Here is a 136,003-nt window from a genome sequence, read left to right on the forward strand (position 1 = left end):
TAGTTACTATAATAATAGGGTTTTTCCCCTTTTTTTCTGGCAACAAAACTGAAACCTTTTTACAAGGAATCATGTGTGCATTAACCACAAGTTATTATATTTTGGTACTGGCAAAGGAGGTCTAATGACGGAGATGCTTACTCCGAGCTCTCATTACTTTGATAGTGCATTGTCTATGAGCTGTACGCCTTTTGGCGTCATCTGGTCCAACCCATGTGAGACTAGGCTCTAAGGAAAGCTGTCTCGGGTGTGGACCAATCAACTTCAAGGACAGTGCATTTATGATCAGTGTGTTTTTTATTTGCATTTTGACCACAAGTATTGTGGTTAATGCACCACATGATTCCTTGGAAAAAGGTTTCAGTTTTGTTGCCAGAAAAAAGGGGACAAACCCAATTATTATATTTTGGTACTGGCAAAGGAGGTCTAATGAACTAGTTACTAGCTCATTACTACTACCGCAACTACCGTCATTGGAAGTTATTTTAACCGACGACATCGATTGCTCCGCGCGTGGCTGCCAGGCGATCGTGGTGACGGACGGCGAGCGGATCCTGGGTCTGGGCGACCTGGGCAGCTACGGGATGGGCATCCCAGTGGGCAAGCTGGCACTCTACACAGCATGCGGCGGAGTGCGGCCACAGCACTGCCTGCCCGTCATGCTGGACGTGGGCACAGACAACCAGGCGAGACACAGCGACAACAACAACAAACAACAATAACCCAAGCTCATCAGAATCAGAATATGTGGCTTGCTCACCCGCTCGCCCGCTCACCCGCATGCCCGCACGCCCGCTCGCCTGCTCACCCGCTCACCTGCTCACCCGCTCGCCCGCACGCCCGCTCACTCGCTCACCTGCACGCCCGCTCGCCCGCTCACCCGCTCGCTCGTTCACCCGTTCACTCGTTCACCCGCACGCCCGGTCGCTCGTTCACTTACCTGCTCATTCGCTCGTTCACCCACTCGCCTGCTCAATCACTCGGTCATGTCGTCACTCACCTGCCTCTATATTCACTCAACTAGTTGCTCATGTAAATTTGTAACGTTGCAGTGTTACTACAAGGTGGCATTTTTCTTACTAATAATTATTACAAGAGGTCAGTCCTGAGAACACCAAGGACACGTGGCAACCATGCTGCTACTGGTTGCTGCTGGTTTCTGGTTGCTGCTGGTTGCTTCTGGTTGCTGCTGCTGCTACTGGTTGTTGTTGTTGGTTGCTGATTGTTGCTGCGTGGTGGGTGATGTCCCAGGCCCTGCTGGACGACCCGCTCTACATCGGACTGCGGCACCAGCGAGTCCGCGGGGACGACTACGACGCCCTCGTCGGCGAGTTCATGGAGGCAGCAACGCAACGGTGAGCAGCCCCTCCATCAACCAACCCCCCCCCTACCCACCAGCCCCCCCACCCACCCAATTATCCACCCCCCCACCCACCAACCCCCCCACCCACCCAATTATCCACCCCCCCACCCACCAGCCCCCCCACTCACCAGCCCCCCCACCCACCAACCCCCCCCCCCCACCAACCCGCCCCGCCGCCCGCCAACCCCCCCCCCACCCACCAACCTTCCCCACCAACCCCCCCCACCCACCCACCAACCCCCCCCCAACCACCCACCAACCCCCCCACCTAACAACCCCCTCCCCACCCACCAACCCCCCTACCAACCCTCCCCACCAACCCCCCCCACCCACCCACCCCCCCCCCCACCCACCCCCCCCCCACCAACCCCCCCCCACCCCCCCCACCAACCCCCCCCACCAACCCCCCCCACCCCACCCACCCACCAACCCCCCCCCCCCACCCACCCACCAACCCCCCCCCCCACCCACCAACCCCCCCACCCCACCCACCAACCCCCCCACCAACCCCCCCCACCCACCCACCAACCCCCCCACCCACCAACCCCCCCACCCACCAGCCCCCCCACCCATCCACCCTGGCTCAGATAATCGTCACTGGTATTGGGGAGCAGAATGAACACATTCAGATGCTCCCCGCAAACGCCGCTAATCAGAAACCCGCATCCTGCTGCTGCTGCCCGCGTGTTTCTCTCTTCGTGTCTCTCCCTGGTCGAAGGTACGGCATGAACTGCCTCATCCAGTTCGAGGACTTCGCCAACTCCAACGCGTTCCGCCTGCTCAACAAGTACCGCCACAAGTACTGCACCTTCAACGACGACATCCAGGGTGAGCCGCCGACGTCTCGTGGGGACTGTGTGGGCGTTGCTGTTGTTGTGTGCGTTGTTGTTGTTGTTGTGTGGGTGTGTGGGCGTTGTTGTTGTTGTTGTGTGGGTGGGCGTTGTTGTTGTTGTTGTGTGTGTGTGTGGGCGTTGTTGTTGTTGTTGTGTGTGGGCGTTGTTGTTGTTGTTGTGTGTGGGCGTTGTTGTTGTTGTTGTGTGTGTGGGCGTTGTTGTTGTGTGTGTGGGCGTTGTTGTTGGAAACATTTAGGCTGGCCTGCCTACGATCCATCCTGGGTTTAACCAGGCTGGATTCTGTGAGGAGCTCACAAATCCTTGAAAGATCTGGGCAAAGTCCCATCGGTGAGCTCCTCCGGCAGGCAAGGCTGCGTTGGCTGGGTCATGTAGCCCGCATGCCCAGCTACCGCATGCCTAAAGAGCTTTTGTTCGGCCGGATCGAGGGGGCTAAACGGGTGCGGCACGGGCTAGAGAAGAGATGGAGTGATGTGGTACAGGAGGACGTGGAGCTGAGTGGACTTGCCGATGACTGGTACCAGCGGTGTCAAGATCGGCCTCAGTGGAGGAGGCTCGTGAAGGACGCTACTGGGCAGTTGGAGGCAGTCGCCCTCCAACAACAACGGATGGCGGAGGAGTGACGCTCACAACAACGAGTGGAGCGCCGGGTGGCTAAAGCACAGCAAGTTGGTACAGTAGGGGGCACAGGTGGTGCATTAGCCAGTCATCTCGGTCATCTCGGTCAGTCGACCCGTGGCACCTGCTGGGTCTGCCCCGTGACCTCCTGCCAGCGGGCGTTCGACACTTCACGTGGCCTCAAGGTGCACTTGGCCTGGCACAAGCGTCGTGGTGACGTCACCGCCACTTAGTGGCGAATGGCAGTTGTTGTTGTTGTGTGTGTGCGTTATTGTTGTTGTTGTTGTGTGTGGGCGTTGTTGTGTGTGTGTGTTGTTGTTGTTGTGTGTGTGCGTTTTTGTTGTTGTGTGTGGGCGTTGTTGTTGTGTGTGGGCGTTGTTGTTGTTGTGTGTGAGCGTTGTTGTTGTGTGTGTGTGGGTGTTGTTGTTGTTGTGTGTGTGTGTGGGTGTTGTTGTTGTGTGTGTGTGTGGGTGTTGTTGTTGTGTGTGTGTGTGGGTGTTGTTGTTGTTGTGTGGGCGTTTTTATTGTTGTGTGGGCGTTGTTGTTGTTGTGTGTGTGTGGGCGTTGTTGTTGTGTGTGGGTTGTTATTGTGTGTGGGTATTGTTGTTGTGTGTGGGTCTTTGGGCGTTGTTGTTGTTGTTGTGTGTGTGTGTGCGTCTGCCCTACGTGCGTGCGTGCGAGTGTGTGCGTTAGTGTAGCTGCGCTACGAACTACGAACCTGGCGACCCGGGTTCCATTCCCGGTCACGGCCATCACCGGTGACGATTATCTGAACCGGTCCTGGGGCTCCCCTAGGTCGACTCGGCCTCAAATGGGTACCTGGTGCGATGTGTAAGCATCGCCACTGGGGCGACAAAGGCGGCCGGGCGTGATGTTGGCCACCCACCCCCTCGTGTGCCGTGCCGGACTTAAAAAGGTGTTCGCTAACAGCACTTGCCCCCACAGTCTGTTAAGGCTATACGGGGATCTTTGTCTTTAATCTGTGGGAGAGCGGTGGTGCAGCAGTTAGCCGCGCTGCCCTACGAGCCTGGCGACACGAGTTCGATTCTCGCTCACAGCCAACACCTGTGACGATTATCTGAACCGGACCTGGGCATCCCCTAGGGTGACTCAGCCTTAAATGAGTCCCTGGTGCAGTGTGTAGTAAACATCGGCACTGGGGAGACAAAGGCGGACGGATGTGCCGCTGGCCACCCACCCGCCAAAATTGGTGCTCGCTAACAGCACTTGCCCGAACAGTTTGTTAAGGCTATACGGGGGATCTTTGTCTTTGTATCTGCGGGGAACGGTGGTATAGCGGTTAGCGCACCGCGCAACGAACCTGGCAACCCGAGTTTGATTCCCTCTCAGGTCAACACCGGTGACGATTATCTGAACCGGACCTGGGCCTCCCCTAGGTCAACTCAGCCTCAAATGAGTACCTCGTGCAACCGTAGTAAGCATCCCCACTTGGGGAGACAAAGGCGGCCGCGGCGCGGTGCTGTCCACCCACTCGCTCGTGTGTCCCGTGCCGGCCTTCGCGTGCCGCCACTCGCTCCCACCACCACTTGCCTGTTTTGACAAGGCCCACGTGGGTCGCCTTTGCCTTTGCGTGGCGCAGGCACGGCGGCGGTGGCCGTGGCGGGCTTGCTGTCGGCCCTGAGGATCACGGACACGCGCCTCTCCAGCAACACCTTTGTGTTCCAGGGTGCCGGAGAGGTAACAGCTCAAGGTCACCCCTTACCCTGCCGCTCCCCGCAGCACCTGGCGGTCAGCCGTGACGCCTCATCTCGCCGGTCATGTCTCGCCGCGGTGGCGAGATGTTGTTAACTACCTCGCCTGGTTTGCAGGAGGTCGTGGGTTCGATTACGATCCTGACACCTGCTGTATATTTGGAGTTTGCGTCTCTCTTTCCTCGTGGTTGGGAGAGATGTTAACTACCTCGCCTGGTTTGCAGGAGGTCGTGGGTCCCATCTAAACCGTGACATCTGCTGTATATTCAGGTGGGACCGTCACAGCTAAATAAGTGATACAGTAAATGTAGCTGTGACGGTTCCACCTGAAGATGGAGACTTGTGTTGCCTCCGAAACGTCGTGATTTAATTGATTTATTTTCATTTATTATTATTTTATTTCTATTATTTTTTACCTACGTGACTTTACCGAAAAAACCTAATAGTATGAATCCTCGCAGTCACGAAAGCTTCAAATCTAAAACATCATCTAACTGGACACCTGTGAAAAAGAGCTTCACGGCTCTTCGGATTCCTCCAGTATAAATACATTTTCTGATTGTAATATCAATGCAAGTTTAGTGACGTATATATTGAGTCCCTACGCCGTGGGCTATTGAGAGATGAGTGTAACTGCGCATTGTCAAGCCTCTCTCTGGCACCAGAGGATGTGACAGGCGAGGTGAACCCGAGAGGGCACATGACGAGGAGAGGATAACGAGGTGGGGGGGGGGGGGGACAGGTGATGAGAGATGACAGCTGGTGGAAGGTCACGCTCAGGAGATAAAAAAATGTAACCCGTAAAAACAAAGTTTTTCACTATAAATCCTTTATATGCATGGCGGCTAGAGTCCTCTCGTCCTCTGGCTTGAGATGGCTGCCACCTATGGGTCAGATGATTGCCTGCCACCATTAAGCAATTGGTAATTAAATATAATTTTTTTTTTCCTAAAAAGTGTAAAATTTTGGAAAACAATTTTCACGAAAAAAAATTGTCACGCACAACGAGTCTGTGTGCAAAATGTCAGCTCGATTGGGTCACGGGAAGTGGGTTAAAAAAACGACCGAAAGATTTGCACGGTCGTAAGCGCGCAAGCAAGCAAGCAAGTGAACTTAATATAAAGGATTTAAAAAGGGGGTCCTGAGAGCCGAGCGTGGCTGTCTTCTGGAATCAACCTGCCGGGCTATGTCTCTTCAAACTTCGGTCGTCAATTTCGACATCGTGGGTCTGGAAGTACGTTTACTGCCTGACCCGGTTATGTAGTTACCCTGTTGGGGTCTAGCTAACGAGTAATACACGTGTTGCCTCCCAGCTAAAGTGTGTGCCTCCGTGGCCCCCACTACAAAAGTATTATCATGATAATAAGTACATAGTTGACGCCCTTAGGGACGAGCCAATGTTAGCGCAGTTACCGATCGTCGCCACTGGAGGTCGCTGGTGGCACAAATCTATTTTGTGACACATCACGGAAGGGAGAGGAAGAATATTTCACAAAATCGTGGAAGAGGGGGGAGAGCCCTCGATGTGAATGAACCATGTTGAGCGGCGAAGACAGTGGGTAGGAGGGCGAGGGAGATGTTAACTACCTCGCCTGGTATACAGGAGGTCGTGGGTTCGATCCCGACCCTGACGCCCGCTGTATTTTGTCGTTTGCGTGTTTCTCTCCCCGTGGTCGCATGGAAGTTTCTCCGGGTCCTCCGGTTTTTCCATCCACATTCACAAACAACGTTCGTTTGGAGCATTTGGCTACGATCCACAATATAAGCCACTTTGTTGAGCTATCATATGTGGCCAGGTCGCTTCTGAATTTGAGCTCGATAGCTCCGGTTTAATAGTTTAGCTGTAAACTTGTACACGGGGGGGAGGGGAGGGGCAAGGGGGGGGGCACTCAGATCAGAACTTTTACGTAGACTGCAGGAGAAATCCGATGAGCTATGAAGCTCTTCTTCATCACAGATGTCCAGCATGGGAAAAGAGGGCCCCAACGCCATCCACGCTGAGCCACTGCCGATGGCCGGGAATTGTGACCCCACGCCCCCCATCTCTCCACCATGACCCCGTATACAACACTTCTAAAGTTTCGTTTGAGAGGAAGTGAAGGGAGTGCTTTCAAGTGTGTTGAAATGAGATGTGTGGCGTACAGGAGGGCACCTCTATTAACAACAAGGCGTGGAAATTGTTGTCATTATCACCGGTGGGGGTCGCTAAGTGCACCAGCAACTACAACAAACTAAACTATGTTTTTTATTTTACCAGGCAAGGGCCCGTTGAGCTATACAGAAGCGACTTGGCTATCGCGAATGAAAGCCCAACGAAGTGGCTTTTTGTCGCGTTGAGATTTAAAGCAGCCAAATACTCGAAACGCGCGACGTTGATTCTAAATGTGGAGGGAATAACCGGTGGACCCGGGGCAAAATCCACACGACCATCGGACGACGAGAAACACGCAAACTCCAAATATACAGCAGCAGCCATCAGGCTCGGGGTCGAACCCACGACCTCCTGTATACCAGGCGAGGTAGTTAACATCTCCTAGCCACCGTGATGATGATGAGAGAGAGACACGCAAACTCCAAATATACAGCAGCAGGCGTCATGGTCGTGGTCGAACCCACGACCTCCTGTATACCAGGCGATGTAGTTAACATCTCCTAGCCACCGTGATGATGATGAGAGAGAGACACGCAAACTCCACATATACAGCAGCAGCCGTCAAGGTCGGGGTCGAACTCACGACCTCCTGTAAACCAGGCGAGGTAGTTAACATCTCATAGCCACCGTGATGATGATGAAAGAGAGAGAGAGACACGCAAACTCCAAATATACAGCAGTCGTCAAGGTCGGGGTCGAACCCACCCCGAATGACCACCTGTGTATTTAACGGTAGCTGTAGTAGTTGGCATGTTCTGTATACGTGACAAACCTTACTAAGTGGCCATTTCGGGTGGTGGCAGGTTTAACGACACATATTTACACGATCTAACCCCAAAAAAAACTCTTATGGATAATATCGGTCGCGAAAGCCTACGTGTTAAACTATTATTATTATTGTTGTTGTTGTTGTTTGCGTTCCCCGCAGGCTGCCATGGGCATCGCGCACCTGCTCGTGATGGCCATGCAGAAGGAGGGCACCGCACGGGAGGCCGCCCTCGACAGGATCTGGATGGTTGACTCCAAGGGGCTCATCGTCAAGGTCCGTCCGGGTCGTTGTTGTTGCTGCGACTTTTATTATTGTTATTGTGGTAGTGGCGGTGGCTGTGATGACCGTTGTGGTGGTTGTGGATGACAGTAATCGTTGTGGTTGTGGTGGTGGTGGTGGTTGTGGATGACGGTAATCGTTGTGGTGGTTGTGGATGACAGTAATCGTTGTGGTTGTGGTGGTGGTGGTTGTGGATGACGGTAATCGTTGTGGTGGTGGTTGTGGATGACAGTAATCGTTGTGGTTGTGGTGGTGGTGGTTCTGGATGACGGTAATCGTTGTGGTGGTTGTGGTGGTGGTTGTGGATGACAGTAATCGTTGTGGTGTTTGTGGTGGTCGTTGTTGATGACAGTAATCGTTGTGGTGGTTGTGGATGACAGTAATCGTTGTGGTGGCGGTGGTTGTGGTGGTGGTTGTGGATGACAGTAATCGTTGTGGTGGTTGTGGATGACAGTAATCGTTGTGGTGGTTGTGGATGACAGTAATCGTTGTGGTGGCGGTGGTTGTGGTGGTGGTTGTGGATGATAGTAATCGTTGTGGTGGTTGTTGATGACAGTAATCGTTGTGGTGGCGGTGGTTGTGGTGGTGGTTGTGGATGACAGTAATCGTTGTGGTGGTTGTGGATGACAGTAATCGTTGTGGTGGTTGTGGATGACAGTAATCGTTGTGGTGGCGGTGGTTGTGGTGGTGGTTGTGGATGACAGTAATCGTTGTGGTGGTTGTTGATGACAGTAATCGTTGTGGTGGTTGTGGATGACAGTAATCGTTGTGGTAGCGGTGGTTGTGGTGGTGGTTGTGGATGACAGTAATCGTTGTGGTGGTTGTGGATGACAGTAATCGTTGTGGTGGTGGTGGTGGATGTGGATGACAGTAATCGTTGTGGTGGTGGTTGTGGTGGTGGTTGTTGATGACAGTAATCGTTGTGGTTGTGGTTGTGGATGATAGTAATCGTTGTCGTGGTGGTTGTGGTGGTTGTGGATGACAGTAATCGTTGTGGTGGTGGTGATTATAGATGACAGTAATCGTTGTGGTTGTGGTGGTGGTGGTGGTTGTGGATGAAAAGTAATCGTTGTGGTGGTGGTGGTGGTTGTGGATGACAGTAATCGTTGTGGTGGTGGTGGTGGTTGTAGCTGACAGTAATCGTTGTGGTGGTGGTTGTAGCTGACAGTAATCGTTGTGGTTGTAGTGGTGGTGGCTGTGGATGACAGTAATCGTTGTGGTAGTGGTGGTTGTGGATGAAAGTAATCGTTGTGGTGGTGGTGGCTGTGGATGACAGTAATCGTTGTGGTTGTAGTGGTGGTGGCTGGGATGACAGTAATCGTTGTGGTGGCGGTACAGGGCAGGTCGAATCTGAACCACGAGAAGGAGGTGTTTGCCCGTGACCACGCGCCGCTGCCATCGCTGGAGGAGGTGGTGCGCACCGTCAAACCCACGGCCCTCATCGGTAACCCCCCTGCCCCCTCCTGCCCCCCCCCCACCACCCCTACACCCTCAGAAAACAACACACAACACGCGCCTCTTTCCCGCGATACAAGCAACAGCAGCAAAAAAAAACAGATCAACGCCCAACCGGGAATTTAACTCTCAAACTTTCGGATTCGCGAGCGGCGGCTCCATCGCTCGGCGCGCCCCCCCGGGCCAACGAGGCCCCCCCCCCCCCCCCCGCCCGGTGCGCTGCGAGCAGGCATCAGGGTCGGCATCGAACCCACGACCTCCTGCATATGAGGCGAGCTCGTGAACGTCTCCTAGCCACGGCAGCGCTTACGGGGAGTGGCGCGCGGTGGCACAAGCCAGCGGGGCTGTGCTGACGCCGACGGCCGCTCGCCGCGAACGAGACCGATGGAAAAACTTCGCCCCTGTCGTCACGAGGACGCCGCCGCCACCGCCGCCGGATTATTAATTCGGAAAAAAAAGACAATCGGATTCAGCCCAAACGCAAACACAGCAAGCGGGGGGGGGGGGGGGGGGGGGGGGGTCCAGCGAGCCGCCGTCGCCACGTAGCCGCAGCTGCGACGGAGCGATACGCATCGAGAGGCGTGCGGCGGCGATGACACGCGACAAGCGTGCGAGCGGACGCTCGGTCGCACTCGCAACGACAACAACGACGACGGCGACGACGGCGGCGGCCAGAGGCTTTTAATAGCCGCTCCGGTTCGGGCGCGACATTGACGCTTGTGCACATGGCCCGGTGTGCTCGTTCGTGTGTCGTCTGCGTGCGTCTGCGTGTGTGCGCACGTGCGTGTGTGCGCACGTGCGTGGTGTTGGCCCACCCACCCCCCTCGTTGTGCCGTGTCGGCTTTTGTAGGTGCGACTCACGAACGGCACTTGCCCCTAACGTCGGCTAAGGTTACGGGGGATCTTTGTCTTGTACACGTGTGTGTGTGTATAGTGGGGAGCGGTGGTGCAGCGGTTAGCGCGCTGCGCCACGAATCCCGCGACCCGAATTCGATTCGCGCTCGCGGCCAACACCGCTGACGATTATCTGAACCGGTGCTGGGCCTCTCCTAGGTCGACTCGAATTAGTACCTGGTGCGGTGTGTAAACATCGCCACTGGGGAGACAAAGGCGGCCGGGCGTGGTGCTGGCCCCCGCAGCCCCTCGTGTGCAGTGCCGGCCTTCGCAGGTGCGAATCGCTAACAGCACTTGCCCCAACAGTCTGCTAAGGCTACACGGGGGTGCGTGGGGGGGATCTTTGTCTTTGTGCATTCCAGGCGTGGCGGCAGTGGGGGGGGCGTTCACCGAGGGCATCCTGAGCGACATGGCCACGTTCAACAAGCGTCCCATCATCCTGGCGCTCAGCAACCCCACCAGCAAGGCGGAGTGCACGGCGGAGCAGTGCTACCGCGTCACCGAGGTGCCCGCCCCCTCGCCCCCTCGCCCCCTCGCCCCCTCCACCCCCTCGCCCCCTCCACCCCCTCGCCCCCTCCACCCCCTCGCCCCCTCCACCCCCTCGCCCCCCTCCACCCCCTCGCCCCCTCCACCCCCTTGCCCCCTCCGCCCCCTCGCCCCCTCGCCCCCTCCAACCCCTCGCCCCCTCCACCCCCTCGCCCCCTCCAGCCCCTCGCCCCCTCCACCCCCTCGCCCCCTCCGCCCCCTCGCCCCCTCCACCCCCTCGCCCCCTCGCCCCCTCCACCCCCTCGCCCCCTCGCCCACTCCACCCCCTCCACCCCCTCGCCCCCTCCACCCCCTCGCCCCCTCCACCCCCTCGCCCCCTCCACCCCCTCCGCCCCTACGCTGTGCTGGCTTATGACAGGTGCTCGCTCAACAGCACTTTCCCAACAGTCCGGCTATACGGGGGATCTTTGTCTTATGGCGGTGGGTGGCTTGTGATCCAGTGCTGTGGAGGTAGCCGCGAGGGTTGGTGGACTGCCGCACGAATGTTGCGAAACCCTCACCCCCTCGCCCGTCTAGCCGTGGGTGTTGAGGTGGAGCCGCCTCCCCCTGGCGTGGCCAGGGGGAGGCGGTGCGGCACAAATGTGGACCCCCACCTGGTCCGGCTGTATGGGATCGAGCGTTGCCCCCTCGCACGCGTGGGTTTTCCTCCCACGTGCACAAACGCTCGTTAATAGAATTGGCCAAACACCCTAATTCTGGGGCTGAAAACAACTTAATATATAGAGGACTGCGGAACCCGGGCAATCGTTGGTGCTGCCAGCTCACCGCCTGGTTGCTGCCTCCCAGCTTTGCCTGTGCGATGTAGTTCATTCAACGCAAATATATGCAACAAAACTTGGTATTATTAATATCGTTAAGCTCTTGGGGTCTTAAGATTGCTACAACACAGAGGCGGATGTTGAAACTTCCCCACGGGAAGTGGTGCGGGGCGGTCCCTTTTAAAATCGTGCCCTATGCATTAATCGTAAAACAAAATTGTTTGTCTCTGATGAATAGAAAGACTCACGTGGTGGGGGTCCCCGCTGCATTTCTCTCTATCGGCTGTGTCACCCCTTCAAAACGAGCTTCTTCGCTCGATGGACTTTACTCGGGAAATTCTCTCTCTCACCGTGCCTCTCCGCATGCATCTCTCTCCTGTGCGTGTCTCCGCCTATCTTTCCCCATGCATCTCTCTCCTCTGAGTGTCTCTCACCGTGCCTATCTTTCTCCATGAATCTCTCTGATGTGCGTGTCTCTGCCTATCTCTCCCCATGCATCTCTCTCCTGTGCGTGTCTCTGCCTATCTCTCCCCATGCATCTCTCTCCTGTGCGTGTCTCCGCCAATCTTTCCCCATGCATCTCTCTCCTATGTATGTATCTGCCTATCTCTCCCCATGCATCTTTCTCCTATGCGTGTCTCTGCCCATCTCTCCCCATGCATCTCTCTCCCGTGCGTGTCTCTCTCACGCTCCGTGCGTGCCTGCAGGGTCGAGGCGTGTTTGCGAGCGGCTCCCCGTTCGCGGCCGTCTCCCTGCCCAGCGGCCGCACGCTGCACCCGGGCCAGGGGAACAACGCCTACGTGTTCCCGGGGCTGGCGCTGGGCGTCATCGCAGCACGCGTGCGGCACATCACCGACGAGGCCTTCCTCGCCACCGCCGAGGTGACGGCACGCGCACGGCACGCGCACGCACGGCACACGTTCTCACACACACGCACACGAGCACATACGCACGCACACGTGCACACGAGCGCACACGCACACGTGCACACACACACACACAAAGATCGCCCGTTTAGCCTTAACAGACTGTTGGGGCAGGTTCTGTTAGCGTGCACCTCAGAAGGCCGGCACAGCACAAAAGAGGGTGGGTGGCCAACACAATCGATTCCGATAACGTTAAGGGACGGAATCGGAATCGGAAGAAAAACTGATGACGTACATGTACATGTACGTCATCGTAATGGTAAAAGGGTTAACCGCGCTTCTCCACCACTGCCGATGCAGCAGCAGCAGCAGCGGCAATCGCCACAATCAATCATTTGTCTCGCAGATGATCGCTGGGGAGGTGACAGACGCGCACCTGGCAGAGGGACGTCTCTACCCGCCGCTCAGCTCCATCAGGGACATCTCCTTCAAGATCGCGGTGAAGGTACGGCGAGTGAGCACCGGGGGGCGATCGTGCGCCAACAGCGCGCTGGCCCGGGCTGCGTGAGCCCATGCCACGCTGGCCCGGGCCATGTGGGCCGAAGCCAAGTTGGCCCAGGCTGCGCTGGCCCAGGCGACCTGGGCAGGCGCAGCTATGTGGTCAGACGTAGGACAACATTGTGTGTGTACTGTGTGTGTGCTGTGTGTGCTATTTGGCACGCAGCTGCCTCCTGGAGCGGTGCATTGTGGGTCGGGTGACCCACAATGCACCGCAAAGCAGTTTCGCTTTGCCCGGTCCCTTTTTTTCGTAAATCATCTACCACCTCGCAAAACGAAGGAAGCCTGTACACATTTCTCCCACTCTCTCACTCTCTCTCGCTCTCTCTGCCTTTCTACCCGTCTCTCACTCCCCCGTCCCTCTCCGTCATCGCCGTCGTCCCTCCCTCTCTCCGCCACCAGATTGTGGAGCAGGCGTACGCGAGCGGCATGGCGAGCCTCTACCCAGAGCCGCAGGACAAGGAGGCGCTGGTTCGATCCCACGTCTACAGCCCCGACTACGACTCCTTCGTCCCCGACTGCTACACGTGGCCGGCGGCCTACAGGAAGACGCAGACCGTGTGACGCGAGCGTCGGTGCCGAGAAGGGTGATGGCCTCGGGGGCGTGGGGGGGGGGGGGGAAGTCACCTGAGGTCATCGTCCATGCCGTCGGGGTCACTTGATTTCGGCCCATCGAGCTGACTGAACTTAAACTAAACTTTTTAAAGTTTATCAGGGAAGGAAGGCTCACTGAGCTATATGGTAGCTATCGCTAATGATAGCTCAACGGAAGTGGCTCGTCGTCGCGTGGAAATTCATAAGCAGCCAAAAACTCAAACGCGTGACGTTGATTCTTAACGTAGAGGGGAAAAGCCAGAGGATCCGGAGAAAAATCCACGCGACCACGGGGAGAGAGACACGCAAATTCAAAATATACAGCAGGCGCCAGGGTCAGGATCGAACCCACGACCTCCTGCATACCAGGCGAGGTAGTTAACATCTCGTCATCGCGAGTTGCAGGAGACATCCTGCAACTAGGAAGATCACGTGATTCGTCGTCGTCACTGTCGTCTCCCTCCCCGTCGTTTTTACTGCTTCTGTCGAATTGTGCGGCGATGCTGCTGCGCTGCCAGCGGTGCACAAGCACAACTAACAACACCAACTCGCCACGTTGATCAATAACGCTGCGTGGCCTTCAAAAAAAAAAATATATATATAGCAGGCGACATTGCGGGAGAAATGACCCACATGTGCTATGAAGGAGGCCACAGTGTTACCAACGGACGTGTTGAGTTTTCTGTTTTTTTTCTCTTCTTATCAGAGGTTTATTCAGGGCGTTCATCGACAAATGATTGTAATGCATGGGGAATATTTACGTCTGTCTGTCGTCCAATCTTCCGTCCGCTACCCGGGGTAGCCTGATGCGTCGCGGGGAAATTGCTTGCATCCGTGTGCGTCCGCGCGTTTCCCACCGCGTGTCTCTCTTCGTACGCTCTTAACAACCCCAACTAAACGAAGGCTCCCTTAAGCGACTGGCTTGCCAGCTTGTTCCCGTTGTGCTCTCAGTGTTTGTGTTGTTGTTATTATTGTTTTGAGACAAGAGAGTAGTTGGATTTTTGGAGTGCTGCAAACCCGGTGTCCTGTGTTCGAAATCCCCCTATCGGCCAACACCAGCGACCATTCGTGAGTCGTACCTGGTGCGGTGTGTAAACATCGCCATTGGGGAGACAAAGGCGGCATGGCGCTGGCCACCCATCCCCTCGTGTGTCGTGCTGGCCTTCATAGTTGTTCGCTAACAGAACTTGCCCCAGAATCTGTTGTGGTTATACGGGGGGGGGGGGGGGGGGGGTGGGGGTTGGATCTTTGTCTTCGCTTCATTTCGGGCGACTCGGGCGAGCGACGCGCTGCGATTGAGGCGAACGCCAGTCCCCCGTGGTTTCTTTTTTACCGTCGCACCGGAGACCTTCAATAAAGCGTATCCAGTTGGATTCCCACCCACACGCGCCTGTGTGTGTGTACGTGAAACGTGGACCCCCTAATGTAGCATCTTCGCCGGTTAGAAACATTTAGGCTGGCCTGCCTACGATCAATCCTGGGTTTAACCAGGCTGGATTGTGTGAAGAGCTCACAAATCCTCGAAAGATCTGGACAAAGTCCCATCAGTGAGCACCTCCGGCAGGCAAGGCTGCGTTGGCTGGGTCATGTAGCCTGCATGCCCAGCCACCGCATGCCCAAACAGCTTTTGTTCGGCCGGATCAAGGGGGCTAAACGGGCACAGCACGGGCTAGAGAAGAGATGGAGTGACGTGGTACAGGAGGATGTGGAGCTGAGTGGACTTGCCGATGACTGGTACTAGCGGTGTCAAGATCGGCCTCTGTGGAGGAAGCTCGTGAAGGACGCTACTGGGCAGTTGGAGGCAGTCGCCCTCCAACATCAACGGAGGGCGGAGGAGCGACACTCACAACAACGAGCGGAGCGCTGGGGCACAGGTGGTGCATCAACCACTCATCTCGGTCATCTCAGTCAGTCGACCTGTGGCAGCTGGGTCTGCCCCTTGACATCCTGCCAGCGGGCGTTCGACACTTCACGTGGCCTCAAGGTGCACATGGCCTGGCACAAGCGTCGTGGTGACGTCACCGCCACTTAGTGGCGAATGGCGGTTGTTGTGTATACATGTGTGTGTGTGTGTGTCATCTCAGTCAGTTGACCGGTGGCACCTGCTGGGTCTGCCCCGTGACCTGCCAGCGGGCGTTCGACACTTCACGCGGCCTCAATGTGCACATAGCCTGGCACAAGCGCCGTGGTGATGTCACCGTCACTTTAGTGGCAAATGGTGGTTGTTGTGTGGGTTTGTGTGTTTCTGCCGGTCATCTCAGTCAGTCGACCTGTGGCACCTGGGTCTGTCCCGTGACCTCCTATCGGCGAGCCTTCGACGCTTCACGTGGTCTCCAAGTGCACCTGGCCTGGCACAGGCACCGTGGTGACGTCACCACCACATAGTACCAATTAGCGGTTTTCGTTGTGTGTGTGTCACCCCCTCGTGTGCCGTACCGGCCTTCATAGGTGCTACTCGCTAATAGCACTTGTCCCAACAGTCTGTTAAGGCTACACGGGGGATCTTTGTCTTTGTGGGGGGGGGGGCAGTAGTTCAGCGAGTAGTGCGCTGCGCTAGGAACCCGGTGGCCCGAGTTCGATTCCCGCTCACGGCCACTAACACCGGTGATGATTACCTGAACTGATCCTGGACCTCCCCTAGGTCGACTCAGACTCAAATGAGTACCTGGCGCTGTGCGTAAAAAACGAATTCAGCACTCCCCCAACGCCTCCATCTACCCCGGCAGCAATGAACGCGTATCGAGGTCCGACGTTTCAGCTCCCGCTCCGGGCCCGGGAGCTTTTCTTCAGAATTTCCGTTCTCGCCACGCGCGCGTGAGGACGTCGGAACGACGTCGGAGCGACACGCGAGGACACCGCGAACGCACGTGGGTGAGAGGGCGACATCGAGAGAGAGGAGAGAGATATTACGTCGTTTTTATTGCACAAACAACGTGGGCGGAGGAGGTTTTTTTGGGGATGGTGGGGGGCAGTGGTGGGTTGGTGAATCAATCAAACAAAGAGGAAAGCCACGCAGAGCGGTAAACGTTCACGGCAGGCGGGCGAGCGGTGGGTTGGTGGTGGGGTGGGAGGTAGGGGGGTAAGAGGGCAGAGGTGGGCGGCATGTTAGCCGTGGGCATCGCGGGTTTTGTTTCGCCGGGGACATGCAATGTACAAGGAAATAAATAGGAACGCGCGCGGTCGGGACGCGCGGACGCAGTGGCGGTGACGAGGTCCCCTCGCGACCTCCGACCCCGGTCCTGGCAGCAGTGGCAGCAGCAGCAGCGGCGGCGTCGTCGTTGTCACTCGGGGCCACGCGGAGGGTGGACCGACCAGCAGCCCGTGTCGGGAGTCCAACTCAGATGCAGTATTTCCAGAAGCAGGCTGTGTGTGTGCGCGTGCCAGAGAGGAGCGGTGTTGTCGCGGTTAGTGCGCTTCTGCGCTACGGAACGTGGCGGCACGGGTTCGATTCCCGCTCACGGTCAACACGAAATGACGATTGTCTGAACCGGCCCTGGGCCTTCCTGAGGTCGACTCGGCCTCAAATGACTACCTGGTGCGGTGTTTAAAAGAAGACAAACACATCAGGCGGCTTGCGCGTGGTGCAGGCCTCGTGTGCCACGTTGGCCTTTATAGGTGCCCGCTAAAATGTACTTGCCCCAACAGCCTGTGCAGGCTATATGGGGCGTCTTCGGGTGGAATGATGTTGGGGGGTGGATGCGGAGGATGGGGTGGATGGGGGGGGAGTGGGGAGTTGGGGGAGTTGGGGGGGTGTGGGGGGCTCTTACGTTTGCTGGGCCCGCTGTTTTGGGTTTGGTCGCGTTTCACCGTGCGCGGCCTGAAGAACAGAACCTGGGCCCTGTGCCTCCTCATCGCCCTGGCCTGAACGCCCTAGACACACGACAGGGGAAAACATGGCAGAGGTCACGCACCAGGGGTCACACGGCAGTGGTCACGCGCCAGGGGTCACATGGCAGAGGTCACGTGCCAGGGGTCACATGATAGGGGGTCACACGGCAGAGGTCACGTGCCAGGGGTCACATGGCAGAGGTCATGCACCAGGGGTCACATTGCAGAGGTCACGCGCGAGGGGTCACATGATAGGGGGTCACACGGCAGAGGTCACGTGCCAGGGGTCACACGGCAGAGGTCATGCACCAGGGGTCACACGGCAGAGGTCACGCACCAGGGGTCACATTGCAGAGGTCACGCGCGAGGGGTCACATGATAGGGGGTCACACGGCAGAGGTCACGTGCCAGGGGTCACACGGCAGAGGTCACGCACCAGGGGTCACACGACAGAGGTCACGCACCAGGGGTTACACGGCAGAGGTCACGTGCCAGGGGTCACAAGGCAGAGGTCACGCACCAGGGCTCACACGCCAGGGGTTGCACTAAACTTTTTTGTTTATTTTACCAGGTAAGCTTCACCGAGCTATACAGCTCTTTTTTTCAGAAGCGACCTGGCCACAAATGACAGCTCAACACTGTGTCTCATCATCACGTGGACATGTTATAGGAGCAGCCAAACACTCTACATGTGGAGAGAAAAACCTGGAGGACCAGGAGAAAAATCCACGCGACGACGGGGAAAAAGAGACACGCAGACTCCAAATATACAGCAGGTGTCAGGGTCGGGGTCGAACACGCGATCACCCGCATACCAGACGAGGTAGTTAACAATCTCGCCAAACTGGCACCCATTAAGTAACATAAGCAATGATGTCTGCTGCAATATCCTGGACAGAGCTAAATGGAAGATCACAATCACGGACCTCTTTGAGAAAGCACACGGTACACCGAGCGATGTCCTTCATATGTCCTATGTGTGTGTTGCGTGTGTGTTGTATTTGTATGTGTTGCGTACGTGTGTGCGTATGTATTGTGTATGTGGTGTGTGTGTATTATGTATGTGTTGTGAATGCATGATGTATGTGTTGTGTATGAATTGTGTATGCATTGTGTATGTGTTGTTTATGTATTGTGTATATATTGTGTTCATTGTGTATGTGTTGTGTATGGGTTGTGTATACATTGTGTATGCATTGTGTATGCATTTTGTGTGTTGTGTATGTGTTGTGTATGTATTGTATGTGTTGTGTATGTATTGTGTAGGTTTTGTGTATATGGTGTGTATGTATTGTCTATATGTTGTGTATGTATTGTGTGTATGTTGTGTATGTATTGTGTACGTATTGTCTATGTATTGTGTATGTATTGTGTGTGTATTGTGTATGTATTGTGTGTGTATTGTGTATGTATTGTGTATTATGTATGTATTATGTATGTAATGTGTGTGCATTGTGTATGTGTTGTGTATTGTGTATGCATTGGGTATGTATTGTGTATGTATTATGTATGTATTATGTATGTATTATGTATGTATTGTGTATGCATTGTGTATGTATTGTGTGTGTATGCGTTGCGGTAGTGATACCTGTGCACGCCCGGAAACTCCCCCAGCCCCTCGGAGCGCAACTCCACTCGGCAGAGACTCAGCAGCTCCTGTCGACGCGACAACAGCGGGGAGAGCAGCGCACAGGGTGAGACCCTGGCTCAGGGTGAGGGCTCAGGGTGATGGCACAGGGTGAGGGCACAGGGTGAGGGCTCAGGGTGAGGGCACAGGGTGAGACCCTGGCTCAGGGTGAGGGCTCAGGGTGAGGGCACAGGGTGAGGGCTCAGGGTGAGGGCTCAGGGTGAGGGCTCAGGGTGAGGGCACCGGGTGAGGGCACAGGGTGAGGACTCAGGGTGAGGGCACAGGGTGAGGACTCAGGGTGAGGACTCAGGGTGAGGGCACAGGGTGAGACCCTGACTCAGGGTGAGGGCTCAGGGTGAGACCCTGGCTCAGGGTGAGGGCTCAGGGTGAGGACTCAGGGTGAGGGCACAGGGGAGACGAGAGCTCGGGGTGAGAGAGCCCAGGGTTAAAGAGCCCATGTACAGCCCGTCTGTCAATCCACTGCTGGATTAGGGCCCTCCCCATCTTACGTACGGGTCGTTGGGGGTTGACTGGCCACACTGCACCACGCTTTAAACTAATTATTTGGTTGCTATATTCGTTGGGTCTTTCGGTAAAGTCACGTAGATAGGTTAAATAAAATTATCAGAATAATTTATTTTAACCTATCTACGTGACTTTACCGAAAGACCTCAAAGAATATGATTTCCTGCAGTCACGAAAGCTTTAAGTCAACATTTATTTGGTTGCTGCTGTTGCTGTTGCTGCGTTGGCAGTGATGCAAAGGCACAATTAACACAACAACTCAACACGTTCAGTGTAAATAACACTGTGGAATTAAATGGGATATAACAAACAGGTGACGTTTCGGGCAATGCCCCCTTCTTCATTGAGTAAGCCACCTGTGATTATTTTTTGCATTAAAGGCCACTGTTATTGACGAAGATGTTGGGATTTGTGTGACACCTCCAATTAGCATGGTTGGCTACGTACGGTGCGAAAGAAGTTCAACATGCACACATTCCACATCCATAATATAGGTTTGTTGGGTTTAGATCGCGCAAATATAGATGTGTCGTTAAACCCGCCACCACCCGACACAGCCAATTAGAGAGGTTTGTCACGTGAACAGAACGTGGCCAATTCGTTACGAGTACAGCACACCGGTGTGTTGGAGAGTAAAGCCACAACATTTACAAGCATACATGCCATATGTCTGTCTATCCTGAGAACCCCTGCGAAAACGCTTCACTAATTGCACAGGTTGAGTCTTTTGAAATATTATGATATAATATATGTAGTTTATGTGAATGATTTATAAATAAATAAAAATGATCTTTTACCCAATGTGCCGATAGCATAAAAATGAGATGTGATAGAGCAAATCTGAGATCAGATTTGGAATCGGCACCCTGAAATTAGTCTAAAACAGCTGCAAAAGTCCAGGCCAGAAAAAAATGATTTTTTTTTGTTGAATAACATCGGTCGCGAAAGCCGACGCGTGAAAAGGGACCTCGCTATTTACATGACAGTCGACATTAGGCAGAGAACGCAGTTTGATCACCACGCTGCACATCAGGGATTTCATATCCGTCTAGACTTATCGCTCCGGAGTTGTTGATCGCGCAGGTGATTTGTGATTGTTGCTGATGATGTCTTACCAAATGGAAAAACCCTGGAAAGGCGAGCGACGGCCAGGGAGAGAGGAATCTCTAGGCCCCTCACGGTCATCATCTCTCCTCCATCTTCATTCAGCATCCCTGCACACAGACAAAGATCCCCCGTGTAGCCTTTAGCAAACTGTCGGGGCAAGTGCTCTTAGCGAGCACTTATGAAGGCCGGCACGGCACGGCACGAAAGGGGGTGTGATGGAGCCAGCACCAGGCCCGGCCGCCTTTGTCTCCCCAGTGGCGATGTTTACATATCGTACTAGGTACTCATTTGAGGCTGAGTCGGCCTAAGGGATGCTCAGGACCGGTTCAGATAATCGTCACTGCTGTTGATGGCCGTGAGCGGGGATCGAACTCGGGTCGCCGGGTTCGTAGCAGTGCGTGCGAACCGCTGCGCTGGCGTTACACACAAACATCCCTACGCATACACAAAGAGAAATAACATTGAAGGCTGAGTCGACCTAGGTGCAGCCCAGGGTATATCTACTCACTGGCCAGGCCAGCACCACCCACCCCCTCGTGTGCCGTACCGGCCTTCACAGGTGCTCGCTCACAGCACTTGCCCCAACAGTTTGTTGAAGGCTACAGAAACCTCTAACTCGATATAAATATCGACATACACCCCTCAAAGTAAATATAGAGGTGTGCATGTCTATGTGTATAAGTGTGCAACACGGGAGTGGTATGAGTGCAGTTGTTAGCGATCTGTGTTCCGAACCCCATCACCTGAGTTCTCTTCGCGGACACGGCTAACAGCTATCATCGGAGTTGAGTGATATATGAACCGGTCCTGTGCCTCAACTAGGTCGACTCAGCCTAAATTAACTCCAGTGACCGACACGGCACGAGGAGGCCTTCCAGCAGCGGACTGGCAAAGGGTTGAAGATTCAATAGCCCGTTGAGTTTATGAGTACAATTTGTTTGTATGTATGGACACCAAACAGTTGGGAATTTATATCCAAACGAGAGACATTTGGATTTGAGGCACCAGGCGACCGAATGGTTGGGGGTATACAACACCGGGAGACTAGGCAGATGGGGGGAGACACGGGGAGGGATGAGTCGTTGGTGGGAGACACGGGGAGGGATGGGGGAGACACGGGGAGGGATGAGTGGATGGGGGAAAAACGTGGAGGATGAGTGGATGGGGGAGACACGGGGAGGATGAGTGGATGGTGGGAGACACGGGGAGGGATGAGTGAATGGGAGAGACACGGGCAGGATGAATTGATGGTGGGACACACGGGGAGGGATGAGTAGATGGGGGAGACATGGGGAGGATGAGTGGATGGGGGAGACACGGGGGAGACCGAGTGAGTGTCGCCTCGGCGCTGAGTCTCGTGGAGCCGGGGCCGTGTTTGCTCACCTGGCGAGGCTGCAGGTGCGGCAGGTGCGCATCGCGCAGTCCGCGAGTGGATGGCCAGGAGCGCCACCGCGAACGCGACGAGGTGAGCGAGAGAGGCGGGCATCGCTGGGCGAGAGAGACTCGGACAGAAGCAGATACACGAGCCGGATGAGGTGGCACTGGCAGTGGCCAGGGAGTGCAGGCGGCAAGCGATGGGCACGGGCGGTCGACTGAGAGAGAGACACGAGGTTGTGGTCCGGACCAGACGGATAGAGGCGAGACTCGAAGAGACAATTGCCTTCTGCTAGGGTGGACACACGCGCACCAGAGGTATATATAGTCCCTTAACCCACTCCTCACTCCAGCGCGATTCCTGCTCCTGCTTTATTAGCCCCCCCCACACACACACCGTTCGCCCCCCACCCCCCACCACCACCACTACATACTGCCGATGGCGTCAGAACTTTGCCCATCGCAGGACCCCGAGACCTCAAGACAATACCGAGCGGTGTGACGGATGAGCACGGGTAGATAGATAGTGGCGGGGGGGGGGGGGATAGGAGAGAGTTGGGGAGTTTTGGTTTGGGGGGAGGGTTTGGGAGGTGTTTGAGATAAAATGTCACTCGCGTAGTGCTACAAACAATCACTAATTGCGAGCCATCCCCCCGCCCCCCGCGTGCGTCTTCTTTCCACGCCACACAAAAGCCGCGTGGTGCAAAGAGCTAATTCCACAGTTCCGTGACGCTCTGCCTTGTCCGCCCTCTCTCCACCACCACCACCACCAAAGACAAAGATTCCACCCCCTGTGTAGCCTCAACAGACTGGCGGGGCAAGTGCTGTTAGCGAGCAGCGCCGATGAAAGCCAGGGAAAGCCACGCGAACATTAGTGGCGGTGGGGTCAGAACCACGCCCGGCCGTATTTGTCTCCCCCCAGACGCCGGTGTTTACACAGCGCAGCAGGCAATCGTTTTATGGCTGAGTCGACCTAGGAGGAAGGCCCGGCAAATATTCACCAAAGACAAAGATTCCCCGTATAGCCTTTAACAAATTGTTGTGGCAAGTGCTGTTAGAAAGCACCCTACGAAGGCCGGCACGGCACACGATAGGAGTGGGTGGCCAACACCACGCCCGACCGCCTTTGTCTCCCCACTGGCCATGTTCACACATCACACCAATTGAGGCTGAGTCGAGCTAGGGGTGTGCCCAGGAGCGGTTCGGATAATCGTCGCCGGTGTTGGCCGTGAGCGGGACTCGAACCCGGGTCGCCAGGTTCGGAGCGCAGCGCGCTGACCGCTACGCCACCGCTCCGCCGGCAGTAGCAGCAGCACGGCCGCTCCCAAAAGGCGCCGCTAATTATTATTAATCACCCTGTGACGTCAGGCGTCAGGGCGCTGGAAAGACGCCGCGGTCGCACAAAGCGGCCGTGCGTAAGCTGCCGCTGCCGGGGGATCGCGCGGGTGATAAGGTCAGGTGAAGGGGCGGATGCTCATCGGGGGGCCCGGTGATGAACCGCCGCCGAGGCGGGGGGGGGTCAGGCAGAGCGTGCCACGGGCGGGCGGGTGGTTGGGTGGGTGGCTGGGTGGGTGGGTGCGCGGCTGGGTGGGTGGCTGGGTGGATGGGTGGGTGGCTGGCTGACTGGGTGGGTGGCTGGGTGGGTGGCTGGGTGGATGGGTGGCTGGCTGGCTGGCTGGGTGGCTGGGTGGCTTGGTGGGTGGATGGGTGGCTGGGTGGGTGGCTGGCTGGGTGGGTGGCTGGCTGGCTGGCTGGGTGGCTGGGTGGGTGGATGGGTGGCTGGGTGGCTGGCTGGGTGGGTGGCTGGGTGGGTGGCTGGCTGGCTGGGTGGCTGGGCGCGTGGCTGGGTGGGTGGCTGGGTGGGTGGCTGGGTGGCTGGGTGGGTGCGTGGCTGGGTGGGTGGGTGGGTGCGTGGCTGGGTGGCTGGGTGGCTGGCTGGGTGGGTGGCTGGGTGGCTGGGTGGGTGGGTGGCTGGCTGGCTGGGTGGCTGGGTGCGTGGCTGGGTGGCTGGCTGGCTGGCTGGGTGACAACTCACGCGGTGGCCGTGGCTGTGTTTGCGCCCGGGCGCAAAACGGCGACGGCCACACAAAACAGACGCAGTTTGGATGAATGAAACCCTGACCATTGCGCCATCCATCCTGTGCTGTGTCCGCGTTGTTTTCAGACGTGCGTGTGTTTGCTGTGGTTGGGGGGGGGGAGAGGAGCGGTGGTGCAGCGGTTAGCGCGCTGACGCTGCTCGACTGAAGCCGGCGAGCCGAGTTCGATTTCCCGCCCACGGCCAACGCCGATGACAATTATCCGAACCGGTCCTAGGTTGACTCAGCCTCAACTGAGTATCCGGTTCGCTGTGTGTAAACATCGCCAATGTGGAGACAAAGGCGGTCGGGCGTGGTGGTGACTACACCACCCTCTCTTGTGCAGTGGCGGCCTTAATAGGTGCTCGCTAACAGCATGTGCCCCAATATTCCGTCAAGGTTATACGGGGGAACTTTGTCTTTGTGTTTGTATAAATTTGGTGATTTCAGAATCTAAATCTTTATTCATACTGGAGGAATCCGATGAGCTATAAAGCTCTTTTTTTCACCGATGTCCAGTAGTTCTCAGATGTCCAGGCGACATTTGCTTGTGACTGCTGCTGCCGTTTCGTCGTTATGAATGCCGGAGTAATGCTAATGATTTGTTCTCGTAAATACCGCATGCAATGGGGTCACTGTGTTGACAGGAGTGCGTTCGACAAAATAACACAATTTCAATTTAAAGCTTTCGTGACTGCAGGGATTCATCTTCTTGGTTCTTTCGGTAAAGTCACGTAGAAGGGAAGTAATAAAATAATACAAATAAAACATAATAAAATAGTGAGAATTATTTTATTTTATTATGTTTTATTTTTATTATTTTATTACTTCCCTTCTACGTGACTTTACCGAAAGAACCAAGAAGATGAAAATAACACAATTTCAACACATTTGCACCGTGCTATTAATCACGATACATGTTGAGTTTTCATATAATCGTAAGTAACGCAAGTTACTTATTCATCCAAGAGGGCCACATTGAGTCAGGATGGTCCTACTGCTACGTTTGGGTTTTATTTTATTTTAAGATGTTTCAAGCCAATGAATGATGACGAGTTGTGTTGTTTATTTTTCACGTGCGAGGAGGAAAGCGGAGCACCGAGAGAAAGCCCCACGCCTTGCGCGAGGTCGCAGCACTCAATCCTCGTACAGATGGAAACAATAGGGCGATTAGCCCACTCGCTGCACCGCCTTCCCCTGGCCAGCCAACGTCCTCGACGCCCACGGGCAGAAGGGAGTTTCACATCATCCGTGCGGTGATTCACCAACCCCTCGCTTGCTGCCTCCACAGTGCTTGATTAGAGTCCACGTGCATTGCCACCACCAACACCCGACTTACATCTAAAATACACGTGGCCTGCGTGTGTTAGTCCGTCAACCCTAACAGCACTCGATCTCGCCTGATCTCAGAAGCTAAGCTAGGGGTCATCCTGGTCACTACTTGGATGAGTGCCCACCTGCACCAGGGCTTGCCAGGCCCAGTGAGGTTGTGGTGGTGTCCAGGAGGTTGTGGTGGTGTCGTGGTGGTGGTGTCCAGGAGGTTGTGGTGTCGTGGTGGTGGTGGTGTCGTGGTGGTGGTGTCCAGGAGGTGTTGGTGGTGTCGTGGTGGTGGTGTCGTGGTGGTGGTGTCCAGGAGGTGTTGGTGGTGGTGTCCGGGCGGTGGTGGTGGTGTCCAGGACGTGGTGGTGGTGTCCAGGAGGTGGTGGTGTCGTGGTGGTGGTGGTGTCGTGGTGGTGGTGTCGTGGTGGTGGTGTCCAGGAGGTGGTGGTGTCGTGGTGGTGGTGGTGTCGTGGTGGTGGTGTCGTGGTGGTGGTGTCCAGGAGGTGGTGGTGCTGAGTGTCACCCTCCTCGTCTACAGCAGCACAGTGCTGGGTAGGGTTGAACGATTTGGGGACAATATCTAATTGCGATTGTTCTGACAGATATGGCGATTCAATTTTTTTAAAGTCAAGTTTCAGTTCAATGTTCACTGTGTAATCGATTTAAAACGTGTGATGGAGCATTACCACATGATGTCATCAAAATATGAACTGCTCTATATATTCTAATGCAAAGATGAGAACTTAACATAAATGAATTGCTTCCAGCATGCATTTATTAAAATGGTTTAATTGAAATAGAGCAATCAAACATGGAACAATTGTTAAGTTAAATAAATAAAGTTGTAATAAAAAAAAAAAATCCAATAGGAAGTAATATGACTTTTTAAATCGCAAAAAAATCGCAGCCTTTGCGATTTGCTAATCTATTTCAAAATTAATAAATTTGAAATAGATTAATCGATTTGAAATCGATTAATCGTTCAGCTTTCGTGCTGGGTGTGCTCCGAGCTTCGATGGTTTCTCCTCTAACACGGAGCCAAACTCTCACTACTCTCAGCGAAACATTTTTTTATTTTACCAGGTAAGTCCCACTGAGCTGTAAAGTTATTTTTCAGAAGCGACTTGGCCACAATTGATAGCTCAACGAAGTGGCTTATCACGTGGAAATGTATAGCAGCCAAATACGCTAAGCGCACGTTGATTCTAAATGTCGAGGACAACCCCGGAGGATCCGGAGAAAAATCCACGTCACCACGAGAACATGCAAAACTCCAAATATACGGCAGGCGTCAGGGTCGGGATCGAACTCCCGACCTCCTGTATACCAGGCGAGGTAGTTAACATATCTCACAACCACGGGGAGAGAGAGACGCAAACTCTAAATATACAGCAGGCGTCAGGTTCGGGATCGAACTCCCGATCTCCTGTATACCAGGCGAGGTAGTTAACATCTCTCACAACCACGGGGTGAGAGAGAGAGACGCAAACTCCAAATAAACAGCAGGCGTCAGGGTCGGGATCGAACCCACGACCTCCTGCATACCAGGCGAGGTAGTTAACATCTCTCACAACCACGGGGAGAGAGAGAGACAGGGACGCAAACTCCAAATAAACAGCAGGCGTCAGGGTCAGGATCGAACTCTCGACCTCCTGTATACCAGGCGAGGTAGTTAACATATCTCATAACCACGGGGAGAGAGAGACGCAAACTCCAAATATTCAGCAGGCGTCAGGGTCGGGATCGAACTCGCAACCTCCTGCATCCCAGGCGAGGTAATTAACATCTCGCAACTGCGGCACAATTACTCCGGTATCCTCTTCCCACACGAACGCGATTACTCATTCGAAACGAAATTAATTCATGGCGAAACATCTCAATGTCGCAGCACCCTCCTGATAGTGTAATAAAAAAACATAGTCTTGAGACTCAGTGAGGCTTTCCTGGGTAAATAATTAGGAGTCTTGTTATATTTACAAAATAATTAATTACAGATCAAGACCGGACTGTATGAGTGTCTGGCATGAGACTGAAAGCGATGTATCAGTTCATACTCTTAGTTTTTTTCGGTAAAGTCACGTAGGTAAAAAATATAATTAAAATTGATAAAAGTAATAATAGAAATAAAATAAAAGAATTTATATTATTACTTTTAAAATTAATACAAGTAATAATAGAAATAAAATAAAATATTTTCTATTATTACTTTTATTAATTTTAATTATATTTTTTACCTACGTGACTTTACCGAAAAAACCTAAGAGTATGAATCCTTGCAGTCACGAAAGCTTCAAATCTATAATGTATCAGTTCATCCGACCCTGCCCCGTGAGTCACACCAATCAACCCGTGGGCTGTAATTTTACAACAAAAAAAACATAATTGGCAAAATGTTGTGGTTTTAATAGCGACAGGCACGAGCTGATACCTGGCCGTCGTGTGTTGCTGCAGGTGATGTCCTTTTTACCCCGATTAGCACGGTTGCCAACGTACGGTGTGAATGAAGTGCAACACAATTACATGCAGAATACTAAATACTCTCAATGGGCTATCATCATCATCACTATGATCATCATCAATAGCCACTGTCTCTATCCATTCTAGATTTGAAGCTTTCGTGACTGCAAGGATTCATAGTCTTAGGTTTTTTTCGGTAAAGTCACGTCGGTAAAAAAATAGAAATAAAACAATAAATTAATTATTAATGAAAATAAATCAAATAAATCAAATGAATCACTGTCGATCCACTGCTGGATGAGAGCCTCCCCAATCCGTCGTCGCCGCCGCTCACGTTTCCGCGATGCAACAACGAGCCAGCCGATTCCGTCGCTCCATCTCCGCGGCCGCCCTCTCGGGGCGCGCTCTCCACCCACTCCTTTGCCTGTCACTCCGTCGTTAGTCTCAACCCCCCCACCCCCAGCCATCGTCGCTTCTAGCCGTGACGCAGTGCTGCCCCAAACGCAAAAATAAAAAATGGTAAAAAAACATCTGAAAAGTGTGCAAAGCGGCGACTGCAGACGTAGGCTGGGATTGACGGCGCGGGGCAGCAGGGGAGCATGTGGATTAGAGGTGTGACGTACGCAGCCTCTCCCGTTGTTAAAGAGTTTCCCCCCCTCTCGAGCGAACATCGGGAGGCGAATTTTGTGTTTAAAATAAAAAAAAACACGTGGAGGTGCGGTGACGTCACGCGCGCGCCACAATGCCCCGTTTGACCGTAAATATGGAAGCCTTTTGTCTCGCGAACCGCACTTTAAGGCTCGTTTCTGACAGCCTGAACGCGGCCTATGTGGCCGGTTCAAGCCACAATACAGGGAAAGAATATAATTTTTATTTGGGGATAATTGTAACGTTTAAATTATAAACTTGAAAAAAACTTGTTTCAGTTGGTTCATGTCCTGTAATGTCCCCAATGCTCTTCGCCACATCGTCACGAGCCGAAGAATCCATTCGGAAGTCTCGCAGAGTAGCCACCGTGAACCCTTCGTGTTGAGACGGAGGCCGGCGGAAGCGGATGTCACAGAACTACCTCTGAGATAATCTCCCGGAGGTGTTTCTGCTCCTGCCGCCGCTGTCACCGATCCTGGGATGTGGTCGTCCTCGTGACAGAGCCGCTTAGCTCACTCGGTCCCTCCTACCAGCTGACATCGACTCTAAGTCCACACGTCTCAATGTAATTCTCTGAATCTCTATGGAACTCTGTGCAACTATATGGATCTCGATGTAACTCTATGGATCTCGATGTAACTCTACGAGTCTCTATGTAACTCTATGGATTTCTATGCAACTCTATGGGTCTCTATGGATCTCTATGTAACTCTATGTGACTTTATGGATCTATATGTGACTCTACGAGTCTCTATGTAACTCTATGGATCTCGATGTAACTCTATGGATCTCTATGTAACTCTATGAATCTATATGCAACTCTATGGATCTCTATACGACTCTATGGATCTTGATGTAACTCTATGAGTCTCTATGTAACTCTATGGATCTCTATGCAACTCTATGAATCTCTATGTGACTCTACGGATCTCAATGCAACTCTATGGGTTTCTATGCAACTCTATGGGTCTCTATGTAACTCTATGGATCTCTATGTAACTCTATGGATCCCGATGTGTCCGCGGTGTAACTGCGATGCCCTGTGACGGCCGCCACTGCCGACGGACCTGGGCCAGTGGCCGTAACAGAGTTTCTGAGCTCGCTGGGGCCTGACCGGCCAAAGCTAACAACACAGAATTCAAGATTTGAAGCTTTCGTGACTGCAAGGATTCATATTCTTAGGTTTTTTCGGTTAAGTCACGTAGGTAAAAAATTAAAATTAATAAAAGTAAAATAAAAATAAAATAAAAATCACGACGTTTCGGAGGCAACACAAGCTTCCGTCTTCAGGTGGAACCGTCACAGCACGATTGCTGTATCAAGTATCATTTAGTCTCAACCAAGTCCAATGCCGAGTATCATTTACTTGATACAGCAAGCGTGCTGTGACGGTTCCACCTGAAGACGGAAGCTTGTGTTGCCTTCGAAACGTCGTGATTTTTATTTTATTTTTAATTTACTTTTATTATTTTTAATTTTTTACCTACGTGACTTTACCGAAAAAACCTAATAACACAACTCGACGTGCGGCTCTTCAGACCCCTTTAAGTTGTCTCTGATCCGCACAGATAGGGCGAAGCGCATCCTCAACCGCCCTGACACGTGACAGCAATGCTCGTCGCATGACGGCCAAGCCGGAATTCAACTAAATTTGGACTTAAAACTTTCGTGACTGCAGGAATTCATATTCTATGCTTCTTTCGGTAAAGTCACGTAGATAGAAACGTAATAACAATTAAATATAAAAATGAAAATAAAGTTAGGAAAAAGGAATAAATTCAATTCTCAAAGCTGGAACTAAGCCAAAGTGAATCGCCGATGCAAATTTTGCGTGCAGTCACTGAGAACACGGCTGAGACCGTAGGCACGGCGCGCTGATCACTGAGCCGCCAATCCACTCGTTACCCACCTACAGACCTTTGTGTGTGTAATGATAGTAGTGTCAACCTCCGGTGTGAGCAGACTAGTGGCCACGGGAGGTAATGACAATAGAGTCAACCTGCAGTGCGAATGGACTAGTGGCCACGGGAGGTAATGACAGGGGAGTCAGCCTGCAGTGCGAATGGACTGGTGGCCACGGGAGGTAATGACAGGGGAGTCAGCCTGCAGTGCGAATGGACTGGTGGCCACGAGAGGTAGTGACAGGGGAGTCAGCCTACAGTGCGAGTGGACTAGTGGCCACGGGAGGTAATGACAAGGGAGTCAGCCTGCAGTCCGAATGGACTAGTGGCCACGGGAGGTAATGACAGGGGAGTCGGCCTGCAGTCCGAATGGACTGGTGGCTTCGGGAATGATCGAGAACAGGAGCGTGGCCAGGTGACGGAAGAGGACAGTGGATCCAGCTGATAGAGCGAGCGGTCTAGAACCAGCGAGAAGGTTCGGAGAATGGGGGTGTGGCTTCGGACCGTATATGAGGGAGATGCGCGGGAGAATCGGGGCTGTTGCAGTGGGGGACTCCGCCTGTTTGAGTGTGAGCACGTGGCTCCTTAAATAAACCATCTCAAGACAAGTGCGTCGAAGTCGTCTTTACACATGTGTGTATCTTGAACTTCTTTCACCCCTCACGTAGCCAAACGCGCTGATTGGAGGTGTGGGGAAGGACAACAAACTAAACACAAAATGCAGTTCTAAAAGCAGAATAAAATGCGTTTGTCAATCTAATATCGGAAGGAAGAGCGTTCCAGACGGCCGCAGGAGTGCATCTGAAAGCGTCGCGTGATTCGGTGACCACCGTCGTCAATCCACTGGTGGATGAGTGCCTTCCCCGCACCGTGTGGGTCATGTGAGCTACGTGACCATACTTCACCACGATGGACAGTAAGGGTTGGTGAAGATGGGGGGGGCATAGATGCGGGAGCGTAGGAGTAGAGTACAACAATCGCTTTGTATGAATTGTCCTCTGTTGCCCACAACGTAGTTCCAAAGCAGCCTATAGCACCTGTGTTGTGAGTGTCGTCATTCACCCATCCAGGCATTAACCAGATTCAAATCGCTGCTTAGCTTCCAAGGTCTGACGGCATCAGACACGTTCCCGGTGATTTCGTCAGAGATAAAAAAAACTAACCTAAACCAATGTAACTGGCATTGGCCAAAACATGCCAACACTGAAACATGTGCAGTGCAATAGCGCCGCCGGCTGGTGGACAGCAGCGGCAACTGTGGTGGACAGACAGCACACACGCCGGTGAGGGTGTGCACGGTGTGTTGGCAGAGCAGAAGAACTAGGGCAAGGGTCATGGAGGACCCCATATAGAGGTCCCTGGAACCTGCTGGCGGGTTCGAAAAGGGAGGCGCGGTCAGGGCGGAGCCAAGCCGCGCTGGGAGCATAAAAGAAGCCGAGAGCGGGAGCTCAAGGCTGCCGGGTTCTGGGAGTGGACTCGTCTCGTCGTCACTGCCGTCTCCGCTAGATATTGCGCTACAAGATAGTAGTTGGCTATCTCAGTCAGCGCCGTCAGTGTTAGACGGCCAGTGTTGTGTACAGCATAGGGTAAGCTACTGTGGAGAGTGTGTGGACAAGACCGTGGAAGTTGTGGTTAATAAACAAGGTGCCTCCTATAAACTCTATCTCCGAATCGTCGACGCTACACATGTACCTGGCAAACAAACTTCAATTTGGATCACAACCCTTGGCAGCGCTCTCCCTCCTCGACGAAAGATGTCTCGAGACTCAGCGGGGCAAGAACGGTAAAGAGGCGCAGTCATCGGTAGTACGGTAATAGAATTAAGCGCCGCTCATAAGCCCGACAACGTAAACATGACATTTGTGACCATCATCCGCAGTCAAACAAACAAATGTGAAAACGTGGTGCGTCTGAATGTCCGTCTCCACACCTCTCCCGCCCCTGCCCTTTGTAATCTATGCGTGGTGGTCGCGCGTGCGCTGAGCCGGGCTTGGCACGCCACGTGGTTTGGACCGAGGGGGCCTTTGTGCGACGCGGCGCGAGCACGTGGATAATTGATGACCCGGTTATCCTGGCAAATGTCTTCGTCCTATGAAGACCCTGCTCGCTGTGTGTACGAGCCGCTCGCGTGTGCCACAAATTATTTATGATGGGTGCCAGCTAGGGCTCAAGGCAGCTCATCTCTTATTAGTAAAACATGTTTTCATATTATTACATTAGAACGGCCGTTCGAAAGCCTTTCATGGAGTTGGCAGCGATTGTTGCAGGCTACGGGCATGTATACCGTGCAGGAGAAATGTTGAACGTGCGCGGGGAACGTCAGGGAACGCACAGTGGGGAACGTAGCGGCGACAAAGCACACGGATAGACAACATGAAAGCCATACCTTACTAACAACAAACACACGGATATACGTAAAATCTATACATTACTAACAAAAAACACAGATACACAACATGAAAGTTATACCTTACTAACAAAACACACACTGACACACAACATGAAACCCAGACCTTACTAATAAGAAACACACTGACACACAACATGAAACCCATACCTTAATAACAAAAAAACATTGATACACAACAAGAAAGCCAGACCTTACTAACAAAAAACACACTGACACACAACATGAAACACACTGACACACAACATGAAAGCCACACCTTACTAACAAAACACACACTGACACACAACATGAAACCAAGACCTTACTAACGAAAAACACACTGACACACAACATGAAAGTCACACCTTACTAACAAAAAACACATTGACACACAACATGAAACCCAGACCTTACTAACAAAAAACACACTGACACACAACATGAAACCCAGACCTTACTAACAAAAAACACACTGACACACAACATGAAAGTCACACCTTACTAACAAAAAACACATTGACACACAACATGAAAGTCACACCTTACTAACAAAAAAACACACTGACACACAACATGAAACACACACCTTACTAACAAAAAACACACTGACACACAACATGAAACCCAGACCTTACTAACAAAAAACACACTGACACACAACTTGAAACCCAGACCTTACTAATAAAAAACACACTGACACACAACATGAAACCCAGACCTTACTAACAAAAAACACACTGACAAACAACATGAAACACACTGACACACAACATAAAACCAAGACCTTACTAACAAAAACACACTGACACACAACATGAAACCCAGATCTTACTAGCAAAAAAAAACATTGACACACAATATGAAACACATTGACACACAACATGAAAGCCAGACCTTACTAACTCGGCGCTGACTATAGTTGTGAACACGTGGCCTCTCTCTCTCTCTGTGTTGTGATCTCAGTAGTGTGCGGTTAGCGGCGGGCTCCCAGGGACCTGTAGTCGTGTCGATTGGGGCGCTCGATGCCAGAAAGGTCGAGAAGCACCGCACGAGAGCACCTGAACAACTCCTGCAAACAGGTGACATCAAAGGCGCAGCCCTGCAATAGCTTGCTTAGGCCACTGCTGTTGGAAGGGCCCTTCGCTCGAGGGAGCGCTAAGAGGTCCCCTCCTGACGATATACATTAGCCTACTCTTCCACGCTGCCCGGACCAGCTTCTGAGATCCCGATTAGACCGGGCATATTCCCGGTTGATTCGGTCACTGTAAACAAAGCAAAGGTGCAGCCGTGCAATTGCTTGCTCACGCCACTGCTGGTGAAAGGAGGCTCTCCAACTAGATGGCACTTTGGCCTACTCTTCCACTCTGGCCAGACGACTTGGAAGGAGAGCCGGGAGTGTACCCACACTTGACCTCACCATACGCGACTCGCCCATCGACTCACCGTGGTTGTTGTTCATTTACACAGCTGCCGGGTGCAGCAGAAGCGTTTGGGACTTGGGGGGTGGCGGGGATTCTATTTATGAAAACGTGCATCGCTTTGTTTCCACTGCCACTGCCGTGCCGGGAGATCGGCTCGGAGCGGCGATCTTTGGGTGGCGAGCCCAGCGCGCTTGCTCACCGTGACATCGCCACGGCTGACGATGACGATGATTGCTCTCTGCACGGTTTAATTTTTATTACACGCTTTTATTTAGCTCACTTTGTCTGTTGTTGTCGTTGTTGTATCCTCAAATCTTGTAACTCTATTTTAACCCACTTCCCAATGTGGTATCGACTGCAAACTTGGTATAATTATGTCATACTGATGACAATACCATATTGTATAATAAAAAATTAAAAATACATATTTTAAAACATTATTTTTTTATGTTATATTTCGGCTTGGGTCTAATTGTCCACGCTCAACTGACGTTGGCTGTAATTGACCACAGGCCCCTTAAGTTATGGCAAGCCTCGGGGCCACTTCCTCGAGTCGTAGAGTTCTGCCATTACGAGTACGTTACATTTCATTCAAGCGTGTTTAAAAAAAAGTATTTTTAAATATAACTTATTTTCTCTCCGGCTGCACGGTGGCCTCGGCAACTTTCGTGGTCCTTTAGAAACGCGGCGGCTTACAGCACGGTTTGGCCGTGATGTCAGCGTGGCGAGCTCAAGTGCGAATGCTCCTCCTGCACCTATACTCGTGAACGAGTGTGTGTGTGTTTAACACGTGGCAGGCTTTCGCGACCAATATCATCCGAAATAGAAGGTTTTTTGTTGTGGGGGGTTAGATCGCGTAAATATATCAATGTGTCGTTATAACCCGCCACCACCCGACACAGCCAACGTAACAACCCTTACTAGTTGTCTGTGTCGGGTGGTGGCGGGTTTTAACGACACATTTATATATTTACGCGATCCAACCCCAAAAAGTCTCTATTATGGAGTGTGTGAGTGTGTGCGTCTGTGTGGGGAGCGGCGGTGTAGCGGTTAGCGCACTGCGCTACCAACCCGGCCACCCGAGTTCGATTCCCGCTTACGGCCAACACCGGTGACGATTATTTGAGCCGGTTCTGGGCCTCCCCTAGGTAGACTCAGCCTCAAATGTGTACCCGGTTCAGTGTGTAAGCATCGCCACTGGGGAGACAAAGGCGGCCGAGCGTGGTGCTGGCCACCCAACTGCGGGAGCGCATTGGTGACTCGCTCACCTAACCTGTTTTACGATCCGAAGCGTCTTATAATCAGGATAATACAGTAATAGAAATATATTTTGGCAGATTTATCACAATTGGTGAACATGCCAAAATAAAACACTCCATCGTCATGCTCAACTACTGCTGGATGAAAGCCTGCCCAATCCGTCTTCATATCTCGTTGCAAGAATCCATCGATCTCCTGCACATGAGCGGATTTCATTGCTCCTCGATTACGACCGATGACTATGATGCAAGGCCGTAGCCATGGAGTCAACATTGGGGGGGACCAAATCTTCCAGGGGTTCTGGGGGTCCCCCCCCCCCCCAGAAAAAAATCTAAATTTGAAAATGAATTTCCTGCCTAAAATATTTCAAAATTCACTAACACATAGGATCGACTTTTATTTATTTTTAAATCCTTTATATTGTTCGCGTGCTTGCGTGCTTGCTTGCTTGCTTACGACCGTGCAAATCTTTCGCTCGTTTTTTAACCCACTTCCCGTGATCCAATCGAGCTGACATTTTCCACACAGACTCGTTGTGCCAGACAATTATTGTTCGTGAAAAAAAAATTCCCAAAATTTTACACTTCTTAGGCAAAAAAATATTATTTTACATATATTCAAATAGAACTCATTCATGGCTTTGGCTGAACGTCACAGTGCAAGAGCCCAGAGCGTAACCCCTCCACAGGCCGTGGCGGAGTAGCGCAGTTGGTAGCGCCCTCGCTTCCCATGCCAAAGGTCGCGGGATCGATCCCCGCGTCCTCCACAGGCGAATATATTTTTAAATCCTTTATATTAAGTTCGCTTGCTTGCTTAGGACCGTGCAAATATTTCGCTCGTTTTTTAACCCACTTCCCGTGATCCAATCGAGCTGACATTTTCCACACAGACTCGTTGTGTGTGACAATTAATTTTCGTGAAATTTTTTTTCCAAAATTTTACACTGTTTAGGGAAAACAAATTAAATATTTAATTACCAATTGCTTAATACTGGCAGACAATCATCTGACCCATAGATTGCAGCCATCTCAAGCCAGAGGACGAGAGAACTCTAGCCGCCACGCATATAAAGGATTTAGAGTAAAAAACTTTGTTTTTACGGGTTTACTTGTTAACAATAATGTCTAATAGTGTATTGTATTACATTGCTCTGTTTTTTTCTTTTTTACCTTTTCATTGTATGTAATGGCAGAGATTAGGGATTTATAAAGTATTTAACCACATCCATATAAACAGAAATCTATTTTATAGCAATATATTGGGGGGGACATTTTGAGCATATTTGAATATTGGGGGGGGGGATGTGTCCCCCCCCCCCCCAATATTTATTATAATTGCGGCCTTGCTATGATGAGTACTGGGACTCACAGGTCGTTGCTGCAAGTTTGCAAACCTCAGGACGGGTGACTGCACAAAACTGAGTCACTGATTAAAAAGCCAAGAATACTTACAGGTCAATTTAACAAAACTAACCTTTCATAAGGATCATTAAAACAACTCTACTTTATAATTAGTTTTGGGTTAAACACTTGACCTTTAATTGCAATTAAGGTTAATAGTTCTGAAGTCAGTTTCTCTAAGTGTCTCAACACTTTTGCTTTTTGTATTCTATCATCAGCCATGATCAATTCACTGCTGGATGAACGCCTCTCTCCATGACGTCTCCATCAGTCACGGACTTTCGATCAGAATCAGAAAAGGTTTTATTCGCCATGAAAGTTCGCACAGACAAGAAATTTACTTTGGCAGGAAGGTGCATACATTCAACATATAGGAGTCTTAAATCTTAAATAAGTAGTGTACAAGTCTAACTATACTAAAGGTACAAAGTCTAACTAATACTAAGGGGCTAAAGTATGTAAAAATTTTGAATAAAATAAAATATAAAATAGCTATAATATACAACAAAAAATACAAATAGGGTAACATAGTGCAAATATGGCAAGGTGTCATTGTGCAGATAAAGTGTTAAAGTCAGTGTGAGCCCCTGGCCTTGTTGAAGAGGCCAGCAGCGAATAGGAAGAAACTGTTTTTGTGGCGTGAGGTTTTGGTCCTGATGGACCGCAGCCTTCTGCCGGAAGGGAGTTGCTGCCATAATCTATCAGGCGTCTTCGTCGTCACCAGCCATGATCAATCCACTGCTGGATGAACGCCTCCCCCAAGCCGACGCCGCCTCTCCCGATCGGGCGACGCAACAATTCACCCCGGATCCGACCTCATCGCTCCATCTCCTCTGTGGACGAACTGCCTCTAGCGCACGTTCCATTCCTTGGCTGCCCCTCCGTTATTATCCTTGACCATCGTGCCCGCTTAACCGTGACGTGTCCTGCCCTATCCCACTTCCTCATTGTAACGGTCAATATGTACGTTGAACTTCTTTCGCACCGTACGTAGCCAACCGTGCTAATCGGAGGTGCCGATGGTGTCTCCGTGTGCGCTCTCTGATCCACGTGTTTCTAATCCTCTCTCTCAGTGTCATTCCCGGCAAGCACATTTCCTCGAGCTATCAGTCACTATGCATTTATACAATGTTATGATTTTTAAAAAAATCTTTTACATGTTTCCGTTGATCTTCATGCTTGCTGTAGTCACCTACGCATGCCTGTTGAGGTGCAGTACTATGCGTTTCGTCACCTCGGATTAGCCACGGTTAGCTACGTACGGTGCTAAAAAAGTTCAGCATATAGTACATACGGACAATTGTGAACTTTACAGGCAGAACTACCCACACTTTACTCCACCGCACGCGACCTTCGGAGCGACAAGCTGCAGTGAATCCACTCATACGGCTGAGTTGACAGCGGCGGTTTCACGGGGACGGAACTTAAGGAGCACACAAAAAGTCCCACGTCAACATTGAACTGTTGATACACACAGAGGTATAGATCTCAGTCGCAAATCTGACTGTGATTTTTTTTTAAAGGAAGATTCACGATGTAACGTGGCACCAGGAGCGCGTTCGTATCGAGCTGCACATGTTCACGGTTCGATTCCAGCGGCCGCCCTGGTTAATACTGCTGGCGTATTAACTGTAAACTAAAAACAGTGGAATCTCCATTATCTGCGCTAATGACGGGGTAGAGGGAGGGGGGGCGGCCTAAACCTCTAATATAGGTGTAAATTATGTTTAAGTTGAGAAAATTTAGTTTGTTAATTAACAAAACTAAAAATGTGTAGTAAAGAATGTTATTGATCTTGTTTTATTACGTCGATTAATGTACGTACTCAATGATAACACTATGTAACACAATTGTTGTTCTTGGGTAGTAAGTGTTAATTCGTAATTGCTTATGCCTAAAAAGTACAGAAAATGGCTATTATTCCCCACAAACTTTGCTTTTGTGACCAGGACAGTGATATTTTGAAATGTACATATTTTCAATGAGAAAACGGGCGAATTTGTGTCTTTTCGTTCACATAAACTCAGAAAAAACATCATATGAATCAAAATTAACATGTATTTATACTAAAGTAATTCAAAAATGACTACAAAAGATTTAGAAGTGAGTAGTTTTTCGAGATTTACGAATATACTGTAAATCACTTTCACGAATCAGCCCCCAAATGTAGTCTCCCATCATATTCTCGCATTCAAAGTACTCGCCTTGCTCCTCCGAGTACGCTCCCATGTTCTCATTGAATTGATCAAGATGAGCATCAAGGTTATGGACTTTGAGGGACATCTTACAGCCCATTGTGCCGTAGTTCTTCACCAGAGTCTCAACCAGCTCCACACTGCGACAAAACTGCTCCAAGCCGCTTTCTCCTTACTCGTGAGCTTCTTGGGGAATTCATTGCACTCCAGGATCTTCTTTATCTGTGGTCCGACGAAGACACCGGCTTTGACCTTTGCCTCAGACAGCATAGGGAAGAAGTCTTGAAGGTACATGAAGGCTTCCGACTCCTGATCTACAGCTCTGACAAATTGTTTCACTAGGCCCAATTTTATGTGCAGTGGTGGTATCATCACCTTCCAGGGGTCCACCAGTAGCTCCCACTTGACGTTGTTCCTCCCCACAGAGAACTCGGTCCGCTGTGGCTAGTCCCGCCTGTGGTAGTGCACCTTGGTGTCCCTGCTGTCCCAAAGGCAAAAATAGCAGGGAAACTTGGTAAACCCGCCTTGGAGACCCATCAGGAATGCCACAAATTTGAAGTCTCCGATGACCTCCCAGCCATACTCATCATACTTCAAGGCGTCCAGCAAGGTCTTGATGCTGTTGTAATCCTTTTTGACGTGCACCGAGTGAGCCAGGGAAGAGATGGGTACTTTTTACCATTATGGTGCAGCACGGCTTTGAGGCTCCTGGATGAGCTGTCAATGAAGAGGCGCCACTCCTTCTGGTTATAGGCGATTCCGATTGCCTCGGACAGACTGGTCACATTGTGGCAAAAGCAGAGCCCATCTTGACGGGTGAAACAGGAAAAAGATTGGTGACACTTCCTCTGATCTACGACTTGCACACTTTCATCCAACAAGTTCCACTGCTTGAGCCTTTACGTCAAAAGCTCAGCATTGGACTTGGTTGAGACAAAGATCTCTGATCAAGTCGTTGAGGTCTTTTTGGTTGGGATAGTATAGGTTTCTCTCCGCAGCTCCACCTCTGAAATTGGCATCTGGATCTACGAGGTCTTCCTCACTCTCTGACTTGCTGATTTCTTTTGAAGACGGCTGCTCTCTCTCCGGAGGAGTGGGTATGGGGAGTTCATGGCAGTGTAGCACCGGGGCAATGGATCGAAGGAAGGTCCGGATAAGTGATAGCAGGTGCATTCTTGTCAGTACGACGTTTGGAAGGGTCCACCATGCAGAAGTAGCAGTTGCTTGAGTGGTCAATGAGTTCCCGCTAAATTTTTGGGCTAGCAAACTTCATGTCTCTCTTTTCCCCTCTGTACCATCTTAAAAAAATACATTTATTTCACCCATGACTGATGTTTAAGAGATTCTCGCAACATTTTTCATCTATATATTTTTTCAATAACATTGAAAATTGTAAAACATTTTAAAATAAAAAACTTTCACAATTAAAAAAATGTTAACAAATTTTATAGCATAAAATTCCAAGCAACAATTGTCCATCTTACCTTCCAGAGTTTTTTTGCATTGCTCGCAGGTGAAATGAGGTGCCCTTGGGTTGTCTAGATCCCTGACAGGCATGCCGAAATATGCCTTGTAGGCCTCACACATCTTAGCAGATGCTTCCACAGAGTACTTTTCCTCTCTTGTCTTGATAAATTGGCCGCAGACATAGCAAAATGCGCCTGCCGGATGCTTGCAACCTCTTGATGCCATCTCAGAAAAATGCAGATATGTATCCACTTAGGCAGCTGGAAATAAACTGAACTGTATTTATACTATGTATATTACTGGAAAGTTCTAGAATGTTCTAGAAGTTACTCCAAGTCTACTCAGCACTGAATCTATCTAGAATGTTCTGGAAAATAGGTACATTTCAAAATATCAATGTCCTGGTCACAAAAGCAAAGTTTATAGGGAATAACAGCCATTTTCTGTACTTTTGAGGCATGAGCAATTAGGAAATATCACTTACTACCCAGGAACCAACTAAAAAAATGTTATACAGTGTAATAACATCTTCCTGCTCCCACGTAGCAGAAGACTCGGCCCACTAAGTGGATGATAGCAGCAGAGCCACGCCAATCAACATCAATCAAACTCCGCCCACTATTGTAAAGATATGGCAACTACTGTACTGTAGGGGCGATCACATGGATTTCCTATTAACCGGAGCCACACATTTGTTCGGTCAGAACACGTGACTTGTAAAATATATTTCCAAGTAATGACAATGTATAACTGTGTTTAGATTGTTCATTTGGGCTGAAGGGAAAATCCATGAGTTATTAATGTATGTCAAAATCTCAGGTGTGCGGTCAATCCGGGTTAATCCGCAAAATCGGATAAACCGTAAGTGGATAATCGAGAGTCTACTGAGTATACTCCGCGCCGTCTGTTTCATGGTGGATGTTCAAGATCCTGTGACGCCGTTCGCAAGAGTGGGCCGTGTCGTGCCGGGCTCATGGCCAAAATTTTGACCACATTTGAAAAAGTGCGTCGGCTATTTTACAAAATTGGAAGAAACGGGTTTCCCTCGCTTTATGCGCGTTCGCTGTGTGTGCGATTTCACGTGTGTCTACCCCACATTCACTCTACTATGCGGTTTGAATTCGCGGATATGCGGTCGGACGTGGAACACCACTGTGTCTGTGTACCGTGTACTGTGTGCGTACTGTGTGTGTGTACTGTGTACGTATTGTGTATGTACTGTGTGTTTACTGTGTTTGTGCTGTGAGTATTTTGTATGTACTGTGTGTGTGCTATGTGTGTATTGTGTACTACTACATCTACTACATCTACTACTACTACTACATCTACTAGCACTACATCTACTACCACCACTACATCTACTACTACATCTACTACTACTACATCTACTACTACATCTACTACTACTACATCTACTACTACATCTACTACTACTACATCTACTACTACTACATCTACTACTACATCTACTACCACTACATCTACTACCACCACTACATCTACTACTACATCTACTACTACTACATCTACTACTACATCTACTACTACATCTACTATTACTACATCTACTACTACATCTACTACTACTACATCTACTACTACATCTACTAATACATCTACTACTACATCTACTACTACTACATCTACTACTACATCTACTATTACATCTACTATTACTACATCTACTATTACTACATCTACTATTACATCTACTATTACTACATCTACTATTACTATCAACTACTACATCAACTACTACTACATCTACTATTACTACATCAACTACTACTACATCTACTATTACTACATCTACTATTACTACATATACTACTACTACATCTACTACTACTACATCTACTACTACTACATCTACTACTACATCTACTACTACATCTACTACTACATCTACTACTACTACATCTACTATTACATCTACTATTACATCTACTATTACTACATCTACTATTACTACATCAACTACTACTACATCAACTACTACTACATCTACTATTACTACATCTACTATTACTACATCTACTATTACTACATATACTACTACTACATCTACTACTACTACATCTACTACTACTACATCTACTACTACATCTACTACTACTACATCTACTACTACATCTACTACATTATTTTGTTTTATTTCTACCGACGTGACTTACAGAAATAACCAAAGAGTATCGTTTTGTGCTCCTCTAAAGAGTCTCGGCACCAAACTCGATCGGAATATGACGTTTGGATCACCACGTGCTAAAACACATTCCTGCGGAGGGAGCTGGTAGGAACGTTGGGTTGCTCGGTAAATGGCCAGGGTCAACGGCGGCGTGGTGTATTCCGCAAATATGCCCGACTGTTTGGGCGGGCACAAGCCGGTGTGAGTAGGTTAAACGTTGAGTTTTATAAGGGCACCACGGGGTGACCAGCCCCTTCCCACCCAGCCCCACCCCTTCCACCCCCCACCCAGCCCCACCCAGCCCCTCCCCACCCTCCCCTCCCTCCCCACCCTCCCCACTCAGTCCCTCCCTGCACGACGGACACAATAATCCCCTGTGGGCTGGTGTAACCAGGAGGTTCCTACCAGTATTATTCTGATGTAGATGCAGAACATCGACTACAATTTCACATTCAGGTAATCAAGCCAGACAGCCGAGTCAGGAGCAGCGGAGTGTCTCGCTGTGATGTCTCCTTCTTTATATTCGTGGATCGGGGCATTGCGTTGTTGTACGTGGCATGGTCTGTTCTGGATTACCACAGTTGCACACTTACTGGAGAGATTTTAATTTAACATTTGTACATCAGGCATCCGCATCTACTGATGCCATGGTTTGTGCAGTGGATGTGGTTTAGGGTGCACCGTGAGCTGCGTTGGGTATTTTTCTCATGGCGAACGAGCTCGTGACTGACTGAACACTGTCTTGTAAATAGAGTTAGGTTATGATAATTGGTTTTTTTACCCTTTTATCTGGCAACAAAACTGACACTTTTTTTTACAAGGAGTCATGTTTGCATAGACCACAATACCTGCAGTCATTATGCCTTTTGGCGTCATCTGGTCCAACACCATGTGAGACTAGGCTCTAAGGAAAGCTGTCTCGGGTGTGGACCAATCAACTTCAAGGACAGTGCACATTATCAGAGTTATGTTTTTTGTTTGCATTATGACTGCAGGTATTGTGGTCTATGCAAACATGACTCCTTGTAAAAAAAAGGTGTCAGTTTTGTTGCCAGATAGAAGGGTAAAATAACAATTATCTGACTGAACACTGTCTTGTAAACAGAGTTAGGTTAGTCTTAGTCGAATTATCTCATTTAGACTGCTGTAAATGACAATGAAGACCCATGATAACGGACTATAACGAAGGCTTAACGTCTGAAATCATGTACAGATGAACACCACCCGTCACCCTTCCTAATGCTGCCCTCTGTGGGACAAATTCCGAATTTTGGAGCTCACAATTGGCACTTTTTGGGTGCGTAGTATTGTGCCGTGCAGCTCACAGGAATAATAACAAACAGCTGATGCTTGTTGCACGGTACATTCATTTTCGCAGTGAAACTTGATGTTAAATGCGAGCCTGGTGAGCATAATATGTAGTAACGTCGTGTGAATTCATTCATGTGAACATCAGCCAAACTTTGTATCCCTTCTTAATTGAGTTAATCTCCGGTAACTCAGATCCATATTCTTTGGTTCTTTCGGTAAAGCTACTTTCGGTAAAAATAATAATACCTACGTGACTTTACCGAAAGAACCAAAGAGTATCGATTCCTGCAGTCACGAAAGCTTCAAATCAAGATTGAACTCAGATCCATTTCCTTGTTACAATGGCTCTCGTCAGCAAATCTAAGATGAACCATGATTTGTATCGTTTGATTCAGACTGTGTAGGTTTCATATCAGTTAGAGTACAGATGCGGCAATACCTCGATATACGAAGTAGATGCGTTCCTGGAGTTTCGTTCGTATATTTAAACTTTTTTTTATATTGAGTAACTTAGAACATCAGTAGTTTGAGGATGCGTTCCCAGCCTTCGTAACTTACACATTTTATACTGTAAACACTTCGTAACTTTCGATATAAATTTCGATTTAAAGCTTTCTGGACTGCAGGGATTCATATTCTTGGTTCTTTCGGTAAAGTCACGTAGAAGGGAAATAATAAAAAAAAACAATACAATTCTCACGACGTTTCGATTGCAACACAAGCAATCATCATCAGGTGTAAAAACCACAGCAAGTAACTTACCATTCATATTGGAAACAAAGTGGATTTTTTATTGAAAATAATGTTATATTTTTAAATCCTTTATATTAAGTTCGCTTGCTTGCTTGCTTGCGTGCTTGCGTGCTTGCTTGCTTACTTACGACCGTGCAAATCTTTCGGTCGTTTTTCAACCCACTTCCCGTGATTCAATCGAGCTGACATTTTCCACACAGACTCGTTGTGTGTGACAATTAATTTTCGTGAAAATTTTTAAAATCCTTTATATTAAGTTCGCTTGCTTGCTTGCGTACTTGCGTGCGTGCTTGCTTGCTTGCTTACGACCGTGCAAATCTTTCCAAAAATTTGTTTCCAAAATTTTACACTGTTTAGGGAATTTTTAAAAAATATTTAATTACCAATTGCTTAATGCTGGCAGACAATCATCTGACCCATAGGTGGCAGCCATCTCAAGCCAGAGGACGAGAGGACTCTAGCCGCCACGCATATTAAGGATTTAGAGTGAAAAACTTTGTTTTTACGGGTTAATTTTATGCTGTGCAGTAACGTGACGGAGACAGAGTGAGACAATGCGAGGATGGATGATTGCAATCACGAGACAATGAAAGGTAGCGGACCGCTTTGCGAGGCCTTTGTTCAGCAGTGGATAGATGTAGGCTGAGGATGATGATGGGAGTGTTTCGTTTGGGCAAGCCCACCAAATGCCAATAGACATTTCTCACCCGTATTCTCCAGAGAATAAAGTAACATGTTCAGGGACTCCTCATCTTAGGAACGAGTTAGGTCCCAGAGGTCTGTTCGTAAGTTGATTTGTTCATAAGTTCAACTTTACTCTGGTCGATTCCAAAACATGTCGTACCGCATGTCCACTAAACACAGCGAATGGCTTTAAAAGTTGTATAATCTCCTGCAGATGCCACTGGTTCTTCTCGTTCTGCAGATGTAGATGCCACCACCGTCATCTTTGCGCGCCGGGTGAACTTACGACTTTCGGTCCGAGCAGGCGACTGGACATACGGACCAGGTTTGTTCGTATCTCTGAAAGTGTGTAAGTCGAATGTTCGTAAGTGGGGGGGGGGGGGGGGGGGGTGGTATCATTCATTGTCATAAGCAAACTTATTATCATATATGTTAATAATTGGGGCGTGGCTCATTTTCTTTGGTTTTTTCGGTAAAGTCACGTAGGTAAAAAAATAAAATTAATCAAAGTAAAATAAAATAAAAATCATGACGTTTCGGAGGCAACACAAGCTTCCGTCTTCAGGTGGAATCGTCACAGCACGATAGCTGTACCAAGTGAGAGAAATACCAAGAAAACAGTATTTGTATATAGAAATTAAAATTAATAAAAATAAAATAATAAAAATCGTGATTTTTATTATTTTATTTTTATTAATTTTAAATTTTGATTTAAAGCTTTCGTGACTGCAGGGATTCATCTTCTTGGTTCTTTCGGTAAAGTCACGTAGAAGGGAAGTAATAAAATAATAAAAATAAAACATAATAAAATTATTCTCACGACGTTTCGGCCACAACGCAAGCAGCCGTCCTCAGGTAAAAACCAGGTCCGTCGAGGCGACAGAGTCTGAATGTTATTAATTTTTATTTATTTTTTTCCCTACGTGACTTTATTTCCATTCCACGTGACTTTACCGAAAGAAGCAAGAAGATGAATCCCTGCAGTCACGAAAGCTTTAAATCGAAATAATATACCTATTTACTACTCTTAGTTTTTTCGGTAAAGTCACGTAGGGAAAAAATGAAATTAAAATTAATAAAAATAATAATATTATGTAAATGATAGAGGGCGTGGTTATGCAAATGCGGTGGGTGTGGCTACGCAGAAGAGGCGGGAACTCGTTGCAGCCCTCACAGCACGACTCCGAACCTGGGTCCACTCACAGATGCCGCTCTGCACAGCGCGGTCATGGAGCCGCTTGTCCGGCTGCTCCCTCCGCTATCTTTGCTGGCCATGGCCGGCTTCTTCTCCACGGTGCACGCTCAGGAAGGTGAGGGGATCTGCGTGGTTACTCTGCAATGGAATCGATGATTTTAACCGAGACCCACTCCCGACCCCGTCACGGTGACCCCTCCTGCCCGGGTGCCCCTGCCTCTCCCCGTTACTACCGCTAGGATAGACGTAAGGCTTCTCGGTGACTGACTAGGCCGCATTCCTAACCCTCACCACCGCCCGCAACGAACTTCTCTGCCGGGCTAAGCGAATAACTTTAATAATTATTTACAGCACAGTCTCAGTCCACTGCTGGATGTTGCTTTACCATAACTTCAAGGCGTCGGTCATTGCTGAGGGCGGGCGAGTGAAGCGGTGAAGGATGGGTTGGTGACGGACGAGCCGGTCTAAGATGACCGCTAGAGCCACTGATGTTAGCAGTGGCCGGGGAATCAAACTCGGGTTGGTGGGGTTCGCAGCGCAGTGCGTCAACCATTGCTCCCACCGCTTTTTAACTTTTGTCAAAGTCTGAACGTTACTCGTTGAACGCGTTTACATGGAGACCCGTGTGTGTGTCTGTGTGTGTGTGTGTGGGGAGCGGTGGTGCAGCGGTTAGCGCGCTGCGCTACGAACCCGGCCATCAGGGTTCGATTCCCGCTCACGGCCAACACCGGTGGCGATTATCTGAATCGGACCTGGGCCTCTCCTAGGTCGACTCGGCCTCAAATGAGTACCCGGTGCAGTGTGTAAACATCGCCACTGAGGAGACAAAGGCGGCCGGGCGTGGTGTTGGCCACCCACCCCCTGGTGTGCTGTTCCGGCCTTCATAGGTGCTCGCTAACAACACTTGCCCCTACAGTCTGTTAAGGCTATACGGGGGATCTTTGTATTTGTCTGTGGTTGTGTCCCGCAAAGTAATGGGGAGCGGTGGTGTAGCGGTTAGCGCGCTGCGCTACGAACCCGGCCACCCGAGTTCGATTCCCGCCCATGACCAAAACCAGTGACGATTATCTGAACCAGTCCTGGGCCTCCCCTAGGTTGACTCAGCCTCAAATGTGCAGTCACTGGGAATACAAAGGTGGTCGGGCTTGCCGCTGGCCACCCACCCCGTCTCGTGAGCCCTGCCGGCCTTCATAGGTGCTCGCTAACAGCACTTGCCCCAACAGTCTGTTCAGGCTACACGGGGGATATTTGACTTTGGCGCAAGCCCGAAACGTGGTTCCCGTGTGGCAATACAGCAATGAGAGTCGGGGCACGCACACACCGACCGGATTATAAGACGCAGCCCCAAGTTTTGCTTGGAACCGACGGAGATATAATTCGGTAAATAGAGGGGAAATATTAATATTATTGGTCATGTAGATAGAAAAAAATAATCAAATTAAATTGAAATAAAAAATAATCTAATGAAATTGAAATAAAAAATAATCAAATGAAATTGAAATAAAAAATTTAAAATAATAAAAGCAAAAAATTGAGCTCCCTCTGACCGGGGTAGCGGTGCCCATTACGTGAGCCGGCGTGCGATGCGAGATGCCCAGGCTGGCGAACGTCACAGCGGGCGATTTGTGTGGAACATCCCTCAAAGCAGACCCGGGAGGGCTCACGGGATGGGCAAGTGCGACAAGGTTGGGTTCGTGCCACCCCGTCTGTGTGGCCAGTATGATGGGTACAATCCCACTGGTGGCCACGAAATTCAACGTTTCTGGATGACCCATGCCGCTCATGAACACGGCGCTTTGCTTGCACCTGTACCTAACTGTTTTTTTACACGCTTTCTTTTAACTCTGTTGTTGTATCCTCAAATCTTGTAACTAAATTTTAACCCACTTCCCAATGTGGTATCGACTGCAAACTTGGTATACTTATGTCATACTGATGACAATACTATATTCTATCATAAAAAAAATATTTTTTTAAACATTCTTTTTTGTTTGTTATGTTTCGGCTTGGGTCTAATTGTCCACGGTCAACTGACGTTGGCTGTAATTGGCCACTGTCCCGTACGTTATGGCAAGCTTCGGGGCCACTTCCTGGAATCGTGGAGTTCTGCCATTACTAGTACATTCAATAAAAGAGTGTTTAAAAAAGTTTTTTTTAATATTACTTATTTTTGTTCCGGTGTCTCTTGCTCCCACATTGTTTGCACCTCTGTTTTTCGATTCGCGTGCCCGCTTCCCCCCCCCCCCTCTGTACAGTCTCACGTCCCAGTCCCTGACGTCCACACTTATATAAACTCCTTAGCCCTGGCATTTCTCCCACTTTAGTAAAACAATTGTAGCTGTGATTTTCACACCTGATGATGATTGCTTGTGTTGCAATCGAAACGTCGTGATTTAATGTGCTTTTATTTATTTATTATTTCTATTTAGATCTTTTATTTAATTTTTTACCCACGTGACTTTACCGATAGAACCAAAGAGTATGGATCCTTGCAGTCACGAAAACTTCAAATCTAGAACGTTAAATACCTCGTTCGTTGTGCAATATTCCTTCAGGACCCTGTACTTGTTCTTTGCTGTGTTGAGATATTTCTTTTCTTCCGTGCTTACGCCAGGGAACCGACTAAACGGGATCATCCGTGTTATTGATCAAGCAAACTCAATGTGTTTGCAGAACCCTCCCAAGGAAGAAAAGTTTCCCGAGGCTCGCTGGGGCTTTCCCGGATAAATAAGTAACGTTAGTAAGCAGGGCCCTTTGGTTGTCGGAGCTCGTGATAGTCACATGATGAGATAACAGCGCTGCGTGTGGGTGTTTCTAGATGTCTCACATTGGTCAACACGCTTGAAAAGGCTCTTCCACACGCGAGCATTGTGGCAATGTGATGCATCGGGGCTCGAGATGATTATGACCAAAACGAAAGACGTGGACAATAAGATTGCTAAGCAATGGGAGATATCTGTTAACCTAAAGTGCTTTATTTTAATTTTACCAGGTAATGCCCACTGGGCTATATAGTTATTTTTTCAGAAGTGACCTGGCCACAAAATGATAGCTCAACGAAGTGGCTTATCACGTGGAAATTTATAACAGCCACATACTCTGAATGCGTGTTGATTCTATATGTGGAGGGAAAAACCGGAGGACCCGAAGAAAAATGCACGTGACTACGGGGAGAACGTTCAAACTCCAAATATACAGGTGTCGGGGTCGGGATCGAACCCACGACCTCCCCGTATACCAGGCGAGGTGGTAAACATCTCAGCCACTGTGTTGGCAGGGACACAACTGCAAAACGCATCAGAGTTATATGTACCTAGATTTGAAGCTTTCGTGACTGCAAGGATTCATACTCTTAGGTTTTTTCGGTAAAGTCACGTACAGTAAATCTAGCTGTGACGGTCCCACCTGATGACGGAGACTTGTGTTGCCTCTGAAACGTCGTGATTTATAATTGTATTTCTATTATTATTTCTATTTTTATTTTATTACTTATTTTTACCTACGTGACTTTACCTATGGTGGTTATTACAGGTGGACATGGCAGGGGGGGGGGGGCAGATGAGAGCAGGTTTGAGTGTTTTTAGAAAACTGAACTTAATGAATGGAACATACCAGATTGTCTCAAAAACAATGGTTATTTGTTGTTATCATTGTTGATTACAATGCTTCAACGTAGAGCAGAGACAGACATTGCTGGCGTCATTTGGTCGAACACCATATGAGACTAGGCTCCAAAGAAAGCTGTCTCTGGTGTGGACCAATCAGTTTCAAAGACAATGCATAAATTATCAGAGTATTGTTTTTTGTTTGCATTTGACTGCAAGTATTGTGGTTAATGTAAGCATGATTCCTTGCAAAAGGTGTCAGTTTTGTTGCCAGAAAAAAGGGGAAAAACCCTATTAGTATATTAGAAACGAACGCTGTAAGAGTGCACAAAAGCAGCTCTGAGAAGCTCTGCTTTGAATTGGAGTGAGAGACCAGAAGGAGATGAGCATATTGATTCCAGAACATATTGCACAATTAGAGATACCACATGGACTGTTGTGAAAAGTAAGTGGGCTTGGGTAGGATCCGTCACTTGAAGGAACGATGTCCGGTGGCTGACACTTAAGGACAGAGTTGCACCCAAAGGAGGAGCATTGCACCCGAGAGAACAGCCAATGCAGAGACTGCGCGATTGATTCGTGCATTGCAGGACCCAGAGAGATGGAGACGTCTTGAGGGTGGCTTCCATCCAGCGGTGGGTTGATCTTGACTTGATGACGTGTTCTCCAACATTTTGACTGACGTTGCCTGACATGTTGGCCCTCAGAAAGTGTCTCGCCTCTTGGTTGTACGACTGAGTAGCTCGCTTTAAGGTCCATCCTTCAGTTGTAACTATTGATTGACTTCTGCAAGCAGCACCCACACACCTGGCCTTCGCAAGAGTGCGTGTCGCTCACCGTGTGTTGCGTGTTAGCGTCCACAGGTGCGGTCGCATGTAGACGCTTTATAAATATGTATTCCATTGCATCATTTTCGCTCTGAGCATCATGTGAAGATGTCACTGGGCTGTAAGTAGTTTGAATTGTTAAAATCAGTGCCAGGTGACATCGTGTGTCAAGCTCTCCGACCGACAGATACGATGTCGTCACGGATGAATCGGCCATCACGGTCGAAGTGTTTGTAGATATCTGTGAGTTTGCAGTTTCATTTATTCGCCGATTTGAATACAGATTTTATTTTGAAGCTCAGGTTGCATTCATTGAATCGCACGTGTGCTTGTCGGTGTTTTTCATTGGTATGTGTTTGCATATTGCTGAACATAGGCAAGTATGGAGACATCGTGCGGACTGTTACACAAGTGGGCTTGAGCAGGACTTGTCTCTACAAGGGTTGCTAGCCGGTGGTCGAGACTAACAAAAGAATGGAATCCGAATGAGGAAACACGCCCGGTAGCATGTCCAATGCGGAGATGCAGCGATGCAATCGGCACGTGTGCAGATGGATGGTTGCCTCGCATTACCACGCGACATGGTGACGGCTTGGGGGGAGGCCTTCATCCAGCAGTGGATAAAGCATAACGGATGATATGTTGTACGTATTAAGTTCATTTGACCCGACCACTGCGGCCAATTAAGAGGCCCCTGCAGTCGCCGAATTGTTGAATAATATTTTATTAGAATTGTGGCAATCGAATCTTGGGAGTGTTGAGGAGAGGGCGAGTCTTTGCACCCCTTCTCTCTTATCCCCATTTCACTCTCATGCGCGCGGCTTTTTGCTGCCTTTTTTTTACGGAAACTGTGCCCCCTAAATTGATGAGAAACTCGTCGCTTAGAAAGGTGCGAAGTGGATTTGTCGGGGAGTGTCCGTGGTGTCATAGCACACTGGATTTGGAATTTTTTTTCTCTGCCAGTTCCGTTCCATCTCCTGGCACTGAAGTTGAATCAAGTTTATTAAATCCCCCCCAATGCCTTTGTCCATTCAGCAGCAGTACCAATGGGTCCACCGCATCTGCTTGATTGACAGTTATAACGTAGAGGTGGGGTAAAGCGTGGGTATACCCTCCCACTCCCTCCAACGTCGGGCATGTTCCTGCAAACAGGTTTGATGGTTGATGTGGGAAAGCAGACCAGATGATAACCCTGCAGAGTTGGGAGGACCTTCCACCAGCAGTCATGGGAGCAAGCAAAAGCGGGGGGCCAAATCATCCGCACGTTCATCAGGGAAGGCTCGGACATACGAAGCCCCGTGAAGGCACAAGGCGGCGGTCGGTAGTAAGCATCAGTGGCTATGCTCTACTGATGATTCTTAACGCGGGCGAAACCTGCGCACGGTTGTCTCATTTTTCCTGCTGCCGTTTAAAATAATATTGCCACAATTTTGACCTTTGAGTTTGTGGGCTAAAGCGCCAAAGTTGTCTCATTACACAAGCATGCAAGGCATGATGGGGAGGACTGTTCATGTGGTCACAATTGTGCCTTTCGCTGTCTAGAGGGAAATCAGTTCTGTATTGTTCTTATTTTACAGTCCTGTGCGTACTTTTCTAGTCCGAGTTTCTTCTCATCGTTTACAGAGATTGTTGGAATTCGTTCGGCTAGTTTTGTCACCTCCAGGCAAGTTGCTCGGCGATGGAAGCGAGTGGCTCGCGAACGCAAAAAGTTTCGCTTTTAAAATCCTGCTTCGAGGAGGGGGGGGGGAGGTGGTGGCTCAGCCCATCATCACACCAGGGTTGATAAAATGAAGCCTTCTCAAGCGGTTTGCCTTTGGATAGACTAGCCCCCGCCATAGGAATGTGGTGGACTCTTCACCACAGGCTCAAGGCTGTTTTTCGATGAAGGTGAAGTCACATGACTGAGTTTTGTCATAATTAAAAGATGCTCATGATGCTAAAAGCACCCGTTTTCGTTGGCGGTCGTGGTTTCACCTTAATCGCATCATCGCCTTGCTCGATACAGTGCCTTGGGTAGGGCAAAGGCTGTCTCCGAATGAGTTTGCATAGTGGCTAGGAGACGTAATGCCTCTTGCACAAAGACAAAGATCCCTCGTATAGGCGGCACAGACTGCCGGGGCAAGGGCTGCGAGCGAGCGCCTATTACTATTATTACGATGGCCCACACGGCACACGAGGGGGTGGTGTGGCTCTCACCACGCCCGGCCGCCTTTGTCTCCCAAGTGGTGTTGTTTACACACTGTACCAGGGTACTCCTTTAAGGCTGAGTGAACCCAGGAGAAGCCCAGTATCGGGTATTCATGTATTCGTGACCAATGTTGCCCGTGAGTGGGAATGGAGCTCGGGCTACAGGGATCATCGTGCAAGTGCGCTAACCACTGTGCCACCGCTCCCCACTCGGCGTGTGGAGTTTGCATTGGGGTTAGCGGATTTACTGCCACCCACACAAAAACAAAGACAAAGATTCCCCATCTAGGCTTAACGGACAGTTGGAGCAAGTGCTGTTAGCGAGCACCTACGAAGGCCTGAACGGCACACGAGCACGTGGGTGGCCAGCACCACGCCCGGCCGCCTTTGTCTCCCCAGTGGCGATGTTAACACATCGTACCAGGTACTCATTTGAGGCCGAGTCGACCTAGTAGAGACCCAGGACCGGTTCAGAAAATCGTCACCGGTGTTGACCGTGAGCGGGAATCGAACTCGGGTCGCCAGGTCCGTAGCGCGGTGCACTAACCGCCACACTACCGCTCCCCTTACACACACATGGACACACACACATGGACACACACACACACAAAGATAAAGATCCCCCGTATAGCCTTACTAGACTGTAGGGGCAAGTGCTGTTAGCGAGCATCCATGAAGGCCAGAACGGTACACGAGTGGGTGGGTGGCCAGCACCACGCCCGACCGCCTTTGTCTCCTTAGTGGCAATGTTTACACACTGCACCAGGTACTCATTTGAGACTGAGTCGACCTAGGGGAGGCCCAGGACGGGTTCAGATAATCGTCACTGGTGTTGGCCGTGAGCGGGAATCGAACTCGGGTCGCTGGGTTCATAGCGTAGCGCGCTAACCGCTACACTACCGCTCCCCTTGCACACACAGACACACGCGCATGCGCACACACAGCTACACCACATACCATGCATACGTGGTTGAGCGTTCTTTTATCAGTTTCAATTCGCGCATGACACATTTGCGTTGCCACTGGTTTCTTAACACACTCCGGTTGCCGTGATATGGCGACACTGCGACCTGTATTATTATTACAAGGTCGCACGCATTGCACACAAAGTGTACGCCACAAATGAATCGCAATACCTTGCTGACCTAGTCAAGGAGCATAAACCTTCATCACTCGGAACTCCGGTCATCCTCGCAGCGGCGGCTTTTGGCTCGCCGTCGAACAAAGACGGTCAATCGCATCGCGCGCTCACAGATGCGCTGCTTCATGCGGCCGTCTGGAACGCTCTTGTTTCCGATATCATCTCGTAAAGTCACGTAAGCTACGGTGGCTGCCATTGCTGTTCTCAGGGTAGGCGGAAGCTCCGTGATTTTTTTCAAGATTTTTTTCAAGATTTTTGTAAAAGTTTTTTTTCAAGATTCTTACGCTTGCCCCTCTTGCCCCCTCTTGCTCTGTGGAGCCCCGAGGATCATGTGACCGCTCCTCGATAACCCGTTCAGTCATTCGGTCTCCTTAACCGGGGATGAAATAAACCCACTCGAGATGCGTGAAGCATTCCATCTCTGCAACGCTGACCTGGGTTACATCAAGGGAAGTTAAGTGGGACTGACTCAGTGCATCGTTGTGCCGAAAGACGTTTTTAATTGGTGCTTATTACTTGCTGGGACACACAGATCCCAAAGAATGGACCCTTGACAAACACGGCAGAACAAAATCTGGAAAATTGCACAGAGAAGTGTGCAGAGGTGCACGCGTGGAGTAAACGAGACGGGAACGGAAGGGGGGACACAAGGATGGGAATACCTACCCAGGTTAGACATCATTTCGATTTTTAAGAAAAGGAAGTGGATTTTTGGCAGAACTCGTCGCTCGGAGGGATGATGATCTAGAATAACGATGGAGTGGTGACCAAAGGAGAGAATGCGTTCGATAGCGTGTCAGCCGAGGAGATGGAGCGATTTAAATCGGCTCGTGTGCAGGAGCTCGGTGGGTCGGTGCATCGCAGAACTGTTAAAAGGCGGCGTTGGCGTTGGCGGTTTGGGGGAGGCTTTTATTCGTGAGGAGGCCCTTCATCCGTGAAGAGGGCTTCGTCCGTGAGAAATGGCAACGGCTTTGGGGCCAGCATTCATCCAACGGTGGATAAATCATGGCCGATAATAACATCGATGATCTATAAAACCACTAGAGAGCTACGGTCACCCACGCCCTCCCCCAGTTCTAGGTGCGCGCGCACGCGCACACATAACTGTTTACATTCACGTTGATGAAAAGGAATGCGTGCGCCCGTTCTTTCACGTGGTCGCAGGCCATACAAAGCTTGGACTGTCGGGGGGGGGGGGGGGGGGCTCGGCAGACCCTAATGGGGCCGTAATGGGTAGGTATGCTGTTCGAGTCGATTACCTGCGAAAATTCCAGCACCGCTCGTTCTGCCCGTCGCTCAACCAACCCCCCGGCGGACTTGAACAAGAAGAGGGCCGCGATTTTTAGTATTTTTATAGCCCCTAAGGTGCGTTTTTACAACCGGGACCCGTCCTCGAGTTTTATGGCGGTTCAGAATTGGCATCGGTGTTTGCCTGTCTCTGCCTTGTTGTAAAAGCCGATGTGAATGTGGGGGGGGGGGTGGGGGGCTTTAAGGTTATTTTTACGATGGAGATGTCGATTGACCGGTGTGTTACGTGGCAGTATTTGTTGCGGAACCGGTGGGGGGCGGTGGGGGGAGTCGTGGATTTCTAGCAGCAAGTTCGTGTACTCCCCCCCCCCCTTTCTTTGTTGTCAATCCACTTCTGGATGATGGGCCTTCCATAAACGCCGCGTGGGTCTTTGCAGTGTACTTCACGACGCTGGTCAGTCTGGGTTTGTGAAGGTGAGAGCGGTGAAGCAAATCCTTTGCGGACCTGCATTTCTAATGGCATCGAAGTAACGTACAACAATGGATTTTCCTACACCGCCTTCTGCCTGACACAGTCCCGGAACAGACCTGCAATTCCCGTTTCATTGCATGGTGGGGGTCGCCCTTCCAAGCACTTGTCCAGGCTCAAAATCGTACCTAGCTTCTGAGACCGTTGACGAGATGCTGGCGCGTTCCGGTGAGTCGGTCATGGACTCCGTATCTATGGTGGAGGATGTCGCGTGCAACTTTGTTGCGTGGGCGAGTTGCTGTGATAATAACCGCCTTGTCCCACGGCCAAGCCCACCGGCCTTCGCAGGCGTACGTCGCGGGTCGTGTTAGAGATTTGCGAAACTCCCAAACCCCGCTGGGGGGGGGGGGTGGGGGGGTTATGAGATCGGCCTGGGAGGTGGCAGCGCAGCAAGCGAGTTGGTGAACCTGCTTGCTGTACTGCATCAGTTCTAGACGAGGATCCAATGGTCGCTCCAGTGGATAGCGCATTGCGCTGTGAACCCGGCGGTGGCGAGGAGGATGGCTGACCCCATCCTGGGGTGACCAAACCCACGCCTACCATTGTGGTGAAGTAGAGTCAAGCAACTCCAATGGCCGACACGGCGTGGCGAAGCTTTCATCTATTTTGACTGTTTATTTTACCGGGTAAGGCCCACATGAGCTTCATAACTCTTTTTTCAGATGACAGCTCAACAAAGTGGCTCATCATGGTGAAATGTATAGCAGCCAAATATTCTAAACGCGTGATGTTGATTCTAAATGTGGAGGGCAAAGCCGGAGGACCCGGAGAAAATTCCACGCGACCACGGGGAGAGAAACATGCAAACTCGTATATGCAGCCATAATACAGGTTTTTTAAGGGTTAGATCGCGTAAATATATAAATGTGTCGTTAAACCCGCCACCGCCACCACCCAACACATTTATATTTACGTAATCTAACCCAAAAAAACATGTATTATGGATAATATTGGTTGCGCAAGCCTACTACAGGATGGTCATGGGATGGAACCCATGACCATCCTGTATCCAGCAGTGGCTTTAAAAAAAAAGTGCTTCACAAGATTCCTATTATCACGATAGATGGTCTCCACCATGGGTCGTGTTGTCAGAGGCAGGTTTTGCGTGACTCGCGCGACTGTTGGTAGCACCTTCTTGGTTCTTTCGGTAAAGTCACGTAGAAGGAAATAATAAATAATAAAAATAAAACATAATAAAATAATTCTCACGACGTTTCGGCCACAACGCAAGCAGCCGTCTTCAGGTGGAGAACAGGTCTGTCAAGTAGACAGTCTGGTAGCACGTTCCCCCGTCTCGTTTCCTCCTCGAAGCCGTCCCCCTCTTTCCAAGGAGGTGGGAGCGGCGTCGATGGAAGGGATGAGAGACGCCGACCTCTTTTTGACGGCGTGTGGAAGGCATCACAAATCTCGTTGTTCACACCGCTTGGTGGGGGGGGGGATGCCGCCCACCGTGACCCGCCGTGGGCACACAATGTGGATGTACTGTACAGGGTGATCCAAAAGCCAGGACACCATGGGGTTATTATATATTTATTTGAACAAATCGAAAAGGGTCGTTTTGTTTATTTTAACACGTGTTCAAACTGACTTCCATTCACATTAATAGCTGCATGAACTCCGTTTTGATTTTTTTTTTCTTCTTGACGTTACAGGTGTAATCGTTGAACATTAATCCATTGTGTGATTGAGGTGAGCCCCACAGGGAGAAGAAATAGGATATTAATAATGATAATACATAACATATTAACGGAAATAATACACTGTAAAATGTTTAACGGCAGTGCAAAAATAAATTAAATAACCCTGTGTGTCCTTACTTTTGGGCCACCCTGTATATATCGAATGTGCCACGGTGGTGAGATGTTAATTACCTTGCTGAGTATACAGGAGGTCGTGGGTTCAAGTCCAACCGTGACGCATGTATATTTAGAGTTTGCATGTTCTCCCTGTGGTCGCGTGGATTTTTTTCCGGGTCTTCCGGTTTTTCTCTCCACGTTTAGAATCAACACGCGTTGGGAGTTTTTGACTGCTATACATTTCCATGTGATAAGCCACTTCGTTGAGCTATCATTTGTGGCCAGGTCGCTTCTGAAAAAAAGAGCTATATAGCTCAGTGGGCCTTACCTGGTAAAAGTTTAACAGATATCTTCCATTGCTTAGCAATCTTGATGTCCACGTCTTTTTTTTGCTCATAATCATCTAGAGCCCCAATCCATCACATCGCCACAATGGCTCTTACTTTAGTAAAATAAAACATAGTTTTAGTTTAGTTTTAAACATTGCTGATCTATTCCTCGCCATTCTAAAGGATCAGAAGATGAGTTGCCGACCACTGAGATGCCCGGCCACCTCCCATTGAGCAGTTTGAGGGTTAGAGGTCAGTCTTCTGGCCCGCCCGCCGCCCCCTATGGAGCGGTGGTCTCCGCTAATCATTCTTGGCTTTTGGCGCGTAGGAGCAGCCGCATGAAAGGGTGGGACGGAACGAGAGCAATTATGGGGCTTGATTTACGGTTCGCCTGACGTCTCCGCTGCCGCCGCTCACTCCCCCTCCACTCTGGACCCGCTAACCCCAACTCTGCTTCGCCAAGGCGGAGCCGCAGGGAATGCTAAAGAGCGCTCGGTAACTAAATTAATTATTGCAATGCTTGTTTACCCAGGAAAGCCTCAGAGTCTCTTGTCTCTTAGGTTTTTTTTCAGGAGAAGTCCTGCCACGTTTTTGCAGTCGGGGTGGTCGTGATGATTGCAATGTGTATTTCAATTGAGTAATTGTTGAGGTAATTTGTTAATTTGCCAAATTTTTACCGTGAAGCCCGTGGGCACACAATGGCCTACTTTTGCGACTGAAGCCACGGGGGATCTTTAACGTCCACTGTAGAGCAGACTGACCGTAATTTTATGGTTCATTCACACCGCATTGTTAATCGGGGCGGTCTCTGGATTTGAACCGCCGGAAACCTCTGCAACAACCGCTGGGCCACGTCATCGCCCATATTTGTCTCTCCGCATAAAATGGATTTAAATATTCTTTTTTTTTACACACAACTCATTGGCCGTATGGCCTTCTGGGAGTGCATCTTATCAAGAGTCGGCAATGGCCACGCTTATTTGGAGGCCCGGCAAAAAGTGTCTCATGGGAACATATCGAATCGGTGTATTTTCTACCGAGGAAATATTTCCTCGCCCGGCATACCACATCCAGTACGTCCACTCGTCACGTGCCACCTTCTGCCGAGTCTACGGACAACTCAGAATATATTCGATGAGAAATTAAACGCGACATACAACCGTTCGTCCCAGCTATGGTGGGGGGTGGGAGGCGGGCGGGCGGGCGGTCGTCCTTGCCCAGCCGCCGAGTTTCGGTAGCAAACCGCAAACGAGCACGGAATTCCCCGCTCCAGGAAGCCGCAGGTCTCATGTGGCGCGATTACAGCGTGGTGGTGGTGGTGGCACAGTTACGGCACGCCGTGGCCGGGTAACGAACTCAACTCGCCAGGTCGATAGCCGCCACTTGCGCTCACCACTCCATCACCGCTCCAACCCATCCATCGCAGTAACGTACACGCACAGACCCGCCGTTGAACAGTTTCAGGTGTGTGTGTGTATATGAATGTTGAACTTCTTTCGCAACGTACGTAGCCAACCATGCTCATCGGAGATGTTTGTTCTGCCACTTTAGAGGTGCGGTCCAGTCTGTGAATCTATTGTGATTAATTCATGTACAAGTGCAGCCCCTTTGTCATTCCACTTTTGGATGAGGGCCAGCCTCCCCATGCCATATCGTTCACAGGGGGATCATGGATCCTGGTCTGTGAGGCTTAGTTAAATTCCAGTTTTATTTGCTTGGCAAAGCTTCACTGAGTCTCAAGATTCCCTTACCGGAGAGTCCTGCGTCATATCCAGCAAGTCTTCTCAGCAGAAGAGTGAGTGGCTCGCTCTCAGAAGATTAGAGGGGTGGAGGGGGGTAGGGAGGTGACTCGGTCCCATCAACCATCTGGGGTCGATAAATCGGGTACCACTTTGTGGGGATTTCCACAGGTGTTTGTGCTGCGGAGGGAATCGCTCGCGCCATACGAATGTGGAGTTTCCACCACTGCCTCAGGGCTGTAAACGCTTGGATGAGTGCCACCTCGCTGCTCATTAGGGCAAGAAATCGCCTTGACCTTTTGACCCGCTACATTGAGATGTATGGTGAATTCCGTCGATGAGCGTTTTGGCTTTTTACGTGGCTTTAGAACCCCATTGTTCGTGCCAGGTGTGCTGCCCCGTAAGGCTGCCACAGGAGGCCAGCCCGGGCCCACGACTTTCGTTTGTGTGGCCCGGGATCGCACGCTTTCCCAGTGGCCATGAGAACTTGGCAACGGTTTGGCATGTGTGGGTTTGGCACGCCATGAGGCATGCGTGCGACCATGTGCGTGCGACCATGTGCGTGCCCACATCAATTTGTGCGGCTTCTTCATTTTGTTATTGTGAGGAAGTCTTCTGTCCCAGTCGAGAGAGAGCAACTTGGAAAGTTCAAATGGTGGGGGAGGGGTGGAGCCGATCAAGTTCGATTGTCATTCACAACCCCTGCACTGGACAATCGTACTCATGCCTCCTTCGCGCTTGCCGTGTAATACGTGCGGAGATTTTTATTATTTGAACGCATTCGCTTCAGGAAACGACTCGATCGGCTGATTTAATATCGATTTGATTAACTTTGCGGTACATGGAGGTGTGAATGCACGATCGTTTTCTAACTGGTTGTTACGCTTGTTTACCTTGGAAGACCTCGGAATCTCAAGGCTAATTTTTCAGGAAGATCCTCTCCTGCCAGATTTCCACAGTGTAGGGGTGATGTTGTTACATGGAATCTCAATTTGAGTGATTTTCAGGTAATTGTTCGGCATTGGCATATTTACCCAATATGGGTGACATTGAGTTTTTTTTATTATTATCTAGGAACCTGGAGGAAACTAGATTACTCGGAGGAGACCGATGCGGAACTGAGGGGAGAGGAATCGAACCCAGGCCCATTTGTGCAGTGAGGCACAGGTCTTACCCCGTGCTGCATGATGAATATCTTGCTTTCTCACCCTCTGCACCGCCGATTAGCACGGTTGACTACGTGCGGCGCGAAAGAAGTTCAACATACACACATACACGCGTAGAACATTGCCACCATCGTCTCGTCACCGACCTGACCGCACAACGACCACGGCGGTTTGACGAACGCGTCACGCAATTCGCACAACCACCACCCGTGGCCATCGTTCACACCCGCACAAACACGCGCGCTCTCTCTCCCTGTGTTCAGCCACGCGGCTGCAGGTAGCCCTGACAAGCAGGGGGGGGGGGCCTCACATCGGACAATCGGAGCGACTACAAAAATGTTTTTGTTGTCAACCGTGGTGCCTGCTGCGTGCAGGTGCGAGTCCGCGGTCGTCTGGCTTGGATTTCCACGCGTGACTCACCTGGCGCCCGCCGTGGCCTCGTTCTTTATTGTTGTCCTCCTCTCTCTTTCTCTCTCTCGCTCCCCGCGGCGGCCGAGACGCGCCAGGGAATTTGACGTATGCGGCGGGGGAGATGGGTGATTTTTTAGCACGTTAGAAAAATGCGTGTTTAACCTAACCTACCTCCTCCCCCCCACCACCATCATCACTGGCAGGTGAGAGGAGGATTTTTGGTCACGCAGGTGGCTTTCGTTTGAGCGCCGTTTCTCAGAATCGGAATTGTTTATTTTTCCGGGAGGAATCCGATGAGCTATCAAGCTCTTCTTCGCAGGTGTCCTGTCGGGGCGGGTAAGAAGGTTACAACAACAGACAGTACATAAACGGAGTGCAAAGTACAATAAAGGCAAACAATTCACCCAAACATATAGAAATTTAACTAAACCACATCCCCATCCTACCAGGCAAAGCCCACTGAGGCATTAGCGTATTTTTCAGAAGCGAGCTGGCCACAAGTGATAGCGCAACAAAGTGGCTTATCACGTGGAAATGTACAGTGGCAAAACAATCTAACTAACTTTAATGCATGTTTCTAAACGTGGAGGCAATAACCAGAGGATCCGGAGGAAAAAAATGCACGTGACCACGGGGAGAGAGAGAGAGACACACGCAAACTCCAAATATACTGGCCCTAAGGCCTATCACACGCGGCGGGCAGCGACTCGAATGATACAGTGCGGCAGATGGGACCAACGCGTTTCTTGAATCGAGGAAATTTGTAGTTAGAGTAACTTGAAGACGCACGGTTGGCTACGCACAGTGCGAAAGAAGTTCAGCATGCGTGCGCAGGTACGTACATTCGTGTGCACGTCAATACAGCACGTCTAGGAGCGAAAGGGCGACAGTGGCGGCTTGCTGGCCACAACGACGGGGCGTGGCGAGAGAGAGTTTGTGTCGCTTTCGTTTGTTTCTTCCTCCTTTTTGAAGGAGCGCAGTCTGTAGTGGTTTACTCCGTGGTCCATGGCTTGCGTTGCACGGCCAAAATTCGCACCGCTGTGTTGTGTTTTTTTGCATTCAGTGCGGGAGGTGTGCGCATCGACCCGTTGATATTCTGATGGGATTGCTGGTTACACCAGTGTGTTTTTTTTGAATATCAAAGCCAGGAGGTGCGATGTTTGGGACACGAATTAGGTGTTTGTTCTCGACGTCCGTTGTTCCACCTAGTTTGCAAGCATCTTTCTGGAACTGGGTGAGATTCTCGGAAAATAAATGATGGGATGGAGTTCCAAGTCGTACGTGAAGTCCTCTTTTTTATATTTAAATTGTATCTTTTTTTTCTTTACATTTGAGGACCAATTAATTGTCTCGCAGAGGGCTCGGCAACCAACATAACAACAAGAGGCATTGTTTTGGAATTCGGTACAAAAACCCCTCAATATTTCCAGAGCGGCAATGCTCTTGTGTGGTGAATACGAGACGGTGGGTCCTTAATAAACGACGTCATGCAGCAAGTCCTTAAATAGCCACCGCATGCGGCTCCGGAGCCGAAAGTTGCCCTGCTACCTCCCTGGTCTAGCAGATAGGAACCAGTTTAAGACGTAGGCTTTCGCGACCAATATTATGGCTGTCACCTGATGATGCTCGTTGTAATGAATGGCGAAATGACACGGTACTCCAATTGTAGACGTTGTGGGTTTACTCTCCAACACACCGGCATGCCTGTACTAGTGACGAATTGTCATGTTTTGTTGACGTGACAAACCTTACTAATTGGCTGTGGTGGGTTTAACGACACACTTTGTATTTACGCGATCTAACCCAAAAAAAACCTCTATTATGGAGATAGGAACCAAAGCGCTTATTGAATGGAGAATTTTAAAAAGCTAGCAACCGAGACCATTAGTGATTGTTCGGCAGACAAGAACTAACAAATATTGAAGTGAGAACAGTTACAGGAACTTGGGGAAAAAGAGACAATTGGAGAAAATCCTAAAGTCCGAGCATTGCCAAGACGGAAGGAGGAAGAGAGATGTTTTGCCCGTTAATTGTTGTGTTGACTTTGGCCGAGGTATCGAGGTGCCATGACCTGTGGCACAGTGGGAAAAAAATCCTTCCTCAAAGCAAGAGGGGACTGGGTTCGATTCCCAACTGGGGGGCACCTTTACGCGGACTTTGTTCTGCGTGGCTTTCCACCGGGGTTCTATTGTTTCTTCCCAGAGATTGAAAAAAAAACACGTACCATGTTAACGTGATATTGGACCAAAGCTTCCCGATGCTGAAAATGTAGCTGCAAATGACACGACTGGGATCGCACGCAGCAGTAGCATCGTCCGCCACCCCTCTCTCTCTTGCAAAAACTCGGTAGGACCATCTTGAAAAAATCTTGAGATTCCCTGAGGCATTCATGGATAAACAAAGCACCCGGACTCTGGTCGTAGCAATAAAATGGCGATAAAGGCACGATTCACCTGGGGTTGTCTTGCCAGCAACGAGTTAAACTACGCATCGATAACAAAAAATAAATACAATCTTAAGCTCGCGGCATATGTGTTAAGCCACGCGGGTATCAAATAAAATGGCCTAACGTCATCCCCACAGCCGCTGGAGGTGGTGCAGTTGCCCGGAGCGTTGCAACAAAAATCTAGGACCATAAATTGGATCTCCTGGCGGTGGTGGGGGTGGTGCTTGTGTGGTGGTTTGTGTTTCAATCATTCCACCTCTTCTCACCAAAATTTACCCCGAATCATTTCAATAGAGCGGGGGTGGGGGGGGTTTCGCCGTTAACAAATAAATAAACATGCCACTATTGCGTAACGCCTGCAGGAGAGAGAGAAAAAAAACGACCCGTTAAAGAAGTGAGATTTTTTTTGGCAGCGCTACGAGTGACAAAAGGTCAGAGGTACAGAATAGAGTCCCTTCCTGCTCGGGGAAATCGCCGGTCAATGGGAAGAGAGACGCCGCCACCAACTCCACCAACTCCACAGCGGGCGCGGGGGGGGGGGCGCTTTGTGTCGTGGAAGCCACGGGCCGCCTTCCAACACCGGCAGTCTTTCACGAGATCGCTGTTGCCCTGGAGAACTTGGGGGCTGAATGGAGGCTGATGAGGTTCAGAGCTCAGCGTGCGTGCGTGCGTGTGCGTGCGCGCGGGTATATCTGTGTGTGTGTGTGTCCATAGGGCATTTTTTTTTGGTTAGATCGCGTAAATGTATACATGTGTCCGTTAAACCTGCCACCACCCGACGCAGACAATTTAGTGAGGTTTGTCATGTAAACAGAACATGCCAATTCGTTACTAGTACAGCACGAACCGGTGTGTTGGAGAGCAAAGCCACAGCATTTACAATCTGAGTACCACGTTTCCCAAGTAATTACAACCGGCATCATCAGGCGGCAGCCAGATGTGTGTGGGGTAGCGGTAGTGTAGCGGTTAGCGCGCTGCGCTATGTACCCAGCAGAGACCCGAGTTCGATTCCTGCTCAAGGCCAACACCAATGACGATTATCTGAACCGGTCCTGGGTTCGACTCAGCCTCAAATGAGTACTTGGTGCGGTGTGTAAACATTGCCACTAGGGAGACAAAGGCGGTCGGGCGTGGTGTTGGTAATCCACCCCCTCGTGGTCCGTATCGGCCTTCATAGGTGCTCGCTAACAGCACTTGCTCCAACAGTCTGTTCAGGCTATATGGGGGATCTTTGTCTTTTTGTGTGTGGGGGGAGTGGTAATCCGGTGGTTGGCGTGCCCCACTTTGAACCTGGAGACCCGAGGTTCGATTCCCGCTCACGGCCAACACCAGTGACTAATTATCATGACCAGCCCTGGGTCTCCCCTAGGTCGACTCGGCCTCAAACGAGGAACCTGGTGCGGTATGTAAACATCGCCACTGGGGAGACAAAGGCGGCCAGGCGTGGTGCTGGCCACACCGCCATGCACACGTTGTACCGAGTGTGGGCGGGCATGTGGTCGTCGGATATGCGACCTTAGTGTGTAGTCAAATCTCACCGGCATCTGGTCGTAGTTTCTTCCGGTGAGTGACTCTCGCCGCGTGTTTAACTCTCCGTTACCTTTTTGAGTCGATTGGGGAGTTTATGTTGTGTGGCTGCCACCCAGAGGTGTACAGCTTTCGAGTGTTCAGGCGGTGCAACTGCACTGGGGTCTCTAGGCCGGAGGGGCCCAAGAAGAGGTCGCAAACGGGTTTTGATTCCTTACCCGTACCCGACCGCCCCAGGGTCGCAAACGGGTACCCGTACCCTACCCGATACCCGGCTACCCATACCCGGCCGGGTACGGGTAGGGTACGGGTACCCTGATTGCGACCTCTGGGATGAAGCCATGTTGCAGGCGCGGGTGGGTTGATTCTAGGAACTTGAATTGTGAGAAGAGACAAGACGTTGGGAAATGAGTGACAAACGGTTACTCACCAGTCACTCACGGCCTACCCTTACCCGTACCCGTACCCGGCCACACCAGGGTTGCAAACGGGTACCCGTACCCCCGTACCCGACCGGGTACGGGTAGCCGGGTATCGGGTAGGGTATGGGTATCGGGTACCCGATTGCGACCTCTGGCCGCAAGTGACGGGCTGTGACAAAGTGGGGTGGGGGGGGGGGGGTGAGAGTGGGCAGGGAATTGTAAAGGGGCGAGCGGGGGAACGCATTGAATTCCGTGCACCAGCGGCCATGCCAACCGCGCTACGCCACTGGGCTCGGTGTTGGTCGCTGTGACTCATGGGGACGGGCCGAGTCGATCAACGGTGGGTTTCGGTGTGAAATGAAGAGGATCCGTAGAGCCACACGGAAAGTCCACGAGGCTTCGGTCTGTGCCATGGGTGTCGAGTGTGCAGGCGGTGCGATTTGCACAGGGACCCACAGGCCTGGGAGGGGGTCGGGGAGGGTGAATTCGATAGGTGGGCCCCCCCTCATTTTTAAGTTCTTTCACCAGGGCCCATGCCAACCACATTACACCACTGGCTGACACACACAATCACGAACTTGTGTGATCATAATAATAATGGGGTGCCCCCAGGGTATTGTGTGTTCATGTGTAATGTATATTTTGTTCCGGAAACAGATTATGATTTTTTTGACTGCCAGAAACAATAAAAAAAAGATTACAAAGATGCACACACGTGCGCATACACACCTACCGTGTGCCAATGACTAATCGCCCTAAATGCCACAAAATATCGTCAGCTCATGGAAGCAAAGCAGGGTGGAGCCGCGTGAGTGCTTGGATGGGTTATAGCCAGGTAAACTAAAACAATTATTATACGCTTTTATTTAACTCACTCTGTCTGTTGTTGTTGTATCCCCAAATCTTGTAACTCAATTTTTACCCACTTCCCAATGTGGTATCGACTGCAAACTTTGTATACTTATGTCATACTGATGACAATACTATATTCCATCATAAAAAATAAAAAAACATATTTTAAAACATTCTTTTTTATGTGTTATGTTTTGGCTTGGGTCTAATTGTCCACGCTAAACTGACGTTGGCTGTAAATCACCATGGCCCCTTACGTTATGGCAAGCTTCGGGGCCACTTCCTGGAGTCGTGGAGTTCTTCCATTAATAATACGGTACATTTCATTAAAGCGTGTTTTGAAAAAAGTTTTTTTGAATATTACTTCTTTTTTTACCAGGTAAGGCCCACTGACCTGGCCACAAATGATAGCTCACCAAAGTGGCTTTATCATGTGGAAATTTATAGCAACAGCCGAATACTATAAACGCGCGATGTTGATTCTAAACGTGGAGGGAAACGCCAGAGGACCCGGAGAAAAATCTACATGCTCATGCGGAGAACATGCAAACTCCAAATATACAGGCATCAGGGTCTCTATAGCTCTATGAGACTGTTGGGCCAAGTGCTGTTAGTGCCCGGCACCTATGAAGGCTGGCAGTGCACACGAGGGGGCGGATGGCCAGCACCAGGCCCGGCCGCCTTTGTCTCCCCGTGCGATGTTGACACACCGCGCCAGGTGCTCATTTGAGGCGGAGTCTTTCTCGGGTAGGCCTGGCATCGGTTCAAATATCCATCACCGGTGTTGGTGACCCCGAGCGGAAATCAGAGGTCGCAAACGGGTTTTGATTCCTTACCCGTACCCGTACCCGGCCGCACCAGGGTCGCAAATGGGTACCCGTACCCGGCTGGGTACGGGTACCCGTTCCCTACCCGTACCCTACCCGAAATGAGTGACAAACGGTTACTCACCAGTGACTCACGGCCTACCCGTACCCGGCCGCACCAGGGTCGCAAACGGGTACCCGTACCCGTACCTGGCCGGGTACGGGTAGCCGGGTATCGAGTAGGGTACGGGTATCGGGTACCCAGTTGCGACCTCTGGCGGAAATTGAACCCGGGTTGCCGGGTTCGAAACGCAGCGAGCTAAACCGCTACACTACCCGCACACACACACACACATGCGCACACCATTACACTCAACAAAACAGCAACGCGCAACCGGTGCCATTTAATAAATAATGAGCACTCCCTCCTGCACAGAGAGGCACGGGGACGAGGGGGCGGTGGGGTGCGATGGAGTGCGAGCGTGTGGGGGGGGGGGGCGTGAGCCCGCTTGCCCCGCGGCTGTAGCAGTGGAGGTATGCAGAGGGTTTGGTTTCAATTTGCGCCGGGCGCTTGAGCCCTAGGGCAGGGACGTAGGGACGACGGGGGGGTGGGGGGCAGGCCCGGGGAGGGCTCTGTGGAGGAAGAGGGCAGGCCACTGTGGCTGTAGTGCCCCCCCCCCCGTCCCCCAACAGCCACCAGGGAGTTTCTCTTGTCATTGTCTCAAATTTGTTCATGTATTTTAGTTCTTACCCCCCACCCTCCCCGCCAAATTACGGTCAACTCGGGTTTTTTTTTTGCTGCTGCCAGTGATGTCACGGTGAGCAGCACCACTGGACCTGCAATCCATGGGTCGTCGGTTCGATTCCACCCAGTAGTTTAAACAACGGGGCAAGTTTCTCAAATCCTAATCCTGCCCCCCCCACCAACTCCACTCCAACAGCAGCAGTATATCTTCTTGGTTCTTTCGGTAAAGTCACGTAGAAGGGAATTAATAAAATAATATCAATTAAACTTAATAAAATAAGCACGTAGGCTTTCGCGACCAATATTAATCATAATATAGGTTTTTGGGTCAGAACGCGTTATTTATAAATGTGTCGTAACCCTCTACCACCCGACATGGCCAAACAGTAAAAAATGTGTCACGTTTTTCAAAGGACAAAATAATTTAAAGAAGTGAATTATTACAAAATAATTCACTGAAACGTGACACATTTTTTACTGTTTGGCCGTGTCGGGTGGTGGAGGGTTACGACACATTTATAAATAACGCGATCTGACCCAAAAACCTATATTATGAATAAAATAAGCAGCAGTATACATTGGGCTCGCCAAAGTTAGTCAGTCGGCAAGTCGTGTGTGGTGGGGTAAAGCGTGGATACTCCCAACTCATAACAGAAGGCCTGGCCATAGAGTGCAAGAGGAGACCAATTAACCCCTCTGTAGGGGCTCCCTAGAGCTCCCTCTAGTGAAGGCGTCGCTGATCTCATCAAGGAGCATAAACCATCATCACGCAAACTCCGGCCATCCTCGCAGCAGCGGATTTCTGCTCCGCCGCCGAACAAAGACGGTCACTGCATCGCGCGCTTTCGGATGCACTTCTGCGGCTGTCTGGAACGCTCTTCCTTCCGATAATAGGAAGCCACTGGAGCTATGCACGTTTACATCATCTAGGTCTTTAGAGCTGCTTTTTTCGTGTTCGTATGTTATCCTTCCCCCGCACCTCCGATTAGCACGGTTGGCTACGTACGGCGTGAAAGAATTTCGATTTAAAGCTTTCGTGACTGCAGGGATTCATCTTCTTGGTTCTTTCGGTAAAGTCACGTAGAATGGAAACAATAAAAATAGTAAAATAAGACATAATAAAATAATTCTCACGACGTTTCGGCCACAACGCAAGCAGCCGCCATCAGGTGAAGACTTGCGTTGTGGCCGAAACGTCGTGAGAATTATTTTATTATGTTTTATTTTATTATTTTTATTGTTTCCATTCTACGTGACTTTACCGAAAGAACCAAGAAGGCGTGAAAGCAGTTCATCGTACGTACAGGCTGTTCCACCAGCAGTGGTGTGAGCAAGTAAATGCAGAGCCACGCCTTTATCTTTTGCAGTTATTTACAGCTTACTACCTCCTGTAACATGTGGTGCAGAAACACGGTCATTCATTTCAAAGAAAGATTGGAAGGAAAACTGAGAAGTGTGCAATGATGCGCGGAGGGATGCATACTTGGAATTGCACTGAGAGACAGAATGAGAAACATGTGGATGAAAGAACACACGTGCAGGTGAATGACTTCCAAACTGTTCGAAAGTACGGGTGGGCTGCTTGGGCAGGATGCGTCACTAGAATTGATCGTGGCCATCGGTCAAGACCCAATGATGGAGTGGCAACGAAAGGAGGGTACACGTGCGAGAGCACGCGCATCGTCGGAGATGGAGGAATGAAATCGGCGTTTGTGCCGGGGCTAGGTAGATTGTTGCATCACAGGGCTGGGAGATGGCTTAAAGGCCTCGTCTGTGAGGCTAAACGGCAATGACTTAGGGGGGGTGGGGCGGCCTTCATCCAGGAGTGGATAGATCATGGACGATAATAAGCTCATGCGTTGAATGGTCGGACACAAACAGGATGAGTCCATCCGTGGCCTGGGCCCACGCCACTTGCCACGTTTGAAATCCGAACATGGCTTTATTGCACGGGGGAAAATAGGAATAAACAAAGCCTGAATCGTTTTGCTTACTTGGTGAGATTGTTTGCTTACGATTGGTCATGAGCCTTGTCAGATAGAGGCTTGTTCTTACCCGGCAATGTTTGTTTTTTGCGTCTGAATAGCATTCCTTTTTTAATATATTGTCATAATTTACTGGACATGTGTGAAAAAGAGCTTCATAGCTCATCGGATTCCTCCAGTAAAAATAGAGATTCCGATCATCGTAGTCATCGTAACATTTTTATTTAAACAAGCTGAGTTGTCCTTTGAGATCAAAAGTAACTTTTGAGAGTCAGTTTGGGGTCGCAAAAATGTCATTTACACACGCAACTGGTGCGGTGGTTAGCACACTGGCAGCGGAGTGTGGTATCTGAACCATTCATAGGCCTTCCTTCACCAGCCCGCACCGACCAGTCTGGTGAAGTATGATCAAACAAACTCCCGTGATAGACACTGCATGGTGAGGCCTTCATCCAGCAGCGGATCGACCAAGGACTGGACAATATTAATTATATTTTTACAAATTCACGCAGATTTACAATTAATTACAAAACTCATCTCAACACGTTGCCTTTTATCTCGACAGTACTGATGTTTACACACCGCACGAGGTACTGTGCTCATTTAAGGCTGAGTCAACCTAGTGGAGGTCAAGGACCGGTCTTAAATATTCTGCACGGTTAGTAATCGTAAGCGGGTTTCGAAGTCTCATCTCTGGGTTCGTTGCTTCGCGCTCCAACCGCTACACCACCGCTCCCCACATAGATACATACGTACGCGCACGACCAAATATAACACACGTACATGGATCTAATCGCTCCCATCTTTCTTACGTGCACAAAGACAAAGATCCCCCAGAAGTGTTTTTAGCGAGCGTCACCTATGAAGGCCACACACCACCGCCTTTTTATCTCCCCAATGGTTATGCCTTACACACCATACCAGGTGTTCATTTGGGGTCGAATTCGGGGGAGGCCCAGGACCGGTTCAGATAACACTGGTCAACACACTTTTTCTGGCATAAGGTATTCCAACGGTTATAATGTAATTTTGGGGTGCTGATTCTAAATCTGGCATCAGTTTTTGTCTATCAAATCAGGTTTTTGAGATATCAAATATTGCATTTTCAATAAAAACTGCAGAAGAAAAATATTAAATAAATGTGGATATCTACATAAAATTATATTATAAACGCACTATCCTAAAAATACAGCACCATATTTTAACACTAAATCAGTCACTGGCTCGCATCAACTTGCAATCATAAGTGACGTAGTTAATTTCGGGTAAAATCAATGAAAATGGGGTATGCCCATAGCATAAAAATGAGATGTGATAGAGCAAATCTCCGATCAGATTTGGAATCAGCACCCTGAAATTAGCTGCAAAAGTCCAGGCCAGAATTTTTTTTTTTGTTGACCAGTGTAATCGTCACCGTTGTTGGCCGTGTGCGGGAATCGAACTCTGGTCGCTGGGTCCGTAGCGCAGCGCGCTAACCGCTTGCGCTGCTGCCCCCCATACGTGCACGCGCGACCAAATACAGCGCACACACGTGGAGATCTAATCGCTCCCATCTCGCCTACATACACACACATACACTGTAATAATACACACTCATGAGCTCTGGTGGTCATCCTCTGGGGTGTGTTCCCTTCTTTGCCTGTCATCCCACCAGCAGTCTCATCCATCATCACATTTCCCCTTCTGGGAGTGGTGTCCTGCCTGAGCGTAAATTGCAGCTTATTTTACGCAAGTTTATCTCTGCGTCTCGTCTGCTAACGGCCACACAACAATAACTCTGTTCTGTTTTAATGTTTAATGTGGGGCGGGGGTAGTGGGGATAATTGTGGGGTTGTTGTTTTGGTTCCGCCTGGCTGATTTTTTTCTATGTACGCGTGGATGTTTCGAGCGTTTGCGCGTAATGTTCCGTACTCCGCGAGTCCTCTTTCTTGGCCGGAGCGAACCGAGCGTTATCTTCGATGCGAAGTGAAACGAATGCGAAGAAATGTTACATTTCCCTCCCAACTCCCCCTGCGTATTGCACAATAACTGGCGTTTGTTGTTTTAGCTGCTCCGGTTAAAGTTACCATTTCCTGCCCAAAACGTTGGGGCCTATTTGTTAAGGACCATTGCCTAAAAGGTCTTTCATGACAAATGCAAGTGCGCTCGTGCACGCGCACACACACACACATACACGGCGCGCGCACACACACACGCGCACGTTTGCGTGTACAAACACGTGCACAGAAACCCAGATCCCACCGCCCGTACCCCCCTTATAGGACCGTTGGGGCTAGTGCCGTTTGGTGAGTACCACGGAGACAAAGGTCCCCCATGTAGCCTTTAACTGACTGCTGGGGGAAGTTCTTTTAGCGAGCACCTCCTGAAGCGGCATTGCACGCGGAGGGGATGGGTGGCCTGTACCACGCCTGGCCCCCTTTGTCTCTCTTCAGTGCTCATTTTTACACGGCGCACCAAGTTCTAACATGAGGCTGAGTCGACGTTTGGGTGGAAACCGGGACCGATTCAGGCATCGCTTTCCACTGGGGTTAGCTGTGGCTCGAAACTAAACCCAGGTCATCGGGCTGTTCTGTGTGTCTGTTGAACTTCTTTCACACCGTACGTAGCCAACCGTGCTCATCGTAGGTGCGGGGGAGGAGGAAGGGCATCAAAATAAACACAGTCTAGCAACTGTCTTTTGTATTTTGCCCGTGACCCTAAATTATCCGAAATGCGCCGCACCCAGTCTCGTCGGATCTCGGAATCTCCGGCAGGTTTGAGTGACGCCTGTAGTTGGAAAGGGTTAGCCATCGTGGCTTGCCGGGTGCTGTAGGCGAGGTGGTGGCCAGGAGGTGGCGGTGCTGAGTGCCTCCCTCTCTCGTCTGCAGCAGGCGCGGTGCTGGGTTTTCTCCGGATTCTCCGGTTCCCACTTACTCCCACACGAAGCCAAGCTCTATAAACTAAAAACTATTTTTATTTTACTAGGTAAGGCCCACCGAGCTATGTAGCTCTCTTTCAGAAGCAACCTGGCAATCACAAATGATAGCCCACTGAAGTGGCTTATCCCGTGGAAATTCATAGCAACTAAATACTCGAAATGCGTGATGTTTTCTGAATGTGGAGGGAAAAACCGGAGGATCCGGAGAAAAATCCACGCGACCACGGGGAGAACATGCAAACTCCCGAATATGCAGGTGTCAAAGGTCGGGATTGGGATCGAACTCACGACCTCCCGTATGCCAGGCGAGGTAGTTAACATCTCGCCACCACGGCGCTCATTACTCAAGCAATTCATGGCCAAACAACCCCCAATGTTGCAGGCACCCTCCTGAAAACAAGCCTCCAGAGACTCGGGGGAGGCCTTCGCGGGTAAATAATTGTCATTTTTACATTCAACGTTGTCGGCGGGCACCTGTTAACTGTTTGTACAAGTAAATGACCTTGTTGAATTAAATGTACTTGGATATGAGGGCAATAAAATGGCAATGTATTTGTTGTTGTTAAAAATTAACATAAATGTTATGAAAATGTGTGTTAGTGGGTGGGAGGGGAAATTGGCAGAAATTTAAATTTTTTTCTTCACAGCGATCTTTGAGCTCTGCCAACAATTGCAATAACACAAACAAGCCATTCGGCTCCAAAAAAATACCGCAGTATCGTCATCTTATATCCCAGCCAAGGTTTCTGTAAAAACAACAACGGGCTGGTGTGTGTGAAGAAACGGCCAAGAGCAAATAAAATTGACTTAAAAAATGGAAGGACTACATCAGTGTGAATCGTTCAATGTGAGAAACTTCGAACTCGATAATGCTGCCTATGATAGGTACATTGTGTGTGTGTGTGTGTTTACATGTAATGGGTGACATTTCGGGCGACTAATCGTGTAATAGGTGACAATTTGTGAGGTGCAAGCGACCTGAGAAGGACTTGATGATGTGAAAAGTGACATGGCCGGTCGAGGCAAAGACTAATTACAATTAAAATCCCACACCTTATTTAAAATGATGAGAAAAACTCATCGCGACAGGCCCTCCTGTCTGGGTTTCCCGGAAACCCAAGGCAGCGGTGAACATTGACGACTGTGCCGTGGTTTGACTCCTAATGTGAACGAACCGGACCGGAGTTTTCTCCGTTGTTTTCACCGCTGCCTGATGTGCAATGACCACCGCGGTCTAAGCAATAACGGGGTCGCACACAATCGGCTCTTTTTGAACCGGTGGTCTGGACAAGGCTGGGATCCCCGTACATTCAATGTGGCGATCGAAAGACACACGCGTGCAGGGCAAGGAGGACGTCGTATGAGCAGCACAACTGTTGCGCGTTGTCAAATCTCGAGTCTGTGGTCGAGACAAGGCTGAGATCATTGTACATGTGGTGATCACGCGACATGTGCGCGCAAGGCATGATGAGAGCCGTCGCCTTCCTGCTGCTTGCGAGAAACACACCGTTGCGTGTTGTCATATCTATTTCATGGTAATTAGCGACGACGGACGCATCGTTTATTTGAACTTATTTTGCACCGTACGTAGCCAACGATCGGCTACACACACCTAAATAGGTCAAACAATTTTTTTTTTTTTACCAAGTAAGGCCCATTGAGCTATACAGCTCTTTCAGAAGCGACCTTGCCACAAATGATAGCTGACCAAAGTGGCTTATCAAGTGGGAATTTATAGCAGCCAAATGCTCTAAACGCGTGACATTGATTTCAAATGTGGAGGGAAAAACCGTAGGAACCGGATAAAATTCCACACGACCACGGGGAGAACACGCAAACTCCATATATACAGGCGTCGGGGTCGGGATCGAACCCACGACCTCCTGTATACCAGGCGAGCAAGTCAACATCTTGCCACACACCGCCCTGCCACCTTAACAGCCGTAACCAGTTTCTTCTCCCCCGACTCCCCTCGTTCATCCCCAGGCTCGGCGTGCGGGCTGACGGTGCTCGGCCTGGAGAGCGGCACACTCGCCTCGCTCGACTACCCGCAGGCGTACCCTCGCAACGGCTCCTGCCGCTGGCTCGTGCGCGGCCCGCCGGGCTCCCGCCTGCGCCTGCGCTTCGCCGACTTCCTCGTGCCGTACAACGAGCACTGCCAAGCCGACTACGTGCGCCTGTTCGACGGAGAGAGAGCTTCGAGTGGGTTGGCGCGGCGATGGCGGCGGCGTAGCGGTTTGGCGGGCTGCGCTACGAATCCGGCCACCCGAGTTCGGTCCCCGCTCGTGGGCAATACCAGTGACGAATTTCTGAACCGGTCATTGGCCTCCCCTGGGTCGACTCGGTCTGAAATGAGTACCAGGAGCGGTGTGTAAAAACATCAATCTACCTGGGAGACAAAGACGGCCGGGCGTGGTGCTGGCCACCCACCCCCTCGAGTGCTGTGCCGGCCTTCATAGGTGCTTCTTGCTAACAGCACTTGCCCCAACAGTCTGTGAAGGCTATACGGGGGATCTTTTGTTTTTGGTGGTGGCGGTGGTGGTGCTGGTGGTACAAGCAGCGCTCCGATGTGTCGTGCCTGGTGTTGCTCGTCGTTATGTCCGTTGTTTCGCTCCAATTGCCGGCGAGAAAGGTTGGACCCCATGCCGTACGGCGTGACTGTGGCAAGGCGGTTGGGTGGCAGAGCGGTGGCCTCGCAGCAAGAAGGGCCTCGGTTCGATTCCTGAATCGGGCATCTTTGTGTGTGGAGTTGGTATGTTCTCCCCCTGTTCTGCTTGGGCATCTTCTGGGTTTTGTCCGTAGTTTTTTTCTCCCATGAGCTACAAACGTGCAAAGAGTGTCACTGGTAACGGCCAAACCATCCCCCCAATACTCTTAGGTTTTTTCGGTAAAGTCACGTAGGTAAATAAAAATAATAAAAATTATAGAAATAATAATAGAAATAAAATAATAAATCACGACGTTTCGGAGGCAACACAAGTCTCCGTCATCAGGTGGGACCGTCACAGCTACATTTACTGACGGAGACTTGTGTTGCCTCCAAAACGTCGTGATTTATAATTTTATTGATATTATTATTTCTATAATTTTTATTATTTATTTTTACCGGTGTCACGTGAGAGCAGCAAGTTCGCCTCCCCTGTTGCGAAAAAAACTTGGCAGAGACCCTCCTGAAAAATAGTCTTGAGACTTTGCGAGTCTTCGCTGGCTGAACGGGCGGAGTGGAAACGACTTTGCACACCTCTGCGGTGGCGCAGCTTCTTTACGCGTCGACAGTGCGAGGAGCCGTTTGCTTTTGTCTCGGCTCATCCTCCTGTAACGACCACATTTTTTTCTTCCCGTAAACACGTCGCGATGTTTTTGTGTAATGTTTATATACATGCGCACACACACGCGCATCCCATGTGAGACGCAGAGTCTCTGCCAGGATCGCGCTGTCGGAGAGACGGAGAGGCCGCTGTGAAATATTTCGAATCGACGCGCGCGCGCGCTGTGATGCGTGCGCGTCGAATCGATTTTAAACAACAGCCGGCAAGTGGGTGGTGTGGGGGGGCGGGCGGGGGGGGTATGGGAGGGGGGTAAGTGGGGGGAGGGGTTAGCGGGGGGGGCACAGATGTTTTGTTGTGCGCGTCATTACGCTCGCCCGGCGCAGCGATCTCTTCTCCGCCGTAGCTTCCACCGCGTTTCTCCAGCAACTCCCATGGCAAGAAAACATTCCGTTGCCAAGTTTCACAAATACGCCCCCCCGCCCCCCCACCCCCGCCCCCCCCCCGGAAAAAATATATTAAAGCTGCCCCGCGCGTTATTCGGCAGTGGAAGAAGACGCGATAAAAATTTCAACATTATTTTCACATATACCTATAAATTATTTTATATATATATATGTACCCTTGGTAATGGGGGGATGGCCCATTGGGACCCCAAACCAGAAGTTAATTTTGGTGAGCCCCCCCCACCCCTTTCACTGAACTCTTTAAATATGTAGATTTACACGCACACAGCCAATTGCCACGTGTGGTGTGATCATCGCTGCAGTTGCGAGTCGCGCTACCAAATCCCGTTGGTGCGCGTCTTCATTCGGAGACTCGTTAGCTTCGTCTCGTCACAGTCTGTAGTCGCGCTCTGGTGGTGGTGCTGCTGGTGGTGCAGTTGGTGCTGGTGGTGCTGGTGGTGCTGCTGCTGGTGGTGGTGGTGGTGCTGCTGGTGGTGATGGTTCTGGTGGTGGTGATTCTGGTGGTGGTGATGGTGCTGCTGGTGGTGATGGTGATGATGTTGATGGTGCTGCTGGTGGTGATAGGTGCTGCGAGGCCACACCACCTCCTCGTGTGCCATGCCGCCTTTCATAGGTGCTACTCACGAACAAGCGCTTGGCCTAACAGTCCGCTAAGGCGATAGGGGCGGGGGGGGGGTGATCTTAGTTTAGGTTTTTTTTGCATGTGCACGCAAGCATAGCAACGGCATTTGTCCCAACAGCAACGGCTGGTGGTGGGGGATGTCTTGCGTTTGTACGTCTTTGGTGCGCAGGCCGGTACTGCGGGAACATGTACTACGTGCCCAAGGAGGTGGTGAGCGTGGGGAGCGAGGTGACGGTCGAGTTCCAGAGCCGATCCGGCACCACGGGACGAGGCTTCCTGCTCAACTACGCCACGGAGAAACATGCCGGTGAGCTAAGACCACCGCTTGAGATTGCTCCTTGTCCGCACTCTCGCTCACTCACTCGCTCACTCCCTAGCTCGCTGCGGTTCGTGCTTTCGTTCGGCTGGAATCGGTAACCAGTTCTTGAGTCTCAGAACCGGTCACCGGTTCTGAAAATGATGACCGGTTTACCGTTTAACAACTCTGGTTTAGACTGCCGCGTACAATTTGGTATCTAAAAGGACTGAAGAACGCTCTTCCTTCTGATATTAGGAAGGACTTTTAAATCTAGATTGAAAACTCATTTCTTTCGAACAGTTTTAGTATTTTTGTTTGTTGTCCTTCTCCCGCACCTCCGATTAGCACGGTTGGCTCCGTATCGTGCTAAAGAAGTTCCGCATACATGCATACGTACGTCGAAGCGTCGAGTTTGTAACTGGTCAATGACACTTTCTGTTGCAGATCTCATCACCTGCCTGAGCCTGGGATCTCACTTCTCAGATGAGGCTTTGGAATACAGGTAAATTTGCATGTGGCCAGGTGGCTTTTTTTTTGGGGGGGGGGGGTGTGAGTCTCACAATGACCGTGTCGGAGACCTTGAACCACCACATTCTGTTCTGATTTCGAACCTAGGTTTTAATTACCTGACCGCAATTAAACCAGTTTCTCATTTGCAGCGAACTGGTGGTCTCAGCCCGTTCATCTATGACTGCACAAACAAGCCGTCGTGTTACATTTAGTTGTGCATTCTATGTGGCTAAATTTCAGCCCTGAGCATGATTGTTTTTTTAAAATTAATTTTCTTGCCATGCGATGAACATGTCTGTCTGTCGGGGACGCGTGGAAAAGTTGCGCCACCCCGAGTGTGGACGAGAGATTGCCTGAAGAGGGATCTCGGACAAGTAGTTCTGTGATATCTACTTCCACGGGCCGTTCTCTGACACGCGGAGACGTTAATCGACCGTCTAGAATGGAAGTATACGAGTCTCATTACGGTGGGACTCTTGCCAGCACGACGCGTGAAGGCCCATTCGGGCGTGTCACGACGGACGATGGAAATTGTTTCCTAACAACATGAGAGACTTGAGTTAAGTTCGATGGACATTTCCTACGGTGGCTGTTAATGGCCCATCCAGGAGAGGCTGAGGCTGCCGCGGATTAGCACGGTTGGCCACGTACGGTGCGAAATAAGTTCAACGTACACACACGTACTTTTTAGGCCACTTGTGGACGAGTCACGGCTGGCGCTCCATTTGTGCGCTCGTGATTATTTCAGAGCTGCTGGAAGCCGTTTATTATCGGGACACCGCGAGCCAACCCGAAAGTAATGAATCTATAAAAACCAACATCTACAACAAATACAGCCGCACAGCACGCGTCTGATTTGCTTTTGTGAATTTTCCGATTCCTTTTGCAAAACGTGGACGCGTTGCTTTGGACAAGTACACTTTCTCTCTATCATCTGTCTGTTCACTTTGCTGTATTGTTATTAATAATAATTGTAACTTGTACTGGGCCACCACACTGCATTCTCTCTACGGGACCAAGCGACCCCGAGGTGCGAGGAATCGTGGACGAGCGGGAAGGCGGTCACGCCATGAGCCGGAACCAACAATTGCCCAAGTTCTGCCGTCCTTTATATTTTAACGAGTTATCGGCCAATTAATGAGCGTTTCTACACGAGGGAGGAAACTGGAGCATCCGCAGAAATCCCACGCGTGCGACGGTGAAACGCTGTATCCCACACAGATGAAACAGGTGACAGTCCACCTTTTTGCTCAGCCCCGTTCTCCTTGCGAGTCAGGGCATTTGCTCCTCCTCGACTCTCACGGGTAGAGGGGAGTTTCGCAACATCTTGTGTGTATGTGTGTGTGATCCACCAACCTTCTCTGTTGCCTCCACATTGCTGGATTGCAGGCAGCTACGTGCCGGAGTGGACGGTTTTAACTGATTTATTTTTTTCGTCTCACACGGGCGTCTCTCTCCTGGGATGCTTGTGTCCAGGAAGTACTGCCCAGCCGGATGCTTCAGCACGGACAGCGAGATCATGGGCTGTCCCGAGACCGGATACAGAGACGTGAGATTCGCGCGCTCACGCACACACTCGCTGGCATGCAGAAACTAACCTCGGTCGGGACGCGTTCGTTTCTATGTATGTGTGTGTATTTCTATGTTGAACTTCTTTCGCACTGTACGTAGCCAACCGTGCTAATTCAGAAGTGCGGGGGAAGGTTCAACAAACTATAGCCTGGCACGATGAGTCCTTGCAGTGAGCCCTTCGCATCACGATGAGTTACCCGATGAGCATTACACGTCAGTTCACTGCTGCGTGAGGACCTCCACCCGCACCACACTGTCCATGGGGTGAGGGGAGGGAGAGTGTTGTTCAGAGGTCGCAACCAGGTACCCGATACCCGTACCCTACCCGATACCCGGCTACCCGTACCCAGTCGGGTACGGGTACGAGTAACCGTTTGCGACCCTGGTGCGGCCGGGTACGGGTATGGGTAGGCCGTGAGTCACTGGTGAGTAACTGTTTGTCACTCATTTCGGGTAGGGTAGGGTACGGGTAGGGAACGGGTACCCGTACCCGGCCGGGTACGGGTACGGGTACCCATTTGCGACCCTGGTGCGGCCGGGTACGGGTAAGGAATCAAAACCCGTTTGCGACCTCTGGTGTTGTTTGACGACCTCGCCATGCTGGTCGTGACGGGGTTGGTCCAGGTGAGGAGCATAGGTAGTACCGTGCAACAGTGACTTGTGCTGCACTGCCCTCTGCTGTCTCCGGCTCGCCGATGGTGCCTGGCACAATGGCTGGAAGTAATTGGCTCACCAAAGCGTCCTTTGTAATTTAACAGGTGGAATGGTGGTGCAGCGGTTCGTGCGCTGCACGCATGAACCCGGTCACCTGAGTTGGATACTTAGCTACGACTAACTTTGGTGACGGATATTCAAATCAAACCTTGGGCGTCTTTCCCAACAAAAATGTCAAAAACTAGTCTGGGTTATCTTTGTCGTGTGTGTGCGTACACGTGTGTGTGTGTGTGTGTGGGGAGCGGTAGTGTAGCGTTCAGCGCGCTGCGCTACGAACCCGGCCACCCGAGTTGGATTCCCGCTCACGGCCAATAGCAGTGGCAATTATCTGAACCGGCACTGAGCCTCCCCTAGGTTGAGTCAGCCTCAGATGAGTACCTGTTGCGGTGTGTAAACATCGCCACTGGGGAGACAAAGGCAGCCGTGTATTGTTCCGGCCTTCATAGGGTGCTCGCTAACAGCACTTGCCCCTACAGTCTGTTTAGGCTATAGGGGGGGGGTCTTTATCTTTGTGTGTGTACACTTGTGTCCGGGGAGCGGCAGTGTAGTGGTTAGCGCACTGTGCAATGAACCCGACGGTCTGAGTTCGATTCCCGCTCACGGCCAACACCAGTGGCGAATATCTGTTGCTGGACCTCCCAAGGTAGACTCCTCCTCAAATGAGTAAACATCGCCACTACGGAGAAGAAGGTGGCTGGGCGTCGTGCTGGCCTTTCCAGCCTACTTAGGTGCTACTCGCTAACAGCACTTGCCCCAACAGTCTGTCAAACTAAACTGGACTAAAGTCGTTTTATTTTACCAGGTAAGGCTCACTGAGCTATGTAGCTCTTTTTCATAAGTGACCTGCCCACAAATGATAGCTCAACGAAGTGGCTCATCATGTGCAAATGTATCGCAGCCAAATACTCTAAACGCACGTTGGTTCTAAATATGGAGGGAAAAACCGGAGGACCCGGAGGAAAAATCCAAGCGACCACTGGGAGAGACACGCAAACTCCAAATATACAGGCGTCAGGGTCGGGATTGATCCCACGACCTCCTGCAGACCAGGTGAGGTAGTTAACATCTCCTAGCCACCGTGATGATGATGAGAGAGAGAGACACGCAAACTCCAAATATACAGCAGGCGTCAGGGTCGGGATCGAACTCGCGACCTCTTGTATACCAGGCGAGGTCGTTAACATCTCCTAGCCACCGTGATGATGATGAGAGAGAGAGACAAGCAAACTCCAAATATACAGCAGGCGTCAGGGTCGGTATCGAACACGCGACCTCTTGCATACCAGGCGAGGTCGTTAACATCTCGCCTCTGTGGCACCCTTGAGATTGGTTATACAGGGGCTCCTTTTACACACTTTTATTTAGCTTGCCCTGTTATCTTTCAAGTCTCTGATGCTTAATGTCTCCGGATCTACGAAGCCAAACGAGCTGAAACTGTGTATACAGACTTGTCATCTCGCGTGCCAGTTCAAGATCCCATTTAAATAACCGGTCCAGGTCATGCCGATCCTGGGCCTCTTCGTGTTTTTTATAAAAAAATGTATTGCACTATTCGAAATATATTAGGATTATCCAGACAATAAAGAACTATTGTTATTGTCTGGATTGAGATCTTAGAATGAATATGTACATATATAAATGATTCTGCATATACAACGGTTAACATTAAAATAAAGAAAATTGCATAAGAAAAATTAAACATATCGAAAAGGAAACCACCCACTTATTTTCAGCCCACCAAATTGTATTAATTCTGGGGTCAAAATAAAGTTTTTTCTACTTTTTGAGTGCAAATAAAAGCATGTGCATTGATTATTTTCTTGCCTATCTTGTCTTTGTGTCTTTCAGTCTTCACCGCTGTGCAGGGCCGCGGTGCACGCGGGCGTCCTGGCGGCCGACCAGGGCGGCAGCGTCATGGTCCGCCGTGCCCCTGGGGCCCACTACTACAAGGGCAGCCGAGCCAACGGCATCGCCTCCACAGAGTCAGTGGCGGCGTGCGCGGGGAAAAGCGTCGCGCGTGGCGATGTTGCGTCTCTCTCTCACGTGGGCGCGCAACCGTGGCGATGTTGATTGGGGAGTTCGATGCCGATGTTGAGGTCTGCCGCTGGGCCCCGATGAGACGGCTGCAGCAGAGAGAGCGAGCGAGTTTGCGTGGTCTTGCCCGTCGTCCAGCTGGCTGTGATTTTAACACAATTTGTGTATAAAAAAACAACAACGGAGGTTAGTATTTTGTTTACAAATATACACACACACGTGTACCCAAATAGCGTATAAGTGTGTGTATATTTAATAAGTTTCTAAATTATTTCGTTATAACCAGGTAACGAGATCTGATGAGATGAAACGTGATTTCATAATTTAGTCATTTTCGTGTTCATGTAATGATTGTTACTGTTATTTCCCTTGTCTTCCCAATTATTAAATCATGTTACAGCTCATCAGATCTTGTTACCCAAAATAATTCTGAAACGTATTCAATTTACACACACGTACCCTGTTTAAATACCCTATTCAGGTACATGTGTCTATATATTTAATACGTTATTGTAGTATTTTGCTTAACCAGCTCATGAGTTCTGATGAGATGAAATGTGATTTAATAATTTGGATAATTTTCATGTTTACATAATAACAATTATTATTATTTCCCTTGTCTTCCACAGTGGGCCGCTTTCCGACTGGCTCTTCAAGTTCAAAACCGACGGTAAAGATGACGCAGATCCACGCCAGTTCCCAGCGCGACTTCCTCCCACACATTGCCACACGTGCGGGTGGCCGGGTAGCGCACGGGAGAGTGGCGCTGCTTGAAGCACCATCCCCGTGTGCGCGTGGGTGCTGGACGTGGGCAGTGCGCGTCGGTGAATGCACGAAGCGTCGCTGCCTGGGAGCGTAGCAGAGCAGTACAACGACGTGATTTTTCCGCGCCGCCCTCTGCCGCTCGCCGTGTGCGCCGGCGCGCTCCGATCGCCCCATCCGAGCGCCGTGCGGGCTTGCGAGATCTGCCGAGACGGGGCAATTCTATGGCCCATTCGGTCGCGGGCACTGCTTGAGAGCAATCCATTCAAAGGCTTGACTCACGGAACCATTTACCGTGCGTTTTGTGTTTCTTCGCTCTTGTGAAGAGTGCTCTTATTAAGCACTTCAAAGTGCTCCAGTGCGTGCTCTCTGTGAGTAGGGGAGGGACTCGTTTATCTTGACAGCGATGGCAAACATATCTGTGTGTGGCCGTATTTCCTCCCGTGGCCTGCGAAAAAAAAGGACAATTTGCAATTTTGAAAAAAAAAACATTTCCCCAACAGCTACCCATTGGTTTCCGTACATGGTGAAATGCACATTTGAACGCCTCGTATAATCCGCGCGTGCCCTTGATTTTTAATTCGTGAGAACAATAACTACTGTAGTATCGATATGCGAGTGATAAGAAGGCGACTAACCACCGGGGAGCGAGCAAGTGATAGGAGTGAATCAGTAAGTGGTGGGTCATCACTCAACCTGACTGCTCTACGTTGCACCCCATCGGGTGCAGTGAGGTAGGAACTGGGTGCTCCAGCCCCAGATATGACTGCTGAATTCCAACTTGGGACGAATGTTTGAATTTTTACACTGTAAGTGTACCGCCGTTTTCTCAATCCTTCCACCGGTACCGCCGATTGGTACGGCTGGCTACGTACTGTACGAATGAAGTTCAACGTACATATACACATACAATCCACCGCTGGATGACTGCCTCCCGGAGCCGTGCGAGGTCATCGGGGGTTCATCTGGTAGGTGAAGGCGGGTGGAGCATAGACGTTTATAACAAGGAGGACGGCGCAAATACCGGAATGGACTCTTAACTGTAGCGGAACTTGCCTCCCCCCCACTCCACCCAATTCCACCCAACCCCTTCCGCTGTTCCGTCGACGCGTCTCAGGCTGCGACGCCGCGCTGGGTTTTGCGTCGGGCGCCGTGGCGGACGCCCAGCTCACGGCCTCCTCCACGCTGCAGTGGTACGACGCGCAGGGCGCGCTGCAGGCCTGGCCTGCGCACCACGCGAGGCTGGGCCTGCACGGGCCGCCATGGGCTCCCTTCAACCTCGACGACCGCCAGTGGCTCCAGGTCGACCTGCAGACGCCCAAGCGCGTCGTTGGTAAGTTACCGCGCCCGCCTGCCACCGGCGTACGGACCAACGGGAGGTGCCGCGGGCCGGCAGTGGCACGTTGGCCGCTTGTTGCAGAGGTCCGCGGTTGGAATCCGGCAAACCGCCCTCGTTAACGCCATGATGTGTACAAACATAAAGTGTTACCGTGCCGTCTGATTCGCGTCGGGAGTTGAAGATCGCCGTCCCCCGCGATGTTTAAAACGAGGGATCCCATTGGGTGCCGGCATCTTTGTCGCTCGGAGGCGCCCCGATGCAAAGGGCGACAAATGCGCTGCTCTCGTAGCAAGGGTAATAACTAAGTGCGCGACCGAGATATTTGACTGTGGACCAGACCGAGCGAGTAACGCAACGAAAGCCACAGGACTAAGACTTGACGAAAATTACACGGGGGTTGTTAAAAAAAAACCATGACTGCAAGAAAAAAGAGGTGTGACTCCATGAAAACGTTCTATTCTTTGTATGAGCCTGAAGTGCTGTTTACTCTCTGTAGCGACGTTCCTGTCCGGTGGTCTAGTTTCAGGTTTATTTTGTTGAGCCAGGATATGAGTCTCGTTTACAAGGCTCACCTGGGTCACCAAAATGACGAACAATACGAACAATGATGTTGCTGCCGTCTGTAGCAATGATGCCGTTTGCTCGGGTGACGGTGATGACACCCCTCACTCCCCAAACCCCCTTGGGCCTCCAGGAATCGTGACGACGGGCTCGGCGTATCAGAACTACAACTTCTTTGTGACGGCCTACAAGCTCTCGTACAGCCTGGAAGGCGCCAAGTGGACGTTCTACAAGACGGCCGCCTTGGGTGAGGACAAGGTGAGAGACCCTGGTGCAGCGTGTGGGGAGGAACTCGTGCCGCCAGGGTGGCGGAGTGGCTCGGAGTGAGGATGGGGGGGGGGGCGGGACGCATCACACACTGGCGTAGCGCTGAGCCGGCCTGTGATTTAAACCGGTTTAAACCCCTGCGTAATTAACCAGGTCTCCTTTTGTAAGAACAATGAATTGGTAATGTCCTTTTTTTTTTGTCGCTGTTGCTGTCCACTTGACCCTTGTCTGATTTGAACCATTTAGCAATTCCTGTTATGTATAGGCCACGGAACGTGTATACGGAAGGTTTTTTCTTTTTAAATACTCGGTGGTTGGGCGGATCAGGGAGTCGGACCGTTGAGCCGACACCGCTAAGATCCCGCCTGTTGGGGTTACCGTGCCACTCACGTGGTGCACGCGTGACGACAGGATGGGTCGAGATGCTCGAACGCGACGCTACGTTTGCCTTGGACCGACACGCAGTGACGCTGCGCTCTTGCCGACTGATGGCGCAGGCGACGAATGCGTCGATGTCGCCGCCTCTGACCCTGCTTGACCCCGAGCCGGATTCAGAATCTAAGTATTTATACTGAAGGAATCCAATGAGCTATAAAGGTGTCCAGTCGCGACAGGTCAGAACGTTACAACAACACAATAGGAGTGCAAAGTATAGTAATGGTAAACATATTGCTTAAAAAATATATATATACAAATAAACGAAACGATATTCTTGGTTACATTTTGATTCAAAGCTTTCGTGACTGCAGGGATTCATATTCTTGGTTCTTTCGGTAAAGTCACGTAAAAGGGAAATAATAAAATAATAAATAGTTTTATAGGGAAATAATAAAGTAATATATTGTTTTATATTTTTATTATTTTATTATTCCCTTCTACGTGACTTTACCGAAAGAACCAAGAATATGAATCCTTGCAGTCACGAAAGCTTTAAATCAAAACGAAACTATGTTTTATGTTAAATCTTGACTTAAAGCGTTCGTGACTGCAGGAATTCATATTCTTTGGGTCTTTCGGTGAAGTCACGTAGAACAATTTTTTTTTACAAAAAACTCCTGATTTTACCTCTTTTGCCTTCCTCTTCATTTTTTCCTCCTGATGACGATTGCTTGTGTTGCTATTGAAAAGTCGTCGTTTTTTGTAAAAAACAAATTTGTTCTACTTGACTTTACCGAAAGATCCAAAGAATATGTTTCATCTTACCAGATGAAGCCCACTGAGCTCTTCGCTTCTTTTTCAGAAGCGACCTGGCCATCACAAATGATCGCTCAACGAAGAAGTGGCTTACCCTGACCGGAAGCCAATCTCATCACAGTTTAGTTCTGGCTCGGCATGGCAGTTAACCAGTGGAAAAACGCTCAAACAATGAGGGCCGCCCCTCCCTCCCTGCGCTCGCTGTGGAGAAATGATATCGGTCTTCCACTGCCGCCTCCCCCACCACCCACCCCTCCCGTGTTTTTCAGGGAGCCTCTGTCTGACCTCCGACCCAAAGTTCAAGTATTTACACTATGAGATCTCTTTTACCAGTGGCAAAATATAGTAGTAGGTTTTTACCCTTTTAAACTGGTACAAAACTGACACCTTTATTCAAGGCATCATGTTTGCAATAACCACAACACAAGTAGTCAAAAAAGCAAACAAAAAGAAGCAACTCTGATAATGATAATGATATGCACTGTCCTTGAAGTTGATTGGTCCACACCCGAGACGGCTTTCTTTAGAGCCTCGTCCCCATTGGTGTTGGACCAGATGACACCAGAAGGCGTACAACTCAAACACAGAGTTGCTTCTTTTTGTTTGCTTTTTTGACTACTTGTGTTGTGGTTATTGCTAACATGATGCCTTGAATAAAGGTGTCAGTTTTATACCAGTTTAAAAGGGTAAAAACCTACTACTAAGTTCAAGTATTATTTGTTTAACCAGGCGCGAACCCGAGGAGGACCGCCAGCATGAGTCTCAATTGCAAGCGTGACTTGGTTCACTTCCCCCCCCCCCCCCCCCCCCAGGTGTTCGAAGGCAACACCAATCAGTGGCAGGAGGCGCGCCACTCCCTGCTGCCGGCTCTGGCGTCGGCGCGCTTCGTGCGTCTCCACCCGACGGCGTGGCACGGCAAGATCGCGCTCAAGGCCGAGCTGCTGGGTTGCGAGCCGCTGAGTCCGCGTGGCCCCCTCCTTCCAGCCGTGCGCAGTGAGTGTCCGCGCGCACTGCGACCCCCCCCGCCTCCCTCCCCCGCCCTCCTCCCCTCCCCCCACCCCCCTCCCCCGCCCCCTTCCCCCGCCCTCCTCCCCCGTCCCCCCTCTGCCCACCTCCTCCCCCACCCCCCTCCCCCCTCCCCACCCTCCTCCCCCCACCCCCTCCCCCACCCCCCTCCCCCACCCTCCTCCCCCACCCTCCTCCTCCGTCCCCCTCTCCCCACCCCCTCCCCCGCCCTCCTCTCCCGCCCCCTTCCCCCGCCCTCCTCCCCCGTCCCCCTCTCCCCACCCCCTCCCCGTCCCCCTCTCCCCACCCCCCCTCCCCCGCCCCCCTCCCCCACCCTCCTCCCCCACCCCCCTCCCCCACCCTCCTCCCCCACCCCCCTCCCCCGCCGCCAGCAAATCTCGTAGTGGCGTGCGAGGACTTCGGGTAGGGCTTGGCCTCTTGGGCCGGGCAATGTAATGATGATAACAACAATAACCTCTCTTTTATGAAGCGCCTTTCATATTGGAGTATCCCAAAGCTACACTGGCAAGTATAGGAAAAAATCTAAGCGAAATAAAAAGTTAACAACAATGACTGAACTCGAAATTGCAATAAAATGTAGAACTATGATAAGAAAAAATGTATAATATTAATTATAGAGTAATCTAATCGGACAACAATTTTTTTTATAAATGAAATTACAGGGCAATGTACCCGCTGGTGTTATTAAATCCTTTATATTAAGTTCGCTTGCTTGCTTGCTTGCGTGCTTGCTTGCTTGCTTACGACCGTGCAAATCTTTCGGTCGTTTTTTAACCCACTTCCCGTGATCCAATCGAGCTGACATTTTCCACACAGACTCGTTGTGCCAGACAATTAATGTTCGTGAAAAAAATTCCCAAAATTTTACACTTTTTAGGCAAAAAAAAATTATTTTACATATATTCAAATATAACTCATCCATGGCTTTGGCTGAACATCACAGTATAAGAGCCCAGAGCGTAACCCCTCCACAGGCCGTGGCGGAGTAGCGCAGTTGGTAGCGCCCTCGCTTCCCATGCCAAAGGTCGCGGGATCGATCCCCGCGTCCTCCACAGGCGAATATATTTTTAAATCCTTTATATTAAGTTCGCTGCCACGCATATAAAGGATTTATAGTGAAAAACTTTGTTTTTACGGGTTATACTTATATGTATTTATGTTGAACTTCTTTCGCACCGTACATAGCCAACCGTGCTAGCCGGAGGTGCGGGGGAAGGACCACATACTAAACACAAAAAGCTGTTCTAAACAAATTAGTTTTTCAATCTAAATTGTTTAAAGTGCACATCTCCGGTGGGTTCTTAATATCAGACGGAGGAGCGTTCCAGACGGCCGCAGAAGCGCGCCTGAAAGCGCGCGATGCGGTGGCCGTCTTTCGTTCGAAGGCCACACACGGAGTGGATCTTTGCTTTTTCTGTCTCCTCCCCACCCAAGCTCGCCTCTCGAACACGAGGACTCGCGACAGCACCGCGATGATGGAGACGCTCTCTTCGCACGAGGGCGGCGCGGCAACGCGCAACGGCAACGGCACCCTGCGCGTCGAGGAGCGTCAGGGTACGGGGAACCCAGACGCGTAGGGTCCATCGGGAGGGAGGCGTTAACCGAAAAGTTATCTTTACTTCCTTTGTTAGTCGTCATACGTGGTGCAATTCCGTACTCTTGCCCTTCCGTACAACGCAAGGCATGTCGCAGAGACGGGTATTGTTTGCCTGTACAGTACAGTAAAACCTTGGATTGCGAGCATAATTCGTTCCGGAAACGTGTTTGTAATCCAAAGCACTCGTATATCGAAGCGAATTTCCCCATGAGAAATAATGGAAACTCAGATGATTCGTTCCACAACCCAAAAACACTGTATTCATATAAAAACTATTATTACAAAATACCTTTTTATATTTGTTTTATTTAAATTTAAAGTAATCAAATGTATTAATTTAATTTAATCGTGGCTGGTGTGTGGGAGACGAGAGAGAGGAGAGGAGGAGGAGTGTTATTGTGTAGGACGACTTTCACTTGCAGTACAGTTACTAAAGAACAATCACTACACTTGGACACAAAATAAAAAAATGCTTTACGCACACACACGTGGTCACAACACTTTAGTAAACAGTATACGCTCGCACGGATGTTGACTATACGAGTGGGGCACGCCGACTGAGACCGAGCATGGGAGACGATTACCCACAATCCCGCAGCGAGAGAGAGAGAGAGAAGAACCATCGGCTCAGTTGTGATCACGTGACGCTCGGCAGACAAAGCGTATACTGTACGTACTACAGTACTCGTATTGCAAGACCTCGCTCGTTTATCAAATTAATATTTATTAAAAAATTTGCCCGTCTTACAAAACATTCGCAAACCAAGTTACTCGCAAGGTTTTACTGTACGTCGACTCAGCCTCGGATGAGTACCTGGTGCGGTGCTGTAAACATCGTCCACCGGGCGTGGTGTTGCCAACCCACCCCCCCTCGTGTGCCGTGCCGGCCTTCATAGGTGCTGCTCGCCAACAGCACTTGCCCCAACAGTCTGTTGAGGCTACACGGGGGATCTTTGTCTTGATTACCACTTCTTCTACCTATTCTCGTCTGACAGTCACCGTGTAAAGTTTTGAGACGTTTGCTGACATTGCAATAATCCTTTTCCTCACCCTCCGTTTTCTCTCTCCACCTGCATCACCAACATCGCTATCGCCACCATCGCCACCTCCACCAGGCTGGAATGCGTGGTGGGTGGCATTGCCCGTTGCCTTGGCATTGACAACTCTCGTCTCGGTGCTGGTGATCTACACGTGTGTGAAGAACAGGAGAAGCAGGTGTGTGCTTTGCGGTTGCGCCCGCTGTCTCGATCGACACAGCTTTACTAATAGGGTTTTCCCCCTTTTTTCTGGCAACAAAAACGGACACCTTTTGCAAGGAATCATGCTTACATTAACCACAATACTTGCAGTCAAATGCAAAGAAAAAACAATACTCTGATAATTTATGCATTGTCTTTGAAACTGATTGGTCCACACCAGAGACAGCTTTCTTTAGAGCCTAGTCTCATGTGGCCTTTTGGCGTCATCTGGTCGAACACCATATGAGGCTAGGCTCTAAAGAAAGCTGTCTCTGGTGTGGACCAATCAGTTTCAAAGACAATGCATAAATTATCAGAGTATTGTTTTTTGTTTGCATTTGACTGCAAGTATTGTGGTTAACGTAAGCATGATTCCAAAAGGTGTCAGTTTTTGTTGCCATAAAAAAGGGGAAAAACCCTATTAGTATATTTTGGTACTGGCAAAAAAGGTCCCATGATGCCACAGCTTTCTCAAAGTCCCCGTTCGCTCGAGACTTCCGTTGATCGGCGTTGATGCGATTGTCACCTCTGTCTGTCGCAGACGCAAGGCGGCGGAGGGAGCTGCGAGCACGCAACTTGGGCGCAGAGCGGGTGAGCGTCGCGCGTCGCGGGGCAGCAGCACGTGCGTCTGCGCGGGAAAAATTCCAATGTGGCACTGCGCTTCTATGCCGTGTGATTTTTAACCTTGGGTCGGATCTTGGGAGCGCTGCGCGTCTGCCGTGTGGCGGCTGTGGGACCTGGCGGAGGGTAGGAATGCGTTGACTACTTCTACTCTCCCACGTCTACGCCGCCTGCTGCGTTGACGAAGGCTGGCGGCGTCGGTGGTGAGGGGAGGGGGGGGGTGCTGGGGGGAGGTGTCCCCTCCAGCGGTGGATTGACACCAGGGCTGCTACGTGTACACGCGCAGTCTGCAATTACAGCGCGTAATACATTTTGAAATACATTTTGCATGACGCACGGGCGCGTGTTGTTATGCGTGCGTGTGTAACTTCTGTGTTTGCGCATGTAAACGTGGAGGAAACAATGCGTACACACACACAAGGAACTTGATAGGTTTAGTGCGAGCGGGCTTTTGCATGCCGATTCGTTTTTGCACGGACCCAGTGCGTGAGTTTTCCCCACAGACTCTCCGCATCTTCTGCAGGGAGATTAACAAAAGGTGCGACACCCCCCCCAACTCCAAACTCGCTCGACTGTAAAGTGATCTGGGCACATAAGGCTTGGGGTCGGAGTTCACGTTTGGTCTAAACACGTAACGGTCGTAGTGCAGCGGTGTCTTCCAACACTCTTCTTGGTTCAAAGTGTTTGGAACGGCGTAACGCAAAACATCAACAGCAACCGACCTCTCATGAATGGCAGATTTGAAATAGGTTCTTAAGCACGTGATGCAAATGCTGGACACTTCAATTTGTGACACCGCTAAAGGTATTGATTGTTTGGCTCTTGGTAAGGAAATTCGTCTCCAAAACCCCTGCCTTCCAGGGTCCATTGGAACCGGGGATTTAACCGTTGCTCACTCTTTCGTTGCCTATCTTAATAGGCTCCTCCTAAGAGGTTCTTTTTGAGAAAATATATGAAGGGAGTGACATGTGATGTGTGCGATAATATAATAACATCCTCAACGACGACGATGATTATTGTAATCGTGATGTTTTTAATGGAGCGCCTTCCTAAATGCCCCAGGGGCATCTACGAGCGATTCCACACACATCAAGCGACTTGCTTCTCATGCAAAACTTTCTAAAGGGCCACCCCCAGTGGCAGCTATCCCTGTGTGGCGCACGGAGACCTGGCAGCTGACTTGCAAGCGAGCGTCATGCTGCCCTTACGAGGGGGCGGGGGGGCGGGCAATGATTGCCACTCTGTCTAATCCTAATCGAGCAGATTTCTGGGTCATTTTTCAAATGCGAACAAATCCGGACTCGCCGCACGCCAACGGCCAGCTGAGAGACCTGATGACCTCTCAACCTAACAACCAGGGTATTGTTACGTAACGACCAGGGTATTGCTACGTAACGACCAGGGTAATGTTACGTTACGACCTGGGTATTGTTACATAACGAGCTGGGTATTGCTACGTAGCGACCAGGGTATCGTTACGTTACGACCAGGGTATTGTTACGTAGTGACCAGGGTATTGTTACGTAGCGACCAGGGTATTGTTACATAACGACCAGGGTATTGTTACGTAGCGACCAGGGTATTGTTACGTAGCGACCAGGGAATTGTTACGTAGCGACCAGGGTATTGTTACATAACGACCAGGGTATTGTTACGTAGCGACCAGGGTATTGTTACGTTACGACCTGGGTATTGTTACATAACGACCAGGGTATTGTTACGTAGTGACCAGGGTATTGTTACGTAGCGACCCGGGTATTGTTACGTAGCGACCAGGGTATTGTTATGTAGCGACTAGGGTATTGTTACGTAACGACCAGGGTATTGCTACGTAACGACCAGGGTATTGCTACGTAGCGACCAGGGTATTGCTACGTAGCGACCAGGGTATTGCTACGTAGCGACCAGGGTATTGCTACGTAACGACCAGGGTATTGTTACGTAACGACCAGGGTATTGCTACGTAACGACCAGGGTATTGCTACGTAACGACCAGGGTATTGCTACGTAGCGACCAGGGTATTGCTACGTAGCGACCAGGGTATTGCTACGTAACGACCAGGGTATTGCTACGTAGCGACCAGGGTATTGCTACGTAACGACCAGGGTATTGCTACGTAGCGACCAGGGTATTGCTACGTAGCGACCAGGGTATTGTTACGTAACGACCAGGGTCCGCCTTGTCGGAGTCGAACCGCGAATCTCTGCCAACGTGCGGCGAGCGCTCCACGGCCGGGCCTCGTCGCCGCCCCAAGACGTAGTCGGAGGGGGGTCTCGACAGCGCAGCGTCACTCGGGAAATGCTGCATGACTCCCCCCACCCCACCGCCACCTCTGACTCCCCCAACACCACGTGATGACTTCGTTGCCGTGACCACCCACGCAGGCTGCTGCCTGAGCCTCAAGAGGATCTTCCCGAGCCGCATCCCCGAGCCGGCCGACTCGCTCATCAACATCCGCTACCACCCGGACAAGCGGCAGTCGCACGACATCGGCGCCGTGCTCAGCAACATCGAGGGGGCTCGCCACCCGGGTGAGTCGGTGTGTGCGTGCGTGCGTGTGTGTGCGTGCGTGCGTGCGGGGAGCAGGAGTGCAGCATTTAGTACGTTGTGCTGCTACGAACCCGGCGACCCGAGTTCGACTCCCGCTCACGGCCAACACCAGTGACGATTATCTGAACCGGTCCTGGGCCTCCCCTAGGACGGCTCAAATGAGTACCTGGTGCGGGCAGCCGCGCTTGGTGCTGGCCACGCACCCCGTCGTGTGCCGTGCCGGCCTTCATTGGTGCTTGCTTGAAAGCCCCAAAAGTATGTAATGGCTTTACAAGGGCGTCTTTGTATATGTAAAGTGAACCTCCAGAAATTCTGATTATATTTATCGTCATTCTCCCTCTATTTTCACATCTCTACCCCGCATCGTCTCTCCTCCCAGACTACGCCGTACCGCTCATGACTCCAGGCCAGGTGGGGAAGGGCTCCACCTTCAAACCGGACGAGTCGGCCTGGCGGGACGACCCCCACCGCGCGGCCGTGGCTCAGCCTCAACCGCCGTTGCCGGCGGTGGCGGCGGCGACGACGCCGAGCCAGCACACGTACACGGAGCCCATCCCGAGCGGGCGGCCCGAGTACGCCATGCCCATCGTGCTCCAGAGGGCCGCCGCCTCCCCGGCCGTCCTCGCTCCGCCCGCCATCACCGGCAGCGTCGCGAGCTCTCTCGGCGCCAGCTACGACCGGCCCGGCCAACGCAAGGCGGCTCCCGGCGGACTCGGAGTTAAGAAGCCGCAGCTGCAGCAGCTGCGGCCCGGTGGTGTGCCGGCTGTGGCAGTTGAGGTGGGGCTGGGGTACAAGGCGCCGATTCCGGTGGACTTGAGCAAGCCGGAGGAGGACTCGGGTTACCGCACGCCCAGGGCGGCCCTGGCGCTCGCACCGGCGTTACCGGCGCCGGCAGGGATGACGACTGCTGCGGCGCCGCCACCGCCGTGCGACTACGATGCCCCGAGAGCGGACCGGCAGTTTGACGTTTGACGGCACACTAAGTGGCGGTGGCGGCAGCGGTGGTGGTGACCACTGGGGGGGGGGGTGCCCCCCCTACTGAGTTGTGTTGAGCGCAGATTCGTTCAGTTGTTGTTCGTTGTGGGGGGAGGGTGGAGACTGTTGCGTGGCTCCCGGTGACGGTACGTGGCATGCGACGGTGAAATTATTCGCGATTTTTTTTTTCCATTCGATGCTCGTGGCCTTGCTAAATGCGTCGGATCGTGCGTGTGATTAGCTCGCTCCGCTATGAGCCTGGCAAGTCGAGTTCAATTCCTGACCGTGGCTATATCTAAACTGGACCCCCCCCCCCTTCACCAAATGTCAACCTGCAACAGACCAGCTTAATGAAATTTGGTCAAACAATTCCCATGGCCACCAAAGCATGGGGGAAGGCCTTCATCCAGCAGTGGATGAACACATGTCTTGAGATGAACACTGTATGTTAATTGAAAGGAGCAAACGAAACTCTACAATTGGGACGGAGTTAACGAGAAACGATACGGTGAAAATGAGACCGAGAATCGCACTCCGATTTTGTGTTTCCATGTCGTACCTCTCGCCCGTTCTTCGGTACTCTGTCTCACTCCAGTTCCTGAAGAAGCTCCCGGTATGTGGAGCAAAAACGTCAGACAATGTCCCGCGGGACCGAATCGTTGCATGCCCCATTTTTTAACAGGGAGTGACCCGCACCTCCGATTTAGTACGGTTGGCGAACTTGCGCGTGCGAAAGAAGTTGGAAATGAGGAAGACTGCTGTTGGCGTACCACTATTGGCACAATGGTTGGGTCCATGGCAGGGAGGTTGTTTCTCCGTAGGACTACTTGCGTTGTGAGTGCAATTTCATAACTGCTTCCCTTCGGGAGTTTTTTTGTTTGTTCGTAAGATAAATATATTTTTTGAAAGATTTTTTTTTTCATTTGTTGCAGTTGGGGAAACATTAATCAAGGAGGAGGAATGGCAATCCCCGACCAAAAGGTTAATTTGCGTGACGTTTTTTCAGAATTTGTTTTCAAATTCTTCAACAAATGCCTTTTAATAGGCTCGGATCTCGTTCAAATATGATCCGCCCCCTCCATAGCTTAGAGGGAGTTCTTTTGCCAATATCTCCATTTATCAAGTTTTTCCAAGACACTAAACAAGCCTTTGTGGACAAATTGATAGGACCTTGCTTTGAAACATCCACTCTCTTCAGACTTATTTTCCATTGGCGTGCCATTCCTCCCGTAATATATATTTAGTTCGTAACATGAACCTCTTCAGGAGCCTGTGAAAATCAGTAACTAAACAGTTATTATCGCTTCGGTGTCCTTAAAGGTTAAATCGCCATCCTGACGATCGCTGTAGGACAGGAGTTGGTAACCAATTTCCTTAACCAGCGCGAAAAATAGGAGTTTAAAATATTGTTTTTTGGCGGGCGGCACTTTAACGTGCATCTTGGCGTTATCCAATAATTAATAACCGCAAACAATAAATCGCTTTCACCTTTGAACAGGTGACCTTTGAACAGGTGACCTTTGAACAGGTGACCTTTGAACAGGTGACCTCGTGAAGGTGTGCAGTAAATCAACAAACGGTAAAGGTGCCGCCCTGCAATTGGCTGCTCGGACCACTGCTGATGGACGGGCCTCCACGTGTTCGAACTCTGGAGGTTATTATGGCCTACTCTTCCACGTTGACTCGCTGTGTTGGAAGAGGTGGGCGTACCTGCCGATTGACTAACTACGGCTGAACCCATTTATACTGCTGCTGCTGAGTGGACGGGGGGGCGGGGCGGGTTCAAGAAACTTGCATCGTTGCTTCGACTTCCGTGCCAGGAAATGGAATCGAACCGGCGCCCTCTGGATTGCAGGCCGAGTGTGCTGCTGCGAACCGCTACTCCGCGGTAGTTCCACCGTGGTAAATGTCGAAACGTGGTTTTTTCCTGTGCTTTACGAGGATTATTAAGGAGTTCCAGCGAAGCTCTTAGAATCTGCTTTGGCGTGGGCCGTGTGTCACACAGGTTTTCAAGAGCAAGAGGCCTGCCGACAATGTGTTACTGTTGTCAGTTTATGCGATGTTTAAAAAAAAAATCACGATACCACTGCTAAAATGCTCTGTGATCTTGAGGTCGAGTACAGAACGACAGTCCGGTTTAAAGATAACTCCCTTATCGACAACGCGTCTTAAGGCAATTAAACGTCATAATGTTCAGATAGATCTTAGGTGGTTGGCAGGACCGCTCACTCGTAAGTCGAGTGACAAAGTCAAAATAAATCACCTGATAATGAATTACACAAGATAGTGGTGAAATGCTATGAACATTACTATTTTATATAATCATTAACATAAATATACTTACTCTTTGGTTCTTTCGGTGAAGTCACGTAGGTATAAAATATGATGAATCAGGACGTTTCGGGCGCAACACAAGCGTCCGTCATCGGGTGGGAAAGCATGGTCTGCTGCTGAGGCAGACTGTTTTAAAAGGTTTGAAATGGGTGTAGTCCAAGGGTCATAAAGAAGTGGCCGGGGCTATATATTCTTACCTCTGCCACTTCGGTTGAAGTGCACAATGTTGTGATGCCAGCCATATTGCATGGGTAACTTTCATGGTGGCCATGTTGCATGGGGGTTGTCGTTCTGGCAGTCGATTGGCTGGGGCAGTGGGGGGGGGGGGGGAGTCATGACGCAATCCCTAGCAACCACTGCCATCTCACGAAGACGCCCGGAATTTATTTTGACCTTTGACCCATTTATCTTCAAATCTTACTGTGACAGTCGCTGCCTGCCTGCACTTAAGACAAATTTTAAGACCATTTTGTGTACCCGGGGGGGCGGGAGCGGGGAAGGGGGGGGGAATGGGGGGGCTGGGTTATTGTGTCATTGACATAACGTCCACCCAGCCCTGACTACCACTACCTAGAGCGATGTGATACGGTTATAGTACCGCGATTCAACTGTGACATGCGTGTGTGGCCGCTTGCGGGACAGAACGCCTGCTTTGGGTTCTCACTTTAGCAGTGGCTGATCCACGTGCGGCTGGACTCTTTAAAGAAACGGTTATTTCGCGTACTTTGCGGGGAATCTTAATAGCACAATAAATAACGCCTCCTTCCCGTATCTCTCTTCCATAAAAAAATGTGGCATGAAAAAAAATAAGAATAGGTTTTACTCCTGCCAATAAAACAGATGTTAAGATGTTCAAACGCCAATGAGAAACCGTTAGCAAGGAATCGTGTCCGCAACCTATATTTTTATATTAAAAAAATTATGTCAAACTATCCTGACTCTTATTCTTGGTTCTTTCGGTAAAGTCACGTAGAAGGGAAATAATAAAATAATATCAATATAAAACAATAAAAATTCTCACGACGTTTCGACTGCAACACAAACAATCATCATCATCATCACGAAAGCTTTAAATCAAAATTTATCCTGACTCTGCTGATGGGAGTCCGGTCATCGTTAATCCATTAAGCCTGGCAGTTCAGGGACGTCTGGCAGTTCAGGGGAGCCTTGGGTTACAGCAAGCCTGATTTGCTGATGAAATAAATCGAATGTTCGAAACGTGTGCCACAGGTTTTGCTTTCACTGAACCAGTGCTCCTGATGGAATGCGTTCCCAGATGGCCCTGCGGCCGATGGGTTGTTTTACGCGGAGAGGCAAAATATGGGGAGGAGAGCGGCATTTATTCTGTTTGTCTTAAAGAATAGCGGAGTGTTCACCCGGCCTGCTTTTCAAAAAGCCAAGGCAGCTTTTATTAGCATTAACGTGCTTTTATATAAACGAGGATGTTATTTTAACAAATGTTGCGATTGTATGTTTTTTGTATGTACAAAACGAAATAAAGAGACAACTATGTGATAGTTTATATATATAACATAACGCTCGGTGGTCGTCCTGTGTGGAGTGTCGCAACGGCGTGCATGTGTAATGGGTTCCGGAGACACTTGTAGAGGTAACTTCTTTATTACAATCCAACAGTCCTCCAACAGTCCTGATACTCTGTTACAGCCTAGGTACACAGCCTAGGTACACAGCCTAGATACACTACTCTGGCTACGCTCTGGAACTCGCCCTCACAAGGACGTAGAGCCGGGAGTTCCAGAGTCCCACCACTGGCCCTCACAACGTCCCAGGGTCCTCACATGGCTGGTCTTGGGTCTTGGATCTTGAGCTACAACTGGCCTCGATCGTCCAGGGAGCTGCCCTTTTATGCCTCGTCCCCAACGAGGGGTGGGGTTGTGTGCGCCCCCAAATATCTCACAGAGCACACACAGCCCCCCCCCCCCCCCCGTTGGTGGCGCCAAGAGGCTTAACTGGCTGGGGTGCCTAGGGTCCCAGCGCCTGGCGCCAAGGGGCTTAAGCGTCTGGGTTGCCTAGGGTCCCAGAGCCCGGCGCCAAGGGGCTTAAGCGTCTGGGTTGCCTAGGGTCCCAGAGCCCCCAGCAACCCCTCCCCTCTTATGTCACTACACATGCACGTCTCGTCTTCATTTCTTCTGACCAGCGGCAGGGGCGCGGCAGGGAGGGAGGACCCTTGGCTGGAGCTCGCTTCTCCATCCCGTCAAATTCCCCGCCACGACCAACGTCAATGGGCGAGTGATGTTAGCGCGAGTTTGGTTCACGATCAGGGTTACATTCTCGCACCGTGAGAGGCGTTGGCGGCTTGGGGAGGTCTTCGTCCAGCAGTTGATGAATCGTAGCTGATGATGACAAATTTATTAACAGGTCCTGGAATTCTTCCCGCCTTCAACCCGCACTGCCCCACACAACAATAAAGCCTCCCTCCCGTATTTGTCTCTTCCGAATAACAAAAAAATATATCAAAGTATCCTGACTCTGCTGATCAGTCGTTCATCCTTAATCCATCAAGCCACCCGGAAAGGTCCCTTGCCTATGAACACCTCCGATTAACACGGTTGACTACGTACGGCGTGAAAGAAGTTCAACATACATACGAATCATATTCGGCATTAGACACGTGACAACGACCGCGTCGCCTACAATTCTCAACCCAGCGGCTCTGCTGCCTCCCGACTCTATCCGACTGGAGCCGTTGCTTGGTCCCAGAAGGTGTCGGGACACGAGCTTATGATTGTGACAATTGCTACTCTTTATTAGTGTAAAACAAGGCAGTGTATTATATACACTGGTGACGTGGGGGTTATTATGGGGAGGCCTTCAATAGGGCGGGGAACGCGGTGCCAGGAGGGTTCAGGGCGCCACGGTAGCTAGGAGATGTTAACTACCTCGCCTGGTATACAGGAGGTCGTGGATTCGATCCCGACCCTGACTGTAATGTTTGAAGTTTGCTCTCCCCATGGTCGCGTGGAATTTTTCTCGGGGTCCTACGGGGTTTCCCACCACGTTTAGAAACACGCGTTAACAGCATTTGGCTGCTATACATTTCCACACGATAAGCAACTTTGTTGAGCTATCCATTTGTGACCAGTTCTGCTTCTGAAAAACAGCTGTATAGCTCAGTGGGGGTGGGGGGGCCTTAGCTGGTCACATTTTAAACTAAACACATTCCTGCGGAGGGAGCTGGTAGGAACGTTGGGTTGCTCGGTTAATGGCCAGGGTCAACGGCGGCGTGGTGTATTCCGCAAATATGCCCGACTGTGAGGGCGGGCACAAGCCGGCGTGAGTAGGTTAAACGTTGAGTTTTATAAGGGCACCACGGGGTGACCAGCCCCTCCCCATCCAGCCTCCCCCCCCACCCAGCCTCTCTCCACCCAGCCCGACCCCTCCCATTTTTGGATGCACGACGCACGGACGGACACAAAAATCCCCTGTGGGCTAGTGGAACCAGGTGGTTCCTACCAGTAAAATGTTTCGTTAAGAACCACACTGGGGTCGTACCGTTACGCCGCGCAATTGCACAACGCTCGCCACGAGGTGGCGCTACTTGACCCTGATCCCGAAGGCTGCCGAATGGTGGAACGTCGCACGTGCCAATTTAAAGCCCCTCTCAGTGGGAGGGGTGACGTCGCCACGGCAAGTTGTGCCAGGCTAGGTGCACTTTGTGGCCACGTGAAGTGTCGAAGGCTCGCTGGCAGGAGGTGCCATGGGTTGCGTAAACGAAATAAACGCCCAATTTGAAACCCGCATATCGCAAGCTCCTACTGGCTTTGGCATTGCTCCTCGAAGACACCGGTGTAGCCATCAAGTCACTCACCAACTCACTCACCAACTCACTCACTCACCAACTCACTCATCAACTCACTCACCAACTCACTCACTCACCAACTCACTCACCCACTCACTCACCAACTCACTCACCACCGGTGTACCCATCAACTCACTCCCCAACTCACTCACTCACCAACTCACTCACAAACTCACTCACCACCGGTGTACCCATCAACTCACTCACTCACCAACTCACTCACCAACTCACTCACCAACTCACTCACTCACAACCTCACTCACCACCGGTGTACCCATCAACTCACTCACCAATTCACTCACCAACTCACTCACTCATCAACTCACTCACCAACTCACACACTCACCAACTAACTCACCACCGGTGTACCCATCAACTCACTCACCAACTCACTCACCAACTCACACACTCACCAACTCACACACCAACTCACTCACTCACCAACTCACTCACCACCGGTGTACCCATCAACTCACACACTCACCAACTCACTCACCAACTCACACACTCACTCACCAACTCTCAAACTCACTCACCATTGGTGGCCGGCGCCTAACACGGCGGCCGGAACCAAAAAACGTGACCCGGACACCGCGGAAACAATTTACCGTCGCCGGCCACCGCCGCCGCCGACGATACTTCCATGAAAACACTTCCATCAGACGTGAAGAACAACAACAAAAAACCACGACGATAAGTTAGTAAGAAGAAAACAACAACAACAACAACATTCGTACGAACGAATCGCGCGTTACATGCGCGCGTGTTCGCAAAGATACGTTTTAGAAAAAAAATTCGGAACCAAAATCGCTTTGCGACTCGTTGAGAACTGCCGTACCGACTTTCCCCCACCCACCGGAGCGGAAGCACGTGGGTTTCGCCTGGTGCTTCTCTCCACGTGCGTCTCGCTTGGTGCTTCTCTCCACGTGCGTCTCGCTTGGTGCTTCTCTCCACGTGCGTCTCGTCTGGTGCTTCTCTGCACGTGCTTCTCAAGACGCGTTGGTGCTTCTCTGCACGTGCGTCTCGCCTGGTGCTTCTCTGCACGTGCGTCTCGCCTGGTGCTTCTCTCCACGTGCGTCTCGCCTGGTGCTTCTCTCCACGTGCGTCTCGCCTGGTGCTTCTCTGCACGTGCGTCTCGCCTGGTGCTTCTCTGCACGTGCGTCTCGCCTGGTGCTTCTCTCCACGTGCGTCTCGCCTGGTGCTTCTCTGCACGTGCGTCTCGCCTGGTGCTTCTCTGCACGTGCGTCTCGCCTGGTGCTTCTCTCCACGTGCGTCTCGCCTGGTGCTTCTCTGCACGTGCGTCTCGCCTGGTGCTTCTCTGCACGTGCGACTCGCCTGGTGCTTCTCTCACGTGCGTCTCGCCTGGTGCTTCTCTCCACGTGCGTCTCGCCTGGTGCTTCTCTGCACGTGCGTCTCGCCTGGTGCTTCTCTGCACGTGCTCTCGCTGGTGCTTCTCTGCACGTGCGTCTCGCCTGGTGCTTCTCTGCACGTGCGTCTCGCCTGGTGCTTCTCTGCACGCGTCTCGCCTGGTGCTTCTCTGCACGTGCGTCTCGCCTGGTGCTTCTCTGCACGTGCGACTCGCCTGGTGCTTCTCTGCACGTGCGTCTCGCCTGGTGCTTCTCTGCACGTGCGTCTCGCCTGGTGCTTCTCTGCACGTGCGTCTCGCCTGGTGCTTCTCTGCACGTGCATCTCGCCTGGTGCTTCTCTGCACGTGCGTCTCGCGTATGGGGGTGTCTCTCCATCCCCCTCACCCCCCCCTAACCACCCCCCCCCAACCACTCTAACCACCCTAACCCCCCCCAACCACCCCCCCCTAACCACCCCCCCCCCCCCCCCTAACCACCCCCCCCTAACCACCCCCCCCCCTAACCACCCCCCCTAACCACCCCCCCCTAACCCCCCCCCTAGCCACCCCCCCCCCAACCACCCCCCCCAACCACCCCCCCCTAACCACCCCCCCTCACCCCACCCCCCCTCACCGCCGTGTCAGGCGCCGGCCGAATGGGGGAAGCGGCCACGCAGCAGCGGGCTCCACTGGGAGCCCCCCCCGCGTCTCGCCTCGAGACCCGCGCGGTCGACGAGGAGGAGGAGGTGGTGGACGAGGAGGAGGTGGACGAGGTGGAGGAGGAGGACGGGCTGCCCGGGTTCTACTGCGAGATCCGCAGCGGGAGTCGAACCGCCCACTTGGTGCTGAGGTACGCGGCTCCGGGAGTCTCAATGCGGCCTTGGCGGGAGGGCCTTGCCAAGGCCGGCTCCGATTTAAGTAACTATGGGGCCGTACGTAAATGACGTCACGCGATTTTGGTTGATTTTTGACCCCCCCCCCCCGCGTCACACGGCGTCACAAAAAGTCAGACCCCCCCCCTCAAATATGACGTCACAAAGCTCTGCCCCCCCCCCCCCAAAATATATAAAATATGCTTCATCGACGCACACACACACACATAGCCGCACACACACACATAGCCGCACACACACACATAGACGCACACACACACATATAGACGCACACACACACATAGCCGCACACACACACATAGCCGCACACACACATAGACGCACACACACACATATAGACGCACACACACACATATAGACGCACACACACACATAGACACACACACACAGACACACACACACATAGCTGCACACACACACACAGACGCAACACACACATAGACACACACACACACATAGACACACACACATAGACGCAACACACACGCAGACGCAACACACACACAGACACACACACATAGATGCACACACACGCGGCGCGTCTCGGCGTTGTCGTCACCACCCAGTCGCCGTGTCTCCTCCGCGTGCAGGGACGTGCGCACCGAGGGCCCCGTGCTGGTCGAGGCCTCCCGCGTGACCGTGCGCGCCGGCGCCCGCGACCTCCTCGTCGCCCTCCCGCCGGGCGTTACCGCCGACCCCGGGGCCACCGGCAGCGTCCGCCCGGTCCCCGAAGACGGGACCCACGTGAGCCTGCGGCTCCACGCGCCGCAGAGCCTCTTTGCCGCAGGTCCGTCGCGGCGCGGGGGGGGGGGGGGGGTTGGTGGGTCGCGTGACGAGGTGCCGCACGCATCTCTCTGGCTTGCGACGAGGTGAAGGCGGCGTGGCAAAGTTGGGGACTAATATCAGCTGTCCCTTCTGGACACGATATGACCCGTGCGGAACAGGGGGGCACATGCAAACTCCATGGCCGAGTTGGCAATCGAACCTTCTTGCGGCGAGGCACAATTGTTACCACTGCGCTGCTACCCGGCCACACGTAATAACTGAGAGTGATGATGGTGATGACGGCGATGATGATGGTGATGACAGGACTATGCCGACGTGTTAAACAGGACTACGTCTTTGTCCGTGTCCAGGCTCGAATGCCCGACCCGTGGTGCAGCAGATCCGCGAGCAGACCACTCCGCACTTCTCATGCCAAGCGTGTGGAGCTTCACTGCTGCGACCTGGAGAGTAAGGGTTAAACTCTCGCATCGATCCGCACCGAGACCCAGAGACTCACGTAGACCCGCACAGAGATCCAGAGACTCACATAGACCCACACTGAGACCCAGAAACTCACATAGACCCACACCGAGACCCAGAGACTCACATAGACCCGCACTGAGACCCAGAGACTCACATAGACCCGCACTGATACTCAGAGCCTAACATAGTTTAAGTTTATTTAGTTTGACCAGGTGCAAATTTAAGAGACCAGAATGAGCCTCATTTGTGTAAACTTTCGATTTCGTCAAGTTCGGACCAAGCCATCGGTACACAATGGCCTACGATTGCCAACGCTGTCAGGAGATCTTCAACGTCCCCTGTGTCTCACCCTCCGCCGCCCGTGCACCCTCCTTGCCGGCACCAGGCCGTTCCGGCGGGTGCTGCCGCTGCCCTCGTGCCACTGGCAGGCGATGGTGAGCGAGTGGTGTTGCCACGGCGGGGGTGCCCGCGTGGACTCGCTGGCACGCACCCCCCTGGGCCCCCGTGCGGGCGACTGCCTCGTGGGCGACACGCACCTCGTGCTGCACGCTGGCAGCCTGGGAACGGCGGTACGAGTCGCTCGCTTGCAGGCACGCCTGTTGGCTCGCTCGCTCGATCGATTGCTCATTCAATCGCTCGCTCGCTCACTCGCTCGTTGGCTCGCGCGCTCACGGACTTGCCCGCTCGCTCCATCCCTCGCCCATTCACTCGCTCGTTGGCTCGCTCACTTGCTCACGAGCTCACCCGCTCACTCATTCACTCGCTCACTCCATCGCTTGCTCAATCACTCATTGGCTCGTGCGCTCACTTACTCACTCGCTTGCATGTTCACCCCCTCGCTCCATCACTCAATAATTCACCTTGCTCGTTTGCCCGTTTGCTCACTTGCTAACTTGCTCGCTCACGCGCTTCCCCGCTCTCTCGCTCATTCGCTAACTCACTTGCTCGCTCACCACGCGCTCGCACACCCTGATTTATGATTCGTCTTCTTTGTTTCTAGGCTGCACACACACTTCTTCTGCCTGATGATGGCGTTTCAAGTTCACCCCCCCTCCCCACCGCCGTCTCTGCCAGGTTCGGTGGCACCGCGACGTCGCTTCGGAAGTCGCGGCGCCGGACTCCGACCTCGGCGCCCGTCCCGCGGCCCCGCTGGAGAGCGGCGACCCCTGCCGCCACCCCCAGCGCGGGGCAACCGGCGCGGTGGGCGCCGCCGAGGGAGAGGGGCGGCACGCGGAGGGTCGGAGGTCGCCGCTGCCGCCGCCACGCCCGCCGCTGGGCAAGGCCAAGGCCGAGTTGCGGTGCGAGCAGTGCGGCCGTGTGCTCGGGGAGGCGCTGGGAGCAGGTGAGACATACGACGTTTCGGGCAATGGCCCTTGTTCAGACGAAAACCCACACGTGTGTGTTGATGTACACGTACCAGGTAAGGCCCACTTTGCTTGATGATTCTTTTTCAGAAGTGACCTGACCACGAATGACAGCGCAACGAAGTGGCTTATCGTCACGTGGAAATTTACAGCAGCCAAATGCTCTAAACGCGTGTTTCGAAACCGGTCGTGGGCTTTCGCGAGGTTCGATGATGATGATGACGACGGTGACGTCCCACCGATGGTTGTGTCGCACCGCAGAAGGCGCCAAGTTGTTCCTCACCGAGGTGTGCGTTGGAGGAGTTGAGGAGACACTGCCGCCTCCGCACTCTGCCAACCCGAGGTGACGGCTCCTTACGAGCCCTCGCAAGAACGCGCGTGCGTGTGTGTGTGCGCGCTCACAACAACGAGCGGAGCGCCGGGTGACTAAAGCACAGCAAGTTGGCACAGTATGGGGCACAGGTGGTGCATCGGCCAGTAATCTCAGTCACCTCAGTCAGTCGACCCGTGGCACCTGGGTCTGCCCTGTGACCTGGCAGCGGGCGTTCGACACTTCACGTGGCCTCAAGGTGCACATGGCCTGGCATAAGCGTCATGGTGACGTCACCGCCACTTAGTGGCGAATGGCGGTTGTTGTTGTGTGCGCGCGTGCATGTGGGTGAGCGTGGGGAGCGGTGGTGTAGCGGTTGGCGCGCTGCTCTACGAACTCGGCGACCCGGGTTCGATTTCCGCTCACGGCCGATACCAGTGACGATTATCTGAACCGGTTCTGAGCCTCCCCTAGGTCGACTCAGCCTCAAATGAGTACCTGGTGCGGTGTGTAGACATCGCCACTGGGGAGACAAAGGCGGCCGGGCGTGGTGCTGGCCAGCCACCCCCTCGTGTGCCGTACCGGCCTTCATAGGTGTTCGCTAACAGCACTTGCCCCAAACAGTCTGTTAAGGCTACACGGGGGATATTTGTCTTTTTTTCGTGTGTGAGTGTGGCTGGAGCGGTGGCGCAATGGTTAGCGCACTGCGCTGCTAACCTGCTCACGGCCAACACCAGTGACGAACATCTCCTGGGTTGACCCTCCATCAAATCCGTAAACATCAGCACCGGTTGAGATGAACGTGGCCGGAGTGATGCCAGCCACACCGCCACCATCTAGAGCCAGCGCCGGCCCCTTCATAGGTGCTCGCTAACAGCACTTGCCCCAACGTGCTAAAGGCTACACGGGGTGGCGGCGACCTTTGTCTTGGCGTGGTCGCAGGTCGTGGTTCCTGGAGCGGCTGCTGTCCCAGCAGCTGCTGCTCATCTCCACGACGCTGTGCAGCTACCGCTTCCGCGTCGAGGACCCGCGGGGCGACACGAGACTGCTGGTGAGCCCGGCGAAGGGTGAAGCCGCCGGAGGGAGGACCGGTTCGGAATCTGAATCGCGACGTTGATTTTTTTTTTTTTAAACCCCTTTCCCCCGGAGATGTCCGATGAGCTGTGAGGGACATTTTTTTATTACACGCTTTTAATTAACTCACTCTGTCTGTTGTTGTCGTATCCTCAAAAAATCTTGTAACTCAATTTTTACCCACTTCCCAATGTCGTATCGACTACAAACTTGGTATACGTATGTCATACTGGTGACAATACTATATTCTATCATTAAAAAAAATAAAAATATTTTTAAACAATCTTTTTATATGTTATGTTCCGGCTTGGGTCTAATTGTCCACGCTCAACTCACGTTGGCTGTAAATCACCACGCTGCAAATTATCCGGCGAGTCGTCACCATCGTGTTGCTGGCTCCCCATCCCTTCTGCCCCCCCCTCCCTCCCCCCAGCTGTGGGTGCTCAACAGCGACACGCTGCTGCTGCAGCAGAGTCCCCGTGGCGGCGGCGGTGAGTCCGTGGCGCCGCAGTGCCACCGCGTCCTCAAACTGCTCTACCGCCACGCGGGAGGAGACGCGGCCACCTCGGCCACTTCGGCAGGCCGGTGGGTGGCAGGGCCCTGGGGCCGGTGGGTGGCAAGGCCCTGGGCCACGGAGGCCCTCAGCCGCGACCACCCACCGCGTCTCCCCGTTTGGGTCGCGTGCGGCGGCACAGTTCGCGCTCGGCACGCCGGGGCTGGTTTAGAGGTTGTGCACCGCGCGTGGCTGAGATGTTAACTCCCTCGCCCGGTATACAGGAGGTCGAAGGCTCGATCCCAATCCTGACGCCTGCTGCTGTATATTTGGGGTTTGATTGTCTCTCCTCGTGGTCGTGTGGATTTTTCTCCGGGTCCTCCGGTTTTTCTCCTCCACGTTTTGAGTCGACGTGCGTTTTAGCGTTTTAGAGTATTTTCCTGCTATAAATTTCCACGTTACGAGCCACTTCGTTGGGCTATCGTTTGTGGCCAGGTCGCTTCTGAAAAAGAGCGACGTAGCTCAGTGTGGGCCTTACCTGGTAAAATAAAAAGTTTTATTTTTAAGAATCCGTGTTCTAAAAGAGCAACCCTGTTCCCCCTCCTCTCCCGACCTCTGACCTGGCCCACGCCTTCACCCTCGGTGGTGGCGGTGACGCGGCCCCCCCCCCCCCCCCCAGCGGTCGGCCGCGTTCGCCGCTCGCTGCAGAGGCTTCGCGGTTCGAACCCGGCGGCTGCCCTGGTCAATGCTGCGGCGGTGGCGCCACCGTCGTATTAGCCGTAATGAGACGGCTGCAACGCGCGGGTCCGCTTCGCTCTGGAGTGGACGTCAAAAGATCCTGCTCGCCGTCGTTCGCAAAGCCTAGTGCCGGTGTGATGGTCCACATTTGCCTAATTAGCTTCAAAAAATTACACCGCACATTGGGACGATACACAACGAGCAATCATCGGCCCCGTGGCTGCGAAAACTTTGGGGCCGGACCCTCCTGGGAGTCGGGAGTTAAAAAAAAAAAACTCGGCGAGGCTCGTATTCCAAACCAGACTTTCCTGGTTAAACAAGTAGAATAATAAATGATAACAATAACACACCCCCCACCGCCACCACCACCCACAGCTCGGCGCTCCCAGTCCCCCCGTGCCTCACCCCCTCCCGCCTGTTCCTTGTTGACGAATCGCCGTGCGCACGAGCGGCGGGAGCCGTGCTGTGCGCCGTTGGAGGCGTCTGCCGCGGGTTATTCTTCTGCGCACTTTCGTTTTTTTGCTCGCTCGCTCGTTCGCCAGCTTAGCGGCGAGCGAATTGAGCGAGCGCTCCGGTCCCACCGCTCCGCTCTGACCTTTAGCGTCTCGCTCGTTTGTTATCGTCTCCGCCCGTCGGAAGGGACGGCAGAGTAAACAACGTTCTCCGAGCGACCGTTAAAGCTGACGTGCGTCGGCGTGTGCGCGTGTGTGCGTGCGTGCGCGCGTCAGTATAAACATCGTCACTGGGGAGACAAAGGCGGCCGGGCGTGGTGCTGACCACCCACCCCGTCATGTGCCGTTCCAGCCTTCATCGGTACTCACTAACAGCACTTGCCCCAACAGTCTGTTAAGGCTACACGGGGGGTCTTTGTCTTTCTGTGTGTGGGCAGCGGTGGTGTCGCGGTTAGCGCGCTGCGCTGCAAACCCGGCAAAGACCCGAGCGTGGTTCCCGCTCGTGGCCACCACCAACACCGGTGACGATTATCTAAACCGGTTCTGGGCTTCCCCTACATCGACTCGGCCTCAAATGAGCTACTCGTGTGATGCGTAAATATCGTGGGAGACAAAGGCGGCCAGGCGTGGTGCTGGCCACCCACCTCCTCGTGTGTCATTACCGGCCTTCATAGGTGCTCGTGAACAGCACTTGTCCCAACAGTCTGTTTAAGGCCACACCGTGGAGGGATGTTTGTGTGTGTGTATAAGCTGGCCGTGTGTGTGTATGTAGTGTACGTACGTTTGTCAGCAGAGGGCAGCGCAGAAAATAGTTTCCTTATGCTGCTAAATGTATGCTCCCCACCTTCACCCACCGTCAGTGCCCAGCGTGGTGAAGAAGTGTCGTCACACAACCTCATCCGGTAGTGGATTGGCAAATGGCCTCTACATTTACGCATGCACACATGGTATCATCATCATTATTATTATCATTACGCTTACTTGCCCTGAAAGCAAAGCCTCGCTGAGTCTCAAGACTCTTTTTCAGGAGGGTCCTGCCGGGTATTCGCAGCAGGAGATCGATATTGCTGCTGCTGCTGCGTGATTCCGATTGAGGAGTTTGCAGGCGATCTTTCCCCATTTGGGGTGCTTTGACCGATACCGGTTCCATAGTGGGTTGCTTTGCTGCTGTGTTGTAATCTGTTGGAGGAAATCGGAGAACCCGGAGAGAAACCCACGCAGAATGGGGAGAGAGTGAGAGAGAGCACACATGACTGTATGTTTGGAGATGTCTCTCTCTCCCCCCATGGTCGCGTGGATTTTTCTCCGGGCCCTCCGTTTTTTCCCCTCCACATTCATAATTGACACGTGTTTTAGAGTATTTCGCTGCTATACATTTCCACGTGATAAGCAACTTCGTTGAGCTATCCATTTGCGATAGCCAAGTCGCTTCTGAAAGAAGAGCTACACTGCTCAGTGAGCCTTACCTGGTTAAATAAAAAGTTTAGTTTTCGTTTAGTTTACCACGGTTTGGTTCCGGCTCTGTTCGGCAAACAGGGCCCGGTGGAACAAAAACAACCGTGCTCCGAAAGCCCCGTGCCGGCTCGGCTCAGATGTGCCAGTGGAAAAAGAAGCGCGTGTTATACCCCGAGCATTGCATTGCATCTCTTCCACTGTTAGGGCTGCGAATCGAATCGGCGTCCCAGTGCAAGCTTGCTCAACGTGCCTGCCTGCGTCCCCCTCCGTGTCTCTCCGCTAGCGTCGCGGTTCGCGCGCTGCTCTACGAACCCGGCGACCCGAGTTCAATTCCCGCTCACGGCCACCAACATCTGAACCGGTCCTAGGCCTCCCCTAGGTTGACTCAACCTCAAATGAGTACCGGGTGCGGTGTGGAGTAAACATCGACACCGGGGAGACAAAGTCGGCCGGTGCGTTGTGCTGGCCACCCACCCCCGTCGTGTGTCGTGCCGGCCTTCACAGGTGCTGCTCGTTAACAGCACTTGCCCCAAAACAGTCTTCTGAGGTTATCTTTGTCTCTGTTGGTGGCCCGTCCGTGTGTTTCTGCGTGTCACAGCGAGGACGAGCTGTGGGCACGGGACGTGAAGGCCCACGACCTGTGCCTGCCCAGCGGTGCGTGCGCCGAGCTCTCCGCTGTGCTTAGCGCCAGCTCCCAGCTCGCTCCGCCCTCGCTCCGGGACGTCAACAACTTCCGGGTGAGGATGATCGCTCTCCCCGCGCCTCCTCCTCCTCCTCCGCTCTCCTCCAGCTCCCGTGTCTCCTCTGCTCTAGCTCCCGTGTCTCCTCTCCTTCCCGTGTCTCCTCTCCTTCCCGTGTCTCCTCTGCTCTAGCTCCCATGCCTCCTCCAATTCCCATCCGGCGGGAATGACAACGAAATAATAATAAAAGTAGTAGTAAAATTACGAACTCCACGGCCGCCAAAGCAATGAAAGCGATAACTCCTCCGCCGATAATGCAGCCGCTCTCCACGCCACACCCCCCCCCCCCCCCCCCATTGCGTTCATGCGAAAATAATTTAGCGTTCGTGTGCATGCGTGTGTAGCAGTCCGCACGCCGCGCTACCCGGCGGCCCCGAATTCGATTCCCGCTCACGGCCAACGCCGTTGACGGATTTTCTGAATCGATCCCAGGCCTCCGCTAGGTCCACTCGGCCTCGAATGAGTTACCCGGTGCGGTGTGCAGTAAACATCGCCACTTGGGGAGGCAAAGGCGGCCGGGCGTGGTTCTGAACGCACCACTCCCGTCGTGTGCCGTGCCGGCCTTCATCGGCGCTCGCTCACAGCGCTTGCGTTCTGTTAACGCGGGCCGGGGATCTCCCCCTGAGCGCGTGCGCAATTTCATTTCTTGCGCCGCTTGTTTTCGATGGAGGCGAAGCGATGTTGAGACATTAATCACACGTCCCTTCGGTTCTACCGCTCCGCAGGGAGGGGGGGGGGGTGCAGGCGACACAGAGCCTAGGGTCCAATCGCCCGGGATGATGACAGATCTAGGCACTTGTTTTTTGTCCGAGTCGACCTAGGGGAAGCACAGGACCAGTGTGCGGACAACGCTCGTCGCTCATGTTGAGCTGCCGGGATTTTTCAAAGGGCCGTGCGGTCATTGCTGCGCCACCGCTCCCCTCGTAGACACGGGTGCGCTCACACGCAAAGTAGTGTGCGCGCGTGCGTTTGCGCGCGCACGTGCGGGTATACACAAACACGTACACACTGGTGTAAAGCACACGCGCACACACACACACACACGACCTCCATGGGTGGCTGGGCGAGTGGCTGGCTGGGTCTGTGAGTGGCTGTGGGTGCTTGGTTCAGTGGGCCGGTTGCTGGGTGGGTGTCTGGGTGGGTGTCTGGGTTGGTGTGTAGATGTCTGTATGTGTAGGTGTCTGGGTGGGTGTCTGGGTGGGTGTGTAGGTGTCTGGGTGGGTGTCTGGGTAGGTGTCTGGGTGGGTGTCTGGGTGGGTGTGTAGGTGTCTGGGTGGGTGTCTGGGTTGGTGTGTAGGCACTGTGGTGACATCACCGTCACTTTGTGGCAAATGGCGGGTACTGGTTATTATTGGGTGTGTAGGTGGCTGGGTGGCTAGATGCAGCATTCCTGGATGGGTTAGGTGGCTCATTGTGTAGTTGACTGAGTGGGCAGGTTGCTGGCTGGGTTGATAGGTGGGTGGGTATGTTACTGGGTATCTCGGTAGCTGGCCTGGGTAGCTGCGTGGGGTAACCGGCTGGGTAGGCGGGAACGGTTGTCAAAGGGGGACACGTGAAACAGCACCGCCTTGGAAGTGAGATCACGCCCCCCTGGGGCCGCTTCGTTCCTCGCCGAGGGAGAACCCTCCGCCGTTGACGCACGCACGCGCAACCGCGTGCGTGCGTCACGTGCATCGCGGAATTGGGACACGGGAGTGGGGGGGGGCTCAACAGGGCTTCTAGCAACGACGAGCCGAGGCCACGCCGTGGCCACGCTGTTGCCCCCGGCTCTGCGGGTTTCTCCGCTCCACGCCTCGGTGCGCACCGCGAGCCTCTCATCCGGTCTCCACGCCCACGTACCGTTAACCCGGCCCCCGCTCGCATCAGGAGGCGCGCGGGCGGGCTGGCGGGCGGGCGGGCGGACGATCGCCAACTCTCAACAACGGTGATGGGCGCCACGGGTGGCGAGATGTTAACTCCCTCGCCTGGTATACAGGAGGTCGAGGGTTCGAGCCTGACCCTGATGCCGACTGTATATTTTGGAGTTTGCGTGTCCCTCTCCCCGTGGTCAGGTGGATTATTCTCCGGGTCCTCCGATTTTTCTCTCCACGTTTAGAAACACGGGTTCAGAGTATTTTAGCTGCGATACGTTGCCACGTTCTAAGCCACTTCGTTGAGCTATCATTTGTGGGCCAGGTCGTTACTGAAAAAGAGCTGCATAGCTCAGTGGGCCTTACCTGGTTAAAGTAAAAAAAATGTGGAGCAACTGATATAATTTTATTACGAGGCAGTTGATGAGCCCCAGGTGATTGCATCGGGGAGTGGAGGAATGTTGCATCATCGCGGTTGATGATGATGCCTCCTTCATAGGGATCTCTTGGTCGGAGTCTGTGGGTCCCTATGTGAGTTCGTGGTTCTGTACGCGAATCTATAGATGTTTTATATATAACAGGGTCTCTATGCAAGTGTGTGGGTTTCAGTGTGAATCTATAGATTTGCCTTCTTCTCTTTCACGTGGCTGATGTTTATGTCGAGAGCAGCAGCAGCTGTGATTTTACATCGAGGGGGTTTGATGATTGCGGAGTCAGGAGTAGCAGAGTGGTGCGTCGTCGCTGCTATTACGATGAAGCATCCTCCTCCGTGTTTGTGCATCGGTGACATCGAGCGCGCATTCTACGCTCCGTGGCTGTGTTCTCGGTAGTGATCACAGTCTTGGCACACCGGGACGCTCTGCCGTGGCGCACTGGTCAGCGCTTTGGTCAGCTCAAGCTCTGCTATCCTCTATATATTAAGGTGGTATTCGCCATTGAATAACGAGTGTTTGTGCATGTGGGAGGAAGCCAGAGCAGTGGGATGAAACACTCGAGTGCGAGGGGGAAACACTCTTTCCCATGCCACCGTCACCATCATCACCGCCGATGGCACCACCATCGCCACCACCGCCACCATCACCGCTGCCACCACCACCGCCACCACCGCCACCACCACCGCCGTTACCACCGCCGGCACCACCGCCACCACCGCCACCACCGTTGTCACCGCCACCACCACCGTCACCACCACCACCACCACCGATGGCACCACCGCCGTCACCACCGGTGGCACCACCGTTGCCGCCACCACCGTTGTCACCGCCACCATCGTTGTCACCGTCACCGCCACCACCACTGCCACCACCGTTATCACCGCCACCACCATCGCCACCACCATCGCCACCACCACCGCCACCACCACCGCCACCACCGTTGTCACCGCCACCACCACCGTTGTCACCGTCACCGCCGCCACCACCACCATGCCGCTGTCTCTTCATCTCAATCTCATCGTCAATGCCGAGACACGGCCGTGGCGCCCTCCTAGCAAGAGACGCGTTGTGCCCACGCCCGCTGCCAATTACCTCCCCTCCCCGCTCCCCCCCCCCCCACCTCATAAATACAACAAAACCACAGCGCCAGCGTGATTACAGTGACCGAACCGTCCCATTACGCTCGAGATAATGAATCTTGACGGGGCCACACGGCACAGCAAAACAAATTAGCGGGGAAGCGTGTGCATGAGAAAAGTGCGTTATCGATGGCGCCGTTCTCCCGCCGCAGGATCATTCCGAGTCTTTGGGGTGTAATTACGACAACAATGACACTAATGAGAATAGCGAAGGCAAAGGCGCAGGCCTGCAATTGCGTACTCGCTCCACGGCTGGCAGAAGAGCGTCTCCCAACGGGGAAAGCTCTGGAGAGCCCCCCCCCTCTCTCCCCGCCCTTTTTAGGAGAGTCATTTCTGGCTTGTTCTCTCATTTTTCATTTGCTTGTTGTGCGCGCGTGCAACGTAGCCAACCACTTCCATGGGATTTGATCCTCGTATATATATATCTATAAAATTAATGTGCAACGTTGTGGGTAGCTGTCGGCACGAATGACGCCATATGTTCAATGAAAGCATCATTGTTATGATCATTACATCGGCCGGGCGTCCCGGAAGAAGAGGTGGCAGTACCCCACACTTTACCCCGCCACGCGGTGACGGTGACGACGATTCGGCGTGCGTCGCATGCAAGCTGTCGGCACAGATTGCGGGGGCATGCGGGAAAATAACCAACCCCCCCCCCTCCTCCTCGCTTTTCCAATCCGGTGGGAATAGTTTTGTTTTAATGAGGACTAAGGCGCAGCCCCCGCAATGTCTCCGCTTCGCGCCACCGCTGGCGAAAGGGGCAGCCGCCCGAGGGGAGGCTCAAGAGAGGCGGCCCAGTCTATAGCGGGCGTCGGGCCTACCAGGGAAAGGCCTGCTCGAGTCTTTCAGGAGCGGGGGGTGGGGGGGAAGAGCGCTGCGCCACTATTCGGGGATGTTTTTTGCCGCGAATTCAGCGAGCAACGGGAAAGTTTTGGATCCGCGTGGGGGGAGGAGGAGGGAGGAAAACCGGAGAGACCCCCGAGGACACCCAGCGCTGCGTCGCTGCTGCGGGCGAGGGGGGCGACACTCGAGGCCACGCACGCTCGGGCGTCTTGGAAGATGCGGTGGTGGTGGGAGGAGGGGGGGGGGGGAGTGCACACACTTTACTCCACCCGCCTGGGACACCTGCCGATCGGCGAACTGTTTGTTCGGCAACAAACTCTAAACTTTTTAGCTCGCTCGTCTTTAAACTCGGCGACCTCCTCCCACGATGCACCGCAGAGCAGCCCCCTCCCGGGCCCCGCGCGGTTAATGTCTCGAGTCGTTAGCGATCGCAGGAAGCCTGCCTTGAACGAGCCTTCGGCCTCCCGGCGCTCTGCCGCGCACGCGTAGAACGGCAGAGGGGCGGCTCGGACACTCCGCGGCAAGCTTGAAGTTTGCAACAACGACGATGACAAGGAAGACGCCGATGGGCGAGCACTTCCCCCGTTCCGAGACGTCGGCACGTCGCAGGGTGCGCTGTCCCGGAGCCCGTGAGCAGTTCGGCGTTCGTTTTTTTGTTTGCAGAAGGCATAGCAGCGCCGCTGTTTGTGAAGACCTTGTGACTCGCCGCGGAGAACCATAGTCGACACGACCGCCGACGCCGCCCTACGATAGCCGGCGCCAAACTGCGTCCCGCACGGCGTCCCGCACGGCGATTCCGTTTGGGATCGGGAAGAACAGCCGATGACGTACGCGTGCGCACGCCGTGGGGACGGGAGAGAGGGTCAATATTTTACTTCCAACTCGTAACGCGACACCGTCGCCGCCGCCGCCGCGCAGGATTCCCTCCTCGCAGAGGGGGAGAGGCGCCAGCAAGAGGCACCACAGAATCAGAGTCTTTATTTCGACTGCAGGATGAATCCGATGAGCTACGAAGCCCTTGTAATAATCATAATTGACATTTATGAGGCGCAATTCATCCGAGGGTCTCGGTGCGCCGTGCACCAAGTGAGGAAATGTAAATAGCTCAAAGTCCAGAGTCCACTGGTCGTGCATGGCAAGTGTAGGTCAGGCGAAACGGGCGAGTCTTGTTCACAGGTGTCCAGTATGAGCAGTAGCAACGGCCACACGATGGTGAGGAGTCACCGCCACCAACAGTCGCCCCCCAAGCTCTGCGATTCTCTGTATACGAAGGTGTTGTCGGCCGATTAGTGCTTGCGTGCGCGAGGAAACCAGGGCGCCCGGAGAAAACCCCACGAGTGCGAGGGTGCAACGCTCGATCTCATACAGATTGAACAGGTTGAGTCAACAACCCGCTGTGTGTACCGCCTTCTCTTGGGCGAGCTAGGGCACGTGCACCTCCCTGATGCCCACGGGTGAGAAGGGAGTTTCACAACTTCTGTGTGCGGCGATCCACGAACCCCCCGCGCTGCTGCCCTCGCTGCGCCGGATTGCAGGCAGCGGCCACGTGCGTCAGCGTAGCCACCACCACCACCACCACCACCGTCGATCGCCGCCCGGAGCTGATGATGCTGTTCACTTGCGTGGCGGATGGAGTTTGCTCGTGAGCGCTCGCATTCACGGTGCGCAACGCAGGATCGTCGCCGCTGCCCGCCGCCGGGGAGAATACGAGCACCAACACGGATGAGCGACGACAACACCTGCCCCCCCCCGTCTCTCTCGGCGTCAAAGATTTCTATGAAAGCAAAAAACAAACCCCCCAATGTTTAATGTTTACACGAGGAGACGCATGCAGCCCGAAACAATGCGTGGGTCGCCGCACTGCCTACGGCTCATGCTGGAGTCGGAGCAGCAGCAGCAGCAGGAGAAGCAGCAGGAGAAGGAGAAGCAGGAGAAGGAGAAGCAGCAGCAGGAGGAGGAGCGGGCGAGCGTTTGTGCTGCGAGTCGTTTACCGGGTACCCCTCCGCCACAGGTCTTGACACGCCACTTAATGGAGGTCGCGACCTCTCCTTTACCCAGAACTCCCTGCCCGCAATCCCGCGGGTCCGCGCCCCACCAAACCTAATTTTTGGCACTCCGGCTGCTCCCCCCCCTCCCGTCGTGCCGTCTTGAAAATGTTGGCAACGTCACTGCCCGGAGGAGGAGGATGTGGCGGTGGTACGCGACGGTGCGACAATGTGTCCCGATTGAGCGATCTAAATCGATTTGTCGTGCGTATGCGCGTGCGTGGCGTGTCTGTGAATTGCTATTCCTATATATACCCGTGGTGAAGTATGATCAAACGACCACACCCCCCCTCCCCCCCTCCATGATGACCTGCTTGGCATGGGGAAGTGTCGGTTCAGCATGAGAGTGACACGATCCTGTGTGTTCACGTGTTTGGCTGTGGCGTTAAAAGTTAAAACCCTTGGACGTGACACAGAGGCCCCCTTGCAAGCACTGTTAGCGAGTGCCTATTAAAGCCGGCAAGGGCACACAAGGGGGGGGGGGGAGCAGTGTGGCCGGCCGTGCGACCTTTGTCTATCCGTGGTGCCGACATTTACACCGTGCACCAGGTACTCGTTGTTTTTTTTTAAAGGCTGAGTCGACCTTGGGGATGCCCAAGACAGGATTAGATGTCCACCACCGATGTTTCTAGCCGTGAGCGGGAATCGAAACCGCAGGGCGCTCAAACCACTGCACCTCCGCTCCCCAATGCATACATGCAAAGGTAAAGATCCCCCACCGCCCCGTATAGCCTTAACAGACTTTTGGGACAAGTGCGTTGAGCGAGCACCTATGAAGGCGGGTACGGCAAACGAAGGGGGTGGGTGGCCAGCACCACGCCCGGTCGCCTTTGTCTCCCTAGTGGCGATGTTCACACATCGCACCAAGTACAGACTTGAGGCCGAGTCGACCTAGGGGAGGGCCCAGATAATCGTCACTCCTGTTGACCGTGAGCGGGAATCTTTAGCCGAGCTCGTCGCGCAGTGCGCTGACCGGCACGCCTTCTGCCGCGATAAGTAACATCCGCACAGACGCGCACACGCATTGACGTACGCGCGGTGCCAATGGCGCGCGTGCCCAGGTACGACACGCGCTCGCCGCTCGCCTCACCTGTGCAAACGGAGGAGCTCGGCGTACCTGCAGCTGGTTCACCGGGGCGGCGTGCCGGAGTCCGAGCCGTGCGCCTCCGTGATGGACGGCGAACGCACCACCGCTGAGCCGCATTTTTCCCACCCCATGAGTGTCTCTCTCCACCCCCCCCCCCCCTGTTGTTTTCATCTCCCCCTGCTCCTTACAGGTCGGGCACTTGAGGCTGGCCTAATGGACGTGAGACCCTCCCCCATATGCAAGCGGCGTCATCGCTCTCTCTGAAGAGGGACCCCCCCCCCCCCCCGAGTGCGCGCTGGGTGACAAGGACGTCCACCGATTCAAGTCTACGGTGGCTCAGAAGTCGGCGTCGCCCAGCCGGCCCCATTGACAAGCCTGGGTTCGAGTCCGGGTTTCGGTCATCCGCGAACAAACCGGGAGCTGGGGCTTAGTGAGTTGATGGTCTCGGCCCGGCACACCACAAATGGCTGCATCAACAACAACAACAACAAAAACCATCGCATTCAATTTGGTTTTGCATTGACTTTGTCGACATTCCAGCTGTTGAGACATCAATTGACTCGGTCTGGCTGTCACCTGATGAACCTCGCTGTCACGTGGCAGAGCTGGGTGGGTAAAAGTGCTGCCCTCTGCTGTGTGTGGACCATAAATCACTTGAAGAAGGCATCTCGGAGGTGGCTCTGCGACATCCGCTTCCCCGGGCCGCTCTCGGGTAACACGAAGCGTCGCGCTGCTCTGCGAGATCTCCGAATGGATTCTCCGTCTCGTGATGACGACGCAACACCAATAGCGCGATCTGTAATAAAACGGAGGGGGGAGGGGGGGGGGTTTGGGGGAAAACGACAAAATGAAATAAATGTAAAACGAAAAAAATCCACGTCAGTCTTTATTTCGTGAATCCGCGTTCACCACTAAGAGTCTCCAAGACAAAAAAATAAAAACGTGAGAAAGTCTAATTGAAAATAAAATGTCACCAACTCCTTTCCCCGTGGGTGTCTAGGGGGTAGTCATACCCTGGCTCGCCAGGAGAGGGCAGTGCAGCGACAATGCGGACGCCACCTGCTCCGTCGGCGTGTAATATCGAGCGTTGCGCCGTCGCACGCGTGGGGTTTCTCATGCGTGCGTGGTGGACTTTGGCCCCCGGTTCAGTGCCGGTGATGTCGGGGAGAGTCGGACGGTTGTCAGGTTCGGTGTCTAGTTGGTGGCGCTGCTGCTGCATTCGGCAGGACGTGCACCAGCACAGTCGGCAACACAACTTTGTTTGCGTGTCATGAAGAAGGGCGGTTGCCTGAAACGTCACCAGTTTCCTTTTGAGGACTGTCCCCCCCCCCCCCCTCCAAAAAAAACATGCTTAAAATCGCTTTAAACTATTGTCATTGTAAGTGATGCATTTTGATGTGACGTCACATTTCTCAACCCTTCCCCCCCCCTTCGTCACACATCGTCACAAATGTCTGACCCCCCCTCGGTGCGTGACGTCATTCATGGACGGCCCCATGGTTGTCAATCCATCCATTTCAATAGGGGCAACAAAAACAGATAAGGCACCACTGAGCTACATTTTTTTCATAGAAACGACCTGGCCACAAATGAAGGATCAAGGAAGTGGCTTATCATCATGTGGACATTTATAGCAGCAGGCAAATACTTGAAACGGATTTTGTTGAGTCTAAATGTGGGAGGAAGAACCGGAGGACCCGGACAAAAAATTCCCACGCGACCACGGGGAGAGCGAGAGACACCGCAAACTCCAAATATACAGCAGCAGCAGGCGTCAGGATCGGGATCGAACCCACGACCTCCTGCAAATCAGGCGAGGTAGTTAACATCTCCTAGCCACCGTGATGATGAGAGAGAGAGACACCACAAACTACAAGTATACAGCAGGCGGCAAGGTCGGGATCGTACCCACGGCCTCCCGTTTACCAGGCGAGGTAGTTAACATCTCATACCCACCGTGATGATGATGAGAGCGAGAGACACGCAAACTCAAAATATACAGCAGGCGTCGTCGGGGTCGAGATCGAACCCACGACCTCCTGTATACCAGGCGAAGTAGTTAACATATCATAGCCACCGTGATGATAGTGAGAGAGAGAGACGCAAACTCAAAATATACAGCAGGCGTCGTCAGGGTCGGGATCGAACCCACGACCCCCTGTATACCAGGCGAGGTAGTTAACATCTCATAGCCACCGTGATGATGATGAGAGAGATGCAAACTCAAAATATACAGCAGGCGTCGTCAGGGTCGGGATCGAACCCACGACCTCCTGTATACCAGGCGAGGTAGTTAACATCTCATAGCCACCGTGATGATGATGAGAGAGACGCAAACTCAAAATATACAGCAGGCGTCGTCAGGGTCTGGATCGAACCCACGACCTCCTGTATACCAGGCGAGGTAGTTAACATCTCATAGCCACCGTGATGATGATGAGAGAGACGCAAACTCAAAATATACAGCAGGCGTCGTCAGGGTCGGGATCGAACCCACGACCTCCTGTATACCAGGCGAGGTAGTTAACATCTCATAGCCACCGTGATGATGATGAGAGAGACGCAAACTCAAAATATACAGCAGGCGTCGTCAGGGTCGGGATCGAACCCACGACCTCCTGTATACCAGGCGAGGTAGTTAACATCTCATAGCCACCGTGATGATGATGAGAGCGAGAGACACGCAAACTCAAAATATACAGCAGGCGTCGTCAGGGTCGGGATCGAAACCACGACCTCCTGTATACCAGGCGAGGTAGTTAACATCTCGCCACCGTTGCACCCAGCGAAGTGTCTCCCATACGCTTGCCAATCGCAGCGACTGCCAGCAGAGAGTTGAACGCGGCGTGACCGCGAGCTTGGGGCCGATTTTAATGAAGAATCATTCACCTCCACACAGCAGGCCCCTGGTGGGGGCGAGGGGGCAGGGAGCGAGGGGGGAGGGGGGAGGGGTATTTGGGGGGATGAAAGCGCCGTTCCGCTGACCACAATCTTCTTGGCGGGGGACGCAGAGACAAAGGCCCCCCGTGTAGCCTTTCACAGACCGTTGGGGCAAGTGCTGTTAGCGAGCACCTATAAAGGCCGGAACGGCACAGGAAGGGTTGTGGGTGGTGCCGAGCGCCGAGCCCGCCCGCCTTTGTCTCCCCAGTGGCGATGTTTTACCCACCGCACCAGATACTCATTTGAGGCGGGGCCTCCCCTAGATCGACTCAGCACAAAGGCAAAGAACCCACCCCCGTGTAGCCTTTCGCAGACTTTTGGCGCACGCACTGCACCAGGTACTCATTTGGACGTGGGGGGGGAAGGGGGGTGGATGGGCCTCCCCTAGGTCGACTCAGCACAAAGGCAAAGATCCCACCTTTCGCAAACTTGGCGCACGCACTGCACCAGGTACTCATTTGGACGTGGGGGGGGGGGGAAGGAGGGAGGGGGTGGCTGGGCCTCCCCTAGGTCGACTCGGCACGCACACGCGCGCGCTGGCTGAGCGGCGTACTCAGCGCGTCGAGGTGCGTGGATCACCCCCCCGAAGTTGCCCTGAGACCCGCGAGTCGGAGCCATGCACACGTGGTCGTCACGCTGCGCTCTGCCATGCCCCCGTCTGCCCAGATCAACACCTCCTCATTCCTTTCAGCTGCCACTCTTCCTTGCTTCTTCGTGTCGGAGTCGTTCGTTCGCTCGTTCGGTTGAGTCGTTCTGCGTCTCTTTTTTTTAAAACTTTGCTTTATGTAAACCCCCACCTCTCGCTCACTCTCTCGCTCACTCTCTCACTCACTCTCTCACTCACTCTCTCGGTCACTCTCTCGGCCACTCTCTCGCTCACTCTCTCGCTCTCTCTCTCGCTCACTCTCTCGTTCTGTACGCAGCCCCCCTCGTTCTGCGTCTGCGCCTCTCCCCGCTGCTCTTGATCCACTCTGGTCATCGTCATGGTCGTCACCGTATCTAGATTTGAAGCTTTCGTGATTGCAAGGATTCCTACTCTTAGGTTTTTTCGGTAGTCACGTTGGTAAAAAAAAAAACTGTGATGGTTCCACCTGAGGACGGAGACTTGTGTTGCCTCGGAAACGTCATGATTTTTTATTTTATTTTTATTTTACATTTATTAATTTAATTTTTTTACCATCGTGACTTTACCTAAAAAACCAAAAAATATGAATACTTGCAGTCACAAAAGCTTCAAATCTATAATTAATTTGTCAGAGCTGTAGATAAGGAGTCGGCAGCCTTCAAGAACCTTCAAGACTTCTTTCCTAAGCTGTCTGAGGCAAAGGTCAAAGCCGGTGTCTTCGTCGGACCACAGATAAGGAAGATCCTGGAGTGCAATGAATTCCCCAAGAAGCTCACTAGTAAGGAGAAAGCGACTTGGAGCAGCTTTGTCGCAGTGGTTCGTGGCTTCCTGGGCAACCACAAGGTCGAAAACTATGTGGAGCTGGTTGAGACTCTGGTGAAGAACTACGGCACAATGGGCTGTAGGATGTCCCTCAAAGTCCATATCCTTGATGCTTGATTAATTCAAGGAGAACATGGGAGCGTACTCGGAAGAGCAAGGCGAGCGCTTCCACCCAGGATATACTGAACTTTGAACGCCCCTCACTCCCCTCCCACCGTCTCCTCCCCTCCCCTCCCTCCTCTCCCCTTCCTCCCCTCCCTCTCCTCCCTTCCCTCCCTCCCTTCCCTCCCTCCTCTCCCTCCCTTCCCTCTCCTCCCTCCCTCTCCTCCCCTCCCTTTCCTCCCCTCCCTCTCCTCCCTCTCCTCCCCTCCCTCCCCTCCCTCTCCTCCCCTTCCTCTCCCTCTCCTCCCCTCCCTCCCTCGCGTGAATGCATCCCCGACTTGCGCTCTGAATAGGCCGATGCACGCGGATTACGATTTATTAAATCTGCGGGGGTGGGGGTTGGGTCTGCTTAGGGTTTCTTGAGCACTGAGAATATATCTTTTATTATCTGACTTTGTAGCTGACCGACTTTTAAGTGAAAATCCTCCAAAAGAGAAAGGGGCATTTCTTTTTTTTTACCTCTCGCAGAATCAGAATCTTTACTTAGACTGCTGGAGTAGATGTCCCCAGTAGGGGCACGGGGTCAGGAAGTTACAACAGCAAACAAGACAACAACAACAAACAACAAAAACACGATAGCAGTGAAAAGTATACGAAAGGGAAGATAATCACTTAAACAACTAAAACTAAACTATTTTTTATTTTACACCATTGGAACCTCATTTGCCAGTAAAAAAATATGATAATTGTTTTTTACCCTTCTATCTGGCAACAAAACTGACACCTTTTTTTGCAAGCTGTCTCGGGTGTGGACCAATCAACTTTAAGGACAGTGCACATTATCAGAGTTATGTTTTTTGTTTGCATTATGACTGCAGGTATTGTGGTCTATGCAAACATGACTCCTTGTAAAAAAAAGGTGTCAGTTTTGTTGCCAGATAGAAGGGTAAAAAAACTATTATCAAATTTTTATTTTGACCAGGTAAGGCTCGCTAAGCTATTCGCTTCTCTTTCAGAAGCGATCTGGTCACAAATGATTGCTCAACGGAGTCGCTCGTCATCATCATCATCATGTGGAAATTGATAGCAACCAAATAATATCAATAATCTAAATGCATGTCTCGAAAATGTGGAGGGGAAAAGCCGGAGGACCCGGACACAATCCATGCGGTCACAGGGAAAGAGACGCAAACTCCAAATATACAGCAGGTGCCAAGGATCGTTGATAGAACCCTCTACCCTCCTGCATAGCAGGTGAAGGGAACTCACATCACACCACCGTATCCACCAACACAGCCACCTCAGTTGGATTCCCATCTTCCCACCACAATTCTCTCTATGCGGTTTGAATTTACTCTAAACGCGACTATGCGGTCGGACGTGGGGAAACATTGTGCGTAGACTGTGTGTGTACTGTGTGTGTACCGTGTGTGTACTGTGTGTGTACTGTCTAGGGTGTGTGTACCGTGTGTGTACTGTGTGTGTGCTGTATGTACTGTGTGTTTACCGTGTGTGTACTGTGTGTGTGTACTGTGTGTATTGTGTGTGTGCGTACTGTGTGTGCACTGTGTGTGTACTGTGTGTGTGTGAACTGTGTATACTGTGTGTGTGTACTGTGTGTGTACTGTGTGTGTACTGTGTATGTACTGTGTGTACTGTGTCTGTGTACTGTGTGTTCACTGTGTGTACTGTGTGTGTGTACTGTGTGTGTACTGTGTGTACTGTGTGTGTACTGTGTGTGTGTACTGTATGTACTGTGTGTGTACTGTGTGTGTACTGTGTGTGTGTACTGTGTGTGTACTGTGTGTGTGTACTGTGTGTGTGTACTGTGTGTGTACTGTGTGTGTGTACTGTGTGTGTACTGTGTATGTACTGTGTGTACTGTGTGTGTACTGTGTGTGTACTGTGTGTGTGTACTGTGTGTGTGTACTGTGTGTGTACTGTGTATGTACTGTGTGTACTGTGTGTGTACTGTGTGTACTGTGTCCGCTCCTCGGCAGGCAGCTGTCTCGGACGGTGCATTGTGGGCCGGGTGACTTCTGCGCGGTCGATGTCTACGCGATTTCGATTTGTGCGTTTTTTTATTTTATTTTTAGAACGCATCTTCCGTGTAAAGCGCGGGGCAAAAACCCCCCTGTAATGTATACCATCGTTGTTTGATTTGACAACGTAGAAAATCGTGTTCATGTGCGAATGTGCAATTGTCGGGGCATATTGTTCCACGTTTTGATAACAAACCTGTCAACCCCTTGTCAGCGCCCTACCTTGTTACAGATCAATCCGTGACCTTATTGGTCACCCGCGTGCCCCTTATCAATATCCACGTTTATCTTACGAAGTCCCCATCACGAGGGAGAAACGCAAACAAATAGGCAAAAATAAATGTTGTTGTTTGCCCCGCTCGAAACGGCTGTACGCCGTATGGACCTGAAAACACAATTTCCCTGTACAAGAATACGGGGTAAACCGTGATGGGTTGACTGCTATGGGGCCGTCCATAAATGACGTCACGCAACTGGGGGGGGGGGGGTCAGACATTTGTGACGATGTGTGACGAGGGTGGGGGTTGAAAATGTGACGTCACATCAAAATGCGCAACTTTAAATAAATATAGACAACACGTTCTACTTAATTAAGTAGACGTTTTAATAAATTTTTCTCCTACAACATCAGAGTGCAGCGCCACATTAAATACGCACCACAATGACAATAGTTTACAGCGATTTGAAGCATGTTTTTTTGGGGGGGTGGGGGGGGGGCAGAGCTTTGTGACGTCATATTTGAGGGGGGGGGGGTCTGACTTTTTGTGACGCCGTGTGACGACGGGGGGGGGGGAGGGGGGGTCAAAAATCGTCAAAAATCTCGTGACGTCATTTATGGACGGCCCCTTATCACTGTGCCCTGCGACAACAACCACGTGCCACTGTGTGTGGTGCTTTTGTTGTTGTTGTTGCAATAATAAACGCGGCTTGCAATTTCTCCCAACATCCGCGGAGCGAATTTGTGATTTTCTTTTCTTTTTTAATCACCCGGCCATTTGACATTTTCACAAATTTTGGTACTAATTTTAAAATATCCAATTTTTTGGGTGGGATGGGGGAAGGGTGGGCGGGCGGGCAGGCGGGGCAGGGAGGATACAAAATGTGCAAATTGGAAAAAGCTCGTGGATTTATATGCGCGTGCTATTATTATATTTCGCTATCCCAGACGCACACACGCACACACCTGCTCTGATGGCTTGCGTCATTTGCTATGCGGAATTCATTAAATTAATCAAAGTCATAGCTTTGCTGACGTTCGCTCGAGTGTGTGCGCGTGTGTGGAGATGCTCACTCAGGGCACTTGCCCCAACAGTCTTATCAAGGTTATACGGGGGGACTTTTAATTGCCTTTGTTAGGAGGGAGCGGTGGCGCAGTGGTTAGCGCACGGCGCTACGAACCCGGCCACCCGAATTCCATTCCCCGCTCACATCGGTGACGGATATCTGAATCGCTCCTGGGGCTGCTTCGCCTCTGTCGACTCAGCCTTAAATACGTGGATGCTACGTGTCAACATGAGCAACGGGGAGACAAAGGCGGCCGGTTGTGGTGTTGTCCACCCCCCCTAGCTCCTCCCCCCTCTCTCCTCGTGTGCCGTGCCACGGCCTTTATAGGTGCTCCTCGCAAACAGCGCTTGCCCCTAACAAGTTTATTCTTTGGTTCTTTCGGTTAAGTCACGTCTAAAGATAAAATAATAAATTATTTTAATTTATTATTTTATCTGCAGGAATTATTCTTTGGTTATTTCGGTTAAGTCACGTCTAAAAATATAAAATAATAAATTAAAATAATTTAGTATTATTATTTATTAAAATATTTTCTTATTTTATCTTTAGACGTGACTTAACCGAAAGTACCAAATAATAATTCCTGCAGTCACGAAAGCTCCAAAATTAAGTCCCTAACAAGTTTGTTGTGGCTGATACGGTGTAGGGGCGGGCGGGGGGGGGGGCTCTTATTTGTGCCCTTCCCCACGCTTTCGGTTCCGCAATTTGGAAACATTCCTGCCTCTCTCGCCACGGGGTTTGGGGTGTGGGTGGGTTTGGAGCTGCTTGAGGAATCAGCTCAGCGCAGGGCAGTGACTGCGGCTCCGGTCTCGGTGTTCTCATCGCCGTGGGTTTTTGCGTTTCGGCGCTCGCGGGTTCGGGGCGGTCGTGGTGGGACTCGCTGCTCGTTGTGCCTGGGACTGGCGCTGCGAGTGAGTTCCACGCACAACGAGACATCGGTTGGAGTCCATCATCGATCGGAATGTTGCCTTCCCAGGCCTCGATATCGTTGTCGAGCAAGCGAGATTAATTTATATAATAATAATCTCCTATGTGACTGGCAAGGGCAAGTTAGTGCCATCACTTACATCCCCCCCCCCTCGGTCGACAATCCACTGCTGGATGTGAAGGCTTTCCTCCCCCCGCGCAAGAAACGTGTCCCGTCAATTGCAGCTGCCGCGCCGGGAAATCACACAGGCGACCCCCTGGGATTGCGATCTCGAGTGCGCCATCCATTTGCACCGTGGCAGCATTCCCAGTACAAGGATAACAACGCACGGCTGAATTTCGATTTAAAGCTTTCGTGACTGCAGGGATTCATCTTCTTGGTTCTTTCGGTAAAGTCACGTAGAAGGGAAGTAATAAAATAATATAAATAAAACATAATAAAATTTCGATTTGAAGCTTTCGTGACTGCAGGGATTCATCTTCTTGGTTCTTTCGGTAAAGTCACGTAGAAGGGAAGTAATAAAATAATATAAATAAAACATAATAAAATTTCGATTTGAAGCTTTCGTGACTGCAGGGATTCATCTTCTTGGTTCTTTCGGTAAAGTCACGTAGAAAGGAAGTAACAAAATAATAAAAATAAAACATAATAAAATAATTCTCACGACGTTTCGGCCACAACGCAAGCAGCCGTCCTCAGGTGAAGAATGCCGCACGGCTGATTGGAAGAGTGTAGGGCAAATGCCCGCACCTCCGATTAGCACGGGTGGCTGCGTGCAGTGCGAAATAAATTCAACGTGCACACTCACACACACACCCTCGGGAGAGACTCCCTGGAGATCCCTCTACAGCGGATGCACTTCTGCAAGCAGTGGCGTGAGCAGGACATTGCAGAGCTAAGCCTTGATCTTTTTATCTACTTTGACCACATCCCAAACTCGCTCAGCCTTCCCTACCAACCCTGCTCCCACCCCCATACTTCACCACCATAATCAAACCCCCACCACCCCCACCCCCTTCCTCCTCCACGCCTTCCCCCGTCTGTGAAGCTCAGACCAGCCCACGTGTTCAGTCTTTATGGCCTCAAAGCCACGGGGGTCAGAGGTTGTGGAATTTCGGAAATGCCCAGAGCGTAGGACGATCCGTCCGGTTAGTTCAAAGCCCTTTGGGAGTTCCACTCTCACGCGCGCGTCCGATGGTCTCAACGATGGGACGTGACCGTGCAAGCGGGCAGCCCCGTGACCACGTGCTTACATTTGGCGAAGGCGCAGCCCCGCAATTTCCCGCTCACGTCACTGCTGGTGGAAGGGGGGGAGGGCTTCACCTCGAGCGGGGGTATTGTTGTTGTTGTTGTTGTTGTTTTTGTTGTTGTCTTGGTCCTAGTTTTACACGCTGCGCCCGGCGGCTTGGAAGAAGTGGGGGCTACCCACACTTTACCCCACCACTCGCGAACTGCCGATCGACTGCTGCGTGGACAAGGGGCGGGCGGTGGTACGGGCTGGGGGTGTTTGAAGAAACGCGTCCATTTTTCGATTTAAAGCTTTCGTGACTGCAGGGATTCATCTTCTTGGTTCTTTCGGTAAAGTCACGTAGAATGGAAATAATAAAATATATAAAATTAAAACATGATAAAATAATTCTCACAGACCTGTTCTTCACCTGAGTACGGCTGCTTGCGTTGTGGCCGAAACGTCGTGATAATTATTTTATTATGTTTTATTTTTATTATTTTATCATTTCCATTCTACTTGACTTTACCGAAAGAACCATTGCTTCAGCTGCCGCGCCCGAAGATCGAATCTGAAACAATCCAAGTGTCACGATTAGCACTCTGGAGGTGGCAGCGCTGTGGAAGACAAAGACGGGCTGGCGAGCTCCTGGCAACAACCTTGTTCGCTGTGTGCAGTACTGGTTTTAATAGATGCTCGCTAACAACACTTACCTACACGCAGCATTTGATTGTGGACCAGCACTTGCCCCTGGCAGCTTGCGCAGGCTAAATGGAGGACCTTTGCCTTTATTCTCTTTTCCTCGTCGGTCAGGTGGCTCAGTTGGTAGACCGAGCGAGAATTCAAATCACGTTTGACTCGACCTATCATCGCGCCCCCTCCTCCGTGGCCGATAAAATAGTGTTCCACTGCGTGGGAAAGTGAGCCGTGGTTGTCCTTTGGATAGACTAACCCCCGCCATGTGAACGCGGAATGCCCCACCACGCGAAACGGGAGATGATCGCCAATGACTCAACGCTCATCGAGGCGTGAGATCGTCGCTTCAACTTGACTCACATGATCCAGGTGGGAGACGGGAGAGTGAATCATCGAAGGGCACAGCACGCTGGCCGGTGACACGTGGAGGGTGGATGGAGGGGAGGGGTGCGCGGGGGGATATGCCACGGAGAGGGGAGGGGTGGAGGAGACAGGGGTACGGATGAGCGAGGGGGCGGGGGATTGGTGGGGGAACGGAGGGGAGGAGGTGAGCCAGAGATATTCCTCGGAAGGGTGGGGGAGACGGAGGAGGGGGAGCGAGCGGGGCTAAGTCCATGTGGTTTGTGTTTCAGTCGCTTTTTAAAGCAAAACACTTCAACGTTTGGCGCGCTCCGTCACCTTTGTTCCAAATGCCTGGCGTCTCAGAGCGGCCTAGGACACGTGCAGCGAGGCCCGGAGAGACCCCGGCTCGCGTCGTGCCGGGTTTAGACAGAGTCCGTGGTCCACGAAGACTCCAGAGGGTGTTAGAGTACTCGGACTGCCAGAAATCGAATGCTTCGTCTCATCCACACCGCGAACAACCAACACCACACTGCAGGCCACAGCGACGCATCCACCCACCCACCCACTCAACAACCCACCCACCCACTGGCCAACACACCCACCCACCCACTCGCCAACCCACCCATCAACCACCACATCTGCATGTCACAACAACACACCCACCCACTCACCAACTTTGAACTCACCCACCCACTCACTTAGCAAAACATCAACTCACCAAACCTGCAGGTCACAATAACACACTCACCAACCCACCCACTCACCAAAACATCAACTCATCCACTCACCGCAGCTGCAGAACACAACATCACGCCCATACAACCACCCACCCACTCACCCAGTCACCCACCCACCCACCAAACCATCCACTCACCAACCCACCCACTCATCACACCTACAGGTCACAACGACACACCCACCCAACCCAACCACTCACTCACCTACCAACTCACCAAACCATCAACTCATGGCTACGTACGGTGCGAACGAAGCTCAACCAATACCGATACCCGCCTTTCGCCACGAAGTGACGCTGACGTCACCACGGCGCCTGTGCCAGGCCAGGTGCACTTTGAGTGCCACGTGAAGTGTCGAAGGCTCTCTGAGAGGAGGTCTCGGGACAGACCCAGCAGGTGCCATGGGTTGGCTGACTGAGATGACCGGTAGATGCACCACCAGCTGTACCCCCCTACTGTGCCAGGCGAGGTGCAGGATGTCTCGGGACAGAACCAGCAGGTGCCATGGGTCACCTGACTGCGATGACCGGTCGTTACACCACCAGCTGTACCCCCTACTGTGCCAGGCTAGGTGCAGGAAGTCTCGGGACAGACCGAGCAGGTGACATGGTGTCGGCTGACTGAGATGACCGGTCGATGCACCACCAGCTGTACTCCCCTACTGTGCCAGGCGAGGTGCAGGATGTCTCGGGACAGAACCAGCAGGTGACATGGGTCGGCTTACTGAGATGACCGGTCGATGCACCACCAGCTGTACCCCCTACTGTGCCAGGCTAGGTGCAGGAGGTCTCGGGACAGAACGAGCAGGTGCCATGTGTTGGCTGACTGAGATGACCGGTCAATGCACCACCAGCTGTACCCCCTACTGTGCCAGGCTAGGTGCAGGAGGTCACGGGACAGATCCAACAGGTGCCATGGGTCGGCTGACTGAGATGACCGGTCAATGCACCACCAGCTGTACCCCCTACTGTGCCAGGCGAGGTGCAGGAGGTCTCGGGACAGACCCAGCAGGTGCCATGGATCGGCTGACTGAGATGACCGGTCAATGCACCACCAGCTGTACCCCCTACTGTGCCAGGCTAGGTGCAGGAGGTCTCGGGACAGACCCAGCAGGTGCTATGGGTCGGCTGACTGAGATGACCGGTAGATGCACCACCAGCTGTACCCCCCACTGTACCAGGCTAGGTGCAGGAGGTCTCGGGACAGACCAAGCGTCGGCTGACTGAGATGACCGGTCGATGCACCACCAGCTGTACCCCCCACTGTGCCAGGCTAGGTGCAGGAGGTCTCGGGACAGACCCAGCAGGTGCCATGGGTCGGCTGACTGAGATGACCGGTAGATGCACCACCAGCTGTACCCCCGACTGTGGCACGAAGCTGAACACACGTACACACAGCACACACATTCACGTATCCACCCCTCCACGTAAAACGCAAACGTCAAGCACGTGCGCATTTCCTCCGCACGCCATTCGGCAGTCCAAACATTCTGAGAGTCGCGGTTGAGTTTGGTCGGAAGTTCCCACAGTTCATTCGATATCCGTAACCTCGTCGCGTGCGCGTCTCACACACAAGCAGCTCCGTGTGTCTGTCGCCTGCTAGACCATCGAATGCAGACGGTCGCTTGACCCGCGGCCGTCTGGAACGTTCTCCCTTCCAATGACAGGCAGCCACTGGAGTCGTTCTCAGTTGGCCGAGCTTCACGTGACAGTTGTTGGTCTGAGAAGCCGTCAGGTTGACGCTGATGCCTTGAACAGACTTCGTGGCCAGAAGGCACCACGCCCGGCCGCCTTTGTCTTCCCGGTGCTGACATTCACATACAGCGTCAGCTACTCATTTGAGGGTGGTTCGACCTCTATAGGGGAGGCCCAAAGTTCGCTTTGTGATATACAGCTCACCAATGATATTAGCCGTGGCCGGGAATCAAACCGAGACGACTCTTTCTGTAGATCAGTGCGCTATCCAGCAGCGCCACTACGCTACCTCTCATCAGCACGCAACCGGCTCAGTTTGCCTGCAAAGCAGTGTCAAAGTGAAACAACTAATTGGCCACGTTCTGTTAACGTGACAACCCTTACTAGTTGGCTGTGTCGGGTGGTGGCGGGTTTTAACGACACATACATTTACGCGATCTAACCCAAGAAAAAACTTCGGTTATGGATGATATTGGTCGCGAATGCCTACGTGTTAAACTGAAAAAAAGTCTAAACCGATATATATATTTAACTCATTTTACATCGAGCTGTTTGATGAGCCAGCTGAGTGCTGCATCCTCGCTGACGTGGTGATGGTGATGATGGTGATGATGGTGATGGTGATGATGGTGGTGATGGTGATGATGGTGATGATGGTGGTGATGGTGATGATGGTGATGATGGTGGTGATGGTGATGATGGTGGTGATGGTGATGATGGTGGTGATGGTGATGATGGTGGTGATGGTGATGATGATGGTGATGATGGTGGTGGTGATGGTGATGATGGTGATGATGATGATGGTGGTGATGGTAATGATGGTGATGATAATGGTGGTGATGGTGGTGATGGTGATGATGATGGTGGTGATGGTGATGATGGTGATGATGATGGTGGTGATGGTGGTGATGGTGATGATGGTGGTGATGATGATGATGGTGATGTTGGTGGTGATGGTGATGCTGGTGGTGATGGTGGTGATGGTGATGATGGTGATGATGATGGTGGTGGTGATGGTGATGATGATGGTGATGATGATGGTGGTGATGATGGTCATGATGGTGGTGTTGGTGATGATGGGATGATGGTGATAATGGTGCATGATGGTGATTGATGATGGTGATGATGGTGATGATGTCATGATGGTGGTGTTGGTGATGATGGTTGATGATGGTGATAATGGTGATGATGATGGTGATGATGGTGGTAATGGTGATGATGCCTCCTTCTGCTTGGCATTTTTGAACCGGGGGGGCATTGAGTCGGTCGCTACAAGTTTCCGTGGTTCCGTTCTTGGGCTGTGACCACAGTCTCCGCACACCGCGCGGAGAGATTCATAGTTTCCATGTGTACATCATCATCATCATCATCGTCTTCATCATCATCTTCATCATCATGATCACGTACCAGCAGCTGTTGCCATGATTTGTGCGGACGATCGAAGCCCATGAACGCTGGTGAACCGCCAGACGTTCATAGGCAACGACCCTCTCCGTCACACGTGGATCGTCCTCCCATAGTTCGAAGCAAAGTTTGCACAATACACGAAGGCTGAACGATATCACTGGTCACAAAAAAAATATTACACTGGTCAACAAAAAAATATTTTTTTTTTCTGGCCTGGACTTTTGCAGCTGTTTTTCGACTAATTTCAGGGTGCTGATTCCAAATCTGATCTCAGATTTGATCTATCACATCTAACTTTTTATGCTGTCGGCATACCCCATTTTCATTGATTTTACCCGAAATAACTCCGTCACTTATGATTGCAAGTTGTTGCGAGTCTGTGACCCTGCTTTAGTGTTAAAATATGGTGCTGTATTTTTAGGATCGTGTGTTTATAATATCATTTTATGTAGCTATCCACATTTATTGAATATTTTTCTTCTGCAGTTTTATTGAAAATGCAATATTTGATATCTCAAAAACCTGACAAAAACTGATGCCGGATTTGGAATCAGCACCCCAAAATTACATTAAAACCGTGGAATACCTTGTGCAAGAAAAATAGTGTTGACCAGTGGTAATCATCGAGTCGTGGCAGACGAGGCCACGTGCTCGCCGAGGAGCGGTGGCACAGGCGGTTAGCGCACTGCGCTACGAACCAGGCGACCCCCGCGTACGATTCTCACTCGCGGCTAACATCAGAGATGATTATCTGAACCGGTCCTGAAGCCCCCACCCCCCCCCGTGAGATCGAGAGCGGCCTTTAAAACGAATGCCGGGTGTCGGTGTATAAACAGCCGCGCTGGGGAGACCAAAATGGCCTGGGGCGAAGTGTTGGCCATCCATCCACCCCCCTCGTTGCGCCGTGGCGGTCTTCATAGGTGCTCGCTAACAGCACTTGCCCCCACAGTCTCTTAAAGGCTATACTGGGGGGGGGGGTGGGGCGATCTTTGTCTTTGTGTGTTCAAGACGGAGGGGGCACATGTGGGAGCAATAGGACATGAAAGAGAAGCCTAGGGCTCTTCTCTCTCTCTCTCACCTTCCACCCTCACCCTTCTGCCCGAGAAAGAGTTGGAGAGAGGGAGGGAGAGAAGAGAGAGAGATGGGGGGACGGGTGGGGGTTGGGTTGCGTTGGTAGGAGGCAGCTTGAAAGCATGGCAACGTCGCTTCAAAGACGGCGAGTGGCTTTTGGAAGAGGAGGCAAATAAATTCAAGTAGAAAGTCTTCCCTGCCCCCACTATCCCACCCACCCCACCCAGCCTCAACCCCCTCGTCTCCTCCCTACCACTTGTTGAAGCATGAACGAGAGCATTGACGAGAATGCTCGAGTGTTTAAGCACTGTAATCGTAAGTGTGTCGTTTAAATCACCGTCATGATGATCTTCATCGTTGCCATGATCAACTCCCTCATCACCATCAACATAACCGTGCTTAATCATGGGCAATTTTCGCCATGATCATCATCGCAATGGTCATCATAACCTCCATCATCATTATCATGACTCTGATCTTCGTCACCACCGTCATCATCATCGTCATCACCATCGCTGTCATCATCAACACGATCACCGTGTCGCGTCGATTCTTCATGGCGTGTCACCAATTCAGAATCACTTCGCCGTTACTCGCTGATCCAGAGTCAGTCGGTGATGCTTACGAACTGCGAGGTGTTTATTGGAAAGGGAGCTCCTCCTCACTGTTCACGATGTGGCCCCCATTCAAGTTTCATTTTGGAGGTATAGCCCTGTGAGCCATGCGGCTCTTGAGTCGGGTGCAACCGCAACAAACAAAATATGAACAGAGAACATCTTAAAGCGACGACGCGCAACAGAAACATCCTGGATAAACCAGCAAATTTTCCAGAAAAAAAACACCGTCTTACAAAACTGTGTGCAAAAATCCCAGTGTGATGCAAGTCAAGCAATAACAACCATAAGACATCTTCTTGGTTCTTTCGGTAAAGTCACGTAGAATGGAAATAATAAAATAATAAAAAGAAAGCGTAATAAAATAATTATTTTATAATGTTGTATTTTCTATTATTTTATTAATTATTTTATATTATGTTTTATTTTTATTACTTTATTATTTCCATTCTACGTGACTTTACCGAAAGAACCAAGAGATGAATCCCTGCAGTCACGAAAGCTTTAAATCGAAACCATAAGACAATTTAGATTAAAATTATCAGGCCAACTCCGCACTTCCGTAAGAAACATGGCTTAACCATATATTTTCGAAATCACCAGAATAAAGCTATAAAATGCGATGTTACGACGGCAATAATTCGATCGCGCGCAGCTGCAAAAACTCCACCACTCTGGGTTCGTCTCGTTACGGAGAATTCGTGCGGCAATGCATCAACGGACACCTCTCGCCGCACTCACACACATCCCGTTTCTGCGCGCGACAGATAAACACGCAAACGCGCACACTAAAAACTGGCTTACTGATGGGACACTGGATGTCGATAGCCGTTCAAAGCTGGATTGCTTAAATGACGCGTTCCTCCGAGCGGAAGGCCGCGTGGCGGATGGGATGCGTGGAATAAAACTGTCTCTCAGTTTAACACGTGGTACGCTTTCGCGATCAATATCATCTATAATACAGGCGGGGTTTTT

At 51.6% G+C, this 136,003-nt stretch overlaps 3 protein-coding genes across 6 annotated transcripts in view; all 3 read left to right on the plus strand.

Moving 5' to 3' along the window:
- Nucleotides 1–14,628, plus strand: part of LOC133351450 (NADP-dependent malic enzyme, mitochondrial-like) — a 16,976-nt gene extending 2,348 nt beyond the window's left edge. Inside the window, exons 3-12 of the mRNA XM_061566679.1 lie at nucleotides 525–686; nucleotides 1,252–1,355; nucleotides 2,082–2,191; nucleotides 4,433–4,530; nucleotides 7,625–7,738; nucleotides 9,083–9,188; nucleotides 10,456–10,598; nucleotides 12,105–12,278; nucleotides 12,670–12,768; nucleotides 13,224–14,628. Of these exons, the coding sequence (XP_061422663.1) occupies nucleotides 525–686; nucleotides 1,252–1,355; nucleotides 2,082–2,191; nucleotides 4,433–4,530; nucleotides 7,625–7,738; nucleotides 9,083–9,188; nucleotides 10,456–10,598; nucleotides 12,105–12,278; nucleotides 12,670–12,768; nucleotides 13,224–13,385 (1,272 nt within the window). The 3' untranslated portion in view covers nucleotides 13,386–14,628. The remainder of the gene's footprint in view (nucleotides 1–524; nucleotides 687–1,251; nucleotides 1,356–2,081; nucleotides 2,192–4,432; nucleotides 4,531–7,624; nucleotides 7,739–9,082; nucleotides 9,189–10,455; nucleotides 10,599–12,104; nucleotides 12,279–12,669; nucleotides 12,769–13,223) is intronic.
- Nucleotides 14,629–46,500: 31,872 nt separating this feature from the next.
- Nucleotides 46,501–98,699, plus strand: LOC133351399 (discoidin, CUB and LCCL domain-containing protein 2-like). Of its 3 annotated transcripts, XM_061566569.1 has the most exons (15): nucleotides 46,501–46,652; nucleotides 75,202–75,417; nucleotides 77,740–77,877; nucleotides 78,313–78,370; nucleotides 79,855–79,927; nucleotides 82,513–82,646; nucleotides 83,328–83,368; nucleotides 84,578–84,793; nucleotides 85,494–85,618; nucleotides 87,634–87,814; nucleotides 89,282–89,401; nucleotides 90,560–90,659; nucleotides 91,224–91,273; nucleotides 93,689–93,835; nucleotides 94,234–98,699. In XM_061566569.1, the coding sequence occupies exons 1-15, from the start codon at nucleotides 46,571–46,573 to the stop codon at nucleotides 94,824–94,826; spliced, it is 2,274 nt and encodes a 757-aa protein (XP_061422553.1). In that variant the 5' UTR covers nucleotides 46,501–46,570; the 3' UTR covers nucleotides 94,827–98,699. The 3 variants fall into 3 exon arrangements, with proteins under 3 accessions (XP_061422553.1, XP_061422562.1, XP_061422571.1); XM_061566578.1 differs by lacking the exon at nucleotides 75,202–75,417; XM_061566587.1 differs by lacking the exons at nucleotides 46,501–46,652; nucleotides 75,202–75,417 and adding an exon at nucleotides 75,436–75,967.
- Nucleotides 98,700–101,570: 2,871 nt separating this feature from the next.
- On the plus strand, nucleotides 101,571–118,991 carry LOC133351460 (E3 ubiquitin-protein ligase E3D-like). 2 transcript variants are annotated; one of them, XM_061566698.1, is made up of 11 exons: nucleotides 101,571–101,680; nucleotides 102,974–103,178; nucleotides 103,812–104,008; nucleotides 104,358–104,454; nucleotides 104,855–105,038; nucleotides 105,544–105,811; nucleotides 106,095–106,176; nucleotides 107,086–107,194; nucleotides 107,651–107,802; nucleotides 110,954–111,092; nucleotides 118,687–118,991. In XM_061566698.1, the coding sequence occupies exons 2-11, from the start codon at nucleotides 102,985–102,987 to the stop codon at nucleotides 118,708–118,710; spliced, it is 1,446 nt and encodes a 481-aa protein (XP_061422682.1). In that variant the 5' UTR covers nucleotides 101,571–101,680; nucleotides 102,974–102,984; the 3' UTR covers nucleotides 118,711–118,991. The 2 variants fall into 2 exon arrangements, with proteins under 2 accessions (XP_061422682.1, XP_061422675.1); XM_061566691.1 differs by having other exon boundaries at nucleotides 101,575–101,881.
- Nucleotides 118,992–136,003: the final 17,012 nt, after the last annotated feature.

Source organism: Lethenteron reissneri, chromosome 5, assembly GCF_015708825.2.
Source record: "Lethenteron reissneri isolate LAM-NWPU_2019-01 chromosome 5, ASM1570882v1, whole genome shotgun sequence".
Lineage (NCBI taxonomy): Eukaryota > Metazoa > Chordata > Hyperoartia > Petromyzontiformes > Petromyzontidae > Lethenteron > Lethenteron reissneri.

Coding starts and splice junctions, on each gene's coding strand:
- LOC133351399 (XM_061566569.1), top strand. CDS start 46,571: ATGGAGCCGCTTGTCCGGCTGCTCCCTCCGCTATCTTTGCTGGCCATG. Junction 83,369..84,577: donor CTTCAAGTTCAAAACCGACG/GTAAAGATGACG, acceptor GACGCGTCTCAG/GCTGCGACGCCGCGCTGGGT. Junction 84,794..85,493: donor GACGCCCAAGCGCGTCGTTG/GTAAGTTACCGC, acceptor TTGGGCCTCCAG/GAATCGTGACGACGGGCTCG.
- LOC133351460 (XM_061566698.1), top strand. CDS start 102,985: ATGGGGGAAGCGGCCACGCAGCAGCGGGCTCCACTGGGAGCCCCCCCC. Junction 104,009..104,357: donor GCAGAGCCTCTTTGCCGCAG/GTCCGTCGCGGC, acceptor GTCCGTGTCCAG/GCTCGAATGCCCGACCCGTG. Junction 106,177..107,085: donor CCGCACTCTGCCAACCCGAG/GTGACGGCTCCT, acceptor GCGTGGTCGCAG/GTCGTGGTTCCTGGAGCGGC.